The sequence below is a fragment of the Dromaius novaehollandiae genome, chromosome 4 (genome assembly GCF_036370855.1).
Source record: "Dromaius novaehollandiae isolate bDroNov1 chromosome 4, bDroNov1.hap1, whole genome shotgun sequence".
In the NCBI taxonomy this organism is placed as follows: Eukaryota; Metazoa; Chordata; class Aves; order Casuariiformes; family Dromaiidae; genus Dromaius; species Dromaius novaehollandiae.
Genome location: NC_088101.1, coordinates 67780901 through 67892857, shown reverse-complemented (window position 1 = coordinate 67892857; position 111957 = coordinate 67780901). Strand labels below are relative to the sequence as shown.

At 38.8% G+C, this 111957-nt stretch overlaps 1 protein-coding gene across 3 annotated transcripts; it reads left to right on the top strand.

The window, feature by feature from the left end:
• Positions 1-48539: 48539 nt before the first annotated feature.
• RBPJ (recombination signal binding protein for immunoglobulin kappa J region) lies at positions 48540-111362 on the top strand. 3 transcript variants are annotated; one of them, XM_064511337.1, is made up of 12 exons: positions 48550-48681; positions 71501-71558; positions 82819-82857; positions 86340-86435; positions 95726-95891; positions 97406-97580; positions 98837-98974; positions 99187-99299; positions 101529-101669; positions 105549-105704; positions 106414-106517; positions 106631-111362. In XM_064511337.1, the coding sequence occupies exons 4-12, from the start codon at positions 86347-86349 to the stop codon at positions 106944-106946; spliced, it is 1398 nt and encodes a 465-aa protein (XP_064367407.1). In that variant the 5' UTR covers positions 48550-48681; positions 71501-71558; positions 82819-82857; positions 86340-86346; the 3' UTR covers positions 106947-111362. The 3 variants fall into 3 exon arrangements, with proteins under 3 accessions (XP_025976281.1, XP_064367407.1, XP_064367408.1); XM_026120496.2 differs by lacking the exon at positions 71501-71558 and having other exon boundaries at positions 48540-48681; XM_064511338.1 differs by lacking the exons at positions 48550-48681; positions 71501-71558 and having other exon boundaries at positions 86340-86434; positions 95724-95891.
• The last annotated feature ends 595 nt before the right edge of the window (positions 111363-111957 follow it).

Genomic DNA, 111957 nt, shown 5'->3' with positions numbered 1-111957 from the left:
AATATTGTTGCTCTTATAAAAATTGTTTATGTGGTCCTTTCATATTTCCAATGTTGCCTGCATCCAAATTCTTGTAGCCTTGGACATTTTGGGTAGTTAGGGATAACTATTTCCAAAACCACATTTAATTTATTTATTACCTCATCCCAGAACTTATTTTACCCTAGGGCACAACCAAAACATATGTAACTAATTATCCTGAGAATGTCCACAACTCCAGTGTATGATTCCTTTTTTTAATCCAGCTATTTTTCATTCTTTCTGGTGTCTATTAAGTCCTACAGAGAAATTTCTGCTGGATAAATTCAACTTTGAGTTCATGTGCAAATTCATTTATGTTTCAGAATATTCTGTTCCATCTTTTGCTGTTCATGTAATAATCTAGACCTTGGTCCAGGAAGTCTTAAGACTCTATCAAGCATTTCAGGGATATCAAAAAAGAAAGTTATAAAATAAAGACATCAAGGACCAGATTTAGAGAGTTTAAATTCTACTAAAGCCCCCATGCCTTGTGATTCCTACTGGGTATGCATGGCTGAAGGTACAGGACCAGCCAGGAGGAAACATTAGGCAAGTGGAGAAAGGTGGAATTCAGCAGAATAAACCAGGTCTCAGGTCTCTGATTTTGGTTAAAAAGCAAATCACAAAAAAATCTGACGTCTTCAGAAAAGAAAGCTGTCTTAAGAACATACCGAGCCTGAAGTTTGTTTAAATGCAGCTATTTGCACTGTCCTCTTTCCAAAAGAAGGAAAGAGTAAACACAAAATACCTATTGAACTGCAGTAGCATCACAGGAACAGTAAAGTTGGCTCATTTTGATTAGAAATCTTTTTGTTTGAATTTCTGTGGTATCTGTGGAATGAAGTGGGTCCCTACAATAGGACTGTGATAAGAAGTGTAAAAAAACCCCAACTATATTTTAATAAAGTTTGGAGATACTTTTTAGGCAGATGGGTGTTAAACCTCTCATATATACAAATGGTCTGTTCTTCACAGCCATAAAATTGGCTCTTCTGACTTGCTGGAGGTAGTCAGGAGAGCTGCACATTAAAAGTGTGCTGGCCCCACTTCAGTGCAGTGTAGAGAACCAAACCTGTGCAGTCGAAATATTAGAAGCAACTTAATTCTCATGGAGTGGAGCTCCACACATGCTAATTCATCTTATCAAGAAGCCTGGTAAATTAGCCTGAAGCAGCCTTCACCAGACTGCCTAAAAATGCAGCTGACATGCATACTGTAGAGAAGACACTGAGTACTCTCAGGTCTCTTTTATTTTACTGAAGCTGTGGGAACTCAACGCATTTCATATTCAGGTCCTTGACTAAAGGCAAAGTTTGGGCATCAGTGAAGTCAATAGTGAAGCTCTCCTGAACTGCAATAAGGCAAGATTAAACGCTGATAAAGACTAGGTACTTCTTTACCACAAGTGCAGTTTCACTGCAGCATTCAGCATAGCTGACAATAGAATATGACTCTACATGTGAAGTATGTGTAGTTCCTGGTAGGATCGTCATGTGGGAGTGAGTTCTCGCTGGAACTGTGTGTTGCTAATCTTGTAAATAAGGGAATTTAATATCTGCCACTCTACATGTGTAAACTCCCCTCATAATTTTTCCATAAGTATAAAAAGGAATAATTTAGATTCCTGGGTTTTTTTATTAGTCAAATGTCAACAGTATGCTTGGTTCCATAAAAGACATACAAGTCAGTGTGTCCCCAGAAATATTAGCCTCCAAGACGAACACAGAAGAAAACAGGCTTAATGGGAGACATAGAAGAAAGGAGCTGCTCCAGATTTCTGAAGTAACTTTGTTGCTGAGTTTCCATTTATTATGGACTTTTAGGGGACAATCATCTTTCGGAATGTGAACTACATGTGAGATATTTTATACAGAAACCTATCCTGCATGCTCTTGCTCTGTGTGTGTGTGTGGAAATTTACTTTACTTGTTGTCCATTGAATTTAATGAGCCTATCCACATACGTAAACATAAGATGATAAAACTTTCCCTGTTCAAACCCTAACTCACATCTCAAGATGTGTGACCAAATGTCGGACATTCCACTCAGAAGTCCAGATGAGCTCATGTAAGATAACTCACTGTGTTTCCATCTGTTTCAGATTTGAAGAAAACTATTTAGTTGGAAGAAGAAAAATACATTTTGTATCATCTTAATGCTGAACAGATTTAGTGACATACTGGCTTATTTAATCTACAGTATTGGAGAGGCTAATGAACTGAGTAAGATACATATCTTGGCTCAGATGCTTTTCTAAGATAGACCAGAGAAGCCTCATTTGACTTAAATGGGATAGCATCTTTGTTAGTGAGTGTAAAATGTATTCCAATGAAAAAAGTGTACAAGCATAGTATGAATATAAATATATGAAGCTATTGGAAATTACTTAACAGATCATCTGCGTGTAAGTATTTTGTGGGGGTTTTTTGGAGGAACGATCCTGTTTCATCACTAAAATAGTCTGTTTTTTCAACTGAGGAATTTAAGCATGTGACTCCAGCTCACAATAACTGGAGAAGTAATAGGTAAAAGTGTAATGGGAGAGTGGAAGCCAGTGCTGTGCCACACACTACACACTGCTGTTGTGTGTGCCAGGCAGGTTACTTTTGATATAATACAGCCCAGGCCTGTGAGATGCCAAGCACCTATTAAAGAGTTCATAGCCATCTGATACATTTCAGGAAAACAGGTTTTCTAAGGATGGTCCAGATATGCTTCCTTTCTGTTGTACTAAAAACACAGAGGGATAATTGACATAAAAAGCTGGTCTCCACATAGCCCAGTTTTTCTAGAGAAATTTGCAGCTTCCCATGACATTGTCTGGAGAAACTTTTAGGTAGCAGCAAATGCTATACTCCTGCTTAAACTGGCATTGCCACCAAAATAAGAAATCCTGCTCTGTCTCCAGCTGCTCATTGCTTTCCCAGTTCTGCTCCATCCGTTATCCCTGGCATACGTCCGGGAGGCCTCATGGTGAACAAGATCAAGAATCAAACCCGGCTAAAGCTATCCTTTTATTTGCCTGCATGGGAAAGGACTGTATAGACAAGACATTAAGGTGGAAAAGAGAAGTATAAGCTGCATCGAGGGTGAGTTGTGCACTTTTGGTGGCAGTTCCATCTTATGTTGGTTTAAGCTATGCCAAAGTACATCCTGAGGGTGGGTTTTCAGTTCTCAGAGGTGAACTGGCCACTTTGCTAGTTGAGTTACAGTAAGAACTTATTGTATTGCCTCCAGTTCAAGCCTTGTCTATAGCTCAGCTCTTTGCAATGTTTTTTTCTTTCTTTTCCATGCTGAGAAATGCATGCGATATCCCGCCAGTAGCACTACAGAAAAATACAAACGTTTAGAAAAGAGTCTGATATTCCACTACATGTTTGGTTTGTTGTAAGTGTGGGTTTCTTAGATGTTGTACTTTCGATTTATTTTTTCTACTGTTGCATTGTCTTTGAAGTTGTGGGATAAAAGTCTTGATTCTTAAGCACTGAGAGTGTAGTGCTGCCTTCAGTGCATGTGATGAGATATAAAAATTAGAGGGCTGTTTGTTTTCAAAGATGATTATACAGTAAGGAATTGTACAGAGAGCATTATTTGGGCACTCCTGTTACAGTCCATTAGGAGTCTTTTGATAAATCTGCTTTCAGAAAATGTCATTTTGTTGTATCGATCAATCACTGAAATATTAGTTTGCCAAAATTTGACAAAATAGCTTCTCCTGATGAAGGATGGAGGGAAGGAGAGATCTGCCTGAGAGAATGGCCTGGGCTTTCTCCCAGTTGTAGAAAACCGACTTTCCAACCCCAGGAAAGCTCTGCAGCTTCATTCCCATGTTCTGAATCTTTCTGATGGTGTTAACTGTCCATTTGGTAGAAGGAATAAAATGAAGTTGCTTTTGTTATTTTTACTTAAAACTGACTCCTAGTTCCTTGAGGACAGCACAAGGCAAAAACACGTAAGAGGGGAGAAATAAAAGGGCAGCAAAGCGAAAGCAGTGTTCTTTTCTCATTCTTTTTCTTCTGAGCTCACTGTGAGAGAAAGACAAATATAACAAAGAGTCTTATCAGCCACTCTGAGAGCTGGCAAGTTTACGCTAGTGTTGGGCTGTTAAAGACAGTGCTCCCAGTTATCTTTCTGGTTGCAGGCTCACAGTAATGTCACAAAAGAAACAGTCTGAGACAGACTAACTAAACAGATGGCAAAAACAGAGAAAGATTAAATAGACTGGGGAAGGAAAAGGAGATAGAAGGGAAAGGCTGAGAACAGGAACCTAAGCCTCACATGCCAGATGTCATTCAGAAGTTAGCAGAAACTTGTAGAAACGGGGTTATCTTTTGGATCCTTCCCATTGCCTTGGTCTGCCTCTGTAATCTCTTAGGATTAGGATAATTAGTTTGCAACAATGCCATAATGGATCCATTAAGTCCCAGGAGACAGGAGACAGGTTCCAGGAGACAATGGGCATCTTGTGCCATGAAAGTACATCTTACTTTTTTCAGTCCTGTTCACATCAAATCATGGATCCAAAAGGGTCCAACTGGCAATAGGCAAAAAAAGATTATCCTTCTATTGTTCGCTATGTAGGCCAAATTTCCTGCTCATCAGTTTTGGGTCGTTCCTCTCATTTCTCGGGTGTAATCTAATTCAGTCTTCACTTGAAGTAGCAGGATTTTTTATTTGAATGTCTTCAGCCTTTTTGTGTATAACCTTTCCTGAGTTTATAAACTCTTTTATACAACAGGCAGATGTGGATTTCTGTTATTGGGACTTCTATGTGTCAATATAACATATCTTGTTAGCTTTGGATTGTTTATTTTTGTCCAGTGACTTAGCCACTATTAGTTTTCTTGTCAACTAATAAATAATTATTTTACAAGACTTTTTCATCATCTTCTAAAATCTCTTGTATTGCTTACCATCAGAAAGGACTGCTGAATGTTGATATACCAGCACTCTAAGGGTTTCTGTTATAGTGGATTTACAGTTCCTAAAGGTGCATTTTTCCCACAAATGTGCCTTGCAAAATATCTTCAGACCATCTGATGGAAATCACTGCAGAAGTGGTTTTGTGCTATGTGCCTTTCCCCCTTAGGAATCATAGTAGCCAGAAATAACTTAAGGATATATCCATGCAGTAATCTCAACAGAAGCAGTCATAAGATGCTAGCTATACCCTAGGCAGTGTATCCAATATTCACAAAAGTGGTAGTGCAGTAGCACAGGTGTCAGCCTGGGCTGCACGAACCTGCTGGGACCCTGGCTAAAAGCCGTGCAGCTGGGTCCTCACTTTTCACATCAGCCTTACTGATGGATTAAAGCTACCACACACATGCCAGCCTTGTAGCAATCATCTCTTCCTACTGTCATGTACAAATAGAGTAAGAAAGAAGAACATTATGCAGAGAACATTGTAGAGAACACTAAGCAAAAAATGCCCTATGATTGGAAAAGTGTCACCATGAGATTTCCTGTTTTTGCTTCTATAAATTGCAGCACTAGAAGGGGGGAAGGAAGAAGGAGGGAAACAGCCTTATGGCTGGATTATTATTAGCTGTTTACATGGTAGTCAGTACGTAGACTAGAAAGTCTTCTGTTCTGAAGTGATTTTTCTCAAAGTTCTCTCAAGTTCTTCGAAGTTTAATGTTGGGTTTTATTAGACTGCTTACTTTAGTAACACAATGAACTCTGAAATGGAAATAGTCACCCTCCAGTGTGTATTACCTCTTCAAAGTGCAAAGAACTATTTTCTTATAAGTGACATTTCGCTCTGACAGGCAGAAAACTAGTATTTCACAAGCCATGCCTTTTTTTTAGTTTGTCCAGTGTTCCTTCTGCTTGATGGAAAAGCTATCATAAAAAGTGGCTCGAAGGAGAGAAAATAAAGTGATGAGTGGAAACACTTGTAGTCCTTCCTATTCGGTTTTACATGCTAGAACCTCGAGCACTCAGGACCCTGTGCTTCTGAGTCCTGATGGTCTTCTCTGAAATATGCTGGCTTTCTTGCTAGCTCCAGTTCTCTGCATCTTTCTCTGGTTCAGTCAGTCATATTAAATCACATTTCAAAAATCCTCTTTCTTCTTCTCCTGAGTGCTAGCATGTGTGCCACTAATGAAACCTGATTAGTACGACTGAAGTGCCAGGAGATGGGTCTTATGACTGGAGCAAGCGCACGTGCGGTAGCAGCTTGGTCTGCGCAGGTGGGGCAGGCAGTGGGTGGGGAGGGCACTTTGCAGCAGGGATGGCGCTGGCTCTCAGAGCCAAGGAGGAGTTGCAGTCTCTGAACCTTACCTACTCATGCAAGGGCAGAGCCATGAAATCCTAAAAGATTAGTTACTATCTTTTACAGACTGCCAAGTCTTTTCATGGAACTGCCTTGGACACCAATCTGATAATATTTAAGTCAGAAAAAAGATTATTGCGTGTGACTTTAGCTTGTATTTGCTGGGTATCTAATTCAGAACTCTAGAAGAAGTTCTAAAAATAAGGGCTAACTTTTTAATACAGAAAGTCTTGTGTGCAGGAGAGAATAACTTAAAATAGGAGCTCAGTCTGGCAGAGGAAGAAGATTCTATGTTTTCTATGATTTGGTTACACTTGCCTTATGTAAGCACAGTATGGCACGAAATCATTAAAGGAAAAGCACAAGCCAGTTCTTAAAAGCCTAAAGCAGTTCTTGGCATTGTTAATTAGAATCATAAAAATAAGATAAGAATTGTTAATTACAATTGGGAACTATTCAAGGATCTACTGCTATTTTGTCTATGCATAGAGTAAGGGAGAAGTAAATGAAAACAAAAGTAAGTTACAAGTCAGCATATATGGGTAATGAGGGGAAGTCAAAGGAATAAATGGAATATTTAAAGACAATTTTGTTCTGTATTTGGAATGGAGCAGGAATATATATTCTCTCAGATAGACAATAAACAGTATCACACTGCATCATCAGCCACCTCATGCACAACTGTATAAATGCCTTCAGGATGACATGTCACTCACTAGAACTGAAGTATTAGTCTGTCACATGATGTGTGTATGGGAAGAAATCATTGAAAATTAAATTTCAGATCAACAGCCCTGAATAACTTAGGGTATACTTACTGCCCAGTCACTGCAAGATACCTACCTGTGTACCTGCCTAACCAGATCATTTACCACCATGAAAGAGCTAGGTTATTTTTAGCTTTGATCATTTTACTACCCACTTCACACTGTAGCCCAATACTGGCACAAGTGAAGGAAAGAGCAAAAAGTGATGCAAAGAGAGGAAAGGGCTAGTGTTTGAGGAGCTGGTTCTCTTAAACTGGGTTAGTTGCTGATAAAACCACACAGTCAATTTAACTTAGTTATATTACTCAGACAACTTGAAGGAAAGGGGCAGCTCATTCCTGTACAGATGAGGTGGGTGTTAGCAAGTGAGAAGTGACAGTCTTTATCCCTGTGCAATAGAAAAAGAAATAGGTAGCTAAAGACTGGAAATGAAAGAGGAGTCAGAAAGAAGTGGTGTACGAGAAAGAACAGGTCAACGTGTCTCTACTAGGTGCATTATTTTAGTAAATGTTTGACGAGTCTTGGAAAATTGGGAAGTTTCCAAAGTGCAGTGGGATTGTCAGTGTTGTCCACTATTTTAAAAGCTTAAAAGGGGTGACCCAAGGAAGAAAAGTTCATTTGAAACAGACCTGAGATGAATTCTTGATAAATATAATTCAAATTTCTATCAGTGAGGGATTTAAGGATAAAATTATGATTAATTTCAGTCAATGTGGTTTTGTAGCTTCTTTGACAAAATGAACTTTCTACCATGGGTTTTCTCGCAGGATTACAGGTATGCTAGGCTACTGTGTTATAACATGCTTGCTATCTGATAGTTGCTCTGAGAGTGTAAAATCTGTGCTAACAGAGCTGAAAAATGACACCTAAATGGTGAAGAAGTCTCCTCATCAATTTAAATATCTTGGCAACATCAATGAAATACAGGATGCAATAAAGCTATTTCCCATAAATAATTTGAGTTTTCAGAGAATCATTTCTCAACAGTTCCACAGAGGTGGCTGTCAGAAATGTTGTCTCGTTAAAGTTTATTTTATGTGAAAGTTTAGGTAAGACTTAAGAATAATGGTGAAATGAAGATGGCCAAAGTCTATCCTGCCGGGGATTCTTCTCCGGTAGGGCTTGGACAGAGCCATCGGTCTCAGTTGAGAGTACTCAGCCCAGTAGACAAAGAGGGAGACCTTAGAGTTTGTCTTCTGAAAAAACTCAAAGCAAGTCAGAGCATAATGTTGAGGAGTCATTAACTAACATGACGTTGATCAGACGCTGCAGACAGTGAAGTCACATTCAGGGATGCATCAGTAGTCACGAATGAAGACAGTAGATGGAACTGCTGCGTAGTTTTCATAACGGTCTATTTCTCAGTGGGAAAATGTGCAATTCTTGGAAAAATTCACTTTTTAGAGTTTCTTTTGAAGAGAGAAAAAAATGTTCCTCCTTTGTACTCTCTTTTCTCCTCTCTGTAGGATAAAAGTGAAGGTGTAATGGGAGGCGAACCCAGGAATAGAAAGCAAATCAGGAAAACTGAGAACACAGAAACTGTTGCAGAAGGGAGATTTTGAAATGTTGTCTAAGAAAACACTAACATTTTGCCTGGCTCTAGTGCATGAAACAGACATGCTATGTTCTTCCTGCACCATTCAGATGGGAGCCAGCAGAAGTATGTGGGTTTTTTTGCAGTTTTTCTGTCAAAATTGTTCAGTCTTCATCTTCTTCTTTCCATTAGAACTTCACACAAGGCAAATTTTAATATTTCCAAGCATTTCCTTAGTAACTAACTTAAAATAGAAAAATCTTAGCATTGACTTCATCGCATGTTCTCTGCCCTCCAAAACTCCTAATATTGTAGAAGACTCTAAGATCAGGAAGCAGGATGTGCAGGGACAGTCCAGAGGAAGGATGAGCTCTGTGGAGACCTGAAAATCCAGGAAAGGGGCAAAGTAAATGGAAGGTCCGGTAGAGGAGCTGTCTGTCAGCTGCAGTATCTCTCTATATATTGCTATATCCATGCTGTTGTGAACACCACTTTTTCTCTTGTTGCAACAAAGCTCTAATAACAGTACTATCTAACTTCCACTTTCTGTGTTTTCTTTGGAGAGAAAAACTGCGGAAAGGAAATTCTTTTGCCCATGGCCAAGTAAGGTTATTCAAAACTCCTGTGTTAAAAGAGGGTTGCTAAAACCCCTTTGGAATCTCCCCTGTGCAAGGTTTCTATACAAACACAGCATGGTACTATGTTAAATCACCATGGTTGAATGATCTCTGAAACCCATGACATAAGGAAAATACATTGATCATATGGATTGAATCACAATAGATAGAAAAGATTACTACAAAATACATCTTCTTTAATTGGGAAATCTTTTTGTCCCAGGTACTCAAAAAATGAAGTTAATTCATGTAAGCATTTTACATCTGGGCAGACTTAAAAATGCATCAGCACAGAATATTTTAAAGTTGCAGCTTCCTAGGGGAAATTTAATAATTTTTAGGGCCAAACACTAAGGCCAATAGGATTTGCCTCTATAGAATCAGAATAAAACAGCCTCCCCCCCATCTCTCCCCTTGACTATTGACAACAGACACCAGAGCTCTGCAAAGGAAAACAGAAAAAGAGCAGTAACAAATTTTGAAGTGATCTTGCCAAGTTTCAATACTGTCTTTATTTAAGTCTCTTCTATGACTTTTTCCAAGGTATTCACAGGAAATAAATACCTTATGAAAACAGCAGTATAATTTCACTGGAGCCATCGGCATACCCAAGAGTCCAAGTCAAAGCTTTTTCGTGTGAGCGAGTGCCTCAACAGCCATTGACAGAGCAACATATGGTGCAGCCATTTGGGGGTTAGTTTGGAGCATGGATCTGGGTACAACTGCTTGCTCTTTCAAGACTTCCTCTGAAAGTCTTCAGGACTTTTAGGATGAGCTATTTAGTTCCTTTGGGTACCACTACATGCAGAGATGACCAAATCAACTCTGAACCTTTTTACTCAAAGATAATTTTTAAAGCCAAGTTTCAGTTACTAAAAGGAAGTCCCTGTATGAGCAATCCTGGTTTCTGGAAGCCGGATGGCCTCATTAGCAAGGCATACCTTGCTCTCCGACAGGGCTGACCAGCCATGCAAACATGGCTGTTGTTTTTTCAGTGCCTGCCTTACCTTTACATGATTAAGTAGGGTAGCTCTACATGTCCCTGCAGTGGGCTGTTTAGTTATAGCCACTGGGCCTCAGTTCTTCAGCTGTAAAATGAGAAAGAGCCATAATAGCTCCTTCCTGCCTTGCTGAGATATCCAGGGGAAAACATTAGAAGACAGAAAAGCACACGATTGTTCCTTGTAATGGATACGAGACCTGTCTAGTATCTCAGAGCTGTCTTTCCGATGACTTTTTGACTTGGAACCTGATCCATATCAAGTGGCCTTGTGATTTCATAATTTTATCCATAGTCCTTCTTTTGTCCTGTCTCCCTCCTATCAGTCACATCCACATTTGAAGAGAAAATTATTTGCATCAGTCCAGAGGAATGGGAAGAAAGTGGAGAGAGAGTTATGAGAGTTGGTGCTGGGGCTATATGAGTTACAAAAGATTTAAAATGCAGCAGAAGGTTTTGGTCAGATGCATTCCCGCCACTTCCTTTTTCTGCTGCTACCACAGCAGGATGTGAGATGGGAGGCACCCTAGGTTGAGACCTATCCTGAAACTCAGATGATTCTCCCTTGACCACTAAATATGTTTCCATTAGTAGATTGCACTGGCAATGCCACTTAAAGTAGTCATACTAGATGGAAGGATGTAGTTGAGAATCCTTCTCAATTAGAAGATTGGATCCACGTAATGATTGTTGTGTGTATGAACAAAGAAATATGCTGTCCTGCAAGGTAAGGAGAACAAAAACCTTCTGAGATTGTTAAAAATGCAGGCAAAACTCCTCTCTGTATCCCCCACCCCCCTTCGTGGTTAAGATGTCTCACATAATATATGTTCCACATGTCACTGACTCATTTTCCTCCTCTTACTAAGATCACTTTTAAAGCCAAATTTCAGTCTTTAAAAGCGAGCCCCTGGCATTTTACATTTAGTAAAAGTAAATGACATCTCTAAAGTCTGTCTGCGTTTCTCTGCAGTGGGTTTGTGTAGGTTATATTACAGATCTGACAGTCATAGTGAAAGAGGAATATAACCTGCTCCATATACGAACCAGGAAGTCTACTCTTCTATGTAGAGTTAGTGAATTTTGGATGAAAGGTCTGAATAACCTCCCTTTTCACCTTTAACTGAAAATAACATAGCCCAACCAAAAAGCCTATCTGCTTGGGCATTATGGAGGGATGGGGATAAATTAGGAGACTGTCAATCGCCTGGCTCAGGAAGTCAAGGCCCTGCAAGAACATCTCATGCTGACACTGTAAACCAGACCACTGAAAGACTTGCAAGCCATTTCTTTCTACTGTGCTAACCATACTATGCAACATACTCTTAAACCTGTCTGCACTGTTACTCTGCCTCTGTCCCACTTTGTATTAACTCTTTTGTAACAATCCATTTTCCAAAAAAAGAGGACTTGACATAAGAATTGAACTGTTAATTAAATGATTACAGCCTGGTGCCATAAAAAAAGCATAACTCTATCATTTTTATCGAAGTCAGTTACATTTTGCCTGCCCTTCAAGCCTAGTTTTGAGGGAAAGCACCCAGATGGTATTATACGTGGACTTTCATTCCTGACAGAGCAATGGCACTCCATATAATGAGGAAAAGTATTACATTTAAAACATAAAACCTGTTTCCCTAGATGTTACCATTATATATTTACTGAATACTGGACATACTGAATATACTTTACAGTGTATTGGAAGCAAAGTATTTTTGGATTTGAAGTAGGAATTAATAAGTTTCAGTGCTGTGTGCTGGAGTGCTAGTTTAGACAAAGTAAGTCTTCTTAAAAAATGCTTTGTTTAAAAAAAAAATCTGTAGTACAGTGAGATTTCTGAAGGTCAAGCCATGGGTCTCATTCTGCAAGGTGAAGAGACTGTTTTTAATCTGTACTTCTAGCTTATTTCTCTCTCTGAGCCATATGGCTACAGTTTAGGGCCTCTAGATAGAGTCTGAATGTCTCTCTGGACATGTTTAGACTTTGTGGCAGGTACACACTGTGAAGCACCTCAAGGTGTCCATTCTCCAGTTGTCTGGTTCAAGAGCATGGCTGAAATGTGTGCTGGCTCCCTTCTGCCCAGGTCCCTCCCAGGAGCTGGTGGGGAGGCAGCAAAATCTGAATCTGACTGAATTGCAGCTTGCCATGTGGGTTTGTGTCTTGACTTACCTTTCCTTCTGCATGGCTGAGGAACCTAGATCTCACCTCTGTGGGTCTTTGATAAGGATCTCAAAGATCACCGATATTCCGAGTGATTATTCGCTCCCTCTTAGCAGGAGGGTGGAGCTAAGTAGTGGGATTCAGTATGTAAAACATCAACCTAAGAAGACTAACAAGTGAGTCGACTAAGTGTTTCTGTATTTGGCATGAGTTCAACAGCCTCTAGAATACTGCAGTTCTTGTTCTTACAGCTCAAGAGTGATCTCAAAAAGTCAGAGAGAATTCAGAGAGGGTTCACGACAATGAGTCAAGAACTGGAGGACAGAGAAAGACTGAAGCGGCTCAAGCTATGTACTACACAGATGATGAAGTTAGGGGGGAGTCTGCAAGTCATGCTCTTTGAGGAAGAAAAATGTGATGATAAAGGGCTTTGCAATCCAATAAGCAAAAGTACGAGACACAGTAGCTGAGATTTGAGGCCTTCCCTAAAAGCACTAGAAAGTCCAAAAACTCCGCTTAGGTACAACCGAGGTTGTAGCGGAGGAAACTGTCCTCTCTGCTGAATCCAGTGTGGACACTGCCTGTGCAAGGCCAGCCCTGGCCATGTCGCTGGTTCGGCCTTTGTGGTGCTGACGCCCTGTTGCGTCAGAAGGTACAAACGCGCTCAGGGAGACACATGCTTTGCATTAGAAGACAAGCCAGGCAAGATGACGGCTATATAACTGACCGGTCACCCGTGATTTGCAGAGAGATTCCCAAGAGGTGTGAATTAATTTTGATGTCACAGCCTGGGTCTGATAAAACAGTCTTTTTAATGTGTATTAGGATTGAGCAAACTGGGGCAAAAGAAATGAGGACCAAAAGGGAAACAAATCTGATTTCAGCCCTTGGAGAAAAAAATTTTGGAAGTGATCAGAGTAATATTTAAATGGTCAAATTCCAACACAATTAAATTCCATCTGAATACTTCTCTTACCTTTACAGAGAACATTTCTTGCCTAAGGTGACATACACTGTCAAACTGTTTCACACCTCAGCACTAACTGTGTTCCTTTGTTGAATAATATAATCCTGATGTATAGCTTGAATATTTAATTGCTTTCTTTAAGAAAAAAGTTCCTCAATGAAAATCATAAGGTAGTGCTACACTTACATCGCAAAAACTCCTCAGATTTAGTTTGATGCAAGTCCGGCTTAGTAATATACTAATCAAATTATATTGAACTATTGTATCAGCATGATAGTGGGGAAAAAGATAAAATCTGTGGAAATAATATGTCACTTCATCGTTTATTACAACTGCAGTAGTTTATTACAAGTGCAACACCCTTAACTTATGATGGATTCACATCTTTAACATAATTTTTGTAATGTGATTCATAACACATTTTTTCATTAGGCATAATTTACAACATTAAAAAACTTGAAACAGCATATTTTTTAATAAAAAAAATAAACTTGAAACTAAAGTGGAAGTTGAGGCATTTATTAAAGGACAGTTTATTAAGAAAAGTTCTCCACACGTATCACCAAACAGTGTACGTTGCTTTGTACACTCTTGGCAGTAAGGGCTGTTTTGCTCCTTTGTATTGCATTAAGAAATAACTACTTTATTTTGGATGTTAAAAATTAAGAAAATATCCTAGATTCTGAGTAGGATCCTAGATTCTGAGTAGGATGGGAGGAGAGTGGGTTCTCAGCATAAATATATTAATTATAATTTTACATATATACATATATATATTATACATATATTAAAATATATATATATATATATATATAATTAAGGGCAAAGAGTAATGACCAGAGACAATGATAAACAATGATATTTTCCATTATTAAATAAAACCTAAAAAATCAAAAAATGTTCAGTAAATGTTTTCATTCTTTTTTTGGGGGGAATATAATACCATACTCATATAATCTGTTGATGAAATACTTTCCAGTATGGCAGTTATCAAAAGGCATCTTTTTTAATCATATGGAAATGGGTCCATTTTGCTGCTCATTTATCCCACCTGCTCCCGGCTCCTCTCTCAGGATGGACTAAATCACCTTCTAAAGTGCCTAAAGACAGAGGAGAAGAATTCCACTCTGGGGGTCAAACAACAAGAATTTCTGTTGTAAAGTGGGGTTCCTCATCGGAGCACAAGAAAAAAAGAGGAAAGTACTAGTCAGTCGTAGGATGCAAATAGAGGAACAAAGTGACGTGAATGCAAAAAAGGCATAAGTATTCTCAGGATGAATCAGGTGAGGGAATTTCTCTTTAGAAAAAGGAAAATATTAATGCTACTGGCCAAGACTATCGGTAAGATGTTTTCTGGAAACTCTGTTCAGTCATGTTGGAGAGTTCAGACTTGCGCATGGGCAGAGCAGATAGGAGAATGAAATGGGGGAAATCCCCCTTAGAGAACAGACATGAAGGAGCTTGTCTTGTTTATCATAGCAAAACAAAGGCTGGGATGAGGTATGATTGCTTTCTGGAAATGCATCAGAGGGCTAAGCACCGTAGGTATCTGAACTAATACCATATACAGGAAATGAAACATAGGTAGGTAGGTAGATAGACTGATGGATAGATGGATAGATAGATGGATAGATAGATATGCTGGCCACTATGAAATTTAGGCTGGTAATTAGAAGAATGTTTTTAGTTATCAAAATTCTTTACCAGGGAGAACTAGAGGAAAGAGAGAAGCAAACAAAATAATTTAAAGATGGAATTTGATAAACTGAATAATGGGATTTTTAGATAACAAAGGTCTGAATTCACTAAGCAAGGAGGTCTTTTGCAATCTTCTGTATCATGTATCTGTGAGGTTTAAAAATACTGGCCAGTATGCTGTATTGATTAGTGTGTTGATTTTAAATGTCTTGAACTGCTAGGAAATTTCCAGAGGATTGGAAGAAAGCTAATGTTATGCTATCATTTCAAAAGGGTAAACAGGACTGTCAGCCTGCCCTTCAAAATAATGAAACAACTGATATGGGACTCGATTAATAAAAAAATTGGAAGATGATGTTATCGCTAATATTTTTTGATACATACATGCAGAAAACAGATTTGTCGAACTGATCCAGTCTGTGTTTGGCTGATCAAGGTCGAGGCAGCCATTCTTCTCAGGATTTCTCTGGGCTGTTCCTTTCAGCTTCTCTTATAACCAACGGGGGAAGACAGTCTCTTGTAGTACATGATTAATTCCATCGTAAACGTCTGGCACAGCTCAGATGACTCTCACCCTAAAAGTGTCCATTTCTTTTCATTGGCTGTAAGGGAAGCTGAATGTGAGGAGCTCAGATGTAGATGTCTGCCCTGTAGCTGTCTAAAATTAGGTGGGATGACTCCTATTTCCAGACTTCCTCTGACCTATCAAAATGTGGCATTTTGATTAAGCGTCAAGAACAGCAAACAGTCAGCATGGTTGCTGTTAAAGGAATGAAGAATGGTCAGGTTTCAAGAAATAACTGTACATGGGGAATCTTTGCCATCCAGGATGGATGGCCAAAGGTAAGTGATACGTATCTGATAAGACAAAATAGAAGTTATATTAAAAGAGTGGAGATCTCTGTCCTTGAAAGGAGTGAAAAAAATGTTGAGGTCATAATGTATAATTAACTCAACATCACCTTCCAGTGCCACAGTGGATGTCTATATGGGCATGTTATGCAAGACAAGGGGACATTGTGTTAATACAGTATTGGTACTTGGGTAACAGTTACAGGACTACCATATCTGGCTCTGGAGTTCAGCCAGTTGAGCCATACTTCAGCCAGTATGTTGAAAAATAGAGAATACTGAGAGAGAAACCATCTAGATTGGCTCGCAAGAGACTTCTTTCTCTAGCATTTGTATCAGAAGCTCAAATGGCTGGATGCTGAAATGAGACAAATCCAAATCAAAACTAGATGAAAATTTTAACTGTGATGGTAATTAGCCACTAGCAATTTATCAGTTTGCAGCAGATTCCCTCTCAGTGGAAACTTTGAAATCAAAATGGTTCATTTTTGCTAAAAGACATATTATTGTTCATTCATAGTACTGGTCTTGAATGAGGGACTGATTCATGGAAATCATAAGGTTCACATTTATTTAGCTGAGTGTCGGACTAGCTTATCCCAGTAGTGCCTTCTGGCCTAAAATCCTGTTGCTTTAATTCTACTTATTTACTTTACTGCTCCTCTTAAATTGCAAAAGCAGTGTAAATGAAACTCAGTGGAAATGAGAGTTGGGTCTTACACTTCAGGACTTCTCTGAAACAAAAAATCCATTGTTTTATGATATCTCTGTAATCTTTCTTCTTGAATTGTTTGATTTCATACGTGGTGATATCTCAAAAGAAGGATGTTGTTTGCTCATGATAGTAGACTATATTCCAGTATTTTTTGTGTAACTTCCTTTGGTGAGGAGGCCAGACTCCAGGTTAACTTCTGGAAGTAACTTTGGAAACTAATTTTCAGGCATTGCTCCAAGAAAAATAGGCACATGTTGAGGAACTGACATAACTTTTTAACACCACAACCAACATATTTCTTCAGGCAAATACAGCCAAAACAAGTTGCCAAAACCAATATTGATCTAGTCTTTCATCCAATCAACAAATGCCATTGTTTATAAGATATAACTTTTCTTGGTTAAAGTTCAAAGCCAAACGCCAAGGATTTTCAAAACTATTAAAATGAGAAGATTTAGGTTTCCAAAAACTCTGGCTTGCTTTCAGCCTCAGTGGGTATTCCAAGCCATTAGAAAATCATCCAAAGAACCTCTTCAGTTTTTATATAGAACCTAAGGTTCAAGCAACAGCAAAGGGAGTGTGGATGTGTGCACATGTGCATATGTGTGTGATATATGTGTACATAAGAAGGTACTTTACAAATCTTATATCCAAAAAATGGTACTTTCAATTTTCTGGATCATCAAGATTTAGTTTGAGACTAAGAAAAGAGGATTATGCAGCATGATAAAATAAAATTTGCAGGATCTCATACGTGTTGATAAAATGTCTGCTCTTCCAATTCAGCAAAATAAAAATTGTGTTGGATTCAAAATTCCATGAGCTTGGGTTTTATAATTGTAAATCCACTGAATCACTGCAGAGGCATGAGATTTATTTAACCTTTTCCTTAAAATGCTTCTCCAGCAGAATCAGTCAAATGTTCCTATATTTTATCTATTGTAATAGCATGTCTAGAACTATACAAACACAGAAGATGCAATGAAAATGTTTCTCTCTCTTAGTGAGATAGTTTCACAATTCAAATCAAGTATAATCTTCCAGAATCTGGGCTTCACTTTGTGAGAGACGCTATAGGAGATTTAGATAACATATAGACAGGTGGCAAAAAGCCACTAGTTTTCCATTGATCTTCAGTAACCTTGGTAAGTGGGAGCTGAACTTTTTAAAGTTTTGAGAGTATGTTCTAAATAGCACTATCAAGGTGTTTTTGAAATATTAATGTGTACTGTTATCTGGCTTTGGCAGGCTATTTAGGTAATGATGAGGACTCTTGTTTAGCTATTAAAAAGGAAAATTGGATTTATTCTCATAGCCTCTAAACTTCCTGGAGCCATAGGGTAGTCATCTGATTTTTAAAGATTTACATGGTATGCTGCGGCTCCTGCTTTGCTTTTTCCCTAGGTTTGGGTTTTTCCTTTCCTTGCCTGAGAGTGAGGTCGTTGGAACCGATTATTATTTCCAATGTTAACTTCTAAAAAAAATGCACATGCATACTTGTGAAGTGCTATGATTATTTATTGTGCCGAGTGGAGATAGTACTTCCTTCTCCTTACTTTTACTATTTCACTGGCCCAAGCTAGTCTCTAAAGAATCGTAGCACTTCCTCTTTGTGCCCACGCACACGTGGGATTCACAGTTTCTATCTTGTGACACGGTAGACAGCAGTGGTTGAAATCCCCTCCTTTTTGAGTGTTACGTGATAATCCTGGATATGGCTGGGGATTGTGCCGTGTTCTTACTACCTTCTTAAAACTTGGGTGTTTTGGGGGGTGTGGGGGTGAGGGAGGTAAACAGATAGGCATTCAACCAGGGCAAAATGACTGCACTTATCTTAGTTTCACCTTTTACCAGATGCCCTATAGCTCTCTCATGTCTTCTACCTAAAACCTGATGTGATTGATTGTATAGTCAGGTATTTGGTAATCAGGATGTAAAATGAAAAAACTGTCATATTACAGTGTGAATTTGATATAAAAGTGCAAAAAGAGTGTTGTCTTTTAAGATATTATGAGAGTCCTTTGGGTCTTCTAAGTACGAAAATAAGAATGTGTTCTGTTTATTGATGAACATTCACAGAAAATAGTTCTAGTTTTCCATTTGTGCATTACTGTGGTCTCAAAGTATACCATGCCTTAACTTTTTGGTTTAGTAGTCCTGCATGGACTCTGTGGCAAGACTTGTTTCATGAAGTTATTTACAAGTTACTCATATTAGGAGTAGCTTGTTTTGGTTTTATGGCAAACAGAGATAAGGATACTTTGTTGTTAGTGTTACCTCCTTCTCCACCCAGGCAGAAGAGTCAGCTCTCCATCCAAGAACTTAGGTACTTTTTATCAATCTCATCTCAGAACTCCAGTCGTAATCGGTCACACAAAATGAACAAATACAAGCCACTTCAGAGTACAGTGTGCTAACCCAAAAAGCTCTCAGCAATGTACCCTGCCTTGGATATACCAGTTGTTTTCCAGATGCTCTTCAAAGCACCAAGAACGGGAGTCATGTCATTGCTCACTTGATTTTCAGTCACCTTTCCATCTGGAAGAACAGGTGAAGACTTGAGTAGCTGGGTTGCCTATACAATATATGAGGGAAGTTTAGAGTGTAATAGAATCAGGGGGTGAAACAGAAAGCTAAGGAGGGTGTGTGAAACAGCTGAGGAGAAAGTCCAACTAAGCTCCTTCCAAACAGATTTAGGCAGCTCAGGTTAGGTACAGTTAGGAAGTTATGCTCTCAGTTTTTGGTTCATATCCTGAAATTGTGAATCTATTTGATGCATTAGCATATTATAAGCCTATAATCACAGATACAGCATCTCAGCTGGTATCCATAACTTGGAGACAGCCGAAACTGAATTTTAGACTCTTCACGGAGAGGCACTGGAAGCTCTCACTGCTCCTGACTTACCTCTCCACTGCTGGCTGCTGACCTGCACTTGAGACTGTGTAACGCAGCCAACATTGCACTGGGCCCTAAGTAGTTTGGGGAGCAGAGGGTGTCTTTTCATCTGTATTATTGAAGCTATTTTCCACTGTATAAATGACTAAATCTTCCCTGAAGTGAGGCTGTTACCTGGTTCTACCAAGCTACACTAATCTGGACAGGGAAAAGAGCCCAAACCATTACGCTAGGCAGGAAATCTCTTGTTTTCTACTACCCGCTAGACACACATTTGTTCATAGAGTGTGGAAGAGTTCTGCAGGAGGACCTGGAACAACTTACCATAATCACAGTCAGCATAACAAGAAGCATAACAATGGCCTCGTCTGAAAGGTAGACAAGCGCAAAAGCTGTAAGGGGACGTTGCTGCCATTTTTCAGCCCTTCCATTAGTGAGGTGCTATAAGGTACTAAGGACCCATGAGATCTGGGAAGCAGTGATGGGTTGGGTACCTACCACAGGGTGATATTTACTAGTGGAAGGAGTTTTGCATTTTATATGCTAATAGATATTATGAGTTTTATCTACCAGTTCTATTTCATCCAGGATTTTCTAAGGGCTCTTATGTAACTGCTTCTTTGTGACGAACAATGATTTATAAGCATGCATCGGATTAATTTGTTCAACATTTTAGGATCAACTGTTTCCATGCAGCAAAACCAAAAACCCACTCTCCTCAGCCTATGCTTTCTTGAAAATCTTCCTGGTTCTTGCTTAAGAGTAGGTGTACTGTCCATTTTTTCCCCTCTCAGAAACAGAAAGCCATTCTGGAGTGAACATTCAATGACTAATTTTGTTTTCAGGGAGATGTTTAAAAATATTTGAAATCTACTGCCAGTAAATATTCATAATATTCCCTGTGGAAAAGCTTGTTCCCAGAAGTTGCCATAGGTGACATGGAAGTTCAGGAATGATAAATGTTTCTTTTTGCTGACGATTTCACATTTTCTTTTCGCTGCTGACATTTAGACAAAGTTTTCTGCTGACATTAGAAAAAAAGTTTTTTTCCCTGTCCAGACGTTCCTGGCCAAAACATCACTTTTGTGCTTACTTTTACATTCTTAAGTTCCCAGTTGTCCTAGATGAATTCTTTTTTATTGATCTAATGATTACTAGGTTCAAATTTTCCCTGATTATTCTTTCGTTTTATGCCTTATTTCTGTAGCTGTAGTAAGAAGACAATCTCTTTTTTTTTGAAAAGCTCAGCTGTTCCATTTTAATACAATAATCTTCCTTTCTGTCTGTTTGTCTAGCCACACAATAACTTTCACTTGACTTTAGGTTAGTTAATGTCAGGTGGCTGCGCAAATTCATAAGCTGGTTAATATTTTTTCCATCTCTTTTGTTGTCTGATTTGGCGACACTTTCATTCACACACATTCTTGAGAGTGTGTCTACGCCATGTCTTTGGTGCCTTTGTTTACGTGTCATTTTATAGCAGTAAAGTTGTAACTTCTTCACCACTCCTATATTATCAGGCTTTTCTATCTCAGTAATCGCATCTGGCATTGCCTGTCCTCTTGAGTTGTAGTCTTAGCTTCTACCTTAATACCGTGCTTCATTTTCCTCAGTTCCATACACAGCCAACTCAGATCAAAACTTAAGCTAATATATTGCAGTGGTCCATTCGAATTTGATCACAGATGAATATATTTTTAAATGGTCTTTCTTGTTAGAATTAATATTCAACACAAGCCTTATTAATTCCAGATTTACACAGATTTTTAAATGCTGCTAATTCAAAACTTTTGAATTTACTTTTACAACACTCAGGCAATTAAAAACAGGCTGGAAAACAATGGACAAATCTGGGAGTTGTTATGGCATCATTGTTGTTGCAACAGTTATGGTTGTTTGTCTCTTAAAGTGAGAAAATTGAAAGTTATTCTGAACAAAACCAGTGCTCATTAATGCTAAACTGAAACGAAAGCTCAGTTTCAGTGCCTTTGGCTTTTCTACCGTGGATTTAAAAAAAAAAAATTCCTAAAAAAGTCCCTGGCAAAAATCAGTTCTTGAGCATCATTATCTGCCTGCCAATCAGTAAGCAAGCAAAAAGGACACCTATCTGCAATAACCCACGAAAGGAAAGCAAAACATGCAGGCCAAATTCTAGTAGATCTGAAAAGTTACACCAGCCACCTCAAAAGCCGGAATAGGCTGGGAGCAGCCATGAGCAGCAAGGCCGACGGTGCCGCTGTAGGCTGGAAAGATTTGTTCCATGCTATTACCGCCAAGAGGGAGGGAAGAGCGGATATAGCGAGTTTTGCAGGAAACACACTCGTTCGGGGCTTTTCTGATCCTGTTCTTGCTGTTCATCCCTTAAAATGATAGGAACCTGTATGCAGCTGTTATGATAGGAGCAAACCTCTTATGATGGTAGGACAGACCAAGAAAAATACCTAGTTTGGGGTTCGTACCTTCGTTCCTTACAGAAAAGCCATAGCAGCAGAACTGCTTTGCGTAACGGGACGGGATTTGGCCCACATTTTACTTTCCATCCAGTTACTCCAAACACTCCAAAATAGTGTTTTATTTGCTGATGATACAGGGATGGGAGGTGTCGTATGTAATGAGAACACAGTTGCCAAGAAAATACAAATGTAAAGGGGGAACAAAAATAACAGTCTGCTGAGTTTTAGCCCCATATGCTCCTGGGGCCAAATACCCTTCTGTCGTAAGACATTATGCTGTTCTACCTTAACACACACAAAAGAAAATGTGTTCTGCTGCCTCTTATTCATAGCCTTGAAGCTTTAAATATCTGCAGGGTTAAAGGCCCTGTTCATTAAGGCTCTTTTGGAGGCAAAATACAGAGAGCTGAAAGCACATTCAGCATGTCAAAGGTGTGTTGTGTAAGAGACTTTCTCCCTTCACAAAATTCCTTTTAAAATAGAAAGAAAGAGACTTCTTGCAGAAAATACTCATCCCAAAACTTCCTCATTCTGCTTTTCTGTTCATGCCACTCCTAGTAGTGCCCATGAGGATCAAGGAATTGAAAGTAGAATTGCTTCAGCTTTATGGGGATATAAAACTTGATACAGCACGTTTCAGTTAAGAGCTTGACACCTTACATTAGGTGACAGAAAGGACTATATAAATAACAGGAAGTTTCCTCCTAAAGCAGGAAGCTATTTTTAAAATTTGTCAGAACCACTGCACAGAGATATGGTAATTATAAAACAGTGATGCTTTGCTCTTTTCCTCGTAGTCATCTGACCCAGCACAATGACTACAGGGGCTGCCTGGTTTAGAAACCATAGTGCTCAAGAATCAAAAATTCTGAAAACATACATTTTTAACTGCAAAAGGTAGATAAAAACAGTACTAACCTATGCAATGCTAAAGGTTCAGGCAAATGCTAGCTTTCTAAGACCTGATCCTGCTAAAACTGCATTTAGGTATATCCTTAAATGACAGTGTAATCCCAAACTCAGACAGGTACCGCTGGGAGTGTTCTTTCCTTCTCGACACAATTCTATATTGTTCAGCTGCAGGAGCACAGGAAGTTTAAGAGTTAGGAAGCTATGGACTTTTCCTCATGGATCAACACTGAGCTTTTTTAATGAGCTTGTTTGTCAGCCTTAAAAGGAGACATTTTACAAAACAAGCCACAAAGGAGAACATTAAAAATTATAGTTGCTGTCTTCACAAAGGTTAACAACCATTCTGCAACTGGACAGAGCCCTTAGCAGATTTTCAGGGAGAGCAAAAAACACCCCTCTGAATTCCAGCTCTTGTTCAGCTTTCTTCAGCTTAAAGAATACAGAAGAAGAAAGGACCTGGCTACAGTCCCTTCATGGGATGAACTTTCTCAAATTTTAAACACAGAGAAGGCAGATCTTGTCAGCTGAGCACTACCTTTCCATCTGTTACGGTAAACTTGTGCAACTTGCTACATTTTGGGAGAGTGTCTTCATCTGAATCTGTTAAATCTTTGTTGGGATTTAAATGCCAACATTTATTCTAGAGATGGCCAAACGCCGGAATTTCTAAAGGGATGAAATTTTGGCATTTTGAAATGTGTTTAAGTCCAAATTAGAGAAAAAAAACATTTTTGAAATTTCCTACTGAGCAAGCAAGGTGAAAAAAAGAAAACTTTGGAAATACCAACACATACGCTTTCCAAAATGAAAGGTGCTCTCCAAGGATCACAGGAGCTGTTTTGAGAAAGTCGCTGCTCGTCAGGGGTAAGCAGCAGTGAAATCACCAGGAATCATGTCAGCACCCGCCACGGCTCCTAGACGCCGGGCAGCCTCGGGCGGCCTCGGCGGCCAGCTGCACTGGGAGCCTGCAAGCCCAGCGCCCCTCGGCGCAGGCCAGGCTGAGGTAGCGATGAGTCTCGGCAGCCTTCTGCGTGGCAGGGAGGCGGGTGGGCAGGCGAATTTTGGCCTGAGCTGGGGTTGCAAGCTGACTGCTATAGAGATGGAGGCCAAAACAAATTTAAAGCCAGCGCTCCCAAGGCTTCCTTGCTCTTGGCTCCACGGTAGGAGCCTGGAAACCCCAGTGCCCCTGGCTGCAGGACTGCCACCTGCGCAGGAGGGTACCCGGGGGCTCGAGGAGCCCAGGCGCCAGAACAGAAACCTCACAGCAACGTGATGGCAGCACGACAGAAGCAGAAGGGAGCACTTCAGCTTTGATGACTTTGCAGAAAATTATATAACATTTTGGGGGGCACTGACCAGCTGACCTCTGAACCAGTGCCTCCACTCTGGCCAGAGGGCTGTGATGAGGGAAACACGAATGCCTCAGACTGAACAACGACTGTATCATAATTCCCTAGAATTAGTAAATGTGTCTCTAAAATGCCACAGACAGAAGCAAAGTCCAAGGTCCTAAACTGCAAATGTCTTACCATCAGTCCTGTTGATTTTAACCCTACAAAACAGGATTAATTATCTTAATTATCTCTTTCAGGACAAGATTGAGACTTTTTGTATCATAACTGGATCATAGCACATTACTAGTACAAGGACTCAAGACTCTTAATATGGTGTAACAACTTGCCTGAATCAGAAACCTCACTGGGTGTTTTTGCCACTGACTTTACCATTACTACTATAATTATTGTTTTCTCAACTTCAGCGTTCAAAGAACCCAATTAAAGCAGGTCTGTAGTTTGACCAAGGAACTGAGTAATGCCTGAAAAATGACTGAACTCATGAATCTATACTGCAAAGTATGTTGGTGCACAGCACATCTTGTTTCTTAAGATGATGCAGTTGTACTGAGAATACAAAAGCTGCATATCAAAACCACCAAAACTAAGACCCAGATCCATAGACTGCTAAAAATAGAAAATAGATGCCCAAACTGCACTCTTGTTGATCTTGGTTGAAGACTAAGCCAATACTCTTATTTCTGAAAGTAACCGGTATCACATTCTCTGAAAGTAAAATACTCTGCTGCTTCTAATTTCATACTTCTGTAACTGGGAGAATTTTTCCCTTCACCCAATCTATTGATCAACCTATGAAGTAGGACCGATGCTTCTAGAGTCTCTCCCCGGCTGGTAGAGTAATAATGGAGGCAGATGCAAAGAAATTTCAGAATATAACATCCATCAGTTTATTGACTCATCTTTACTCCTTTGATCCTGCACATGAACAAATATGCAAGAAACATTCTGCTTAATGTTCAGCAGAACAAATAATTAGTAGGCAAGAGGAACAGCTTGCATGCAAGTTCACATGCAGTCATAGTTCCTTTTTCTTCCTTTCCACGAGATACATTTTTTCAGACATGGGCTAAGCTCACTATTCGTATAGTGCTCTTTATTGGTGTGAAACCCTGCATTGTAGTCCATCTGTTATGTCTCCCCCCCCAATATGCTTAAAAAGCATGAAGTGGTGGGAAAATACTGTGGCTGTTTCTTACTGATTACTGTACATTTTTTGTGATAAAATGGTTTGGGGGACTATCACGATGAACTCTTGCTGACTGCTTCCAACCCGGCAATGTTCCATATAGCCAGGCATTAACTCCTGAAGCATTTCCTTCTTTCCTTGAGCTCTGCAGTGAGGAACATTGTCTAGTTATCTTTACATTTTGAGTGCTTCTCTGTATTTCTTTAAAGCAAGACAAAGCAGCATTCAATAGGAATTTGCTTGTATTATATAGCTCCTACTTCTGTTTTTGCCATTATGACATATCAGCTCTGTTTTTGTTTCCCAGCCAAGTTCTTTTCATATTTTCCAGATCATTCAAGTGCCTGCACCAAGTGCCCCAACAAGGTTTAATGAACAAATCAGTATTACTTTTAAACAGGCAGTTATTTCTGATTCATCTCTCTTCAGGTCTGTTAGAGAAAGAGTGAATTAAAGAAACTAATGGAAACAAGTTTTTGCTGCCACTGCCATGGCACTGCTGGTTATGAGCCAGATTCTGTCTAACATCTGCAGGAGTCACGAGTGTGAAATGAAGGTGGATGTGGATCATTCTCTGTAGAACGATTAACAGCATTGGTCCTGATTTAGTCTTCTCATAGCAAGAAGTCAGTTTTCACAGAAGAGCTGAACTCAAAAATATTCCTAGCTGGCTTGCAACAGGGAACCAGGATATCCTTAGCCAATATTAGCTCATCCAATGCTCCCCCCACCCTCAAAATGTGTAAGATGGAGGTATGTTTGGGAGTCTAGCACAAGTGACTGCTGCCATCTGAAGTAGCTCAGATCTTCATTAGGTCTTCTGGACTAAGATTTGGGTACCTAGGTCCACCTATTTCAATGTTATTTTCTTTTCCAGTTCTGTTGGCATGATACACCTCCAGATACAAAATTTCAACATGCCTGTGTTCTTCCATTGTTAATCTTTAGGACAAAACATCTTTGTCCATCTGGCAAGAAAAATAAAACAGAAGCTGGTAGTTCCCCACCAATTTGTGACTAAGCAACCTTACTCTTTTTGGTTCCCTTTTCACCTGTGGTCATTAGCTTCCTTATAGTTGAAAGGGAAATAAAGTCACTTTTTTACATGCCCACAATGACAGGAGATAGTCCTTGTGTTTTGATTTTGCATCTGGAATCTGACAGTGTAACAGAACATGAAGTGAATTTATCACTGCCCTACTTCTCCTGCAGCATTACAACTGCCATCCGGGTGCTCGGGATGACTAAGACGGCAAAAGGAATGGCGATGCCAGTAACGCTGCATCTTCTCACGCAGCAGTCATGGTAGAGCCATTTATCACTGTGACTGCTTCCACCTGAGCTTCTCTCCCTTTTTTTCTCTCTGGATAATGCCAAAACAAATGTCTAGCACTTAGGCTGATACTAAAGTTTAAATCAGATTTTTGCTAATGTTGTATCTTTTTGGACAGAGTTAGTGTTACGGCTGTTGCCGGAAAATGAGTCAGCACTTTCAAAACTTGCAGTCTTGAGTCCCAAAATGTTTAACCCTGCGGAAACAGTTTTATACTGAAAGCCAATGACTTTATTGACACTTTAGCCTGAATTAGCTGACATTGTAGCACTTGAGATGCTGATGTGAGCTTGCAAATTTAATGTCACCTCAGTAAAGCTTTCTGTATTGTCTCTATGTGTGAATTGGCACCGATGAGTTGATACAACACAGATTTAATTAGGATCTCTGTTGTCTGGCAGACTTTGGGCTAGACTGTAATTAAACTTGCACTGGTATCTGTTCCCTCTACTGCTTTGGTTTGAGGAGAGCCCTGAGGCCAGGGAAACATCCCCTCAGCTCTAGACAACTCTCAGAGGCAGCTGGAGTCTCAGCCCTCCAGCACTGTTGGGTTTTAGCCCCACTGCAGAGCCTGACCTGAAGAGGAGAAACATGCCTAGGTCCCAACGTTTACCGTATCTTTCATAGATTATTCCTTCTTATTTTGGCATTGATTTCTGTTTGCATCACAGGGCCCTGATTTTGTTATCATTAGAGGGCCTTTATCACACAGAAGTGGGATCACAGCTCCAAGCAGCACTGCTTATTTTGAACTTGTATAAACCACAGTATCTTACCACACCTATTGACAAGCCACACCTTCCATTTTCTGTCTGGAAGTATCTCACAACAGTGCCTGCTTTGGTTTTAAGGACAGGAGACTTTGCCAGTATTCATCTGAACTGACTATAATGGAGAAAAAAAATGACGGTGCAGCAACTTTCTAGGAAGGGGCTTTTTAAAATGAAAACAAAGCCTATTGACTGGAAATGATCTGAATGTGATTCTAGCCACTGCCAGGTCTCTTGGCAGTGGGAGCTGCCAGCTTTCCTTTCCTGTTTTTTTTTTCTCTGATAACATATGTAAACAATCCGTAGTACACATCAGAAGGTTTTTCTTAGGCTTACGCAGGACCAGGAGCGTAAAGCACACACACCAGCTAGGATGGCGAAATCCATTCCATCAGAGGCATGACTTGTTCTGTCACAGGGCAAATTTGCATTCGTAAGGGGGTAAAACAGCATGATGGTAAGGGAACTATTTGCAGTTCGTGGAAACAGATGCCGAGGACAGGGTCAGATTAGTGTAAGCCTCTGCCCAAGGCACAGTGTGACATGAAGATCGCGTGATTCTGGCTTCTCTCTCCCATCCTATGATTCATTCCCATTTCCCCCTCATAGGCTCATGGAGGCAAAGAGGCCTTAGCGATTACTCCAGAAGCCAAGGTGTTGGTGGATTTGACAGGGTTTGCAGATAGTTCTCCTCCTGGCACTCGGAGACATTCGATAAAGATGTCTGTGCTTTGAAGCTGTCGAACACTTTTTATTGAAGTGTTAACTTCATGATGGAGACCAGCATTACTTTTTTATTCAGACTGCAGACTCAGGCATCTGTATGAGTGTAAATATTTCTTCATAGGGACTTATTTTTAAATAAAAACTGAGATCGTGATACAATCACATGAAGCTCAGGTGTCTTTGGTTCTAATCTGTTAACAGAAATTACACACACACTGCCAGGTAGTTCCTTCCCACCATCTCATCTTAGATCCTCCACCAGTTCCACATACACCCTTAACTTGGCTGAAGTCCCTTAAATGTTTTTGTGCTTACCAGAGTATCTATGTGGAGTAGAGAAGGACATTATAGTGTAAAAAGAGGGAAGAAACTGTAGAAATTATTGGTGAAAAACAGAAAAGAAAGAAAAAATGGGAAAAACAACCCAAAATCTTTTCCTTCTGAAATGATATTTCAGGGACCAGAGGACATCGAAACTTACGGATGCAAGATGCTAATTAATTAAGCCTTCTATTCTATAAACCCTGATCTATGAAGTTCCAGTACAGTATTGGAAATTATTGGGTTTGATTGAAAAAGACTTTGCTGGTAATGGAGAGTGTTAAAAAACATGCTTTGTACTGCCTTTCTTGTTTTCTCAGTCAGTGTAAATGACATTGAATTATGTCTATCACTTCACAGTAACCTCTCAGTTTGCTCTTTCTGTGATTGAAAGTGGTACCCTGCACAAAGCAACACCGAAACATTAATGTCTTAACTCTTGTGCTGCACAGGCTCCCGGACAGTGTACCTGGGCCAGCAGCAGAATGTGCATCGCAGCACAGTGATGTGCAAACACTGCCCAAGCAGCTCGCAAGCAAGATAAACTTGGGAACTTACAAGGGATAAAATAGAAATTTAGCTTTTTCACATGGAAAATTAAAAAGTTTACTTGTGCAGAAGTATGAATTTTAAAAACCCAATTCTTCAAAAAATGATGATATTTAATAGAAAATGCAACTTTTTTTTTCCTGATAGTCCTGTGGATGTTAAAATCGGCCTCACAACTACCACTTCGCTATGCTAACCCACAAAGCTGGAGGAAGACACACAGTCTTCTAACTCCAAAAGACCAGTTTCAATGTGAAGGAAAGGGCTTAATGCAGCTGTGAGCCACAGACAAACATATGCATTTTTTCTGAGAGTACAACAAGCAACTTTCTCTAGTCATACATGTAACTACTTTCTTAGCAACAATGAGCTGATGAATTGCCTTGATACTAAAGGAAATGCAAATGATACTGTCAAATAAGCCCCTGGCTCAAAGGCCTGATCCTTCGTTGCCTTGGACAACATTCAAACAGAAGTGAAAAATATTATTTTGACATGGTAGGCAGTTCACTGTTATCCAGACAATTCTTACTCACTGAATTATTAGGAAGAAAAATGTCTTGCATTATCAAATCTCATTTGCCATCACATTTGACTCTGTGATGTCAGATGGAGAGCAGGGTAAATAAATGGCAAAGTGATACACGGGTCACAAGACATGGTCAAAATGTACTGTCCCTGTCCCAAGAAAGCAGTGTATATGTCATCCACAACTTCATCCTCCCAACACATCTGCATTATAGATCGAAAAGCAGAGGTATAAAGAAGAGGCTTGAGACATTACACGTACCCCAAAGGACGTGGAAGATGTGCTCTAAGTAGCTTTGAAAATATTTCCCCAGTAGTTGTGGAGCACATCTACTCTGTAACTGAGAGTAGGCAGCGGATTCCCACAGAAATGCTATGTCCACAAGGCCAGGCTGCCCCATATTCAAGTTCAGTTTTCCTGTTCACTACATCTTTGTAGCAAATTGTAAAACCAAGCTATCCACATGCACACACACGTTCACTCCTATTTTAAAACCTAGCATGCGGTAAGGCTACAGTTGTTCATCCTCAATGGCCTGCTCTGCTCTATAAGGTAAGAACAGTCACTAAAAGCTGGGCTGTTTTTATTTCATTTCTTCAGACTGACTCATACTCCCCAATCCCTTGTCCTTAGGGAAGATACAAGGAAATGATGTAATTTTTTTTTTTTCATGCTTTGGACTTTTTATTTTGGCAACAACTGTACTGGGCCTGTTTCTTAATTAATCTGTACGGAGTATGCTAAAGTAAAAGCCAGCCCTGTCTGTCTCTGTGTACTTACTGGCAATAGGGGCACGTAATGGTTGTGGATAAGAAGTATCAGTCTCAACGGCTTACCAGATCACCCATCAACAATTGCTCAGGAGTCCTGTGAGCTCTCTTCTGAGATCGAATTTAAAAAGACTGAAATCTGTTTGAGACATGCAGCTGTTATAACTCCTGCAACTCTAAACTCACTATTATAATCCAGAGGCGACAGGGAAGATACTTTACATTTTTGTGCTGTGGTGTGAGAAGAAAATCAGAAATACCTAGGAGATGTTCAAATCTGGATGTTGGTTTTGAAAGCAGTTCCTGGTCTTCTATCAGACTGAACTGAGTCCTTATATCTGAACACCCCTATGAACTACCTGCAGTCCAGATTAAAAACTAAATTTGAGGCTATTATTTGTAGTGTCTGACTAGGATGTAAGTTCTAGTTTTGCAAAAATGAGGTGGCAAATTTTACAAAAAGATCTCTGATTGGGAAACAAGTAGACTTTTTTTTGTTTTAGAACCAGAAATAGAAAGGTGCATAAAGTGTGGTGAGGCAGAGAAAGCCCAGGAGGTGGAAAATGTAGGTCTGAGTGCTCTCAGGCTCTGAAAGGAGCTGCACAGGGGTGTCTGTGCGAGTTTCCTAGCTGAGGGATGGCATTTGGTAAGCGCCAAAGATGTTCTAGAAGCATGTTTTGATTAGCGTGTGGACGGCCTGCCAGGAGCTTGGAGCCACAGCTGACTGACAGCATCTTAGCTCCTTGGCAAGATGGGCAAATTCAGCCTCTAGTCTAGGGACAGGAAAATCACAGTTTGCGATACTATCCTCAGAATATTGTTGGCAGGAATCTGGACCAAACTGGATATTGCACAAAAGTGAATGGCACCTATTCCTACTTCTGCCTTCTAAAAAGAAGACCCGTTCCTGCTTCTGTCACTCCTACTGTGCCGAGCCCTCCTGAGATCCCAAGTGACACTGCTCAGCATATCAGTGAGGCCAAGACAGGAGTAAGCTGCAGGCTGGCAGAGGCAGGTCTGAACATGTACAGTTGCAAAACTGCAGATGCCAAAAGGCTCCTTTCAGGTCAAAAAAGGACATTCTTAGTGAGTTTAGGCACTTCCACAATAGCTGGTGCTATGATGTTAGGGGCTTGCATTCGTTTTTGCAGCTGGCAAAGCAACCTGGAAGGCAGCCTGTCAGTATATTCAGCAGTATAAATGTGGGTGCCTTCTATTAAGCTTAAACAGGAGCTGAGCTGAAGTTGTAACAACCCATACTTTGAGCTTGAGGACCTAATAGCTATTTTAAATGACTAACTACCTTAATGGATCAGATCTTAGTGGAAGAAATTCAAGACTCTTAGTGCTGAGCCAATACAGTACACTACTTCAGGAATTCTCTTTTTTAACAAATAAATGCATTTCCACTATTCAATTTACATTGCTTTTTATTGGCTTTCTGGAAACTCATATTAACTCAAAATGTGCCTGATCATTTGTGGAGAGCAAATGCAAAAGTTATATACACAAGAACTAACTGAAACTAGATTTTGTACTTGTATAGCAGCTGCACTAGAGACTTGCCTGGGTTATGGCAATCTAACCAGGGAACTGAAATTGCACGAATGAATGTGACTAATCAAAATTAAGGCATTCAGGACAAAAAGTTATCCAGTAAATAAATGAAATGTAGACAAAAGTTTTAAGAGCAAAGCAATGATTTGTTCAAATAAATAAACTAGAAAAGAAAAAGGTAAATTATTAAGTGTTTAAGTGTTATTTCTGCTCTATGAAGAGCACGATGAAATGAAGCATTAATATTCCCTGATTTCCCAGATGGGAAACTTAGAATAGTAACATGACTTGTCGAAGGCTGAAAATCATTGACAAAGTCAGACTTAGCATTTGGGAGTTCCTGACTTCTGATTTCATGATCAATACATTGATTTAGTATATTGTATCTTCATTTCTAATGTTACTTGAAGTTGCCTTTGGCAGAGAGAAATAAGAACAAATTAAAGTTAACTACTTTTTTCAGACGTCAGATCTGGTTCATTTCAGGTTTTGGCTGATGCTTTTGGTTAACTTTTGCCTTGACAAATTTAGAAAGAGAAGACACACTTTACATTTACTGAATGTATCAGCCTGCTTTTCAAGAATAAATATCAAAATAAGCAGGTAGGAAGGACAATGTTCTCTTTTGTTCAGACTCTGAAATATGTGCTGTACATGTTACTTAAAACATAATAAAACCAGAAGTTTATGATACAAGCTAGGATATGAAACAGAAAGGTTGATCCTAGCAGCAAAATAAAACTTTTCATGCAGCTGAAGTTTTAAATATCAACTGCTTATAAATCCCAAGTTCCTAGATCTGTGTCTTTTTTCATTAAGACTGCCCGAAGCACAGTAACAGGGAAAGTTTGTTTGTCAGCTGGAGGAAGCAATCAGTATTGTTCTGCTTCCCAACTGAGAAGACAGAGGGGAAGTGTGTTTTATTGACTTTTCTTAATATGCAATATTGAAGTGAATGTATTTTCAAACATGCTTTAAATGAAGCCTTCACAATTCCAGAATTTTTTTCTTCTCCCTTTGAGCACCTTCATGAAATCCTGTGTAGAGCAATTACTTTCTTAAATCATAGAGAGTTATTCTCTTTTCCTGATCTGGCAAACTCATCGCTTTCTCTTTTTTGGAGGATGGGAGTAAAACTTCCTCAACCTACACTGCAGTTATTTCATCATGCAGCTTGGAAAAGAGTTTTTCGTACTGCTCATGTGAGGACCACAATTGTTACTGCTTGATAAGATAAAATCTGCTCTTCTGAGTTGCATATAAAGCACATATGTACAGATTTCTGTACTCGTATAATGATTTAGTGCAGCTTGCTTACATTTTTGCATCGTTACACATGAAGAACTTCTACGAGTTTGCTGGCCCGAAAAAAATACAAGCCAATATAAGAGCATTATCATGCAAAATTGCTGGGTTTGCATACAACAGAAAAAAATGGAGTACTTTTCCAAAGCCACAGAGACATATATGGTTGCATCTACATTGGAATTTTGGTTCAGAGCGGTGGTGCAGTTTCAAAACAAAACCTGTCCCCTTATCATCCCTATTTGCTGCACATTTGTTTGAATCACGGAGCAGTTTTGGTGCACAAAAACTTAGCTTCCCTTCAAAGAAAACTAAACGGGAAGCTCTGTCCAGTGCACATGAAATGCACTGCAACCTCCAACGGGGACGTAGGAGCCCTAACCAACAAGTGAGCTTTTGGACAGCTTTAAACCACTTGCATGTGAGAACAGTCAATCCAAGAGATCGAGTTAAATGTAGTCTGACGTTCATATCCTTGAACTGCATATAACAAACATGCTGATCCTCAGCACAGACTGCTTCAGTATGTTGATCTATTCCTGTTACGCTGAATCACTCATTAACGCAGCCATAGCCAGCCAATGAGACTCAACCAAAAGAGAAAACAACCCCCCTTGAAGTATCAAATAGGCTTTAGCACATACATTTTGAGAGGTATATCCATAGGTTTTTTTGTCATGCTGATCATTCTTCTGCAACCCTTGCTACCACCTCCTCCTACAACATAAACAGCAAAGATTTTAAAGATAAAGCAAGATATCTTTACTTTAAATCAAATTACAGTTCAGATAGAAAACTCCTGAAATAGTAACTTTGAAAATACAGTACTCAAAGGTAAATGCAGGTAAACTGAATTTATCCACTTCCAGCTGGGACAACATTGAATTTACCCTCTTCTCATTTCCTGACTGGAATTCGTTTCTAAATTAACAGTAACGTTGGTATCATTCTATCTGAATTTCTATAGCGCATTTCGCAGACCTTTCAGAAAGTACCAAGACTCTCCAGAAAATCGGTAGACATGGGTGCTTTCTCAGGCAATGTTAACTTCTTTTTTGCTGCGACTGCCTTAATACGTTATTTGGCCCCAGAAGAGCGGATGTGTAGAGTGAAACTGTAGGTGCTGAGGACGCTGTGTTCCCCCCATGTGCATTTCAGGGGATTTTGCTTTGGACTAGCTAGAGCTGGGCCCAGGGACTGACAGGCCATTGGCAGTTTGAGCACGTTTGGGGGGTTCCTTCCAGTTCTGTGGCATTGTACCAAAATTCAGTTCTTGCGCCCCGCAACTGCTCTGCCTGCTGAGCAATCACGGCCGATGGAGAGCTTCAAAAGCGCATGCCTGATCCAAGCAGAAACACGACCGCAGGCACATCTGGTGAGCTCTCGGATGCCCCTCTTAGATGTCTCCTGACACATCAAGGCAGACAGTGATAACAGAATTAGAAATCCAGCCCTACTGCTTTGATGTGAGCTCTCAGTGATGCCCCGGTTTTTAGGCTGCTGTCTGTTGTCCTAGCTGACCTACTGAAGTAGAAAAGAAAGGAGAAAATGAGCCAACTACGTGGCTTTGTTTCGGTTTTCTCTCTCCATGTTGTTCTGTACAAGAGTGAGACATACAGGCCTCCCGACTCCAGACTTCAACTGTTTTTACTTCTCTCTGAAACTGAGGATGAGGATGTGAACTGTTTGCAGTGCCCTCACTGACCCGCTGCCGGACCTGATGCAAGTCTTTCTGCTGCTCTGTACTTCATAACTGCGTTTGTAAAAATGGGGGGCTAAGGTAAACTCGGCTGTATCTCAGAGAGGCGGCGAGAAGGAGCATTAGCACAGCGTTACTTTGTCTTCTTGAGTCTTGCTACCACAGTGGTGCTCTTCCATAAAGCAGTTCAGAGGTGCTGAATATGACAGTTATGATTTACGTTTATCACCCCTCTTGCAGCGATTAGCATATTTTTCTTTTGATTTTGTCTGCCTGCCTTTGGCTTGCTCCCGCGATCCCATTTAATTCTCCCTCCTCCCCCCTTTCCTCCCCGTTCCGTGTTTTGTCTCCCAGGTCTTTCATCGGCACATTGTGCCCCTCTGAGTGCAGCACGCAGTTTCTCAATGGAGCTTCTGTAGTGGCTGGAAACTGAGAAGACCCTGTACTGCTGCTTGCCAGGCAGCAGGGGAGCAGGGTTTTCTCAGCTTCCAGCTGCTTTGGAAGCAGCACTGATTGGTTTCTCTCACTGCTGCAGAAAAGACTGGCACACGGGAGCAACAAATTCAGCATGTCCTTCTGGCCGATTTTCAATAGATCTGCAAGTGCCAGAACAGAGATTGGGAGCAATTTGATGCTTTCTGCTCAGCTATCCCTCTCTGTATTTATTGAAGCAACAGTCTCTCCCTTTGCCTTTCTACCACTTTTTCTTCTTCCTTCACTTCTTTCCTGTTATTTCTCTCTCTGCCATGTCTCTTTCCAGCCCACTACTCCAGCCTAGCCAGAGTTTCTGTAGGATCATAAAAACGTTTTCCTCTTACGCTACTTTTGCAGCAGTATTGAAACAGTTGATGAGCAAGCGAAATTCTGTAACTCTGTAGGGTTGTACTCAGCCATTAACAGTGCAACGCTTAAAAGATGCAAGTAAAATGGAGCAATGTCAGCTTCCTTTGTAATCCACATAAAGGACAAAACAAATGTTTAGTAAGTTGACTACAGCAGGACAGCCCTTTCAACAATCTTTTCAAAAGATTTCTACAACTATGAAAGTAAAAATATAAACAATGGGAACAAAAATACCTACAAGTAGATATTAAAATATTTAAAACTTTGAATATATATTTCTGCCTCCTAAAGCTGTAAACTTCTCCAATATGCTTGTCGAACTTCCTGTATTATAGAATATCACTACAAAGATTTTTTCAAAGCAGAAAATTCAGGCGGCTAAAATACAGTGCTGTGAGTGGGTAGAGCAATCAGTTAGAAGGGATGGAGGAAAAAAGCAACAGAAGTCCTCAGTAACTGTATTCCATAGTCAGTGTATGCCCTAAACCAGATGCATATCCCTAAAATATTGCTTTTATATAGGTGTGCAATTATATTTTATGAATCCATTATTTCCTACTCCTAATTTATATAGCCATTAGGCATTAGAAGCTTCTTGCAGACATTATGGCAGAAGCAATTCAGATAAAAGGTTTGGGAGACGGGTTAGTAGATTTTTAAATGAGTTCAATGCCCATATGTAAGAAACAGCATACAAGTGGTTCTGGGGAAAAAATCAGCCAAGGCTCCATCAGGCAATAAATCCAAAGTTAGGGTAGTTAATCCCAGATCAGAAGTGTCACAGCCTCTTGATGCAACGTGCTCACCTGGTACAGCTTACTGTGCTAGATTAAATTTGGTCAAAAAGCCAAAACTTTGCCCCTGTGCACTTTTGCTTTAACCAAGTATCACCCTTTCTCCCATAGCTGTCATTTAGCCAGCATAAAGTATAAAGCTGGTATAAACACTATATGGTGTGCTCTGCTTAATTCAACAGACATTTCATTGTGCCTGATTTGGATTGAATTTGTATTGCCTGGTGATCTGGTAACTCACAGAAGTGGTATTTATTTTAATGAATCTACATCCTCAGTGATAAATGCTGATGTAGATGAAGTGAAGGGGCAATATACAAAGCGAAAATGTTATTTTGGCCCAGGTTTTCCCAACAGCTCACTTCCCACTTAGGTATCTAAATGAGAAGTTTCCAGTGTATTTTCTGGATGCTGGATGTTTTTTGCATTAGACTCCTAAGCTGTAGTGCCTAATTGGGTCCCCATTGGGCCAGGCATTGTATAAATCTATTTCATCTAAACAATTAAAAAAATTAAACTGAACTCTTTTGAAAAACAATGACAGATCTACCTAATAGAGGTTAAGAATAGGGTTTATTCAGATCACTATGTCTTTTAAGTATGCCGTAATATGGTTGTTTTTAAGAATAGTCAAGGGAGTATTTCACCAACTTCCTCATAAAAGAGCATGGATTAGCAGGAATCTGCCATAGAATGAGAGTACCAACATGTTTGTTCAATTGTTTGTTTGGTAACAACTTTATTTTTACAAGAAATGTTATATATCAGGCCAGAATGTATCTATTCTTGTGTTCTGAATTTGTCAGCAAACATACGGCTTGCAGCATACCTCCTGTGAAGTCCCTTGTTTATCTGCAGGACACTTGAAACTAGTCCTACGTTCTCCCAGTGTTATTTAAAGAATATGTCTTACCTCTGCCCAGAGGAGTGACTCGCAGGTCGAGAAACCCAGTCTATTCTCCGGGCTAATTTAGCCATTGGCTGCTAGAATAAAGCCGCCAACGAGGGTGCGAGCAAGTGCCAACAGGGACGCTTTCCATGACATAACTGCTGTCTGCTGGGAACCAGACACACAGGACCACAAATCATCTCTTCTGGACTGCTGAGCAGCATCAGATGGGAATGACTTTCAGTCTCTACACGTTTGGACCAGATTTAGATCAGTCATCTGGAGGTTAGAGGCTCTTTATCCTCTCATCTTATTACCAGTCTCCTGAGAGAGCCAGTCTGCTAGCTTCCCATCCCCTGCCTTCCCCTCTCCAAAATTAGAGAGACAAGTTATTTGCACTTTGCATGCATTATAATATAACATCTTAAATATATATTGACTACTGTTCTGCAACTTTTTGCTTCAAAATCAATCCCACATTGGATTAAAAAAAAAAGCCTTTTCTTAGTTCTTGTCCTATGCTGAAAGACTGCTGAGAGCACAAACCTGCGCAGTTTAGCTCAGCGCTGAGCAGCATGAGCTAAGTGCCCTCCTAGTACAAATGTGCAACCGAGTCTCGTGATGTTTTCCCAGGAAGACAGTAACTGGTGCCCCATATTCCCCCGCAGGCTCCAGAACCAGCTTTGCTGCTCCAGCAGCTGGGGTGAACTGGTGCCAGCAGCGCCAAGGAGGTGGAGTTTGGGAGGCCTGTAGGTGCAGCCACCCGGAGGTCTCCGGCTCTGTAGTACGTCCCAGGGCACATCCAAGAACGCTGCCAAATGTTACGTGCACTCAAGAGGCTTTATGTGAAAATACCCAGAGTGGAGCTTAGTGAAACAGATGAAAACAGCTGAGGATGGGATATAACAAACCTGGTTTGCCTGAGCCAAAACCACTAATTATCAGATGAAATGTCAAAGATTATGTATGTGGTAGTGCTGTGACAGATACTGCAGCTATGCAAGGCAGAGAGTACAGCAGTCCTTAGTGTATTTTTGCTACAACAGAGTGGTTTTTAGTTATTTGGCAATAAGCCTCACTTAAAAAACGCTTTGCATCCAGCCCCACCTGCCCTCCTCGCAGCCTCCCAGGGCTGCTGCCCATTCCTCTCGCCCCACGCTGGCACCGGTGCCTCCTCTGACAGTGCCGATGCCGAGGCCAAACTCATAAACTCATGCTTTACCTCTGCACCACGCGCTAGCACTGATGCACAGCAACGAGGCCCACTGCTGGTTGTAGGAACCAAAGGTCTCACGTCCCTGTAAATGTGTTCAGTCACGGACATAGGAAAGCACCATGTGAAGGGTTTGCAATACCCTGCAAGCAATTTTGTGTGGTGTGTCACACTGGTCTTACTGAATCAGATATTTTTAGCAGTAGAAAGGAATTACTCACTAGCTGTTGGGGCTGAAGAGATGCTAAAACTGCTAGTTCCGTTTCAACATCATGCTGACACAACCGTACTAGTTCTGTTTCCAGGAACGGTTCGGTTTATGTTAGCTCAGGGGTCTCTGCACCATGCTCCAGGACGTGGCGCGAGCCCAGTAAAACGACATAGAGGGGAGTTGGGGTAAGTGGCAGAGATCATCTTGCTGCTGCTACAGAATAACACATCAAAGTGTTTAACATTTATTGTCAAAGCTTTTCTTATTTAGCTGTCTTTTACGTAGGACTGGGTAAATAGGAAAGGGCAAGCCTGAAGACCCAGGCACCCCTTTTTGAGATGCCATGTCAAATACAAACACAATGATCGCTAGGTTTGAGCTTACTGGTGACAGTTTTCTTCCCTTCAATTCGCGTTACGGCCTGCAATCGCAAAGCTGCGATCCCCAAGAACCGCCTTTGTAATGCATATTCCCTTTCGCTGCGTCCCTTCGCCGGGACCGTGGCGGAGCGTTGCGGTGCCCGTGTCGAGGGAGCAGGTCCGCGTCATTGTTCTTGTAAATACGCACTGCTGGGCGCTGCGCGGCGGACGGCATTGAGTCTGTGCATGACTGACGCCGACCCGGACAACTGCTCTGACCCCCAGCAGATGGTGGTGCAGGGGCTGCAATGATCTGGAATTAATAGCATGTGCCACTTCTTTTTGTCTGGAACAGACAGCCAGACCCTACATTTCCCTCCCCTGTGCAGCAACAGCTGTATATACAGTACAAACTGGCAAACCCCTAACTGTCACTTGAGTGTTCCTCCTCTGCCATTAATCATAAAACCTTGGGTGCTGAGATTTCATCAAGATTAAACACTGTATGAACACCACATGGCTCTTTCCAACGTTAATAAAATTGTGTGCCTTGGGGCAGAGTTCAGTTACTTTCCTAGAAAAAAAAATGAGTGAGTACAATGAGTAATACACGAAAATATCCCCCACCCTCAAATATTGGAATTGGTAGTGGTGAATTTTCTGTTTTTTTAACCTCTACCCTGAAAAAGCCAGGGCAGAGAAGTCAGTATTAACTACAAACAGCAGTTACCATGCCTTCATTAACTTTTCATTGTCATTTATACGTTTTTATACGGGATCAAAATAAGTGTTTGTTTTGAAAGAAAGGTATAAAATGGGTGAAAGTCCACAACTGATGTTTTTTCCAAGGCTGTGGGAGATTTATTGCTTCAGAATGATAGCAAAGCAGTTGGTATTTGTTTTTATAAGTGAGAGGCCAGACTTCTTATAATTTGCATATATGAGGCATCTCATCAGGGGTCAAAGTGACAAATCAAAATGATGGTTTGTTTGAAACTGGATCCATATGCATCCACTGTATGTTTCACCTGTGGTGCAAATGGCCATAAAATTGTCATGAAGGTCCAGTTCCCTAACCTCCTCGGAGTAGGAAGCAGAGCTAGAATAAGAGCTCCCGGCCACCCCTCTCCCAGCTGAGACGGTACCGAAGAGAGGGGGCTGGAAAACAGCTGCACTCCAAGTATTGTGTTTCTGGCTGCTGTAACGCTTTTGTGAAGCTTTCAGAAGGCAGCCTTGCCGGGCTCGGACGTAAAATTATGCAGTGTACAAAGGTAGGACAGAAGTGACTGGGAAGGCAATGGATTTCCTTCTCCACAAAACTTTCTGAGATTTTCCCCCCACTCTATATTGAAATAAAAGCATTATTTCTTGAAGGCTCCCCACCCCCAATACCTAAACAGGTAAGCCCATGCCAAAACTGTTCGGCCATTCCTCCAAGACGATGGATATCTTTACTTTGTTTAATTTTGAACAACCTCCCTCATTCTGTGTGAATGAAAGCTGTCGTGGGTTTGTCTCTTGCAAACTCTCCACATTAATGAAATATTACTGGAGGGACTGAAGTCTCCCAGTTCCCAGCATCACGACATAGCTATCACCTTACAGTCAGCCTCTGCCACTAGGCTTTTGGCTGGGATGTATATTTCTTATTATCTTTCATCAGAAATTTCACCCTAGACTTGAGAAATGACCTGGTAAAGTTTGCTGAAACCAGTTTCAGTTTTGACAAGCCATCATCTTCCGAAGAAAAAGCAATGTTAGAAAATTCCTGTCCACCTCTAGGGTGAAGCCACCTTTGCATAAACCAATGAATTATGCCAGGTCTGACCAAAAAAAAAAAAAGAAAAAAAATACCACACCACCCTCTCTCACACTTTGGAACTGGGAAAGGGCAATACACAGTTGAAAGGCATGTGAGATAAAGCAAATTCAGAAGACAAAACCTTTCTATGGGGATCTGTAGCTCTGATCTTGAAAGCCAAGGACCTGGAATCCTGCTTGAAAACAACAGCAACTGCTGTTCATCACCTATCACAGCAGCATCAGCCATAAATTGTTTGAATTTCTCTTCATGTGAGTTTTAATGAAAATTATTGTTTAGTCTGAATTCCTCCCAGTTTCCTGATCTTGTTTCTAGTAGCACTGCCCCAAACGACAAACACTTAAACAGAGGTAGCTTTACTTTCTTGACTAATCCCATTAGCTTTAATGAGTCTAATCACATGAGTAAAATTATGCATGTGCTTAGCTCTTGGCAAGGTCAATGCCAGTAATGAGCAGAAAAACAAACTGATAATGAAGCCATGAGTAACAAGAGTGGATGCCTAACTGGAATTCTAGAAAAAGATACAGCTGTCTACACCATTAGAAATGAAGAGATAATTCTTAGTGAATTCTGAAGCGAGCATGACAATAAATGAAATTATACTGAAAATTAATTAATTAGCATCAATGACATGTCTTAGTAACCTCCACAGCAACTATAAGCTCATTACCTTAGTTATGACTTATCTGGTCATTCACTCATTTATACAAAGCTCATCAATATGATACCCAAGCACTAATGAATTTTAGCATTAAAAAGTCACTTGCAATCCCCTGAAAGGAAAAAAAAATCAAAAGGTTATTTTATTCACAAGTGTCAGGCATCTGGGATCTGAGCAACGAAATCTTCCCAGGCAATTTGTATGGAATTTCTTTTCATTAATTACTACCAGAAATAATCATTTTTTTCAGGATGAGGATTAAGGAAAACGGGCTACAGAACAGCTAAGGTTCAAAATGATGTTCTGAGGGAGAATGATACGAAAGTTAGAGTAAGCACACAACCATTAAAATCTGTGCAACAGGACGTGACAAAATAAATAATCCAAATAGACACCAAGCTGGCAGTATTACAAGATAATTATTTTTTAGGATTAAGTGTTCTTTGACCATGTGTTTGGAGTACCCTAAAAAATCTACAGCTTCACGGAATGTATAACTTTCTCAATTTTTGGGGGGGAAATAAAGAAACAGATCAAAACCAAGTACTATCTTCATTGCTTGAGGACACGGGCAGTCTCTGTAAGCCACTAAACACACAAAATTAGTTTAACTTTTTCACAGGACTAGCACATGGTTTAACTATCGCTAAATCCTCAAAACAGTGTTTAAGTGGCACCTAGCTTTATACTTTTTGTCAAAAAAATTGCTTTCCTAACTCTGTTCTGAAGCCACGACTAGAAAAATTCCCGTGCACATATTTATATGTAGAATTACAGGTTAAGGGTTTCAATCAATGTTTCCTCCCATTCTACATAACGTGGTTATGAGTGAGACCTAGACTTTCCTAGTACATAGTAAGATGGGCTGGATTATAATGTCAAATAGTTTTTTAGTGGTAGTTTTATCAAGGGGTTATGTGCAGTTTGTGGTTTTCACTGCGAGTAGGCTGCTGAGCTCTTTTTTGCACTGTTTTATAGTTAGTCTGAAATTCCCTTAAGCACCAAATACAGGAGAAAAATATGTATAATCAAGAATGTGGGTGTCTTTTGTCTTTGTAAAATCAAATGAGTTTTCATTATTTGGGGGCTTTTTTCAAAAACACATTTTACTTGCAGAACCAATAAGGCGAAGTTTGTCTGCATGCATTTTTTCAAAGAGCCTTTATGAACAGGAGAGCAGACTATCTGAAAAAATCCGCTCTGACTCAGTCATTGACTTACAGGCTTGGGTGTAAGAATTTCTGTCAGCGTAGATGGTGTACTAATATACATCATGAAAGCATTAGAGCTGAGACAGTGCCTCTGGTTAAATACTTTTTCTGCATGAAGACATCTGTTTTCATATTGGTTCAGAATGGTAACGATTGCAAATTCAATTCATTTTTAGATATGAATAAAAGCTATAAAACATCTGTAGCCATATCATAATCCTTAATTCTTCCTTTTGCTTTGTTAATTACTTGTAAATTCATAGTTTAACTGATCAGTTCAGTCTTTCCTGTCCCCTTGATTTCAGTGAGACCAGATGAGTTCACCTTTGTTGTACTCTACTGCTATGTCAAAATCAGTCCTACGTGGAGAAGACTGATAGAAAAGAAACTGTATGTTCTCTAGTCCGTTTTGGAAGAGCGGAGGAGATTTTTGCATAGATTATCCTGCTGTAGTCCTTTTCAGTAATCACTTTGTAATCCTGTGTATTGTGGTTTAATCTCAGAACTGGTTTGGTGGGTATACGCGTTAAGCATGGCGCCAGGTCAGCGTAACGCGGGAGCGGTGCTCCCGCCAGTGGGAAGGTGGGGCCTGACAGACTTCAGCTCTGCCAATGTTTGTGGTTGTGAACACCCACAGGGGTGTGGGAGCCGGAGGTACCCGGGAGCACTGTAGGGTAGTGGGCAGGCCCTGCTAGCCTGGAAGGCATCTGCAATTACTCTCTGGTTCATGGATTCACTGAAGACTTCTCATACCCGATATCTGTAGGGGCACCCTGAGGATGAGGAGGCAGAGGGCAGCAGCCACCACTGCAGACTACCACTGCAAAAGGGCTGTGTTTGGTGAGATGGGCTAGGAGAACAGCCAGGTGCCACAGAAACTGTTGATCAGGCATCCCCCGTGGGCATGAGCGGAGAGGAGCACTGCCTGAGAGAGGTTCAGGGATGGAGAGCTGTTTCTTTTAAGAGCCCAGGAAAGCTAAGAAGAGATATGGAGGGTAGTTTATATGCAAACAGAAAAAACTTCACCTAATGGAAGATAATTTAAGACACTTTTTGGGGGGCAGAGTGAAGAACAAAACGTAATAGTAATGCAGTGTGTCTTTAAAAAGTATATAAAAATAAAAGGTTACAGAAGTCAGTCATCAAGCTGTTCACATTGTTAACCTACATAACCACATGATGTTATTACTGTTAACCTCATCTTCCCTCCCCCTCTTCCTTCCTATTGTTTGTTATACTTACTTTGTGCATCTTGCCTTTAGATTATAAAAACTCTCTATGCAGGGATTGTACTGTGTGCAAGGTATAGCAGAGTAAGCCATAAACCTGACTGTAGCTTTTGGGACCATATGATTATTAAGCCTTAACAGGCAGTAAGATACAAATTAATGTTTTTCTTTGTGCTACTGTTCTCTTTGAGGTTATGACAGACAAGTGAAAACTATTTAACAACACTCTTGTTTAAGACTTCTAATTATCCTACTCTTTATTATTACCATGTTAAGGACAATGCTGTAAATCCTCTGAGATAGCTTCCATTTCAAAAAGTAGAGGCACTTCTGACATCTAGTTGTCCAGTTAGCACTTAAAAGTGATAACTTCTGTTGGCATACATACAGAAGTTCAGATGTAAGATACGCTCTGTGGGCAACTGCCTGTTTATTTTCTTTCCTAGACACACAGTTAAACCACATTGTACATCCTGTGCTTATAAAATTCCAGAAGGGTTATATCATAGTGCACACTACCAGAATGTGTGATTTGTATCACCAGATATAAATTGCTACATCTAGAGATAAACCTACTACTTATAATGAACTAAAGATTCAGATAACTGTGTGGTTCCACTACCTCTGTTGCTTTTTAAGGTCACTATCTTTTATAAATAGCTAGGATTTTAAAAGACGTATTATGAGTCATCTTTCATAAGACTCAACTAGGGATGGAGCTCATTGTGCACAGGGTACTTTACACAAATGGTTGCAGACAGATCTGTTGTCCTCTAATCTCTCTCCAAGTCAGCTAGACGTGAGGCAGTTGCCAAACTAGAAGCGATAGCAGTGTTAGCTAGTGCTGTGCCCAAAGGAATGAGCTTAGGTCAAACCCAGAGCCAGTGCCGTGCTGGAGAAAGTTTGGTCCAAACTGGTTGAACAAGATGTCGAAATCTTGAATCCTTTTATTACAGCCTGCGTCCAGTTCCCTGTTCCCATCTGCCCTTTCTTTCCAGAGCTGTGCTGCTTGGGCTCAGCCAGGCAGCTCCTTCTCTACCATCTGATACGCAAAACTCGGGGCCAAAAGACCCCCTCCCCTGCCACATAGAGGGCCCGTTGCTAGGCTTTCTGTCTTTCCTCCTCTTTCCACCTCCAGAGCCTGAGGGGATGAGGTAACCATATGAATCCCAGCGGAAGCTGCTGGAATCCACTCAGCAGGGAGCACAGGCAGAGGGACCTGGGTCTGTCCACACCGGTATGTGTTAGTGAATCCCCAAAAGGAAGAAGTGACCCCATCCCACTGTCTACAAAATGAAAGTAAAATAGATTTCCTTATTTAATTGCCTTCAATTTTCAAAGGCAACTAATGATTCTGAGTACCCAACTGGAGTTACTTAGCAAAGCATCAGCTTTAAAGAGGGGACAGACTCAAAACTTGCTAAAATCAGGTCCTTCAAAGGTGCCTCCAAGCTGTGTTTCTCCAAATCATCTTTGAAATGATAAGGCTGACTCAGAATGCTTCCGCTGGTTTCGGCAGGGAGTTTTAAACAGTTCAACCACTGATTCGTGTAGTAAATACAAATTTTAAATTGTACAAACCTTGTATTTAAATTTGTTCTTATACCTCAACTCTGGTGGTGTTTACCATTCACTACAGATTAGAAAGGGGGGCCTGATGCCTTGAGGTACTAGATGATTTTGTTGACTGAAGTCAACAGAAATTGAGCACTCTGTACTATGTGATATAAACCCTTTAAGCAACAAGAAGAAAATTCAGTGCACGAACACTGTTAAAAAACCCTCTGTGTTTTTTCAATCTTTCCTTCTGCCAGACACTCACATAATTTCAGGCTATTGTCTTTGACTTGAATAGTATTCCTGACCTTTTGCACTGCAGATTGTTTATAATTAAAATGAAAAAAAAAATTCAATAGCTATTTGTTTTATAATGTACCTCTGTCAGAGATGGAATGAAGTACAATAGTTTTTGTAATTATTAATTCTTCGAAATAATATACTTTCTCCAAGATCCAATTAATTTTGTTATTAATCAAAATGTCTTCCTGGTAAAATATTAAAAGAAGTCTAGACACTGCATATTATTGTGTGCTATATTTTTAGATTTTCCACTTTGATTCAAAACACACTAAAAGAGGGGCCCCAGAAAATGACCATCTAGAGACAGTCTATGGCAAAAATCCAGAAACCATTCTTAACAGAATGGAACTAGCATGAGCTGAGATCATTCTTTAGCCTTGGAAAAAAAAAAAAGATGTTTTTAGGAAGAGACTTCCAAAGGGATTATGATTTGCTCTCCACAAACAATACAGAGGATTTCCAGTATGCATTGTGCTTTCGTTGAGAAGTGCGCCTATGAAGGAACCAATCAAAATCCTTTTATAATTAATGAGGAGGGGGAAATCATGATGGGAAAAGTGCCCTTAATGATAGCAAACAATAGTTGTTTGTACAGTTAGCAGAGTTACGGCAAACTTTGCGGCCAAACAATCTCTTAAAACATGAGTTTACTCATCTGAGCCATTATTCTTCAGTGAATTAATATTAGCAGTGGAGAATATTTAAGAAAGAAACCCCAAATCATATTAATGGATTAGAGAAAATGTTATCTTTTTTCTTAATCTGGGAGACAGCAGAGGCACTAAGGTGAAGTAATAAAAATGACATAGCTTTTGGGAATCTTAGTGAATTGTCGAAACAATATTGTCTTCATTTCTGAAGCTAGATTGATGACAGTGGCACAGAAAGAGGAAGCTGAATAAAGAGACAGGATAGAATCCTTGATGTAAAAGGATTAATTTTCAAACATAGTGCTTTGTTGGACAATCAGACCCTGACCTTGAAGTGGTCATGTTATGAAATGGATCCAAAATCTGGATTTTCTTTTAATGTCAAATGTTGGACCATATCCAGACAATTTTATACTTTCTCATTACCATGTCTATCTTAGGAATTCTATTTGAGAGGTCATTACAAAGGTCATTTCATTGGCTGGACAGAGTCTAGTGGACTCAAAAATTTGTATTTACTAAACAAATGTATCGTAGGCATTTTGGGTGTGAAAGACAACAAAATTATGAGAAATATGCTTTTCATTTAAAGACATTTTATTTCTCAAAAAAGTGAAATATTATTTATACTTAAGAAAACTCGCAGATCTTTCTAACCATGGTGCCTTTGGATCTCAGCCTCCTAGTTACTTTCATTCAGTTTGGCAAAGAATTTCTGCTTTTCCAATTCCCATTGGTTTTTGAGCTTTGTATGAACTAACTTTTAAACTAAACTCAACTAACAGGAAGGAAAAAACTGTTTGGTCTGCACTTATAGAGGATACAGCCACCAAAAGCAATGATATGGGTTCCCTCCAGTCAGTGGTTTTGACTTTCTTTAAAACTTTGGTAGGAAACACTTACTGCTCAACAGTTATCGAGTCGCGTTTGTTTTTATATCATTTAAATGACTTTGGACAGAGCCGGCATTAACCGTTATTGCCCGAACTTCCACGGCAACTCGAACTTTTTCAGGGAACACTCATCCCACGTGGAAAACGTCCTGCCCCGCAGCCCCTAGCCGCCACCCGCAGCCCCCCGCCGCTCCCTGAGGGCAGCCGCTGCCCTCCGTCCCCGGGGCCGGGGCAGCCGCTGGGGCCGCAGCCCAGCCGGGGCAGGCAGGGGCGGCACGCGGGGTCCGCGCTGCGCCAGGCCCGGGAACCGCGCTGACCCCGCGAGCCGCGGCGGGCCGGGGCGCAGCGGCTCCCGAAGGCCGCGTCGCGCGGCAGGGGCGGGGCGGCCGTAACGGCCGGCGCGGGGCGGCCCCGGGGAGCCCGCGGGGCTGCCCGTGTGTTCGGCCCGCGGAAACCACGAGGCGGGCGATCCCCGGGCTGGCTGGCACCGGCTTCCCGCGCGGGCACCTCGCCCGCTCCTCGCGGAGCAGGAGGAGGCGGCCGCCACTTCCCGCTCCGGCGCGGGGGCCAGGGCCGGCGAGGCAGCTCCTCCCGGGCGGGCCCGCGGCCCCCTGCGCCGCACTCGGGCAACAACCTCTCCCCTCCCCGCCCCGAATGGTTTCTTCCCCCGCTCCCTGGGGACGCTGCTCGGCCTCCCCCCCAGCCCGCCGCATTGGTCCGGTCCTCCCCCGCCGACTCGGGAAGACTCAGAAGCGAGACTCACAGGCAGACGCCGGGCAGAGGGAATTCCCCTCCCCTCCCCTCCCTTCCCTCGGCTCTCGCGAGACCTGCCGGCCGGGCGGCGGGGCCGCCGCCGTGCTCTCGCGAGATCCGCTCGGTTCCCACGCCTGCCACTGTTGTGTCTGAGGGGAGAGCCCAGGCGGTGAGTGGGCGGTGCGCGCCGCGCCCCCCCCGGCTCCGCGTGTGTCTCACGGGCTGGCGCACGCGCGCTCCTCGGGCGGAGAGGGGGGCGCTCTCGCGAGAGTAGGAGTTTTGGCGAGAGTTTGTGGAAGATGGCGCCTGTTGTGACAGGGTAAGTGCGGGGGGTTCGCGGCGGCGCGCCGGGAGCGATCTGTTTCTGGGGGTGCCGGGGCGCCGGCCGCGCCGCCCCGTTCCCTCGGCCCCGCTGCCCCTGCTCCGGGGAAGCGGGGGCTCCTCCCCGGGCAGCCCGCAGAGGGCCCCGAGGCACAAGCCCCGGGGGGCTGGGGTCCCCCCAGGTGGGCGCACGGCGGGAGGCCCCCTGCCCCGCGCCGCCGCCGGCCTGGTCCCCGGCCTCCCCCCGCGGCAGGCGGCCCGGCGCGGCTGGGCGCTCCGCCGCCTCCCCTTCTCCCGGCACGGGCGCACCGGTCGGGACTGCGTGCTGGGTCAGTGCTCATCCCCTCCGCCCCGCGGAGTCCCTCGCCGCGGGTTGCCTGGCAGCGGAGTCCGGCGCGGAGAGGGGCCGCGGCCGGCGCAGGCCCTTCCCCTGCCCCCTTCTCCTCCGCCCCGGCTTATCCTGCCGCGGGCGCGGACCCCGGGCCCCCTCGGCCACAGACCGGGAGCGGTCGGACAAAGGCTTCTGTTTCTGCGAGAAGTTGAGCGCTGTCTTCTTGCGCTGCCTCGGCCCCCTTCGCGTAGTGGAGGCCGGCTGGAGGCCCCTTGCCCTCCCCGCGCCGGGAGCCGCAGCGCAGCGGCTCCGTCCCCCGTCCCGGGTCGCTGTGAAGCGCTCTAGGTCGCGCTTGGTGCGAGCGGGCTTTGCAGTCTTGCTAGCAAGACACCCATTCCCTCAGGGTAGGAGACTGAAGTTCCCCTTCTCTCCTGCCCCCATGCCGTTCACCATTCCCTGGGCTTGGGTGAGTTTTGTTCTTTGCTTTCCTGCTAGTGTTGCGTTGCACTGAAGGATAGGAGCCCCCTCACCCCACTAAGCCACACTGGCGCATAACGAATGATAGTTGCCATCCCTTTCAACCACACTGGATAATACTTAATCGTGGCTAGCCAGCTGCAAAGTGTGTCATTGTAATAAGTGACACCCTCCTAGCCACCTACAGCTGATGAATAACAACAGATTTACTGCTGGTATACAGTACACAGTCTCACCTGCTGTGTTACATTGAGTATTGCCATCCTTGCCACATCTTGAATTCTGCTGCATATTATAAGTGCCATGTCCTTAATTTTGGGATACAGTGAATGCTTGTGACTTCCCTCTGTGTATTCAGGGAAGAGGCAGTCAGGAGAGGTGTGCACACTCCACCTGCTTGTTCCAAACAGAATCCTGGTTGGTGAAAGTACTGCTGTGTATCTCTAAAATGTGGACCTAATTTGATGATTTCACAGTGTGTCTGTGACCTTCTGTCTTCCCTGTGGGATTACATTGTCTCCCGCATTGGCTATGTGGTTAGAGAGAGCAACAGCCTGCTTGGGGGTGGGGTGGAGTTGGTGGTTGATGCTTTTGTTCTCGTGGAGAAGGTAGCATTATGGTATTCTGTTGTTTTATTTGGCCACAGTAGTGTTTCCAATTCTTTTCTCTTGTTTGTCAAAAACTAAATTCAAGCTTTTGCTTGATTTCTGTCCTGATAAAGGCATCTTGTGGCTCCTACACGTTTTCCTAATTATATGTTCTTTAGGGAAACGGGTCTTGTTTGTTATGGTTCCTGGAGTGTACAGTTTTAGAGGTTAGAGTTGAAAGAATGAAACAGATGCTTTTAAAATTTGCTGTAAGTGTTCGTCTGTGCCCTAGTTAGGGATTAAATTTTTCCATGTTTCTGTTTGTTTACTCATCTGAATATTTGGGCTTTCAGAGATTATAAGAGGTTTGTTAAAAGTGATCTCAGGTCTATGATTCTACTTTTGTCCTTCTTGAGTTGTCATTCTCAACAGTTTAACGTATCTCCAAGTCTATTTTTTTTTCTTTTTTGATGAGGGATCAATTCATTTGAATGGTGGAAAAACACAGCATTTAACAAGAATGAAAAAAACTGTCTATAGTTTACGATTTAAATGCTGATGTTCTTGCTCAAAACTGTAAGTTGAGTAATTCTCTGAAAAAGTAGTCACATTGTTTTCTTATGGTTAAGTATTTTAATCTTTGGTAAAAACAAAGTCTATTAAGATTGATTAATGTTATAGTTTTATTGCATTAAGGAGCAGAATTTTTTTATTTATGCTTCATTTTTGGAGTGCAGCTCTGTTACTGAGTTGTTTGTGTATATTGGGATTAAAATTTGATGATAGTTCAGTGATGATTTTTTTTCACAAAACACAGCAGTCAGTAAAGACGGGTCTTTTTCCTAGACTTTTTCTAAAAAAGACTAGAAGACTTTGTCTTTTTTTTTTTCTTTAAAAACTGTCAATTGCATAGGAAAAAATTTGGAGTTTAATTTGAAATTAAAAGCTATAACTGAAGAACATAGTATCCAAATACTACATTCTATTTTAATGAGTGGCTTCCAAATCTCGTAGGTGCTGAAACTTTGAGATAAAGCATATGGCTTTTCTGTAGTCAGTGTAAGTTGAATGTAAAAACACATTTTTCCTGTGAAAATTGTATGCCTAAAAGTAAATTATGATATATAGGGTTACACTATGTTGGAATGGAATGGTGAGGATACACTACATGAATTGTCTTTCTAGGAGAGTCAAAGTTCATTACCAGTTTCATATTTGCAGCATATTATACTTCTGCTTGTATCACAAAGATGATTTTCATCAAAATTGTTCACATGTACAGTATTGTGACTGAACCTAGATTTTCCAGTGGCAGAACTAGATATAATGAGAAACTACACAGAAACATGGAACAAGTCACTGAAAATGAACTATTTGACTTTTTTTTTTTTTTTTTAAGGAAGTGGATAATTTATGGCTGGAATAATAGGATAGCATTTTGGGTTGTTGTGGAGTATTTTTGTTTTTGCTTGTAAATGATTTAGGGAAACTCATAATTTTAAGACTAGAGAATTAATGAAGATATTATTTAACTAGAGATGCTTATTTTCAATATGAAACATTTTGTTAAATAATTGCTAATACTATGGAAGTACCTATGGGCCTCAGTTACACTGAGAATCATTATGCTAGGCCTAATAACCATACAATAGAAAGAATTTCCACTCCTAAGAACTTACTGTTATTTAAAATGAGATAAAATGCAGAATGACGTCTTCTATGTCTCACTCTGTAGTCTCAGACAGCCTTGATAGCTTGAGACACTCTGTAGTCTCGGACAATACTAGAAAATGGTGCAGGAAGCAATTATGCAAAATCCTTACAAAGATTCCTATGCCAGCGAACATGTAAACAAAATTTAGAAAGTGTAAATAAAAATGGTAAATGCTAGACATAACTTTGAGTGTTTAGTTACCAATGAAAGTCTTTGTAATTGCAGTATACAAGATAGTATTTGGATTATTTTTCACACGGGTTGAGAAGCCCTGAAAAAGACAAAACCAACTAAATGGTCCAATCACTGGTATGATGTTTTCCATAGGCTCAGTAAGGTAGAAAATGTATGCATGTGTTTTATTAACACTTGTCAAAGTATCAGACTGTTTAAGCTATGTGTCTGAATTAGTCATGCCAAAGTTTTGTGGTTAAGAGGTGTTTCCTGATCCAGAGAGCTTACACTTTAAGGGTAGGCAAAAGCACATCAGATCTATAATGACACAGGAGTATATTTGGTACCAGTGCAGCGAATTTTATGATGGTGGTAGTGATCTAGGCATGCCAGCCGTCTGGTTGTTTTGTTTCTTTGGTTTTAATGAGAACTCTGGAAAAACTGTTACAAGGTTTTTGAGAGAAGATGGTACTGCTTTGTGGATGCATATGGAGCTCTCCCAGTTATGAGGGCAGCACAAGAGAAGTACGACGAAGACATAACAAACAGGTTATCAAAGCTTGCACCTCTTTGAAGATACAGTTCTGCATCTGGATTAATAATTTTGGGATGGGAATTTTGGTTAGAAGTGAAAGTCTTTGTAATAGCAGTATACAAGATAGTATTTGGATTATTTTTCAAATGAGTTGAGAAGCCCTGGAAAAGACAAAACCAATTAAATGGTCTGATTGCCAGTATGATGTTTTCCATAGACTCAGTAATGTAGAAAATGTATGCATATGTTTTAATAACACTTGTCAAAGTATCAGGCTAGTGTCAGACTAGGATGGGAAGCGAAGGATGCTGCTGAAGAGATGAGGGGGAGACTTGTATGATCTGGTGTTAGGCTAAAAAGCTCTCTAGAGAGGAATGTGCAGAATAAATAGAGCAAGGGCAAGTCTGGGTTTCGAAAGATTAAGAAAGGTGCTTTAGTAGTTCAGAAACAAACTGCTGTGATCATGGGATAAGTGTTTAAGCTACTAGGCATATCTTAGTGATGTAGTGGGCAAAACCAGGTTATTTCTACGATCTATAAAGAGTCATGGCTGATGCTTAGTTAAGAGTCCTGAAAGATAGTGACTTGCAGTGGTGGAAGGGAGATTGAAGGAATGATACAAAGAGTAAGACCCGCAGTTTGTCTGTGTTGAGAGTGAGCTGATGGTGAGGCATCTGTATGGCGATGTTAGAGGCGCAAGGTGAGGTGGTAGTTTGGACAAACACAGCAGGTGTGAAGTAGAAAGCGTATTTCTGATTTGCTGGCAAGGGAGAAGGTAGTTAAAAACGGGTTTGTATCCTAGTCCTAGATAAAGTGAAGGAGAATGACAAGGGATGTGGGACAGAAAGCTATGAAATGATTCATAAAATAAAAAGGTGAATGAGGAGGCTTCTTCAGAAGGATACACTGAAGGAACAGTTAGAATGATAAGCGATGAACCAGGAGAGAGCATTGCCAAGGAAACCAGGGGAATATTTCTGGAAAAGAAGCATTGCTGATAGTCTTGGGTGATTGACAGATCAAGGAAGATAAAGATTAAATATTGATTATGAGCGTCATGATAAGATTTGGCTAAAAGATATTAGAGTAGTTTCAGTGGAGCTCAAGGAATGGTAACTGGATTATATAGACTGTAGGAATAGAGTCTGAGGATAGGAACTTCAGGCTACAGTTTTTACTGTCACTGTAGGTTTAAACACTGCTTGTTAAGATTTGAGTAATAGCATAACTACGGCTATTGTATTGTATATGTGCACATGATGAGTGTTAAAGGTTGTTGGGAAAAACTCATTTACAATCAAATGAGTAGATGGTTTTGTGTGACAACTTTTAAATCATTTTCAAGGAGCATGTCAGTGTCTTAAGTCTGGCTATTGGGAAATCTTTGAGCAGCGTATTCTTAAGAGTATTCTTCTGAGATGCTTACAAATATAATTTGAACGTTTCATAGTTTCAGTAGGAGCAATTTTATGAAGTTACGCTCTTGATTTGGACTTGCTTTAATTGTTTATTCATTATATTAAGTAGCCCAATCATTTCTGATTTACTGTGATTGATATGGAACATAAACTTCAAAAATAATCTTTTTATAGCTTGATTTCTGTAGAAATAGAATAATGCATAGTGTGTTTCCTTACGCATATATGGTTTCTCCACTTTTATTTAAAAAGAAGTCCAGTACCAATACCTCTTTGCAGTAAATTCTTTTTTTCTTTTTAGTATGATATTCTGTACTATGGATTATTTAAATGATCATGAGTTTGTGAGTGAAAGGAGGGAGTACTGTTTCTTCTGATTTGCTTTTTGCAATAATAATTAATTTTTTTATAGTCATTATTATAAATTTATGTAATTTCTGCATTTAAAAAAAAGACCAGAAAAAGCTAAAGTGGCCTATAGCAGCCATAACTTACAAAGACTGCCTAAAAAAGCTGTAGCATCTTCATGAGCAAAGGTTTGGAAACAAGATTTATAGTCAGTAGCATGCGCGCTCTCTCTCTTGCGCTCGCGCGCTCTCTTTCTCTCTCTTTTTATGAAGAGTACAGTTAAGGTGCATTGCGCACCTATCCTACACTGTATTTGTTTTTGATAAAATTGAACAGAGAAACTAATTCTGGATTGTAAAACAGACATTTAATATAAACAAATATTGTATCTTATGCAATACATTTACATATCGGGAATTAAAAGTGTAGTTTATCAGCTTCACGTTTGGAGGGCAAATCATGTCAGCAGAATTTTAAGATTTCAGGACATCCTTCTCTGTAAAAATTATCACCCTAAATTCTTTGGATTTTAATTGTGAGTACTTCATTAGCTGGGCTCCATGGCACTGTTAATATGCTGAATCACTGCTTCCCAAGAGCATTTCACAGGGAAGATGTACTTTTAAGTGTGTGGGTTTTTTTTTTTTTTTTTTTTTTTAACATTTACTGCACTATTTGAAACAATGAAGCAATTGTAATGTCTGTTTGCTTTAAAAGAATTGCTTATTTTTTTCCTGTGTACTTAGGTGAAGGGGGGCGGGGGGAATAAACGTCATTAGCTATGTTGTCAAATGAAACCTAATTCTGTTCACAAAACTGGGTATGCGTTATAGTCTCTAGTATTTTAAGAAAAGTTTACAATTATAAAATTGAATTCTTAATGAACTGTCATTATTTTTATGTAGGAATGCATGTAATGTTTTAATATTGTAAACTTTTCTTATTTGTTCTGAACATGATTGCAATAATTAACAGATTATATGAGGCAAAGAAATAATATGAAATTATGGTCATCTCTTCTTTCCAGTGTAGAAATTCAGAAAAGGAAACAGCTGAAAAATTTATTTGAAGAAGAAACTATTAACAGAAAGTAGTAATTTTCATATCATTACACTCTTACTGACTCTTGGAAAAATAAACTTTAAACTCAGAGTTTGACTTTATCTCATTTCCTGGGGTTCTACTTATGTTGTGGTGCTCTTTATTAAGAATTCATATATGTATGTGTATGTATGTTTTTTAATGGTTGCTACCTTTTTTAAAATGATTAAGTTCCCTTTACAACCTAAAGAAACTCTCATTGCCTATTGATTCTTGTGTGCAACATCATAGAATTGGACAGGTTTTGAGAGCTTGAATATAATAATTTAAAATGATACTGTTTTCTGAAAAATATTTCATACTTGTTAATTGGAGTTTAGTTAGCCGCTTAGTGATATATGGCCATATATATAGTGATATCTTCGTGCTCTTGTGCTTGTAAAGGTGTAAACTATATATTTGCAGCAGTAAACTTTTTACTGGGAGAGAAAGAAGATAGGGGTTTCAGTATATACAGTGTGAGAAATCTCTTGACTAAGGTAGTGTTTTTACATCCTTACAACAGACAGGCTATAACTCCATAAGGATAAACACTATTTTTATGTCCCATTTCATATTTTTCCTGATTTTTGAAAAGCTCATTTTATCTACAGAGTTTTAACATAAGTTACAATCGTTACAGTGTTTTACTGTTTCAGTTATTCAGATTATTTTAATGAATGACATGATGCTGGGACATGATTTATTCTTAATTAAAGTGATCTGAACATTTTGGTCAACAACATATTTCTTCAGTTTGTCCAGATCATTTCGAATACCTCTTTGTATGTAGATCAGCCTTGAAAACTTTTTTGTTGACTTTAAATGTATATTCCTGTAATGAACAGTTTAAATAAAAGTAATGTCATTGTTTCACTTGGAAGACAGGAAGACATTGAGATGGTTGTATTAAAGTATAACTTTTCCTCATTTGTTTGCTATTCAAGAGCAAGAAATATCTCATTTTCAATGTAATTGTTTGCCTAACTTGTATGAAATGGCATTTAATCAGTATATTCAAAATGCAGAACACCTGTTAGAATGGACAAGAGGCTGTATTGGCAACTGATCGCTTTTGACTGCCCAGCTTGAGATTACACCTGTTGCTTCATTTAATTTTTCTGCTTCTGGTGGGTGAGATTCAAGCATATGTGTTGCAATGGGTCCTAATTAAAGCCTTTTCATTGCTAATCTAATTATTTATGGTGGTTATATGAGTTTCAAACTTATTTAAAATTTTCACATTCTGAGTACCTACGTTTTTCTGTATCTGCCAGAAAACAGTCTTTCTCCCAGTATTTTTGATAACATTGCTTGGTCTGTGGAACACTTCATCTGCACCTTTTTTTCTAAGTTACACTTGTGGCATGTTTCCAATGTGTGGTGCTTTGGGAGATTACCAGGAAGCTTGGTATCAGAATGAAACTTGAGCAGGCAGCCATGAAATGCAGGCTTTTCTAAGCTTGAGAAAGGGAACTGAATTGTGTAAAATACTAGTCCGTAATTTTTGCTGGCCCATAGTAACAGCATAGATACTCTGTAGGCAATATCCTACTTTCCTTTTCCTGGCAGCTCTTATTTTAACTCTATAATTTAATTTTGGCTGGGAGCAGTGGCAAAGGATCTTGCAGCAGGGTTTGGTTTGCAAGCTGTGGATTCGGGACTGCTGGTGTAGAGAATAAGGTTAAAGTTGTTTGCTCAGCAGAAGAATTCATGAAACCAAGCTTTTATCAGTTTTTGATACAGTAGGGCACCTCATTAATGGGTTACTGCTTTCACCAGTGTTCTTATATAAAGGGAACTTTAAAATGAAGGGCTAGAGAATCAGAGAGGTGTTTGCACTCACTCTGAATTTATGCCGTTGTAGAAGAGTTCTAAGGCTCAGCCTAATAGAATAAATAATAATTAAACTTAGTTGTTTTGTTGTTGTTGTTCCAGGCATTTGCGTAAAACCCCTTCATGTCCTGTACATGAAAAAACAACCACAAAAAAAATCAGAAGAAAACAGTGACTTGCCAAGGTCAAATGCAGAGTCCGCGCAGAGATGGGAATAGAATTAGTGTCTCTTTATTCTGTTATCGTTGTGCTGGGTAGTTATAGGCCAAAATCCTGTTCAGGGTTTGTTGGTTAAGGCATGGCCAGTGGATAAATGCAGCTTCACGAAAAATGAAGTGGCACCGCAGTGTGCTGTGACCATTTCTTTGTATTCCTGAAGAAACTAGTCTGTCTAGATATTTGTTTTTTAAATTCAAACTACTTTGCTACTTTCCAATGCAGCCAGCCAGCCCTGGCATCAGTAGTGAGGGTAAGAATTCAGAAAGGGGGGAAAAAAAAAGTTTTATTGAAAGACTGGTATTCTTCTGCATGTGTGTTTCTTTTCACGCTCTCTTAGTTTTGTAGTAGATATACAGTGATGACTAGTAAAAACCTTAATATTGTAATATCTTCCAGAAATGAGGGAGATACAGCAGAACTATTTTGGATGTGTCTTTTCTGTCCAAGCGTTTTTCTGGCCAAAACTTTTTTCTTCTACTGTTGAGTATTTCTTTGCCAGCACTGGTGATTTTTGCATTCCAATTTTTTCTTAACATTGTGAGGTTGGTAGAAGTCATATATATATATTTAACCTATGTGTTATAAATCTTTTGCTACTAAATCTCTGGCAGAGCAGTTACGCAAAGTAAGTATTTGGGATCAGGCTTCCTCCTTGAAAGAGGCTTGGGACACATTTGACGCTGACAAATGGTTTCAGTTAGTACAGGTGATACTAACTCTGAATTCCAGTAATGATGTCAGAGTTAGCTCTTTGGAGATACCTCCATGTAAGTACTAAACTTAAAATATTAATTCTTTTGCTGCTGATTATGAAGGTGAATGTGTCTGTCTGTAAGTGTGATAGAAGAACAGATTGTACAGAAATAGAAAATAGGGAGTCTTCCAGATTAGGAGTAACTTCTATCCATAAAGGTCATGGGTAAAGCATAAAAACTTATTTTATTATCTATTTTAATTATTTTAGTACAGATGTTAGCCAGGTTTCTGTTCAGTTATGGTAATACAGTAAATAAAGTTCGTGTCTGCCATGCTTCTATTTAGATAGTAACACTACCATAATACTGAGAACGGCATTAAAACAAACATCTGAACTTTTGCATTTTTATTTGCAGTGGGCAAACCACCTGTTTCCCGCAATAGTTAACAGGCAAAAGAAAGACGTTATTATGAAACAATGTTTAGAAAAAGACTTAATGAGAAGTTTTGCTTGCAATTAACCTGTTGAAGTGATAAGTCATACTTCAAATGGTAGCAAAGGAAACGTGTCCCTGTCTCTTATGGTCATTTCCGAGTGCTGCTGGCATATACAGGACACTATTTTTATTGGATCTTGAGTTGTAGGGAAAATTTTTCTTCCTTCTGACTAGCTCCAGCATCTACATCTAACTTTGAGACAGCAGTAAATGAAAATTGACCTCAGGAGATATACCAAAGGTACCTATGGAGGCAGAGTTTGAAGCAAGTCCTTGTGTAAGTGTTCCCTGAATCTAGGGTGGATTTCCATATGTAAATAAAATATGTAAGAAAAAACTCTTTGGACGTATCCAGTTGTGTTCCAGTATTTCATCCAGTTATACTTCTGGGCGAACTCTTTATTCTCTGTACTTTACAGTACTTGGAGAAGAATTAGAAAAATGGAACTGAATCTTACCTGTTTCACCTTATTGCTGTATGGCACTTAAAGCTAGCAGTAGACTAGTTAGACTTGTCAGTTTGCGGTGTCGTTAAGATAATGTTGCATCAGTTCAAATTTGAAGGTTTATCTTTTTCAGTTGGAACAATTCTAAAGGCCCCCTCCTCCCAAAAAGAGACCCATGTTTGCCAGAAGTTATTAGGCAGTTATGACTTTTATATGTGTAGATATAAGAGACTTCTTCACTTACCAGAAGTTTCCTATATGCTTGTGTATAGGATTCAAATTCTGGTTACTTTTGTTTAAGGTACTTTCTTAACATAGAGTGTACTGGTTACTTGATACTTTCTCTGCTGTCTTCATTTTTTTCCTGCTTGAAGTCCTGATTTTAGGCTTCTTCCTTCAGTCATGAAAGTCTTGTCATGTTTGATCTTTTTTTTTCTTTAGATGGAAGATTCTATCCTTGCACTCCCCAAACTGTTTTTCTAACTAATATTCTCCTTTTTGTTTTGAAATTAGTTGAAGAATGTTTATAGCCACTGCCTGACATTCCTTTCCTCTAATTCCAATTTAGATCCAGTCAATCCTGCTTCCTCTTGTTATGTTTACAGCATATAGAAATGACTTTTTTTTTTTTTTTTTTTTAACTTAGTTGCTTTCAGTCTTGTTCTCCCCTGAATTTTGTGACCGGGAGCTTTACTCCTACATCTCTTTTTTTATGGTTTAATGCACAAAATAGTTTTTCTCCCATTTTCTTTCCGTGGAGTTTCTATATAACCCCTCTTCTCTTTGTCCTTGGGCAGTCTGTGTTCAGTTATCTTTCTTCAGTGCAGTATTTCCTAACAGAGTCGTTGCTTACTCTAGATCTGTCGTGTTCCTTTTTCTCCCCAGTTTTTGCCACTACTGGCTGCGTAAGACTTACGAGGTGCTATATAGAGCATCATTTCCATTATCTGCAGAATGGGGAAGTCGCCATTTCTCCTCAACCAACGTGATAAGCTAACAGTTGTTGCAAGTCAAGTCCAAGCCCTGATCCTTGCTTTTGGGACTTGGAACTTGGTCAAGTGAGTGTCTTTAATCTTGAGAGACGGTGTTTCTGCTGAGCAATGGAGCTCCACTTGTTTCCTAGCTGTGTTCATTGACATAATTTTCAGAACTTGTGAGGGTATGGGTAAAAAATAAAGGATTCAAGAACCCCTAGCATCCTCTGTAACAAAAGACAAAACATTGACACAGAGATGAAGAAAATTAAGCATATAGGGGAAGCCAAAAAAGATCATGTGTTAACAATATGAGGGCAGGAAATGTGCTCCGGAAGGGGGAGGAAGAAGAAATAGTGGAAGATCACTTCATTTTGGAGAAGTTTCATTATTTCTTTTCACTAACTCTCTCTCTTTTGAAATGTCACACTCCTTTTCATGATTTTAGAAGTATGTGGGAAGCTACTACTATTTTGTGATCCTCCTGCTACTCCAAGAGGGACAGATAAAATAGAACTTTGAATGAGTTGAGAGTTATTACTGCAGTTTGTTGCTCATGGCTTTGTAGGGAATATATTGAAAGCCGTGAAGAAACAGGACACTTCGTTCTTACTAATATAGTGTATTTCTAAAGCAACAGAACTGGGAGAAAGGATTGTTTTTGAAGTGATGAAAGTAAACAAAGGAGAGCTTAGATCAGCTTCTGAAAGCTAAACTCTGTAACTAAACATTGCCTAAAATTTGTGTGTGTGTGCAGATAAACTTCAGGTTGTTTATTATACAGCTTTATGTTATACCATTTGCATTAATATTTGCTGTACAGAAAGTTTCTCCTAAACTAGGATGGGTTAAAACAGCATAGATAACTTTTTGTATTAAATTGTAACTTTTCGTTTTCCCTGGTTCAGTGGTTGAAGGCGAACGTTAGATTTGCTTTTCATAATACCTTTGGGGACGTTATAGAAATAGTATACACACTAAGGTCCTTTTAATGTAGGTTAAAAACTACTGTTTCAGCTGAAATATTTCTCTCCTACATTTGTTCTTCTCCTCAGAGAATGAATCTTTAATAGTTTGTTGATCTGGTATACACTTGCCATGAACTTGTATACTGTTGTTGTATCACAAAAAAGTACTTATTTTAAAGATTAATGTCAAGGTATTCCTGTGGTGGATACGTAATAATGGTGCACTTTTTCTTTCAGTACTGAGTCTGCTGCCTCAGTTTATTCTCTGTGATTAAGCAGCTCATGTAACCCGTTGGCTAAAACAATGCCCCCTTCGTTTGGGATAAAATTAAAAAAAAAAAAAAAAAAAAGGCATGTCCTGTGGATATCAGAATCAAATAAGAGATCACACCAGCCAGCCTTGATGTGGGCAACTTTTCTTTTTTGATAAAAGGAAGCTTTGAAAATTCAGTCTTGCAACACTGGACCATAGCTGTAGAAACAGGAAGCAAACTTTTAAGCTTCATCCCAGATCTTCATTGCTCCCTCTGTGGCCTCTTCCTTTTTTCAGCTGGTTTCTTAATTTCTGTCTTGGAAGCCAAAAGTAACTTCATGCTCTTCTCCTAAGGGTTGAGTCATTTATTGGCTTCTCCTTTGCCAAATATCTGTAATGGAATCCACCAAATTTTCTTCTGCCTGAGGCTGTTTATTGCATTGTCCACCTGCTTTTTGTGTTCCTGTCTGTCCTCTCATTTCCTTAGTCTGTCTGTGTTCTCTCTACAGTGTCTACAACTAATTGTATCTGTTAGAAACATCTTTTTGAGGACTCTGAATTCATAGTGCTCTGTCTTGGCACCATGTCGGTCCTGTAGGTAGCCAGTATTCACCTGGAATTTAAACTACTTACAGAATCTTTTCCATTGGGTGGCATGCAGATTTGGAGCCCCTTTAACAGGAATCCTAGCATGCTTAAAAGGATGGACCGTGACTATTCTCATTGCAAGGACAATCGGGATAACTGGAGCGCTCAGGACCTCTCTGCGTTCCTTGGGTGTTCTGACGAGTGGTGCCCTGATGGTGGGTGTATCTTAGATTTGCCCCAGGTGTCCTGGCATGGTCGACCAGATCTTCTTGTAAGGCTATTTTTAGAAGAAGTGTAGGTGAGCTGCTGTTGGGTGCCCATAATGGCATTGTCTGTGTAGTTAAATGAAGGATATGTTTCCTAAAGCATGTTGTGCTTTTAGGTGGCAAATTCTGGGAAAAGCTGGAAAACCCTTCCTTTGGGGAAGAACTTAAAAAGTTTGAGCTGGGCCTGCAGCTTCCTTTGGAAGAGTGTCTTATTCTGTTCTTAAAAATTAGAAACATCTGGCAGCAGGGCTGTTTTGCATACGGGCCAAAACAAGACTGCTTAGGACCCTCAAATGTAGAAGCTCTGTTTTCTTATTTATTTAAATTTTCCTTTTGGAAAGCAAATGTGTGACCAGTGGAACTTTGTTATGCTTTCCGTTTGGTTACAGATTGCAGTTAATGAAACATTTGAATTATTGTACCACAGATGACAACTGGCTTCTATAGGTATCTTCGGTCGGTTATGGCATTTTATTGCAGTGTTCAGGTCAGAAGTAGGTATCTGTGGCTTCTGAGCCATGTGACTTGCGGGCTGTTCAAGTGCCACTCCAATATGAAGCTGGCTTTGTTGGTGTGTTTAAGCTGAATTTTGGTCCAGGGACGGGGTGACCCTTCAAGGCTGATCGTACTGTTAATGTCATGTTGCTTTGGGATTCTCCTGCACATCTAGTCTAGCCCTGTCCTATAGTAGCACTCTCCCTAGTGTCTTGTCTGCACCACTGCTCTCCAAAACTATCTAAAGTATGCTTGGACTGTGTGAGGGGACAGCTACCAATAAAGCCTGTGTTCATTCCTGGTGTCACCATTGGGCTCAGAAATCCCCTGAACTGAAGATAGTCATAAGCTAGGAGAAAGTTCAGGGGAAGTATCATTTAGCCTTGTCTGGTTCTTCCTCTTCTCCAACTGTTTATCATTCCTACTGCTGGAGAGAGGTGTCTGGCTAGCTGGGCCCTGGCCCAAATCAGTACGACCCCTAAATCCCCCAGCAGTGGGAGCAGAAGGCACTGCACCTCTGGGTGTGCTGTTCCAGCTCTGCCCTTCTTCTTTGTCTTTGCCTCTCACTTTGCAGCAGCCAAGGGGGATGTGGGGGAGTGGACGGACAGTAGTCAGGGGCTGGGGAAGAAGGCTGGACTGTGTCAGAACTAAGGTAGATAAGCATGTGTGTGTGTGTACGTGCACGCACATGTGTTTGGAGGCATCCTAATCTTTTCCCTTCTGCTTTCTTGAATCTTCTACTAAGGCAAAACTGACTTTTGTTGCTTGAAGAAATTCTAGAGGTAGGAAAATTAAATTTTGTTACCTCACTGTTGCAGTTTTGGTCTACTGCTTTCACTTTTTTTGTTAAGGTATGGAAACATTGAAGACTTCATGGCTTTTGTGTCATATACATGTTCTTGTATTTAGCTGTAGGGAAGTTTGTCTTTCCCACCCCGCAGAGGGAGTTTCCGGTGTAAATGGAAAAAATACAAAACAGAAGTGAAAAATACCTCAGGCTTCCAAACCTGCCCCTCACATTTCACTTCTCCCACTACCCTCCTCCTCATAGAAGCAGTCCGTAGTTCCTCCTCTGTCCCCACAGTGATACTATCCATTTAAAGAATTAGACAGCTTTATAGAAAATGTGGTAACTTGACACACAAATTATTACAACAACCTGTGAACCACTGGAGAAATAAGAAATTTAAACTACACAGTGAAACACTTTCTGGTGTTTATCTTTAAATTGCCAGAATGTTTTATTAGGCCTTCTTCAGGCTAATAAACATAACATAATTTGATACCTGTTCCAAGGGGTTTTTAGTCATAAGTAAAATTAGTATACATCCCATGCTTTTTTTATTTAAGAATACATTTAAGCCAGGGGCCCTAAACAAGTGTGTAACTCTACAGTTGAGTTGTGTTTTGGAATCCGTAAGTTGTCATTAGGATTCTGGAGACCTTCTGCTTATAATCGACAGTTGAACAAACTGCTTTTTTTTTTTCCTTTTTACTTATGCCTGAGTGACCAGCATGTAGACAACAAACTGAAAAGACTTGTAAGATGAAACTGATATTATATTTGATATACATGTAAGCTATTATGACAGTATTTAAAGCTTCCTATAGCCATATAAGATAATTTAAATACTTTAAAATTGGCACTCTGCATTTCCCTTACTTGTTTTGACTTTTTTGCATATGCAGTTGTCAAGTAACATATTTTTTCCCCAAGTCGTTCTACAAGCAGCAGCACTAATAGACCTATATTTCCTATGTGTGTATCCTTTATTGTGAGGAAAGTTTAGAGACAGTAACAAAGTAGTAACTTGTAATTTAGCTAAGCCTATGCTTACTGTCCAGCCAAATGGCATATGCAAACTGACTTGCCAGCTGTCAAACAGTATGTAATTTCCAAGTTCTTCTTGTCTTTCTTCAATCACATCAGTATTTTGGAAATATCTATCCAGCACCCAGTTTTCATAAAACTCGTAACAACTTAATTATCTTTGCAAATTCTTCTTTTGTTTTAAATTCAGTTTTTGATTTGTGGGTTCCAGAATTATTGGAAGGATGGCAAACCAGTTTTATACCATAAGCTTCATTTTTTAGTAAACTGGGAAACGAAAAGAATGAAGGACACTTAGCTGTTAATAGAATACTAATCCCACTGTCTGGAGACATCACGTTGCCCGTATTTCCCAGAATGCATTGATGCCTTGGAAGAAGATACTGTCTCTCTAACGGAGACCATCCCCTGATTCTGTTTAGATTGAGACTTTTTTTCATTTATCTTGGCTGCACAGGCTTCTGCATGTTTTAATTCATGAACTGGACTTCCCCATATGATTTTTAATCCTTATTGACTGCATTTGTCCACAATTTTCCTGTTTTTCTTGGAGAACTCAGGCTGCCTTGTTTGAAGCAGTGGTAGGCAGGATTTGCAGAAAGGAAATCGCGTTATTGATTAGTGCATTACATGTACTACACACTCAGTGGTCCCTTGTTAGCTATCATTTTTAAACCAGTCAAGATATGAGTGAAGCACTGGTGGCTGCTATCTAAAATTTTTGCTTAAATTTGGTGGTTTAGCTCTTCAAAACAGTTTTGAGAATTTACTTTCCCTTCTGGCTTGAATGTACTTGAAAGGATGAGACAATGTTTTGAAAAGAGGTTGGGTTCAGAGCTGAGCAGTTGGAGTCTTCACAACACTGCTTAGGCACACTTATTGTGCAGTAAAATCCTTACACAAAAATTTGTGCCAGCACAAGCATTATTCTGGGAAACTAGTGTTGTAGCAGACACATGCTCAAGATCAAGCAGAAGTTAAGCTCTGTTGGGTAAAACTTTCATTGAAAATGTTAGTTCTTTAAAGACATAATATATCTACGTCTGGTAAAATTTTCAGCAAAAACATTCTTGTTTTCAGGTTGGCTTCATAGTTTATAGTGTACCTTATTAAGATGCAGGGAGAAGTTTTAACTGTAATTTGCATCTGTGTGGAGTTTAAACTTGACAAACCTGAAAAGCAAGCCTTCGAATTAACTTGAATTAAGTATGATTCACACAATTTCCATTTAAAAAAATGGACAATAATAACTGCTTTGCATTTGTGCTCTGCAGAATCTTTTTCTTCTGAAAACTTCCCGATAAAAACTACTTTGGCACGAGAGGAACATACATGACTGCATAAAAGAACTCTAATACTATAGTATCAGAAGAAAGGATGTTTGCCTGCTGACATCTCAGACACTAAATCTAAACTTTTTTTAGGGTTATTATAAATACACTATGATGTAGAGTAAAAATGTATTTTGGAGTGTCAATTTAATTATCTCGTTTAGAGAGTGTTGACCCACTGTAACAGTTATTAAAAACGTTGCATATTTGATGATAGACTTTGTAGGACTTATATTTCTCTGGCAATTTGCATTTTTAAAAAATAAAGTTTTACAATTAAAAATAGCAGTAAATGAAATAAACTTCTAACTTAGATTATTTAAACATAAGTTTGTTGTTATATGTATCCCCTTTTTCCTTTCACAAAATCTAGTAAATTAGTTGTGTTTGTTAAATAGGAATTTTAGTTTCTATGTCTTTCCTATGAGGGCACGCTCTGAATCATTGCAGGGATGCAGTTGAAATATAAAGTAATGACCTTACCTATGAATCAGTTTAACAAAAAAAAATCCCAACTGTCATATCTTTTACATTTTTTTCATTAAAACGCAGCTTTCTGTGCTGTAGAGGGAGTATTACCTTTTTACTGTCTAGTTATGTGATCTTCAAGTTTTAAGAATACTCTGCTTATACAAAATGCTCCTCAGCAGGAAGCTGTTAGCACAACTACAGTGAAAGAGGTTGATGACGAAAAATGGCCTCCAAATTGTTTAGCTGTCCTAGAATGTGAAAAAGAGCCTTCTCATTCTCCATGTTTTCTGGGATATGTGTTTATTGCTGCTGTTTTTATATCCATGGAATGATGTATTCATGGGATGATGTATTCATAAGCTTGATTATGACATAGTATACTTGAGATTGATTAATTCTAGGATAGTGACAGGTCATTTTGCAACTGCACACAGTTAATGTTAGTGTAGCCACATAATTCCTGGGTGATGCAATAATCCTCTCCCCCCCCCCCCCCCCGAAATCTAGGAAAGCCTGCAATTTTGTAAAACAGGTTGTTGCCAAATACAGCTTTGTTTGAAAGTATATGTATTCATAGGGTTTGTTCCATCACTTTTTGTCTGCTGAAGAAACAAATTTTATTTGAGAATTTGGAAAATATTCTGTGAATGAAAACCCACTTATAATGAGTTGATACTTATTCTCTGCTAATTAAATACTGATGTCGTTTATGAATTGCTGCTTTACAAATGTAGAATCAGTGGGTGAAACACTTGCATAGATGTAAGCTTCTATTATTCTAATAACTTTCTTTTAATAAGTAACAGGAGTTGCTTCTATTTTGCATTTTGAAGGATTACTGCACTATGGAAGTTGGAGGAAGAAAGGCAATGAAAGGCAAGGTTAGAGACTCTGTAGTAGTACCGTGTTTCAAAAAGAAAGGTTCTAAAATATAAAAAGCTGACTCAACTGATTGAGTTGCTGGAGGAAAGGGGATGATACGAAATAGTCTCCATTTCCTGAAGGTGGTGTTTAGAAGTGTAAAAATATTGCTGTAAAGATTTCTATGTATGGCTCTTAAAACTTTCGCTTTGGTGGTCTAAGCTGTTAAGAACCCTCTGCACTGTATATTCTATTTCTGTCAGAGCTTACAGCTCCTGAAATAAGATCAGCAGAGGGAATGTACAAATTCTGTTTTTTATTAAGTAATTTAAAATACAGTAAAAACATGTCTAAAGTGAATCTATAGAGCACCACAGAATAGTTGTGGTTGGAAGGGACGTCTGGAGATTATCTGGTCCAAACCTCCAGTTCAAGAAGGATCAGCTAGAACAGGTTGCCCAGGACAGTGTCCAGTTGGGTTTTGAATATCTCAGAGGATAGAGACTCCACAACCTCTCTGGGCAAAGTGTTCTAGTGTTCAGCCACCCTCACAGTGAAGGAAGTGGTTTTTAATGTTCATATGGAATTTCCTGTGTTTCAATTTATGTCCTCTTGTCCTGTCACTGGGTACCACTGAGAAGAGTCTGGCCCCGTCCTCTTGACACCTTCCCATCAGGTGTCTATAAACATTGATAAGATTTCCCCACACACACACACCTTCTCTTTTTCAGGCTAAACAGTCCCAGCTCTTACAGCCTCTCCTCAGATGAGAGATGCTCCAGTCCCTTAATCATCTTTAGGGCTCTTTGCTGGGCTTGCTGCAGCAGCTTGATGTCTCTCTTGTACTGAGGAGCCCAGAGTTGGACCCAGTGCTCCAGATGTGGCCTCACCAGGGCTGAGTAGAGGGGAAGGATCACCTCCCTTGAACTGCTGGTTATACTCTTCCTAATGCAGCCCCGGAGGCTGTTGGCCTTCTTTGCCATGAGGGCACATCACTGGCTCATGTTCAACTTGTCCACCAGGACCCCTAGGTCCTTCTCTGCAAAGCTGCTCCCCAGCTCATCTGCCCCCAGCCTGTACTGGTGCCTGGACTTTGTACTTCCCTTTGTTGAGCTTCATGAGGTTCCTCTATGCTTATTTCTTCAGCCTGTCACGGTCCCTCTGAATAGCAGCGCAACGCTTTGTTGTACTAGCCATTCCTCCTGGTTTTATATCATCTGTGAACTTACTGAGGGTGCATTCGGTCCTGTTGTCCAGGTTATTAATGAAGATGTTAAACAGTATTGTCCCCAGTGTTGACCCCTGGGTGGCACCGCTACTGACAGGCCTCAGCTGGACTTTGTGCTTCTGATCACAACCCTCCGAGTCCAGCAGTTCAGTGAATTTTTCAGTCCACTCACTGACCACTTATCTAGCCTGTACTATTTCAACTTGTGTATCGAGTGTTATGGGAGGCTATGTCAAAGCCATTACTAAAGTCAAGGTAAACAACATCCACTGCTCTCTCCTCATCCACCCAGCCAGCCATCTTGTTATAGAACGCTATCAGGTTGGTAAAACATGATTTCCCCTTTGTAAATCCATGCCGACTACTCCCAGTCACCTTCCTGCCCTTCATGTGTCTGGAAATACTATCCAGAAGTAGTTGCTCCATTGCCTTCCCGGGGATTGAGGTGAGGCTGACTGGGCTGTAGTTCCCTGGGTCCTTTCTGAAGATAGGGGTGACGTTTGCTGTCTTCCAGTACTCTGGAATCTCTCCCAACCACCATGATTCAAAGACAGTTGAGAGTGGCTTTGCAATGATGTTGGTCACCTCCCTCAGCACTTGGGCGCATCCCATCAGGGTCCATGGACTTGTGGTGTATGTCCAGTTTGTTTAAGTGTTCACTAACCTGATCCTCTTTCACCAAGGATGTCTCTCTTGCTCCAGACTTTCCCTCTGTGCACCGGGGCTTGGGATTCCTGTAGGCCAGTCTCCTCAGTGAAGACTGAGGCAAAGAAGACAGTAGATGAAGAAGGCATAAGAAGCCCACCTTTCTGATAGTACGCTGCTGCCAAAATGGGAGATCGTACTCTCCTCTGGGTGTTCCTGTTGTCTGCATTGCAGTGGCACTGACACTCATTGGAGTACTGATTGTGTCAATGAAATTCACTCTGCCTGCTCCCCCAAAAGAATTTTTTTTTCCCCTGAGTTATTGATTTGAATCAATTTGTGGGAGGGTCTGAAAAGTGCAGGAGCTTGGTATGAGGGCAGGACAGGGTAGCCAGGAGCATGCTGGCGGTTAAGGCCTCTGTTTCTTGGTGGTGACAAATCATTAGTTCAGCTCAGCTGTTTGTGAAACCACAGCCTAACTGTGAACTGAAGTGGCTGGGATACAGGTATGTTTGCTTATCCTGACCTAGCAGGATAGGTGGGAAAGACATGTGAGACCATGGTATCTTAAACTGTCACAGCTAGACTTGTCAGAGTTGGTTTGCTTAAACCTTACAGATGTTAGAATACTTCGCTGTTGTTTTGCATTAAGTTGTCTGTCTGCAGTTGGGGTGACAGCAGCCTGATACTTATTCTGATAAGTAGTCTAATAACTGTTCTAACCTAAACTTTGACTAATGATGTTATTCTGATAGTACACTCTCGTAGTTATGCTTAATGTAAAAAACAAAGAAGTCACTTGTCCTAGAACATAAAGATTAATTTTCTTCCCTGATTTTTAACAACTGATTCAAGTCACTGTAAAATAAAATTTTATGGTGTGCCCTTTTTTAACTTTATAGGTAATGTTCTTCTGTGCTTTATTTGCTAAACTGTCTCCTGTGAGAGTTTACAGGCTTGCTAGAATCTAAGGGAAAACAAACTTAGCCTCCTCTTCTATGTAACGTCTTTTGACTTCTGGTAAAGGTGAGTTTGCTGAGGTAAATTAACAGCTTTCTGCAACCAAAAACATTTTTTCCCTTCTCCTCTCCTCTCTCCTCTGCTTCCCAGTGTGTTAGTGTTTTGACAGGTTCATGGGCTGAACTGGTTCCCTAAGAAGCTCTGGAGCTGGTGCAGTGGAAGGCAGTTGAGGGGATAGGACTGGGACTGCCATTAAGTGACAGCTTTTGAGACAGCTTGGATTAGTAAGTTCGCCTTGTTCTTACATTGATAGGAAGTGGTTGCTGTAGTAATGGAACTCCCTTGTTTGTGTGGATGTAGGGTAAGGAAAAGTGCACAGAAGAGTGATTACCTATTACCTTAATTGAACAGTGGTTAGAAATTTCTAACTGACCTGTTACTATCCCTGTGGAGAACTTGTGACGCTCCTTAAGAGGTGTTGAAAAGAAATGGATATTTGCCTGTATGGTTAGTGAGATTCAGCTAGCTTTTTGAGATTCTTCTTCCTCTGCAAGTTCTGTACAGTTCTTTACCACTTCCTTGCGAAGTCATTCACAATTTCTGCTTCTATTATGTATTTTTGGCATTCCAGTGAACACTGGCAATTCTAAGAAATCCCTGAACCTTAAGATTTTGCGGGTTTTTTTTTTTTTGTAAGTTGCCTTCTGTATAGAAGATTAATGTTTATCTTCCAGTTAAGGTGTTTATTCCAGAAGGTATATTTGAAGAAAGGAAACCGTTCTTTGAACATTGCAGAGATTTGAACATTGAAAACAAGGCTGAGCAAAACCTCTGATACTAGAGTATAGAGGAGGTTCCTATATTGGCAGGAAAGTGGCCTAACATGTCTTTTCTCGTGTCTAATTTGTGACTTTTGTCAAGTAATTAGGCAACAGAGGCAAGAATTAATGGGTTTATTAACTATGGCTCCTCATGTGTCTAAGAATTTCCTGGGTCAGAATAAATCTTACTGACAATTATAGGCAGATAAACTGTAAAAAGCATTGCTTTATAACTCACTATCTGTGCTATTACTGTATTTAGAAATTTAATTCCTTAAAAGACAAGGAGGCTGTTTGTTTTCTAAAGGCAGATTGGCACTTCAGTTACAGTTCAGTAGTAGGGACATAGAATCACTTTCTTGAGAATAAATAATCAAATTCACTTTCATATCCATTCACATGTGATGTCCAAGTTAGAAATACGGTGCTTTGAGATCCAAGAGGAAATCTGCAGGACTAGATGTAAAAGAAAAATTCTAATAACTGTATGCTGAGCAAAGTAGTTGTCACTGAAAGCTGTAAGTGTGGAACCTTACATTTTATAACTGTGCTTCAGACTGTTTTTATGTATTAGCAGTTTACCATTATATAGTGCCTAATTTTGTGAACTATGTGCATTAATTTTTACCTTTCCTAACATTCCCTTTTTTCTTTTGTTTTGAGTGGATGGATGACAAACTAGTGGATGGAAGATAAAACTAATGAGCCTTACATTGCACATTCCCTATGCAGTTACAATAGCTGAGCCAAATTATATTGTGTTTTAGGGACTGAGATTCTGTTGGCATGCTGATTTTCAAGCTGATATCTCTTTCAGTTGCTAAGGTAAGTGTGTAAAAAAACAAACAAACAAACAAACAAAAAAAAACCCCTGTAGTTTCCACTGAACATTTGCGCCAACATTATTAGGGATTCAGTCAAAATTTAAAGAGATCTTAATAAATGGAGTAATTCTTTGGTAATGTTTCTCAAACTCCACACCATTCTACCTTTTCAATAGTGTGCTTTAAGTCAAAAATTTCGAAGTTCTTTAGTATTCTTGAGATCTTTGGGCTATTCTTCTTGCAGCATACCTACAGCAAAAATTAAAAGCAGGGAAAATATACCTTCAGATATTCATTCAGGCACTTTCTTGTTCTTAAGTAAACTGTCATTACTGACTTTCTTGACTGACTTAGTGTGGCAGAGTTGTATAAATTCTATTTGGATTAAAATGCTTTACACTTCATTTTGGACTGGACCTTTGATTTTTGGAATCATGTAAAAGTATAGTGATTTACTGTGATTTTCCAAATGTAGGTTGACTATTATAAACAAGCGAATCCATTTACTCATTTAGGATGTTTAAAAGAGAGCATATCTACTGATACAGTGCAAATTGTATTTAAATTGCAGTTGTGGTTCTGTGATTTTGTTTTTCTGGGGATTGGAAAGGAGAGAGGACAATAATGAAAGCAATGTGGGAGGATGAAAGAGGGTCAGAAAAGGGAGAGGGAGTTTCTAATCGAACCAGTGACTTCCAGTGAGAGGGTGTGACTAAATGAACCAGAGCTTTTTCTATTGTATTTATGTCAGTATTATTTGATATAGTGCCAAAAGTGTATATAGTACTGTACAGTAGAAGACTTGTTTCAAACAAGTAACATGTTCCCTATTCTGGAGGACTTCCAGTACTGGACTGTAAGTATAGGCCGGAGCAGTACAGGATCATGCAATACAAAGATGTGATAGTGCATGGTCAGTGGCATTCACCCTGGAGCAGGTGGGTTTTAAGTACCTTTCTCTCTCTCTCTCTCTCTCTCTCTTTTTTTCTTTTTTTTTTTTTTTCCCTCCTTGAAGTGAGGGAATGTTTTGTGTATTGATCAAAAACTCTGATTTTGTGACTTCAGCTGCTGCTGTGCCCTCTACTTCCAAAAGGCCACAGTGCAGTTGGACCACCCTCATTCACCCTGCACAGGGGAGAAAAGTGCTTTGGGGGTAGGAGAAATGCTGCCGTTGTGCCTCTGCCTCGGTGAGGTTTCAGTTAATTTTATCTCCTTTTGTAAGATGGATAGGAAGGAGGGCACGTTGGGTCGGTAGGATTTCAAAGTAGGGTGGCTGAGGGTATGTGTACATTGTGTGTAGATGTGGAAATTATAGTTTGTTTCAAATAGGTTAACTTTTGAGTATGCCTTCAGCATTGCTTGCATTATCTAATTAAACGCTAAGCTCTTGAGAACAAAGTCTTTATAACAACGTTTATTATGACCACTAACCCGTAGACACTCTGGATCAGGGCCTAAGTGCTGCTAGCAGGCAAAAGTGCGAGTGAGTTGATGACTACATGTGATTCCGTTAGTGCGTGTGTTCCCAGTGAATGATGAACCAGCCTGGGGCTTGATGGGTGATTCTGGAAAGTGTCATTTTGCCATCTTCATCAGCTCTAAAGGATTGTGCTTATGAACACAGCTGCACCTGCAGGGAGCAAGAATAGTTGTCATTTGTTCAGTAATTTCCATGCCTCAGATGTATGATGGTTATGGAAAACTCTGAAATGCATTATTTTTTTGTGGTTTTAGTTATATATGTATACATATACATGTACATAAATCTAAGTAGATTTTATAACAAAGGAGAACACTTAGGATACAGGTACTACTGTGAAGTAGTGGATCTGCATCTTCAGTGTCTTTGCATCTCCCATAGAACTGAATAATTGCTATATCAGTATTTTTATTGAGGAAATAGCAGAGACAACTTCTGTGGTTTTGCTAAGTGAAAGGAAATAGCAGAAGACCCTAAAATGTTTAGGATATGAGTAGTCTAAGAATTTATAAACTTCTTTTTCTCAGACATTACCCAGATAAAGCGACAGTGTTTAGGAAGATTCACAGTACAGGTTGGGTCATATTAGGCTGCATGGCTTTAAGTTCTGACAAACAGCAAAGATCAATGGAGGGCAAAGGTGGAAAAATATATATAGGGGAGTAGGGGGTTAGCCTGAGAAAACGAATCTATCCAAAACTTTATGGAGAGTTAAGACTGTTTCACATTATAGCAGTGGCTGAGGGAAGACTTTTTCCATCATCTAGCCTTTCTTCTGACAATATAATTTTGTTTATTTTGGTTCTTTCTTGTTAGTTTGTGTTTCTAGTGTGTGGTTTTTTTTAGCACTGGATGTTCCTACTAATACAGCTTTCTGTGTTTCCCTTAATTATCTGACCTGTGGATTTTGAACCCATATTTGTCTTGGAGAAGATGAAATTTTCCTTCTGAAAGTCTTTATGCTTTAGCTTTTGGTATTGTCTGTTTATTCAATACCCTCATCCATGGAAAAGGTAAGTATGAAGTGTTTCATCTGTGCATGGAGGCATGAATAATATTAACTAGTTGTGTTTATTTGCATCTTCACTGACTTCAAGTATCCAATTGTACCTGTCTTTTGCATTAATCTCTTCAAAATGTCCTTTGGGTATTTTTTAATTGCATGTGTTAAACCTGCAGAACATCACTTTGAGTTACGCATTTTTGCCATTGGCAGATCAACAATACTCTATTTTCAGCTTCATTAAAAAATAAAGGAAATCAGCGTAGGATAAAGTGAAGAAATCAGATGCTTCAGTTATCCCCAACAGTGACCAAATATTAAAAGTGACGTGAATCAGCAGCTACATTTATTGTGTGTTTCATAGACCAATCATAGCAGAAACTGCTGGATGATATTTTGTGGTCTTTTTTATATGCCAGGTCATGCAGGATCATAAATGGCAATTTTTCTAATGCATAGGAATTCTCTCTGTGTATGTGAAACCACCAGATGGAATAATGTTTCCTAGTGATGGATGATTTTTTCTCTTGGGAGTTGTTTTCTAAAATGTTTGTGAGCGAGTATGGTTGTGTAAGAGAAGTGCACAGAAATCCTGTCAGTATTTGCATCTTTTCCTCACAGAAATCTATGTGCAGGAAAATATATTTGCATTAAGAGAAAATCTCTGTGTTGTAAAACCTGTATCTGCTGCTTTTGTTTTACTGTAGACGTAACTTTTGTTGTTCTAAATGTAGATATCTGCAAAAACAACACAGCACTGAGCCTTACCATTACGTAAATTGTAATATACTGTTTAACCTGTATGATATGCTTTTAAAGAATAGAGGATTTAGGGATAACTCCTGGGATCTGTTTCATATGGCCTGTGCGTGCACACTATTGTATATATTGGCTTTGATAATTTTAAATGTGTTTAAAATCTATGAGTATGAACTCTCTTCAGTACTGCTTCAGTACCTCAGTAATTTGCCTGTAATACGTACATTGAAGCTGGAAGCGGACAGAGGATAAAGAGGATTAAAAAAGACACAGAAAATAGATTCCCAGTGTGGTATTTGAAATCTCTTTCCCTCTGCTTTTCTTCAAGTGGTATTTCAGTTCACTGCTGAAATGAGTAATTTTATATTATTCCTCTACACAAGCTGACTAGAAAACCTGGTATTTCACTTTCCCTGTTCTTCAATAACCTCAGTAAATGAAGTAAATTTATAAGCAGCTTTGCGAGGTGAATGTTAGTGGTGAGCTTAGTACACAGCTAGCAGTAGGTTATGGTAACTGGCCACCTAGTAACTTGAAATGAATTCTTCAAAAAGTATTTTTGTTTATTTTGGTGGAAGTAGTAGGCCTGGTTATGACTGGCGTCTTTTTGTGTGAAAGGCCCAACACACATTTGGAAGACTCTCTGCCTTTCCAAATAACAGTTTATGCAATAACAGTTGTTGATTTAAAGTTGAGTAAAAATGATCAAAAACTGCATGTAAATAATTTGTCATATTTTAATTTATTTCTTTAAAAGGCATTTGTCTCATTGTCCAACTCCAGCCTTTTCACCTCTTTTCATGTGCTCCCACAAATTTCGTGGCTATGCTGGGGATCTAGGAGGGCATTGCACCTACCGATTGACAGTGGTTTCAGAACTGAGATTAAGCAAAGCACAGAACTTTTCTTGTGTGCTATAGTTCTAAGCAAAGTTTACCTACGGTAGCTGAAACAGCAGTATTTCTTCATCCACAGCCTGCATTTTGATGGCTTTCAGTGTGCCACCTATTTGGTAGAAATTAGAAAAGCAGATCTTCCTGTATTTTTAACCTCTTGTCAAACTTCCTCGTCACTTCGTATAGTTGGAGAGCAGCGGTTGGCATTTCTGAAGTTCTTTCTCAATGAAGTGCATAGCGTATTGTAAAACTTCTCCAGAGATGTTATACAAATCTGAAGTTCTTTCCATTAGATTTCTGCTTCTGTATTATTTCCCCCAGACCAACGAGGAAGTAAAACTTCTAGTCACTCTATCCTGTATTTAATTTAGTATTCTTAATCATGCCATCTATCCTATAATAAGCCTATGCTTCCCATAAGCTTTTTCTTCTAAGTACACTGCACGTTTCAAAACCCTTTAATTTGACAGCCTTGTTTAACGGGAGTGGGACTTGCCACTTAATCAGCTGTTGGGTTCTACATGGCACTCACCAGTCTAGGAGAGGTACCTTATTGCTGGAGGTTTGTGCTTCAGGAGAGGGAGCTGGAACTGGTGCATTAAGCAGTTATGGGATAACTTCCTCCAGGAAAGCTTCCTCCTGAGCACTTCTCTAGGGTCTGTTTCCACAGTCCATGCTGGGATATTGGAGCTGTCTTCTGTAGCTTATGAAAAAGTTCCTCTAAAATGTTCTGCAACAAAGACTCCGATACTTACCATGTTATAACTGGTTTATTTTCTTTGAGATTTGAATAAATAAGCAATTGATTTTGCTATTCAGTAACTTCTGTGATATGGAAAAATGTTAGCCCCTTGCTAAGTCAGTCAAAAGCACTGACCGTTTTGGAGGTCCTGTTTGAAATGATTTGACATTTTGATATTTGTGGGCAAGACTTTACCAATGGAGCAGGCAGTCTGTGCCTTTTGAAAATCTGGCGCTTGCTTCCCGTGTAGAAAGCATGTTTTTTTCCTGTAGTTTTCCCATTGAGAGCGCTTCACACTTGTGTAAGACAAAAAGGAAAAAAGAGGAGATTATTAAGATCTCAGCACATGATTTCTGCTGTGTTTTTGTATTCTTCAGAATAAGACTAGTTAGTCTTTCTATATTCCAGCATTAAAAGTGAATGTTTTGCTTTGCCACAGACTTTTTTTGTTGCATCATCTCCCATACTGTTCTTCTGAGGCCCATTCTTCTTACCTAGCAAGTCCAAGTTTGCCACTCAAATATGTCTTCCCATTCCCAGTTCTCTGCCTTCCCACGTGTCGGCATCGCCCACATATTCTCATTCCTCTCAGCTGTTATTCCGTCCGTATTCAAATTCAATGGCTTGATTTTGCTTTTTGTTTCTCTGGAGAGCATTATTTACAGCAAGAGGCATGCTATTCTTATTATAGGCCAAAAATTATGTCAGGCTATAGGCCAAGTGAAGATAGAATTATTAAGGCAAATTGCTGAAGTTCACTGTTATTTGAATGTTTTGGAAATATTTTTAAGGCTTCTGAGCTGGGTAAAAAAAGGTGAATGGACTTTCTCAGGGATTGCAAAAGAGGTGTTCTTGGCTCAAGGCCAATACTTGAAAAATGTGAAGTTCATTCTCAAGGCGTGAGGATGCTGGAGCAGTTTGGAGTGATTCCAGGTTTTCGGTGGAAGCTGAGGAATGGTATGGTGTGAGAGAGAGAGAGAGAGAGAGAGTGTCTCTCTCTCTCTCTCTCTATTTTTATATATATATATAGTTTTGTTCTTGCAAATGGCAAAACTATCTTGACTGAAATTTTTCCTTTCAAAGCTGGCTTGAGGTGTAACACTGTCAAAGAAAGTTTCAGCCCAAACTGTTAAGTTTAGCAGCAGAAAGCAATATTGTATAACAGAAAAAAGTTAAGTACTTTTGTTAGTGGCGTATAATAACTGATAGATTTGATTTGTGTTTGTGCTCCTGTGTAGATGCTGCAAAAGAATAGTGGAAATTCATGCTCCTGCAGCAGTACAAAAGTCAGCATAGTATGTAGTGTTCCTGATCTCAGAATTTAAAAAAAGACCTGGAAATGTGACATTTTCTGAAAATACTGGGACCTTATCCTATATCTTGTGTTTTTTTTTTTTTTTTAATAACCCATGAAGATTGAAAGTTTTAGCAAAGCTGCTCAGTGTATTTATAAGGTTAATGTTACTTGAGGGGCGGTCAGGTATAATTTTGTAATAAGTTAAAAAGAAATAAAGAAAATTAACTTCCCATTCTGTTTCAATAGAAGTCTGAATGGTAAACTGGCACTTGCTACATGAAAAGGATGGGCTTTGGAGCAAAAGAATGATCTGGGATGTGATGTGTCAATAAAGTTATTTCTACAGTGAAAAATGTAGCAGTGAAATTAATTTCTGCAAAGTATCAGAAGACATAAAATTCATGAACTAATAGGATATAAGCTTGTGGCTGGAGAAAATACAGGACTGGGAAAAGAATTATTGGAACAAATACAACTAGATACAACAGCGCGTCATTGTGGTTGGACTAATGCTCACATTCAAGTTTGCAGTGCAGTATATTAGGGAAATACTAATAAAAATACTGTTTGTCTGAATTAGTTTTGTGAACTGAAATGGCAACTTGCCTGTATGTCCAGCATTCCAATATAGTACACCTGAAACAGTGCTTAGTCTTGAATAGTACAATAAAAAAAAGAGGAAGTGAAATGGTGGAGAACATTCAAATAAGACTTTAAGAATGGACTTATAATTAGGACTTGAAATTATGTATATTTAGCTTGTTTAATAATCACTATAGGAATAAAACTGTGACACATATGTAGTTTCCACTCCTGTATATATATATTTTTTTAATCTGTAAATCTGCATACTTTTGAGATGTAAATGAAGAGGAGGAAGGGAAAAAAAAGCTGAATATAAAAAGAAATTCCAGCAAAATCCAGGCAAAGCTACTCAATGAAAATATTGCAGGCTCTGTCAACTCAGAGGTAACCTTGAAATGTCTGACCTGGCTCATTCATCACTATGCCAGCCAAGTACAGAGGTTTGTACAATCTATGATTGTGGGTATTTCAATGTCATTTAGTACAAAACTGTAGATAATGTGCTTGCACTCTCAAACTGGCTGTCTTGACGTCACAAAAATTAAAAAGCCTCTTACTCTTCTGTGTGATCAGAAAAAAATGTGGTTTCTCCACTGATAGCTTCTGCACTTCAGTTTGCATTGTTGATACAGGTATCTACATCAGATTGAAAATGTATGGACAAAATAAACAAATGAACTGTTAAACACAATACATGTAATACTAAATTCTTTTTTATTCTCATATCATGTTTGTGTATCTTGATTTCTGCAGTGTGACCGAAAATTTGGCAGTAATTCTGACCTCCAGGACGCAAGTGCTGCAGAAAGCAGATTGCTGTGTAATACAGGGCGTTTGTAAGTGCCTGCTTACTGGACCATGCCTGCTAGCTATCGGTAATGGCCAATTAGGGAAAGAAGATGAAAGGCAGGGTAAATCTAGACAGTTCTCTCTTTCTGGTAACTTTCTTGCTGCTGGTAAATCATGGCTTAGGTCTTCCTGAGAATAAGATTATAAATAATCATTACACTTAATGGAAACTGATGGAGTTCTGTACAAGACTTTTGTATGATTTTTTTAATCCTTTCTTTACCTCAATAATATCCTTTAGCAATATGCTGCACAACTTACTTGTATTGTGGGTGTTTTTGTATTTTTTTCTTTTTTTTTTTTTTTTAAGGTGAGAAGTCTTTTTGTTTTAGAATGAAACTTCCAGACATAAGGTTTATTGTATAATTCCTGTGCTTCTGAGAACTAATGAATAGCCACCTGCTTGTCACCTTCTGCACACCATTAATGGTTCTTACAGGCCTTTACATCTGTTTGTCCCTTCTCTCTCACGCTCTCTTGCTTGCAAAAGGCTAAGGGGTCTCAGCCTATTGCATATGAAAACTATTGACCATCCTTATTTACTTTCCTGGTATCCTTTCTTATGCTGAGATAACCTCCTTCATTATGGTTTACCATGCACTTCAGGGAGTATTTAGAATTATGGATGTATGATGGAATAATGCTGTGACATACTAATGTTTATTTGCTGTGTTTTCTATTCCATTCTTAATTCTTGAATTCTAACTTTGACTGTTGCTGTCTTTGAACAAGTGAGATTTTTTTCTTCTGGATGCCTAAAAATGCTTTGCCAGTCAACCTTACCCATGTACGTATTGGTCACTTATTTAAATAATTCTTTATGATACATGACTTTCCTTTTGAAAAGTCACATTAGCTTTTACTAAAATATTGTTACTACTGTCCAGATTTCTACTACTTTAAGTGCCTTGTAAGTCAAAACCTAGAGGTTTTGCTTCTGAAGACCATTTATGGGATCCTTGTGAAGACTTTGAGGTAGTAGGGGAATGTGCTGCTTATTGATACCGAAGAATAGGATACACAGCAACCAGTCATCAGTTCAGATGAGATTACTGAGAAAAAAGTAGCTGACCATCCTTGGTCCAAAGATGACTTAGTGCTTTAGTTCTGCATTGAAAGAATGGAGATGTGGGTACTTTTTTTTCTGAGCTGAATGTTGAGAATTTGACTAAAGAAAAAGATTTAATTCCTTCCATTAAAAAATTGCAACTGTTTTATATAGATACCTTGTTATTAAAGCTCTTTTTAGGCAGTAATAAGTGTACATGCAAGGGAATAAATGTGCTGAACTCAAGAGTTATACATGAGCAGAACATAAGGTTTTGTCTGGGACTTCGTGTCATGCAGCTTCTGGCATACTAGTGTCCTCATCTTGGATTGGGTTTGTAGGCCACACTGCAAGTGTAGTGTGTGTAATACCTCCTTTGCTCCAAATATAACTACCTTTTTTTTTTTCTTTCTGTGTGAATTAAACTGTGCAGAGGGATTGAAACAAAGAATGTAGTTCTATGTAAAACTGTGCAGCTAATCTTCAGTTTCTTTTGTTTGTCCGTAGAGTCTTGATTAAAGGTAATCTGTTGTCTAGTCAAGGTGATTCGCAGATGGGTGAATCCTCTGCCAGAGGTGATCCTTGGTCTTCAGGGGAGAGCAATAACTAATTTTATAGATAGTACTGCAGGGGGAGCCTACTTACACTGTTAGTGAAGGAAAATCAAAGGTACATGATGTGCTGGGGAGATGAAGTTAGGCAGATCCTGAAGACATAAGTGCTAGATGCAGAAAGGTGCTGGGATATAACCTTCCTCTTGGTAGTGTCTGTCTATCCATGTAACTGCAAAATTGAGTTTTTTTAGTTATGTTCCTAAGTTACATTAGGACAAGGCAGCATATGCATACGACAATGAAAAATATAAATGAAATACATGTTCAGTAGGCCTTGAAATTTAAAATGCATAAAAATAAATCTTTCAGCAAGAATTTTAATTTCATTTAAACTGAAAATACAGTCTTTTGAATGGTTTCTAAAATACACGGGTCAAACAAGTGGGCGGTACACTAACACCAACAAAGGAAAACATGAACTTGAGCCCCTAGTAAAAATACATTTTGATTTCATTATCTTCATATAGATTAAAACTATTTATTTAATTCCTCTGTGTAGACTGGACCATGGCACTTTAGAAGACAAGTTTCTTAAGTCTTTAAGAATAGAGTTAAAACTTGCTGAATGTTGTCGTCTTATGAGGAGAGTGCTATTCTGCTTAACTCTGTACATTGCATTAACTCTGTATTTTTACTTGGTACATTTCTAGAAGTACCGAGATGAAATAGGAATGTATCAAATACTTCTGCAACCAATTGCCACAGTGTTCAGGACAGACCCACTGCATAGATGGGGGAGCTTCTTGTGGCAGCATTTAACTGTCCCCAGCAGTGGGGGCTGCTGCTTCCAGGGAGCATCCATCTCTGTTGTAGGGAGATATTAGAGGAGGGTTTATTTCATTATCCAGGAGGCATAAAGGGAAATATATGCCAGTTTATCAAAGAGCTTGGCAAGTCAGAGAGATGCTTATGAACACTGTCAGCAGAGGCTCTGTCTCTTGTGCCTCAGTTTATTTTTAGGGAGAAAGGTGTTAAGCTAAGCCTGCTAGATGCTTGTCTTAAAGCTGATGTGCATTTCTTTTTTGTCCTCGTTTTAGTTTGTGGTTATACTTCCTTACCAGGTTGAACAGCAGATACGCATTTGTTGGGTGCAGACTTTTGTCAGATCTTTTACCTGACAGTTTTGGTTTAATCTGCTTGGGGGCATCTTTGCGAGTGAAAATGTTTCTGTCCTGTGTGAATTCATTGTCTGTCCTGTGTGAATTCATTGTCTTATGAAAGCTCAGACTCTTCTGGACGGTCCTAGTCCAAGGAGGGTATTCTCTCAAGGGCAGTGTTGAAGGACTGCAGGAAAAATACAGCTGTCTGAAAACACTTCGGGGTAAATAACATTAGATGTGTAGCAGGATATTTTTAGATCATGCTTGGCTATGTTTTGTAGGAGATACTGTTTCTTATATGTCTGTACCAGCACGTATGAAATATGTTGTCATCCTTTCTGTAAGAAATCGCTGAGGAGAAACCAATTTCTGAGAAATTGTCCTGATGGGAAGCATTCGCTCTGTTTTGCCAACTCAGAATCAGGGAAGAGTCTGCTAATTTCTGTATGTTGATAATAACTGTTTTTAGCTGTAATATCTGCACTATCCAAAAGCAATTTAGAAGAAACTAAATGCTACTCTAGCTGAAAGTATAATAAAAAAAGAATGAGTTGGTGGGGGCATTTTTTTTTTATTGGCTTATAAGCTGGAAATAAATGGAAGACTTGCTTAGCGTTAAAATAACATATCAAAGAAACATTTGTTTTCTGTAGATGTTTAGGAAAGAAGGTTATCTGGTGTTTTGAATAAAAAATGCCTCTGCAGTTGTGGGAAGAGCTGTTGCAAGGAGGTGGTTGGTATTTTAATAGTGTTTTATCTAGGAAATTACAAAGAAAATATACCAACTTATAATACATATTCAGAAATTGTAGAATTGGGATTATATTTCACTATAAAACTATGACTAAATGTTTTTGTTTTAAATTAGCACTTTTTTTTTTTTTTCAGGAAGTTTGGAGAGCGACCTCAACCGAAGCGGCTCACCAGGTAAGCATTAAAGTATTTCCATTTTTATCAGTTTTATAAACTTACCCTTTTTGTCTCAAAAAGGATTTCAGAGATAGATAACAAATTGTGGGTTGCTAATCCTAGAACTTTATATGTCAAAGCTTTCCAAAAATGCAATTCTTGTAAGCAATCAGCAAGAAGTAAAACGCTGAACAGTAAGTGGCTTATTTATTTTTAATATGAAATTCAAAATGCCTTTTTAGAAATTGTATTGATTTCATGTATCAGTTGTTGTGTATTATTCAGTAGAGTGTGAATCTGGTTAGGTTTAAATCCCCAGAGATGAGTCAGATTTCTTTTTTGGGCAGAAGCGACTTGTAAAGTCATATAAAATAACATTCTTTACTGGCAAATTTCAGCTGTTTTGTTAGTGCTGTCATGCTGCAGTTAAGAGCAAAATTAACATGCTGCTGTCAAAGAATGATCTTAATCAAATTTTGATGAAGTCTAAACAGTCAGAGATAATGTCAAATAGCACCATTAAGGCAGTTCACTGGGGCAAGTGTGGCACACTGTGCCTGCATTGCTCTTGTGTCACCTGGGAAGGATTTACAATAGCTGCTGTTAAGTAGTCACCATTTTCAAATTGTTGTGACGCAGTCAGTGCAAATATTTATTGTTCTGTATCACAGTCTGTCTGCTGATTATAAGGAACTATTGAGTTTAAATCCTCTGTTTGCTGGAAGTACGCAAGATCTGCAATCTTTTTTACAGTTGCGTGTGGTAATAACACTGTATAAGGGCGCAGGCACCCATTGTTGCTCTAGCCTGCTTCTGGTCTGAGTGAAATTATGATACCTGGTGTAAACCACCAGGCAAAAAGCATCTATGTTCTCTGTCAGGGATATTTGTCTCAATGCATTTCTGGATAAGTACGACACTTGCATTTCAATGCAGAATTGCTCTATACTGACATATAAGTAATTAAACAAACGTAACACTTTCCTATTGACTTGCTTAATTTCTGGGCTATTTCAAGAAATTAAGTTTTAAGTCATGGACTGTTTTCCTTTTTGAGCAGTAACACCTGTTAGTGTCACCCTTAAGTTGCTAATTTACCTTCTACAATTTAACAACAACAGCAACAAAATTAAAGACTATTTAGTAAAGTCTTGGCGTGAACAATTTTGTCTACTAAGTGTAATAAGTCTGCATTTCATGTACAAGGTTTTAGCTGCTAGATTTGGAAGGTACTTTTTTCTGCGAGTACTAAGTAGGCACCTGGGAACTGCTAGTCGTTTGTCAACACAGTAGCTTGTAAGCTTTTTCTATACCAGAAGAGAGAGGCTGGAACCAAGCAACCTAACTTTTTTCCTTTGAAGAGACAATGCTAAAAATGAAAAACTGCCATGGCAATCTTTATAATTCATTTATGCAGCACTCAAAAATATATCTCTATCCTTCTAAAGGCATGATTTATTTTTTTAAAGGCACTCCTGTGTGTCTGATAATCTGTTCATCCTCATGCAAGCTCCGGTGTAACAGGAAAACTCTCGTGTGTGTTTTCCTGAGAAAATACTAAAGCTTCCCCCCCCCCCCGCCCCCACTATACAACATCCTTGAAAGAATAAAGCTATTCACAACTTTGTTCATCGTGTCACTTGTTTTTGCAGTAAAATATAAATTATAATAGTACTACCTTTGAAAAAACCTTTGAGATTTAATAATGAAAAATGCCATATAAGAATTGCAGTGGTTTTATATTTTCTTTATCAGTGAGAGGTACTGGGGGGACACACTCCCAGTTCTCCCAAGAGCTCAAATTGTGTGAGTCCACTGTAGCAACAGACCAAGAGAAAAGGCAGAATTTCTCTGTGATATATTAGATAGCACCTTAGCATTATTATGGGTGGAGGGGTTGCTTTGTTTGGGTGTGTTTGTTTTTTTTTTAATGTTAGTCAAATTGAAAAAACATTTAGTATAACAGGTCTTAATAGACTATTTCATGTTATGAGCTTGGACATAAAAAGTTTTTAACCTAGTTAAAAACAGCTAATGAATGTCATAATGAAATGCACTATAATAATTTGAGAGTGAATTGTGTTTAGATTTTGTGGTTTAAAATATACTCTTAAATAATGATTCTGATGAAAGTAGGTATATGCACTTCGAGACAGTTCTTACCCTCTGTGCTTTCATGCACCTGTTACCAGTTATTAGCGAAATGTAAATATATGGAGTTAATCCAGATTTAAAACAGCAGTTCAGGTGGTCTTTCTCTGCTGTTATATCCTGCTTATTTACATAGAACATGTAGCGCACTGATCATACTCTTATGCAGGCATGGCAAATGCAAGAACTTACAGAGCATTGTTAGCAAAATGGGATTGGGTTTTCCCCTCCATCTACCTGCTCTGTGAATCTCTATCTGGGGGATTTTGAGTCAACATAATATTGCTTATATCTTGCATCTTTTCTCACTGGAATCATTTCTTTAAGAAGCCAAGGCATCTGTTTGTTTTGGTGTTCTAGGTCTGTCTGAAGGGAATTCAGCAGCTGCATGCAGTTCACCAAAAATTCCTCTTCTGTAGTTTCACCACTTCATATAACTTCCTGTTAAATTCATAATTTGTTTCTCTGGTTGATGACTTTAAAGATGAGTTCATTGGTGTAATGTAGGCATTCAACCTGCAGAAGCTCAGCCTGGGAGTTACAGGTGCGCCTGTCAGCACTCTAAGGCAGCTAGACCCCTGGATGCTGAATTTGGCAAGCTGCTTAATGGGCAGTTAGATTATTACACTGAAGAATGATAGCATGTATTGCTCCCCTTTTTCTTTCAAGGAATGGCTGTTGGTGCGTCTGAGGTGATCACAACTTTTATCTGTCTTCTGTCATTATGGTGGTGATGAATGATAGAAAATCTAAAATTCTTTTGCCTGATTACGTGCAGGAAAGAGAAAGCTTAGAAAGATAGACGAATAGGCTTCTGAAGAATTTAAACCTTTTTTAGTATCTTCACAGCCAGAAGAAAACTCCTATAAACATGACATTGATTCAGTTAACAGCATAGGCAAAAATTCTGAACCGTTTGTCTCCATTATTATGGGAGACTGAATTATTGATTAAGGAGATGGCATTGAATTAATGAAGTGTGTTCTAATCAAATATTTGTAGCATGGTGTTTTATAAAATCAGGCTTTGAACATGATGTCAGGATGGGCATTGAAATGAATGTCAGCATGATTTTTACATAATGATCATTCTTTTTTCTGGAAAATGAAGTAATATTGGTAAATGGCCAAAGACCACTGCAATTTCAATACAAGACTGTTTCTTCTTTTTACTATGCAATTGTCTTAGAAAATAATGCAAGCTTATTTTGACCCTATTAGTATACTTACAGTTGCCCCCCCCCCCGCAATTTCAGTTATATTTATTTTTTCCCAGATCTCTGTGGATTATTATAATTATAAACCAAACAAAAAGAGCTTTCAAAGCTTACTTTGTCTTTTAATTTTTAGGGAAGCAATGCGAAATTACCTAAAGGAGCGAGGTGATCAAACAGTGCTAATACTCCATGCAAAAGTTGCGCAGAAGTCATATGGAAATGAAAAAAGGTAAGTTTCTTTTCCTGTCTTCCCTCCACTGATCCCAGCTGGGTGAACAATATATAGTGTGTATTTTGGTGCATAATACTGAGCAGAATTCCTCAGACTATAATATACTCTGAAGATACATAAAATGAAGTGTGTCCTTGTAAATCAGCTAATTATATAATGAATGTTACAAGCCTGTGGTATTCAACATAGTGATGCCTGCTTCTGCCAATAGGTTCTTTATCTATGGGTGGAGTTTTTCTTCCACTGGCTCTGTGGATGTTGTGATGCCCAAGAAGCTTCTTCCTGTACTGTTGCTTTCCTAAAGGAAGAATAGGGAACTTAAGCTAATTGCCCTTCTTTATATCCCATTGCTGTAGTAGAATTGTACCTATTGCAGCTATTTCTCTAGTTTTCTGCTAGCTGAATTTCTTAGTTTTGTGTGTCATCTTGAAAAGTAAGAAGAACTCATGTCAATGATAATCAAGCAAAGACAAGCTAATCTGCAAAAAATGTTTTGATGATTACCTCAGTTTATTGACTATCTTAAAATCAAATATTGAAAAAATGAGAGGAACTTTGTGTTTTCACCTTTCCCAATAGTTTAACCTTTCATGGTAAAGTTAAACATTTAAAACATTTAATTTTAAACCCTTCATTTCAATTCTGGAGGAAAAGAAGGTGATTAGTAGTGGCTGTTTACAGAGGAGATACCATTTTCCCTGAGTCACTTCAAATTGATATGAGAGGAAAACTGCTAGCCTCAGAAAGATAGATTTCTGGATCAGATCTGTGATAACTTTAAAAACAGCGACAGGTCAGTTATTTATAAATACAATTCTGATAAATATCCTGTAAAAATCAATGTTATTAATGTTTATTATTAATGTTTGATCATTATTTTTAATGTCCTTCACTCTCATGTATATCTTACTAGATCATTATGCTTTCTACAGTTTTCAGAGATTGGAGTGGTTAGCATTTTTATCTTGAAACTGTTAGAAAACAGGAGTCCATCAGAAATAAGCCTGCAAAATTCTTAGTTTGATGCTACCAATCAAATAACTTTCTAATGTTTCTGAATCATAAAGATGCAGACTGTATTTTTAACTGTTCTTCAGAATTCTCTCTCTGGATATTGGTCTTTCAGTATGTGTCTTCTTCCATGATAGCCAGTGTCTAAAGTCTTTTCTTCTGGGCAGTGTCCACGTTTTGCAGCTCCATTCAATTGTTTACTCGAGTACTTTTTAGATCTCTCTGAAATTCTTGATGATGATCAAATGCGAAATCAGTGAAAGAGGAAGAAGGAAGGACACAAAAGCAAAAAGTGTACTGTGTTTATTATACATCTCTACAGGCCTCTGTCACTTACTGCAACAGGTGATGCAAAGGAGTTGCAATGCAGGGCCTTACTAGCAATTAATAACACCTTTAAATCTTTTCAGCAAGCTCCACAACCAAAAATTTTTATCATGACTATATAGGAACCTCTGATTTTTATCTTCACAGATTGTGTTTTCATGCAAAAGTAGCATAGTTAAGGCTCACTGCAGATGAATTAAGCATATTGCCTCTGAAAAAATGGGGTGTGTACCTGCAGATAGGAAAGTGAATGTCTAAATAGCTTGAGTATAACTTCAGTAAGTTTTTTCTCCTGAGGCCAGAGCAGTTCATGAGGATAGGAACATTTTACAAACTTGCCCTGTATCTCATTATTTTGGAGAATAGATTGCATCAAAAGAAGGAAGAAAATACAAAGATAACTTATGTTGTTTTGATTATTAAAATTTCCATTACTGTTGAGAAGACTTACAGAAGTGTTGTGAAGAATACAGATCAATGCTTTAAATTGTTACTTGCTACTTGCTTCTGAAAGCTCCTGTGTGCGTCTCAAAGTCAGCATTGCCATACCTTCTTGCTGCCTTGAAGGTACTTTACTCAATCCTGTTAAAACTACTTTAATGTATGCATTGTTGAATTCTCAAGTATTGGTAACATGTAAGTTAGTAATTGGTTTCTCACTGCATGGAAGGATTGCCAACTAGTAATAGGCATTCTTCTATCACTCTAGGGTTTGTGAGGTGAAGTTCATTTGCCTAACTCAGCGTAGCTTCATGAAACTTATCTCAGCTTCTCTTCTTAAAGTGTATCAATTTAAAAAAAAAAAAAAATACTGCAGTTTTATTCATACCAAAACGTGCCTTTGATCTTTCACACTGCTGGACTGAACAAAGTTAGTAGAGGTTTAAGGCTGTCTTATGCAATTGGTCAACTTAGTTTTCACCCTTTTTTATATTCAGTAGCTTTTCTGAAGTGAAATGTTTTGCGTACATCATTACTGCTTTATAGACCAATCTATTTCATACTTATTTTTATGGAAAGGTATCTCTTCATATTTTTTACAGGGCTTCAGTATAACATAGATATAATCTAGTTTGCTTTTGATACATAAAGAATAAGTTGTATTACACTTCATAAATAAAAATTCAAATTATAAAAGGACTTGTTTCTGAAATTTGGTGCATCTTTCAGTTAAATATAGAAGGTAAAAAAAAGTCCACCTTCTATTCCGCTCTTTAAACTTTGTTGTAAGGTCATGGAAAATATTTCTCATTAATAAACTTTGCATAGCAAAATTGAAAGTTAAGGACAATAACTACCTTTTAGTGTTTTGATGAGGCTTAGTAGGTGGTGAAATACTCTTGTCAAACTCACTGTAGAATGTGCAGGTCTTGTACGTCATGGTCTGTTTTAAATGTGCTTCATAGAAATAGAATTCCAGGTTGTTGCCAAGTAGATGGAGACTTTCTATGTTAGTCTGAAACCCTAAATACTAGTATAGTAATGATGTGAGACTTCTTTCTTCTTTGAGCGGGCCCTTCTTATTAGCCTTGCTTTTCTCAAAGTCAATACTATTTAATTTAACAGAAGAAGAAGAAGAAGTCAGGAGGTAAGAAGCTTAACACACTGTGTTTTGGACCTGAGTTGAGTTCAAGTCTTTTTGCCTAATGTTTGCTGTTGGATGGCTGTCATCTTTTAAAGGCATTCAGCTGACAGGAGACTAGAGGCTCAGGTGACGTTTAGCCCTGATGAGCGTGGGTGTTAGGCTTGTGCTTGTTGTGTTTTTTCCATAGTTACCATTCACAGAGATTTGTCCCTTCAGAGTCTGCCGTCCTTAGTGGAAGGGGCACAGTTTGAACAGTATGAACATTCAGCAGTTTGAAGGGCTGAAGTGTTTTGGATCCCAGGAGTAGTTAGTGAAAGAATGTGAGCCAGAGTGGCACTTGTGGAGTATAAGCTATTCTGAGTTTAAACATTGCCCTTACAGGATGTTATAGCTGCATCTTGTTTTAGAGCTGTTGGTGAAGGAGCTTCTGTAGTTTCTGCTCAAATACTTCTCTTCGCCGCACTGAGTGTGCCTGCTGTCTGGTTAACATTCTTGTTGAGTGCGTTGCCTTTTCCAAGGCTTGCCACGTGACTCCCCTGCCTTATCCTTAGCACTTTAGCACCTAATTATTTTTCATTTGTTTCTTGTTGTATTATATACTTTAGTGGATGTTGTCAGTTCCTTCACTCCCAGGAAGGAAGGAAGACTGCTGAGTGGGTTCATGCTCAGAGCAATGTGGGTAATTGACAAACGTATCTCCTGTCTTGACTGACTCCGAATTGACCAACAGATGCAAAGGAAAACGACTTACCTGCTAATGTCACCCTGAACAGAAAGAAAACAAGGCGGTAGATGCCTCTAAATCCTCCTCAAGGCAAGGACTTCTGTAAGGTGAACGCAGGGCTGACTTGGACAATTTAGAAAAGCATACCTTTGAGAACAGAAGCCTGTGGTTTTTAAAAGAACACTGAGTGCATCAGAACTAGGTAGCAGTGACATGAGCTTAGTTTATTTTATATTCCACCTCATCCTCCCTGGCAAGTCCTTTTTTACTTGAAGTACCATATTTTTTCTGTATTGATAGGCCTTAGTTGACTGAAGGGGCTGAGGGGGCGCATTGTTCTCTCCTTGTTTTTTTGGTCTGATTAAGAACAATACTCCAGATGATGCTGAAGACTCAACCTATTCCACCTTCTCTTGTTGCAGTCAGGATGCTGGAATCACTAGAACATGTGGTAAATTTTCTTACTCTTCCCCTGGAGTCATTTAGAATGAAGGGGAGCATCTTTAGACAAACCTGAGCTTGATGTTCTTGCCATGGAAAAATGTTCAGTTTCCAATCTGTCTGATGGAAAGACTCGTCAGAACAGACGGATTACCAGCTTTGTTCCATTTATTGTACTGAGTTACTGTTTTGCAAATCTCGCAGAATCAGTGGGAGAAGGCATTATGGGGATGCGCTTTGTATTTGGAGATGGAACCTCTGACCTTCCCTGGCTAATGTCAGTCCCAATGTTAGCTTCATTTAAAGCTGCCAACTATTTTAATTACACCAGTTGGAAGCTGCATATGAGGAGCATCACAGAGAGAGTAGCTTCCTCTGAGAAACTAGGAGTCAGAAGAACCACAACTAAATGTTGCGGAGAGAAGTATGAAGTACTTGCAGTACAAGTAAGAATGAATACATGAAGTACTTTCTGAGATCTGAGATCCCAAAATAATGTCTGGGTTCAGCCAGTCGACCAGTCACTGTGCTTTACATCAGCAAATAGGAGGCACTGAACATGCATCTTGCCATGAAGCACTAACAAGTGTGGAATGGGTTTTGTCCCACAAGACATTCCTGGTTGCTATACTTCCAGGAGTGAGTGAACTCACAGAGTTGATCCGCAGCAGATCTTGCATAAAAATGCATCCCCCCAGTGTTGTTTTACTGCTCATTTAACAAGGATTTGCCAGTCTACTCATGGCATAGAGAAGAGGTATTAAGGGAATATGTATCAGTCTGATGAGGAAATTATGCCCTACATGATTTTCCACCATTACTTCTTGTACTGAAAATTCTGACCAAGCTCAGAAGAACCAGAGGCAGCTGTTTGTCCCTCCAGCACCTATCACTTTGTTTTTTCTATAGGTCAGATTAATACTTCAGAGGAATTTTTATCTCCCACTCAGTCTTAGTTTAGTTTTGTGGTTAAAGAAAAAAGAGGTAGGCTCTGTAAATCAAAGGCTGAAGGAAGAGTATTTTCATTTGTTCCACCAGACCTCGTCCTACCAAATATTCAGTCAGTAATACTGGAAATTACTTTACCTAAATTAGCTTTTTTTTTTGAAGCAGGGGGGAAAGAATCTTTCTTTTTCTTTTTTCTTCATAGTTATCTGAAAGCCAGCCTCTCACATAAACATATACATTCCTGTTTATATGGAAATTATTTATTAATTGGAAAAACTATTTCCAACGGTTATTGTTTTATTGATCAGATTCTTTAATCCTCTGTGAGAATTAGAAGTCTGTGGATCCTCATTGCTTATTCACACTAAATTGAATAGGAAAGCTATAGTTAATGGCTTGTACATTAGTTCCTGGGATTGTAAATATGAAGTAAAAAGCCACCAGACTAGTCTATATCTGAAGACTGAGTAAGAGGTTCAGAAAACCCATCACAGTTGTGACCATTCAGGCTGTTTCCTCTTGCTTGACAGTTTACACCAAACTTAAAATTCTCTAAGCTGCAAGAATTTCTTTCTTTGTTCATAATTCATAGTTTTCCAGTGCTTTTCTCTATTTTAAAAGAGCATTTTAGCTCTTGTGGCAGCTTTTCTCTTTGGCAGTGGGTTGAAACATGTTTCTTATAGGTCTTTACTGCCATCTAGAGGTTGTAGTTATTCAAAGAACTAGGCTTGTAACAAAGCTGAAATGAAAGTTGATATGAAAAAGGCTTGCAATTTTTTTATTGTGTTCTAGCCAGTAAGATAAATACAAAAAGAGTACATGAGGGAGAAAAGTAAACTGAATGTGTGATTTGCTTTACTGTATTATACCTAGTTGAAATGCAGAGCTTGAGGTGTTTGCTTTTTGTTATGGTTTAGTTTGGTTTTTTTTGCTAAGTGTTCCTCGGTTAATAAACATTGATATTAATTTTTAATCTCTGTATAATTTCTTAATTGGAAATATTTTATAATCCGTGATAAGGAAATTATCAAATGCTTCTATTAAAACTGTTCTGCATGGAGGGATCTGGCACTGTCTTTTGAGTTTGAGAGTTCAGAAATTGATTAGATATGCGATGTGTTTTTCTGGGGGTCTGGGTGTGTTTCTACAAGCTAGTCAATTAAATAAATGTATCTGTTACTTCAATCTTAAAAATTACATTTTTCTAGCTGTAGTTTTAGTTCATAACCCCCCTTTAAATGTATTAGCATGTCGGAAGCATGGCGATGGCCCTCTCCCTAGGATGTCAAAGTAGAGTAGGTCTCCTAAACCTTATCTGGGCAGGTTGCCCTTGTTGGTCTAACAAAAATGTGACTTTCTCTTCTCATCTGTGTATGTCTATAAATTTTTTTTTAATGTTTAGGTCAAAATTGTGTATAACCGAAATTTCCTCAGTGTAATGCTGAAGCTATTTCTTGCTTTGTTTTGTATTTCTGTTTTCCTGAAACATGCCAGAAATTACAGCAAGCAGTGGATGAGCCTCAGAATAGATTTTTAACTCGATTATAATATTCATATCTAGATGTTGGATGATACATGAAAATAAATCAGATTGGTGTAGAAAGTAAACTCGTTGTTCTTTGATGTGTTTTTATGACTTTGACCTTAGTCATTGCATTGTCTTTCTCACAAACATAAGTCATCTTAAGATCATCTTTCCTTTAAGGCAGAGAAACATTTGAGCATAATTAGGTCATGCAATCTGCGCTGATCTGATGTTTGAAATAAATGCAATTGAGAACTAGGAAATACATTTTTGTTTCTGAGATCAAAACTTTATAACAGGATGGGAAGGACTTAGATGACATGTAAAAGAAATTCATGATGATTTTAAATATGCCCCTGTTGCAACGTTCTGCATCTTTATGAAGAAAACTGAAAAAGATGTCAAGTAGCAAAAAGATAAGGAGCAAAAAGCAGAATAGTAAACAGAATGGTAATATACCATGTGTGCTGTTTGATAATGTTACTTATTTATTAATGCTTACTCTTTCTGTGACTTTCAAACTTCAGAACCTCAATTCCTACAGCAATAAGGTTAGCATAATTCATCCTGTGTCAGATAACTGTAATTTTCAGCCTCATAATTTGTGGCCTAGCTTGCGAATGTGGAATACCCTTACGCTGCTACTCAGAAAGTGTAAAATATCATCTTTGAGGTACTTTACTGTGTAGTTTCTGAAGTTGGCAGTTCCATAAAGAAACATCTGCTTTGCAAATTGGCACGTTTCTACCTGGTGCCTTGGTGTTCTGTGTTCTGCATTTTACAATTGGAAGAAAAAAATTCCAAAACTTCCCGTGACCCATAATTCCCTCAAAGAATAAAATACAAATAATTGAAGCTGATGAAATAAGCGTGTGACAAATATTCCTAGTTAAACTTTGAATAGTTCACTTCTACAAGTAGCTTCCATTAATTCATAATTATGTGTTTATCAAAATTTCTATGCTTGTGACAGCAACAGAAGGAGTAAGTAATTTTTATGTACGTACATCTTTGCTGAAATGACTTGCCTTAATTGGGGCAAACTAGCTTTTTTTCTATCACTTTAGATTTATTAAGTTTAAAAAACAATTTGTAGGAGCAGTTTCACAAACTAATTTAATGGGCTTCTCAAACATGCATATCTTTTGACTGCATGATCTAAAATTTTTACTAATTCTCGTCCGTAGGTCGTCTTTTTTCAAACCAGAGAATGACGCTTTTGAAAAACTTCCATAGATATTTAGGTTGTATATATATCAGTATATTATCAGTTGTGCTGTGTTTTCAAAAGAGTGAAATTAAGTGAAAAATTTTCACTGTGTATTCATTTGTCAAGACTGAAAGCTTGATTTATTTATTTATTTATTTATTGCCTGAAGTGGTTTATTCTGAATAGTTATCATAACCATTGAAACATTTTGAATTGCAATGAAACTTTTAAAATTTGGTTCTTTGTTTAGCTAACAAGGAATATATATTAATTCTGTAGAATTAACTGAAATGACTACAAATCTTTGCATTTATTCAGATTCCTAATTTTTACATGTGGTCTTACGTGATTATTAGCTGGGTTCACCTGTTTAGAATTCCATTATTTTAAAAAGCGTTTTATATGTGTTAAATAAAGTTAGTTGTACTGAACAGATGAGATAAGTGTATTAAACGTAGTTTTGATACTAAAGCTGACTTGTACTAATCAAAGTTTTTATGGTGTTTAATAACATGAACAATCCATTAATTCAGTTGTCTCAGGCCAAATTTTCAAAAAAAAAATTTATCTACCTACAAGAATAAAGTAGGAGTCTTCTTTGGGCTTCAGATTTGCCAGGTTAAATGCTATACTCTGATTTGAAATAAATAGAATGATTAGAAACTTTTTTGTTATCCTCTCCCTTCACACCTCTTTAGCTACCTCAAAACTGGCATGTGCTCATAGTTCTACTGCTTTTTCAACTTTGATCTTATCCAGATGAAGAAAAATACACTGAAGCTGTTGGCTAATGGTTTAGCTGTGACTAAAACCAAAAGCAGTCAGTATTTACACTTTAATAGTTTGCAGAAACTTTAAGGAGTGACGGTGTTACAATGTTGTGTTTAATTTTAAACGTGTTGATGTAAATAGTACCTGATCAGTGGACTGATTTCATGAGCAAATCATATCTTTTGCAGTTATTGGTGAAGATGTAAAATCATTTATTCCATTTGTAAACTGTAAAAGAGATTTATGTTTGGGCGGAATAGAGACTTCCTCCTTGCTGCTGATGATACGCTAAATGTTTAGAAACTGTAGTCAACAGTTGCCCATTAAATTAGTTTGTGGAACTGCTGCTGCAGCTGCAGTAGGCACTGCGTCATATTAACCACCTACGAAAGCACAATACTGTCATCACTTTTAAGGCGCTTTTTTTTTTTTTAAAAAAAAAAAAAAACCTTTTCTTTCTAAGAGTATAAAGCATTTTCATTTTATAAACATGCAGGCCATTAGCCATCATACTGAATGGGAAAGGTGCTTTGTGACAATGCACCTAATGCTAATTTTTCTTGCTTTTTTCCCCTTGTGACTTGCATTTTAGAAAATCTTCAAGGCAGGTGAAGGGTATGCATGTATAAACTGGAATGCAAAATACACATTGACTAAGAAAGCTTTGGGTACACAACAGTTTGTGTCTGAATATTTTTTTTCTTAAAAGCTGTGTGTAATGTCATTGTGCATTTTTCATTTTCAGGTTCTTTTGTCCCCCTCCATGCGTGTATCTTATGGGCAGCGGATGGAAGAAAAAAAAAGAGCAAATGGAAAGAGATGGTTGCACTGAGCAAGAATCACAACCTTGCGCCTTCATCGGAATAGGAAACAGTGACCAAGAAATGCAGCAGCTGAACTTGGAAGGAAAGGTAAAGCAAGTGTAATGAAACATTCAAATTACTGCAAAGGATATTAAAACTACATGGTGCATCTTTCAAGGAATGTGCTTGCTTATTGACAACTTCTGGTATACTGTGGCAGATATTACATAAGTGGTTAGAAAAAGTCTCTCAAAAATATATGGGACAATTTGAACCAGTGGACCTGATGGTTCATGGGAACATAACAGGATATTAACTTTCATTTCTGTGTTGCTGATTCAAAGTCTGAGTCAGTAAACTATTAGTTTATTTGGTAGGCATCAAAGGTTGACTGAAGTAAGGTTGCTAGCTCGAAGTGTTTTCATTTGTCATGCGTCCATCTCACTGGCTTGCGTGCATGCGTAATCTCATTAAGGAAGTATCTGAACAACATCTGTTGCTAGAGGTAGACTTTAAGTCCCTTTGCATCAGAATAATAAAAATTAAATAAACATTTTAATAGATTTAGTAGATTTTTTTAAACTGTGCTGTAAATTGGTACAATTTTTTAAGGTATTTCTGATGACGTAAATAGTTGAAATCAGACTGGCAGCATGTAGGTGCCCATTTTGGCTGGTGTCTTATTAAGCAGTATTATGTAACTATGTAGAATTTGTAGCACAGTCTCCTTAGAAATGTTTCGTTTCTAATGAAACCTTCATCGCTGAAGGTTTTTTTCAAGTATATAATAGAACTTATCTGAGTTCCCTGTCTTGGTCACTCATCATAGTGGTGCCGTGGAAGCTAGTGTGTCAGTCACCACAGGTTAGATGATTTTGGTCTGAGCAAATTTGTTGCACTGTCCTGCAATCTGGCTGGTTATTTCCAAGAGCCATTACTATCTCAAGTGATTTTCTCAAAATACCCATGCCATGTATATCTTTTAGCTTAAACACATGATTTCACAAGATCCTACTGAAGATGATAAGGCTTTAACATTTACAGTATAACTTCTCAGAAGCGTGCTTGGTGTAATACCAAGATAAACACTGTTTTTGTGCAATTTCTGAATGCTCAGTTTGTAAAATGAAGCATAAGAAAAGTTCCTTTTGAGATATGTTAGCTCCTGTTGTCACCTATCTTAAATATTTGGCCATTAGTAACTTTCTATTGTTTCAAAACCCAATCCTCTCTCCTCCTTTTTTGAAAGGTTTGGCTCAAACACAGTTTCTGTGCAGGCAGCCTCTTACTTAACTTATTTTTAGTAGTGCTCTCGCCCACTCAGGCATGGCTTTGCTATACCTGTAGTCTCTAATCATCTGGTTTCCAGTCTTAGTAGGGTCTGCAGAAAGAATTTAAAGTACTGAAGTCATTCACAAAAACTAAACAATAGTCCATATGGAAGTGTTCCATTATCAGCTAGAAAAAAGGATTCAAGTGTTATTCGTAGTGGTAAGAGACGGAGAAAGCAATTTTTGATGTGATTTAGGATATTGTCTTCTTTTATTCAAAATTAAATGTATATAGGCTCTTGAACTCAGTTGATTTGAAAAAAGAAACAATAGTATGGTTTTTACCTACAGAACTATTGCACAGCCAAAACATTGTACATATCCGACTCAGACAAGAGAAAGCACTTCATGTTATCAGTAAAAATGTTCTATGGCAATAGTGACGACATTGGTGTGTTCCTCAGTAAACGGATCAAAGTCATCTCCAAACCTTCTAAAAAGAAACAGTCACTGAAAAATGCAGACTGTAAGTATTTTTTGCAGTTTTTTTCTTTATGTAGCAATTCATTTTGCCTCATTTATTTTTTCTTACATACTCTGAGGTTTAACTACAAGTAGAAGTAAATGCAATAAAATTATCACTTTCTAGTTTTTCCTAATATACTTCAGAACTCTGTACATCAATATATTTTAAAGCGTTTCAATTTAAATAGTGTACTGTAAATAAGTTTTATGCAGTCAAGTTATGTAGTAAATGTAAAAGGTCCATCAAAAATTTCTATTCTCAGGAGCAAATCTGTGTAAACAAATGCATAAAGAATGTCCCATCTCCACTGTCTAAGCTGCTGGATCTCTTAAGCTGCCGTGATCTGGTGCTTAGACTGTCTTGATGGGTAGCAAAGGAATAGCTTTCAGATTGTGATAAATGAGCAGCACCATGTTACTAAACTGTACTTTTTCACATCACAGCCACTGTCTCATGCCATCTTCATGTTGGTTTTATTTTTAAAATCTCTTGCATGTTTGCTTTTAAGTAATTGGTTAAGAAATCTGTAGAGTGCTATTTCACACAGATTTCATTGCTTACCCTGTTTTTCAACTAAAGATATTTCTGGTGCTAATGTACAATTGGGAGCATTTTTACTTTTCCTCCAAAGTTTTTGCCTGCATACCACTGGAGCACTTCAAGAGTTGCCCTCTTTTGTTTTTTAACTTCACTAGTGCTTTAAAAGGCTCTTCCGTCTGTGTTGGGCTGGAACCCGTGCACCTGTGGAAAGTGGAACTCCGGGCTGCTGGCTTGCAACATGACTAAAGGCAGTCTGTTGCTGTGCAGCTCATGCCCGTGGGCTCAGACTGTGCACTGTTGACTTTGTATTCAGACAATTTTGATGGGCAGTAAATATGAACCAAGTAGAAGAAACATGCCCGTTTTGATGACAAAATAATAGGTAAGCTGAATTTTTTTAGGGGAGCAGACTTAGCCTTTCTCCCTCTTGAATGAACTTATTAATAAAATAAGTTCAGATCTGAGAAAATTTCACGTTGCATGGTTACAATTTTATATAGTTATGTCTGTCTTCCTTTCAATTGATTGTGATTTGTAAGAATAATTTTTCCTTATACTTCAAATAAAATGATCACTAAAAGTAGCCTAAGTACTTCATAAGAATTATTTCTTGATTCCTGTATTCATGATTTCACTGTATTTGTGACTTTTTTGTTACTTCTCTATGTAATAATGAAGTAATTTTATAATCTCAAGTCTGTATGTATTCCTTGCAGTATGTATTGCATCAGGGACAAAAGTGGCACTATTTAATAGACTTCGATCCCAAACAGTTAGCACCAGATATTTGCACGTAGAAGGTGGTAATTTCCATGCCAGTTCACAACAGTGGGGAGCATTTTACATTCACCTCTGTAAGTAAAAAATGAAGCAATATATTCTTTCTCACCTCCCTCCTTCCATCCCCACAAAAAAGTCTTACATTTTCCCTCCTTATTAATTGCCCGAGTACAGATTCATTTTGTTACTGAGTGCATGTTTGATGTAATAGAGCGATATTAAATGTTCCTCCTAGCAAGAGAGACATGTTTTAAAACAAATAATGTGGAATTCCTGTTTCATGCAGTGGACGATGATGAATCAGAAGGAGAAGAATTCACAGTGAGAGATGGCTACATTCATTACGGGCAGACTGTCAAACTTGTATGCTCAGTTACTGGCATGGCACTCCCAAGACTGGTACAGTTTAATTTCTCCAATGCTGTAATTAATTTGTAGCTTGCTACTTAGTGTAATTACATAGTTAGGTTTGCGTTCTTTATAATTTTTGGCTTCATGTGTTTCCTTTTGATAATACATGCTTTATATAGAAAACAGCATTAATTTTAATATGATCTTATTTTTCACTTTATATCTGCAAATTCTGTAAGTGCTGAACAGCTTGTAAAGTATGCACAGATAAATTTTCAAAATTCAAACTTGTCGAAGTAAGTTACTCTGCAGGCTATTCTTAAGAAAAAGTCAGTCAAGTTTAGGAATGGTAATGTATTTCCCGGTGTAGCAAAATACTTTAAATACTGATATTAAAAAGATGAGTAATTTCTTTGCAGACAGTAGGACTACTCTATTTGTTTGTGAGTTTAGCACCATTTTAAAAGTGCTTTACTGATTTGATTCTAAAAGCACTTCTGTGTGCTTCTAAGGATACATAATTATACCAATATCATTGTGCAGAAACATTTTGGACCTTCGCTAATGTTGTTTTCATTATGTAACATTATAAATGCTTTTTGAATAACATTTTTTAAAAAAAGAGACGATTTCAAACCTGGCCTTTGTCACAGATACAAAACTGATTAGAAGAACTTAAGGTTCGTGAACCAAAAAATTATTTTATCGGTGGATACACAGTGGTGGATACCACTAGGTCGTGTATTTTTAAAACAAATTTAAGTAGAATTATAGATTTTTTTCCCCTGTTTTATGCACTTAAATGCCAGCCTAAATGGAATTTTGTGTGACTGATAATAAACCATACTTCACATGAGGTCTTTGGTGAAATTGTGGTTTGTCAGCCCGTTATGAATTCTACATGAGGGTTTTCTAATTCCACTTTCAATTTGAAATGTTTTTCTTAGAACATGCCAGGGTAAAACTTTATTTTTGCCTTCCTGGAGGTATTTTATTGAGAACTTTTCTCCTGTTATCAGACTCTCCTAGAAAATATGTCTGCTCAGAGTAAATGGAATAAAATGATGATTTTAATAGATCTCAGTTTTTATTAGGTCATGTTACCTGACAGAAAAATCCAGGCTTGTTTGCTACTGATCTGGTTCAGTGCACATGAAATTCAGTAGGAGGATTTCACTTTATTCATGGGCTTCATTAAACATTTGCTTACTACCTGAAGGAGATGCCATCATTTATGATTCCAGAAACCGTATTTATAGGTAGAAATAGATTAAAAGAAGTCAAGCTAAAGGTTCCTGTTGTGTTTGCTATTTGGAACATGTGTCATGCTGCCTTCAAGACTGATTGAAGGTAACGTGATTTAAAGGTAACTTGCAGACTTTTTATAGGTTGATGCGAAGAACTTTTGAAGAAACAAGTTAACCTTGAAAATTATATTGCTAATAATGCCATTTATTATCATTAGAAATCCCAGAGGACATGGTTGGCTTTCTGATTGTCGGCTTAGAAATCTTCAAGCACTATGGCTGCTGCTTCTGCTGATGTTGCATAAAATGAAGTATTAACTTTTTTCTAGAAGTTGAGTTAAAATTCCAAGCTACAGATTTCCACTGTCTGTAAGGGAGTAACTTTTTTAATTTTTAAAAATAAAATATTGTAACAGCTTTGAATTAAGACAGCAGATATTTTTGCATTGAACTCCCAGATGTAAGGAATGATTGTTCTTTGCAGTTGTCTTTAAGTAACATTTAATGACCAACTATCATTAGATGCGCTATGATCGTTGTGTTTGCAAAATTATACTTAAGGACATCTGAATACTTATAATGTAATTCCTTATTTTCAACTGTAGTTCAACAACCAGTCTGCCACTGTCTGTTCTTAATGCTATCAATAGTGGAAGCATATGCTTCTGTAAAAGTCTGTTAGTACTTGACCTGCTCTTTTGTATCAAGAAATGGAACAAAAGTAGATTTTGCTGTTTTGTGAAGCGTGGACTTTTTTCCCCACTTTTATAGCAAACAAGATAAAATATATATGCATGCAGCACCTGTTACGCTGAAGCTGTAGTACCAAGCATCACTTTAATATTGTACCTTTGTTGTCAGAAGTACTAGAAATTATGAATCAAATGTTAGTATTAGAACAGCAAGGTATTGGAATTAAAAAATACCACCTTACCACCTTTCACTTCCTTTGCTAACATTACTATGTAATCTCGAATGTAGTGGAATACAGAAATTGTCCTAACTATGTATGTGCAATTCTCATTCACAGATAATTCGAAAAGTGGATAAACAAACAGCGTTATTGGATGCAGATGATCCAGTATCACAGCTCCATAAATGTGCATTCTACCTTAAGGACACTGAGAGAATGTATTTGTGCCTTTCCCAGGAGAGAATAATCCAATTTCAAGTAAGTTTTTTAAACCGATTCTACTGGATGAGAAGTATGGTTGCAGAGTCTTCCCAAATAGTCCCAAAAGGTGTATAAATGTCACTTTTGCAGTTGTTTTTGAATGTGAGTCTAATATTTTGTTTTGAAAACAGAGAAGATACTACTTTTCATCTGTCCTGTTTCAGATCTGTTTTTCTTTTCTCATATCCCTCTTCCAGATCTGTGTAGACAATGAATTTATATTTTATCCACTATGAACTCATGCATTCCTGGCTTAACAAGTTGACACGTGCCAATAGAGTTGTACTAATTATGTATGTGTCCACTCCTAGCTTGCAGAAAATAGGAAATGATACAACTCATCGTGATCTTACTGCTTTAGGAATTTAGCAGAGTTGCACTTTCTTGCTCGTGGCTAAGAACATAAGCATAGGAAGTTACCATAGTTGGCCGTGGTAACTTGTAAAGCCAAAGAAATCTGATTTGGAAAATTAACCTCTTCATGAAATCTTGTTCTCGTCTATAAAGAATGTAACCATCTCTGTCTTCAATTACTTGTTTCTCCAGCATGGAGAGAACAGTATCTCTAGCAAGTTAGTGTGACAGGAATGAACCCCAAGGGAGAGCTGTAAAAAGTGTCACGGTATGCAGCTGCTTTGAGAGTTCATACAATGTGCTAACAAACTCTTCTTTCAATCTCATGTGTAGGTTAGCATGCTCATAGCAGATTTTCAGCGTGATAATTCCCATCAGAGTAAGAAGACTGGGACTAAGTTCAGACCTACATGAGTATTGCTCCATCTTCTTTTTAAACATCCAGGGCAGCTCAAATAGCAAAGGGTATTGGGAAATAAGACTGTGATCTAGGAAGATGGCCACACTTGGAAAAGACTCAGGACTTCCTAGAAGAACAGCTGTAGCTTCTAGGGTAAGAAAGGTAGAGGTAGGAAAGGGGGAAGCCAACCTTTTAGAGATTTCTCGTAATTTAAGGGAAGAGACAAGAAGATTGATGAAGGCTGAGCTGACTATTCTGAATTGAGACTGTGGAAAGAGAATACCAGAGGCCTTGTTCATATTTCAGGAAACATATTCATGACCTGTGGCTCAGAAGGGAGCAGATCGCTCGGTTCTGCCCACAGATAGCAGAGATATATCTAGCAGTATACTTTCCATAATGGGCAATGGGCTCTTGTCAGAACAGAAAGCAAAAAAACAGGAATTGCGGTGACTGAGGATCAGCCTTGTGCTTTAATCTTTCTCAGACTACTTTGTGGGGAAGAGCTGAATGAAGAAGCAACTCCTGCTTCTCTAATGGCTGCCTGTTCAGCATCCTGGAAGTGCACAGGGACATCCTGACACACCTCAGTTTGTGCAATGCTCATGGAGCTCAGTCTGATAAGAGCTATGAACGTTCAACAGAGGTAGAGCTAAGATAAAAGGACAAGGCCACCTACTCTTCTGAATTTCTTTGGTAGGGTAGGAAAAGCAAGGCTGCCACTTGCTTCCTTGTTGAATAAAATCTGCTAAACTTGCACATAGGGCTCTTATCACACTCTGGTAAGTGAAATGAGTCTGGAAAATAAACGTTATCTGCCAGTGTTGGGAGAGAGGTCCCATTTTATCTGTTTCTTCATTCGAACCATAAGACTAAAACCAGGGAAATAGGCATGTGTATCATCTTTCACCTGCCCACTGCTGCGCACTTACTGCTGAATACAAGTCCTAGGACAAGAGCCTAACCAAACTGTGATTATAGTAAAAGGTTTGCTTTACAGTGACAGTTTTTTCTTGGGTGAGAGGAAGTAGCTGAGTATAGAGAAATTAGAGGATTAAAGCAGAGAGGCTGTGAAAAGTCAGCAGGTCAATATGAACCTACATAAAATTGAATTTCAGTTTTTGAAGTACTAGCCAGATCTCTTTTTAAAGATGGTCATATATTCTGGAGAATACAGAAAGAATATAAATAATGCCTTACTGGATCAGAGCAATAGTCCATATCTAGCCCAGCATCTATTCCTAATAACAACGATAGGAGATGCTATCTAGAGAGAGCAGGCAAACCCTGGTCACTTTCTGCAGTCCCTTCCCCTTGTACTCACCAGCATCCACGTTTGTTGTATTAGGAATGTAGGAGAATACATTTCTGGCTCTATCTTTTAGTATTGGTTTGTACACATGTAGTCCATTAGTTTGTCTGATTCCTTTTGAATGTGCTGATGCTCTTTCTCTGCCACCTTGTGTGGCAGTAAGTTCCAGAGGTTTCCTATCCTCTGTGTAGAGAGCTTTTCTTGTATGTGTTTTGAATAATGTAACAGTTTCTCTGTGTGATTTGTAGTTTCAGTTTTGCAGGATTTGGTGAATAATAGTTCTGCATTCACCTTGTCCATCGTCATCTTAATTTCTTCTCCCCAAATTGGAGTCCCAGTCTTTTTAATTTCTTCTCCTAAGACCAGCAGTTCCAGCCTCTTGATGATTTTTAGTTGCCCTTCTCTGTACCCAGAACTGCACACTGTGGCAGATGTGGGTTAACCGAGGTTCTACAATGGCAAACTAATATCTGATATCTTATTCTCCTTTTCTGATTGTATCTGACATTGTGTTGACTTTTTAGGCTGCCAATGCACATTGAGCTGGTGATTTCAGAAAACTGTAAGTGGTGACTCCAGGAACATGAGTTGTAACTACCAGTTCAACTCCTTCATTTTTGATACCCATATTTTTATTCGTTTTGGGTTGAAGCACGTTGGTCCCTTCAGCTTCAGGAATTGTAATCCTCCTGGTAACATGTAGGAGAAATGTCATGCCTCAAAATAGTAGATAACAGTTTTTCTTTTTAAAGTTAGGCTAATAGTTTAGAAGCCTCATAAGGTTCTATTTGTAATAAAAATAGCAATTGGGTCCTGGCAAAGCAAAAAAATCCTGGCAAAGATTTCTAGGCACTATCCTAGTGGCACACTTATCTTGCAAGCTGTTTTCTGTGTCTTTTCACCTGATCACATCAGAATGAAGAGTCTGCCTGAATTCAGCTTGGAGCTCAACTTCCTTTCATCTGAACTGGGCAATTTGTGCTAATTGAAGTTTATCTAACAATTAGAAAGAGTGAAAACATACCTAGATATCCTGAGCTTTATGAAAGAAAACAAACAGAATTTAGGTATTAAAATTTGAATTTCTGAGTACATTGTTTCCTGTGCCTGTGTTTAAACCTTATATGCAGAATTTTCTTATTGACTGTTAGACTGTGGAATTGTTCAGAGAAGCTTTTGTTGCCATAAGAATATAGCTGTCAATGTATTTTATATCTTTTTAGACTAATTTGGTAATATTTTCAAGGAAACAAGGAAAATTCTGACTCACTTGCCATTTCGGTTTCTGCCCATGGCCTTGTACAAACACTGAAATATAAGTTTGTATTTTCCATCATTTTGTGAATGATGAAGAACTCATTTTGAAAAAAATCTAGGTACTTGGGCAGATGTAAAACATAACTAATAAAATATGTCCGCTTCAGTCTGCAGCAGTTTTGATCACTTTGTCATTAATTCAAAAAAAATCTACTCTAAAGTAGCTCCTCCTTGATGCTATAGTTTGTGTTTGTTAATGGTTATGGATAGTGTTAATACTTTGAAAGCAGAACTAAAATTAAAATGCTAAACAGAAGGTCGGAGACTGGGCTATATCATCATAGGTAAGAGTTACAATGTCTTCAGAGGTTTTAGTTTTTTACCAGTTTTGCTGAGCAGTATGTGACTATTTCTCTGTTGCATTTTGTTAGAGGAAAAACAGTAGGAAACATTTTTGAAATAGCAGATATTGTTACTGACTCAGTTGTTTTTTAGCTTTGTGACTGTCAAACAAATCTACAGCTCAGATGTAAAACTGTTCTTTCTTACTAAGGCCACTCCATGCCCAAAAGAACCAAATAAGGAAATGATTAATGATGGAGCTTCTTGGACAATCATTAGCACAGATAAGGCAGAATACACATTTTATGAGGGGATGGGACCAGTCCATGCTCCAGTAACACCTGTGCCTGTTGTAGAAAGTCTTCAAGTAAGTGATTTTTTTTTTTTTTAAATAAAAGCTTTTTCATGCAAAAATATATTGTGGTACTGATTTAACCTTCCTAGCACCTTTATGGATTATTGTAGGAAAATAGTCCTACCAGCTTTATAAATAGGAAATTACACTGCTATAATTTTTCTCGGTTATGTTCCAAAATACTTGAGCATATTCATCACTGGAATATGAAATAACAGTTAATATTGTTCTGTACATTAAGAATTTTATACCTTAAAATACTATGGTAGATATATCCTTATGACTTATACTTTTATTAGGTTATTTAGAAATTTATTTTGGCTCTTAAAACAGCCAGTTACACATCAAACAGAGCCAGACTGAATCCTTATTAAGGAAATCTGCTTTCTGCTGTTGAAAATCATGACGTTCTCCTAATGTGTTCTGTGAAAGATTCTTTGATCTTTGTTTTCAAAGCCGTGCTTATTGACTGCTTTATTCTAAGTGGCCACTATGAAGAATTACAAGTTCCTTTAGGCTTTCCAATTGTTTGGCGGTATCTTTCAGATGAGTTACTTCTTCATGGTTCAGCTGTGTAGGTGTGTTTATTTCTGTTTTATCCAGTGGATGAAAACAGCATTGTGGAGAATTTTTTTATGCACTATGAAGAAATTTCTTCTGTTTTTTGAGAGGGGGTTGTTTGTTCTTACTAATATATCTTCTCTCATCACTCCCTTTCCAGTTGAATGGTGGTGGGGATGTAGCAATGCTCGAACTTACAGGACAGAACTTCACTCCAAATTTACGTGTCTGGTTTGGGGATGTGGAAGCTGAAACCATGTACAGGTACAGAATTTTCTACTGCTTTTTTGGTGGTTACATTTTACTGGCTACTTTGAATAATTTATAATAATTTTTAAGCTGTTTTATTATTCTTACTTCACTCTCCTGTTTTCCAGATGTGCGGAGAGCATGCTATGTGTTGTTCCAGATATTTCTGCATTTCGAGAGGGTTGGAGGTGGGTCCGTCAGCCAGTCCAGGTTCCAGTAACTTTGGTCCGTAACGACGGCATAATTTACTCCACCAGCCTTACCTTTACATATACACCGGAACCAGGGCCACGACCACACTGCAGTGCTGCTGGAGCAATCCTCAGAGCCAACTCAAGCCTCATGGCTTCTAGTGAAACAAATACAAACAGCGAGGGAAGTTACACAAATGTCAGTACAAATCCAACCAATGTCACATCATCTACAGCAACTGTAGTTTCCTAACTACCGTTGTTTGTTTGGACTTTAACTGACTTTTAAGTGCTACATTCAAGAGAACTGAACAATTTTTGTGGTTTCATGGGAAAACACCTTTCCGTTTTAGGTGATGTTATTTGAACCTTGTTACCTGCAAGTGCTGATCTTAAATATAGAAGCCACAATAAAAAAGAATACATCCGAAACATAAGAACTTTATTGAAAATCTATTTTTCAGCTGTTTTTTTTAATGGGCAAGAACTAAAAATGTGGCTGGGATACATGTTGAGCAAACTAGAAAACATGAACGCAGCATAGTTTTTATGGACCAAGGAACTTGTATAAGCTTTAGTATAAAAGGTACATTTTCACCATACCTTTTTTGTATCACAACATATAGTACACTTTTGTTACCAAATAGTTTATATTTTTTTTTCCTCTGAGCTTTTGCTCTGAAGTATATTCAGGTTCCAAGCCTGACCATGCTTGTATAATCTAATTACCATACTCTTCCAGTTTAAAAAAATATATATATATTTTTGGTCTGTGGCTGGAACTGTTCCTTTTTTTAAACTGAAGTCTTGTGACTTTTTATGAACTGAAATTGTTTTTATTTCAGCAAGTAGAACCTTGTAAAGGCCAGCATATTTTTTTTAAGATTATATGAAGTCTGTGCAAAAGCTTTAAAAAATGCCTCTGCCTTGCCTGCAATACATGCAATGTATGTTAACTTTAGTGCTCTGTTTTCAGTCATTGTTAATAGTTATTTCTGTTTTCTTTTTTTAAAATATGTATTTATAGTGATAATTCATGAGGTTCTAACATTACATGAGGTTTTTTTAAAGTGGCATCTCAAGCAGTCATGTTAATGATTGTTCATGTCACAGGCATACGTTGGTGTTTTTGAAGGGTTGTTACTGGGTTTCTCCCCCTCTTCCTTGCTCAGTCATATTGCATCAGAAAATGTTTCAGGATCTGTTCAGGTTTTCTAATCTTGTACATAATTTGTATTAAGTGTAAGTTAAATGTTTTATTTCAGAAGTGGAATGTTCCCAATAACTTCATTTGGCAGCATGTCTTCTGTCTTGTTGGCATGTAACTAAAATATCATGAGAAGTATGTGCTACAAATGGGATTGGTAGGTGATGCCCTTCATCACCGAGAATCACGAAAAGCATGTTTTTCTTCATACTGTTGAGTAAATTAGGCCAGACTTTGGTGTAAGACTTGTATTGAGAACGTGCTTTCATTGTGAAGTGATCATACCATAATAACTAGAAGTAAATTTTATTACTTAGAAATGGGCAAATAGAAAACTGTAAAAGCACTATCAAGATGTCAACTCCTCCCATCCTTATTTCCTGTGGATTTCTCTTTCCCTGCCAACAGCTTGTGCAATGTTCAAGTCTTCTCTCCATCATAAATGTAAGGCTCATTTGCACTTTGACTTTGTTGGTTGTTGTGTTTGTTTTTCACTTTGACCTTGCCATGTTTTATCCCTCCTTGTAAACCTGCCTGCTTCATTTGTGTTTGAAAATATATCCCAGTAGTTCATTTGTAGTCACAGAACTAGGCATAGACTCATAGGACAAGTTCTGATAGTGTGATCATCCTCTTTAAAAGCCAAAATACAATTTTTATGGTGTGTTCAGCCTTTACTGTACCCTGAAGCAAGAGCCACAACTGCAGTATAAATGTGAACCTGTGGCTTTCTATAGTGCATTGCCTTTGGGCTTATCTGTTGACCATTTTCATAGGGTTATTTTCTGACCACTTATTCCAGTTTCAACACCACCACCATTTTAAAGCATTTTCTCTGCACCATGTTTGTCTGCTGCAATGCTCCGTTCTAATGCTTGCTTCAGTGCTCCGTTGAACATGTTTTGTATATCTTGAAGACAATGTGGTTAAAGGAAGAAATCAGTTACAAAACACATTTAGCTAATAGTTTAAATCAGTGCCACTGTCCTTCTAAAATGTGCTTGTATTCCACCACAGGCCTTCATATTTGCTATTCTGTATTACGATACTTATTCCCATGACATAGTCACAATGCTGGTTCTTAGCACTAGTGAATACTGCCTCACCTCATCTCTGTTTCAGTGACCAAGGGCAGAATTCATTGTGGCCTTATCTCTGTTTTAAACTGTTTACTGGCATTTACTTGCAAATCTGTTTACTTCTGTATGTGCTATGTAACTTTCTTTTAATTGTTTTGTGGCAGGAATCATTTCACAGTGTTTTTGTTAGAAGCACATAAGTAAGTATCTTACAATATGGCTTCATTCAAGGGCCACAGTTTTTCAGCACTAATTAGACTGAGAATTAAAATAAGTGGTATGTATCAGATTTAGAAGGATATTCAAGAACAAGACATTATATACACACAGTAGGTAAACCATAACAAGCCTTTTAACCTTCAAAGAATATTTTAAATAGCTTTTCAGAACTTGACACCTGCTTTTATATTCATTATCTTAAAATTTTTACATATAAATGCAATACTTTTTATATTCAGTTTCTTTTCTTGCAATAAGTTTGCCCAATAGACTATATTATAATATTCTTTGACTTGTAAAGCATCTAACTACTTAGCCTAATTTCTGCTGTTTTACACACTACAGCCTAGTGGGTGAAAAAAAGTTATTAAATTCTGCTTACAAGACCATTTTAAACCCTGTATTTTTCCTTGAGCTTGTGGCTCCATTGTTGCCAGTAGGTAATTCATAGTACAGAAATGGTCTTCCAAGTCCGTACTGTTGTTAAGATGTCCAGTTGTTCAGATATGTTATCTTCCTGAACTTTTTTCCTGTGGGGTGATATTGTTACATTTATTGGCCTTGTGAGCTGTTAATCAATTTTCATGATATTAACAATATCTAAAGATTTTGATTAAACTACTTTTAGAATGTTTCAGTATGAAACTATTATAACTGTTCAAGTTTAGCTGTTAAGTCTGCTGTTTATTCTATATACATAGAAAATGAGTCTGTGTTCAGAATGTTGTTCTAGTTCCAACTTTAGGATGAAAAAGCAAATTAAGTGCTCAGATTTAGCTATGCCTTTTCTTGTTTTCTTTTTGTTTGGAACCGCATTTCAGAATTCAACACTAGCATAGTCTTTAATAACCTGCTGCTGATGTTTTTCCTAATTATTTACCCCTGAAGGTTTCCCACAACTGTGTTAATAATGATATTCTATCCTTTTTATTGCACAGACTTATAAGATCAGAATGGTTACCTGAGAAGGGCATGAACTGAAGAAATAAATCTGTGAATTCCCCATACACATAATATTAATGCCAAGTGAAACAAATTAGCTATCATCAGTAAGCTACCCACTGTAGACTAAATGACTCCATAGAGGTGTCCATTTTGAAACTAAATGCTCTTCAATTATTAACCATATTATTTACTTTCTTTCAAAAGCAGCTGTGTTTATGAGTACTGAACAAATGTGTATACTTTCCTGTGCCAGACTTTTGAGTTTGTTTTCAAGCACTGTACTGTGGGATTGAGTGGCAGCTTTGTTAGAAAAAGGAGTATATTAGGGTTTCTACTTAACCCTTTTAGGACTGAACGATTTCTTCCCTTTATAAAAAAAAAGTTGTAAAATAAATGAGCAGTTCTAACTTTGTTAACATTTGTCTACGTTCAGCACTGCATTTGCCCCATATGGAGGTGCTATGCTAATTTCTCTCTATTTTTTTTTCCTAATCCTGTAGCATGTGTATACATTCAGTCTTAAAAGGGTTATTTTTACAAACTGTGCACCTGTAAAGTTTCTTAGCAATAAGGTAGAAAATTGAGCAAGTTTTTACCATAATTTTGTAGAATTAATTGCTCAGTTCCATATTTCATCAAGAAAAAAAACCCTGCAATATGGGCAGTTTTGAGGAATAAATAAAAGTGAAATGTAAACCACAAAGAAGTGTTTTTGTCAAGTGTACTCTCTGTGTGTATGTGCATATAATATCTGGTTTCATTTTTTTATGCTAAAGATAAAATGCCATGCTACTGTTGATGCAGCAAATATAATTGAACATCTGTATGATGATAGCATAAAGGTAGTTATGATTTGATCAGATGTTGGAATTTGCCATGTTTTTGCAGATTTTTTCAATGTTATACATGGAATAAGTTTGTTTTGGGGGGGTGGGGGCAAAAGAACAGTGAGGTCATCAATGGAAGCAGAACAACAAAAAAGAAGACCAAGCCCAGGAGTGGAGAAGTCATCAGTAGTTATGAGGCTATGCGCACTGGACTCCAATTAAACGGGATGTAGAATGTCCACCCAAAAAGCTGGTCTCCAAATCTAAATCTGTTTCGTTATGGCTTGTATAATTGCTGGAGTTAGACAAGAGACTGTTTTTTCCAATAATGTAAAAGAAAAAAAAGAACCGGTTCACTTTTTGATATTATTTATTAAATAAGAAAAAATGAACTGTGTTTAATTGTTTAACTTTAGCAACTGTATTATTACAACTAGTTTATCTGATTTATTTTCATCCTGTTCCTTAGGCGCAGACTGTCTGATATTTCTTTGGGTTGGTTAATAATTAGATCTGCAGAAATTTAGCAAGCTAGCTTTTTTTCTTGCTTTGAGAGAATACTCTAGTAGGGCCACAAGTGCTGACAGGAAATTATCTCCTTGGCTTGCAAGCACAAATGAGACAGTAAAAAACAAAAGTTTCTGCGACGTGAAAAGAGATGGGAAGTGGACACAGCAGAGAGAGACTTTGCAGTGGTAGAAATTCCTACCATTGTAGAAGTACTGCTAGTTTTGTACTAAGCTAGTGCAAAAGCTGCTAGTTACGTTTTAAAACAGCAAAGGGGCCAGAATTGGTTGCTAAGAAGGTGTGGTGAGAGCGAGGAAGGGGGATTTGGTGATTTAAATAGATTATAAGGAAGCATTATAGATTTTCTTGAAACATCTGCACAGGTAAATGCAGCTCTTACAATTTAAAACACATAAAAATTAAACACTGGTAGAGCAGATAAATTTCTGCTGTTTGTAACAGGGACAGTATGGGCAGGTT

Coding starts and splice junctions, on each gene's coding strand:
- RBPJ (XM_026120496.2), top strand. CDS start 48,662: ATGGCGCCTGTTGTGACAGG. Junction 95,892..97,405: donor AGCTGAACTTGGAAGGAAAG/GTAAAGCAAGTG, acceptor TTTTACCTACAG/AACTATTGCACAGCCAAAAC. Junction 99,300..101,528: donor GCATGGCACTCCCAAGACTG/GTACAGTTTAAT, acceptor TCTCATTCACAG/ATAATTCGAAAAGTGGATAA.